General features: G+C 48.5%; 2 protein-coding genes and 1 long non-coding RNA gene across 3 annotated transcripts; 2 read left to right on the top strand and 1 right to left on the bottom strand.

Moving 5' to 3' along the window:
- Positions 1 to 23,570: 23,570 nt before the first annotated feature.
- On the top strand, positions 23,571 to 48,123 carry MYBPH (myosin binding protein H). The gene is made up of 8 exons (XM_090025583.1): positions 23,571 to 23,735; positions 23,822 to 23,956; positions 30,374 to 30,541; positions 35,766 to 35,854; positions 41,377 to 41,572; positions 42,525 to 42,664; positions 46,980 to 47,139; positions 47,960 to 48,123. Exons 1-8 carry the CDS (start codon positions 23,621 to 23,623, stop codon positions 48,106 to 48,108), a joined length of 1,152 nt encoding a protein of 383 aa, XP_089881709.1. The 5' UTR covers positions 23,571 to 23,620; the 3' UTR covers positions 48,109 to 48,123.
- A 1,966-nt stretch (positions 48,124 to 50,089) lies between these two features.
- On the top strand, positions 50,090 to 55,172 carry LOC149853959 (uncharacterized). The gene is made up of 2 exons (XR_016439016.1): positions 50,090 to 53,777; positions 54,878 to 55,172. It is a non-coding gene; the product is annotated as an uncharacterized LOC149853959 (long non-coding RNA).
- A 16,566-nt stretch (positions 55,173 to 71,738) lies between these two features.
- ADORA1 (adenosine A1 receptor) lies at positions 71,739 to 140,771 on the bottom strand. The gene is made up of 2 exons (XM_090026219.1): positions 140,256 to 140,771; positions 71,739 to 72,523 (listed from the first exon to the last, which is right to left on the bottom strand). Exons 1-2 carry the CDS (start codon positions 140,594 to 140,596, stop codon positions 71,887 to 71,889), a joined length of 978 nt encoding a protein of 325 aa, XP_089882345.1. The 5' UTR covers positions 140,597 to 140,771; the 3' UTR covers positions 71,739 to 71,886.
- Between the last annotated feature and the right edge of the window lie 1,302 nt (positions 140,772 to 142,073).

The following is a 142,073-nucleotide window of genomic DNA, read 5'->3' as shown; positions in this document are numbered from 1 at the left end:
TGTTAAAATGTGTGTTGTTCAAAGCAGCCAAATTTAGCACATGATCCAGATTGCGGTGTGCCACCTGGAAAACCGTACCAGCCATTGCATAAATGTTTGCTGCAGGCCTGTTGCTAAAGATATGAAACAGGATCGAGCCACGAGCAGAACTCAGCAGATCTTTATTAGAACCGTTTCTATCGGATAATAATCGCTTCTTTTTAGAATACTTTTTGAAGTATAGCAGCTTTTTTTTTATTAATGTTATAAGATACTTCACAATAACGTAAACCTTTAAATCAGAATGTTTTACAATGATAAACCAAATGCCATTTATAAGGCTCATGTGCCCACCTTTATGAGCTAAACTTGTGATCTTATCAAAAATGCTATCGGGTTTGTTTAACGTAACTTATTTTCCCCCCAAAAAACATGTGGATGTGCATTAATTATTCTCTTTAATTCTTTTCTGATTACATCTCAGACCAGCCGTGCCCTGATTTTGCCTGGGATATACATGCATGTCAAGCTAAATGGCCTATAGCCATCTGCATCAGCCTGTTTAGCATGACACAACATGGGCTTTCTTCCATTCTCTCAAAATCTGTTAATCAACATTAGCGATTCAGAGAGTTTCTAGGCCAATTCTTTTAATACACTCATTTACAAATTTGCTGGGTGTGCAGATTAAACATGTTTAACTTAGTAGGTGGTGTTTACCATCTTCCTAGTTACTGTTGGAGTGGAAGTATTTGCTTATCACTTTAAACTGATAAGCTATGCAAAGCACACTTTTTTTTCCCCCCAAATACAGAACAGAAATACTTATTGGATACCTTTGCCACTTCTGCACTAATCTTGACAATTTTGCTGCCTTCCTCTAGCAACAAGCCTATCCTATAACCAAAACGTATAGGATTTTTTAAAGAGTCCCTGCTTATTGCCATTCACCTTATTGGGCAGAGATTTTTTTACATTAACATATTTTGCTTCCCTTTCACAAATGCCATCCTTTTATAATGACTAAATCGTGATCATTTTGATCAGCTTCCCCTTTTTAGCCCTTGCTTACACCTACTATCTTTTATTGCTACTTTCATTTCCCTTAGCCAGGATGTTTTGTTTAAATGTTGAAGTACTAAATAGGGGACACGATCCCTCAACTGTGCTTTTCTTATGTGGGAAGCATGGCAGGGCTGAAGCAGAACTGAAACTGGAGGAGAGATCTCAAGTGAGAGCCTGGATGCTGCAGGCTTTGCTTGTGTATCATTTCCTTGAAGGCCTTGGTGTCTCAAGAGGGGGGCCCCTCTACTCTGCTAAACTCAGTGATGTCGTTTCTGCTGATGGAGCTCAGTTTTGAACTCGTGACTGTCAAAGAGTGTGTGCACAGAGAAGCAGCAGCTGTTGTGGAAATCCTCACTTCGGCTGGCAGCAGACAGGCCTGGAAATTCACCCTACGGTGAATTTCAGAAGTTAGAACAGTACAGTGGTGGATGCTTTCAAGATGCACAATATAAAAAAAAAAATAATCGATCTTCATCATAATGATTGTGCTGACTGACTGGCATGCTGCTCCAGTGCCGCTCAGTGACTCAAGGGGTATCAGATCAATACCCAAAAACGGCACTAGGTGGTGGTCTCTTCCAGGAGCTGATGCTGGAGAGTTATAAGCATGAAATGAATACTGGGATTTTTTCTCACTGAGGATCACTTAGCTCACGGGTGACCAACCTGCGTGTCACGTGCCCCGAGTGGCACGCAGCAAATCCGGGAAGGGACAGACAGTGTGCAGGAAGCAGAAAGCAGAGCTGTAGATTGAGTAGTGGGCACAGGGTAGGAAGCAGAAGGCAGACAAGGCAGAGAGGGGATCATAGTGGTTTTTGAGGAGGATGTGAAGCTGGTATGTGGCATGCCTGCAAAAAGCTTGCCCCCCACTGACTTAGCTGCAGGTTATGCTGGGGACAGAAGGTAACCGTCATGATGACAGCCTGTCCCTTGGGGCAGTTGTGGCCAGATGGTGCTTAGGGCCTCAGGTCAGACACAATAGTTAAGACTCTGCTGCACTTCCAGAGGGAAAGGGCTCAGCAATATAGCTGCAGGTTTCATTGAGCACAGAGAGGGGGTTCTCTAGGAAACTGTCATCTTTGCTTAAGAAAAAACCCCCTAATGCTTGTTACTCAGTCCCAGAGGAATCTCTCTCTAATTTCCTCTCCTTGGGAACAGAAGAAAGTCACCCTCACAGAATAGATGTTGCCACTGCCCTGGCCTCAATTCCAGCATGCATTCTTCTCTTTGGGGCTTTTATACATCTCTTTTCTTTCCCAGCGCCTCGACTGTGCTGAGGTTGCTTCTGGCTAGAAAAGAATAGAGCCATGTTTTTATCTATAGAACAACCCTACCCTTGGAGAAACACTATCCCTTTGTACAGATAACACAATTGAACAAACTTTGCAACACTAAAAGAACTGAACATTTAACATTTGCACTGAAAGCCGCTTTCTGAGGGATTCCAGCCACCAGCAGTGACAGCAAAATCTACACTTGTGGGATATGAATTGTAGTCTTTGGGCTTGTTGCCAGGGCAGATGCAAAATTGTCTGTCAAGCTGTTTTGTCACTGGTGGTTAAATCATTTCAGTTCAGGGAATGAAATGTATTACGCCAATGCTTATAAACAGAGGCTGGGCTTTTGGTTTCTGCAAACAGCATATTCTCTCAGGGAAAGGTCTCTTTGTTTACCGTGCACCCTGACTTTGCTGGCAAACAGCTGCTAGTGGCAGCCTGCGAGTGCAATATAGCCTTTATAATCCTTTTGAACAACCAACCCTAACTAAACAAACTCAGAAACCGGGTGGGTCTAGGGCAGTGGTCCTCAACCTTCTTGGGCTTAAGGCACCCTTTGTTAGATTTGAGACACCCCTCAGAAAATGCCAAGTCTTACTATTCACTTATTTTTTTGACTACAGAAAAGTAAATAGAAATGTTTCTGTTCCAATGAACTAAGAAAGCCCACAACAGGTCAGAATATTTTACTGCTCTGGATTGATCTCGTGAATCATTTTTGCATACCTAACAATGTTAACTTTGCATGGCGTCCTACAGCACCCTTGACAGGATCTCAAGGCACCCCAAGGTGTCACATCCCCCGGTTGAGAATCACCGGTCTAGGGACATGTTATACCATGCAGATTTTATTTAAATCCCACAAGACCTGAAATGAAGGTGCCAAAAGTATTTCCTGTATATGATCAGCTACCTCACATACGGAAGATACTGGTGTAACAAATTAAATTGCAGATGAGGAAGCAGTTCTTCAAAGGGAATACAGAGGTCAAAAGCTTAGTCAGACTCAAAAAGAGGTTATAGTTTATATGGATAACAAGAACTTGCACAGTCACTGTAATGAATGCCAACAGAACAGGTCAAGGCTTGGGATAGGATCTAAATCTTCTTACTTCAGAACTTAACCTGACCTCTAACTCAAGATCTGGAGGACAAGCCACCCCATACTGCACCTTTTTCTGACGCTTCTGCCAGGTAAGATACTGGGCTAGACAGACCCTAGGGCTGATTCTGTTTGGCAATTCTTACACTCGGAAGACTATGCAGTGACTTTGCATGGATATTTAAAAGAGTGTAGCTATACCTCCCTCGTCCTTCATTTGCAGATCTTTCCTCATATTAATAAGCATGTTTTCTCTCCAGGTGTTCTTTTAGTTTCTTCCCCCAACAGGCCTGTAGAAGCCCTTGCAATTCCTGCTGAACCTTTCTATGGCTGTTTCCTAATCCATTCTGCAGACTCCTGCACTCTAGTCTGGTTGCTTCTACTTTCCCGTTCCCCATGTGGGTTTGTGCTTTTATCATCAGAGCTCTGGAGCACTTCCTGGTAAATCCACACTGCCTGTTTCCGATTCCTGGAATTCTTATTTAAATCGGGAACTGCAACCTGCTGCCCTTTATTTGTAGTTTCTGAGTCAACCCTAGATACTTACTTGGCCCCCTGCACTGTAGTATCTGAACACCTCAGGGTCTTTAACATATTTATCTTCACACCCCCTCCAGTGCCATTGTCTATACTATACATATAGGGAACTGAGACTCAAAGAAGTTAGGGGCCAGATTTCTAAAAGGACATAGGTACTAAAACAGACAACATCATATAAGAAATCTGCACTGCAATTTCCATTGACTGGTGCTTTCAGAGCAGATTAGGCATTGCTGAAATCCTGCAGCTAGTGAGCTCTTCAGAGCCCAGTGGTAGCTGAAACCCCAGAGACCCCAAAGCAAGTTATTTAATTTATGAAGGAAACACCTGTCCCCAGTGGAGCCCTATCCCATAGGCATGCTTAGAGCATGCCTAACTTCCTATGATTTATCATACTGCCAACAGCAAGGCACAATGCAAGCCAACCATGGGAAGTAGGGCACAAAGCAGACACACACAATGCAGCCAGGGCACAGGGCAACCCAGGTGAGCCTGACAAGTAGTGACCATGAGCAAGGGCAACCAAAAAGAGAAGAGGGCATGAAACCACAGCAAAGCAAACTGGGGGAATGGAGAAATCTAGCAGCAAAGTGAGCAGGAGGTGTTCAAATTTCCGCCTGTGGGAAGAGTGGAGCATTCTAAGCAAGGGGGGTGGAGGGAGGGAGACAAGGTGGTGTACTGGTCAGGGCATAATGCCAGGGATGCTGAGTGTTGGTTGTCAACAGCAGGAACATCTACATGAGACACTAAATGCTCAGTAGACTAATTCTGCTGTGCATTAGTGCATCATGGCAGAAGCTGTACTAATGCCCAGTGGAATTAGTCTACTACACATCAGCGTCACTAAGAGACCATGCACCGGCTCCACTGTACTGTATTAAGTTAATACCTGTTGTTATAGGTACTGGTACTAAACTTAACAATGGATTAATGCACATGTAGACATGCCCAGTGTCAATATTATCTGTCATTCTCCACTACTTAGGCACTTCCTCCAAATCTACACAAAGCTTCCTTTAGTGGTAAAGCTTTAGTTCTGATTTAATCTTGTTCATAAAAATGCCTGTCTCTAAGTATGTTTGTGGTTAGCATGACTGAAGTATGTGGATGCTTCACAGGACATTTAAAGTGGTTCCCTCTCAGCACCCTATGAGGAAAGGCAGACGGGAAACTGAGGCACAGAAAGACTAAGCAACTTATCCAAGGTCACGCAGGGAGTCTGTGGCCAAACTAGATGAGTTATCATCTTTTATCTTCTGCAAAGTTGTTTTCAGCATAACTTACAAGGAAGTTCTGCGATGCCTGCCTCGCCGTGGTGCTTTCCCAGCAGAGATGGGTGGAGGCAGAGTTCATCTTGACTGCAGGGCGGGCCTGTCTTTGAGTTTTTGAGCTCTGGCAGAATTGCTTGCTTTAATGAGCTTGGGTGTCATATGGGAGAATCTTTCACAGGAGCAAAGTCCTTGGGAGTACATACATGCTCCTTGGAGCCAGCTTCTGAACCTGAGGATACAAAGCACTTGCCTCCACATAACACCTCTTGCCATGACTGTGTATGTTGAAGGGGTATAGCGATATTAGTGCGAGTGCAAGCCTCACATAGTACTCAGGATTGTAAAGGGAAGATGTCCAGTGGCAAGAACATTAGTTTAGGACTTAGTAGATGGAGTTCAGTTCCTTGTTTGGCCACAGACTCCCTGTGTGACTTTGGGTAAGCTACTTAGTCCTTCTGTGCCTCAGTTTCCCCATCTGCCTTTCCTTACAGAGTGCTGAGGGGGAACTACTTTAAATGCACTGTGAGGCTTTCATATACTTCAGTCATGCTGTCCACAAAAATACTTGGAGACAGGTATTTTGATGAGCAAAATTAGACCAGCATTTCCCCCACTGGATGGCAGTGTTACAGCAAATAAACTGACAAGTGGGGAGGTGAGAGCAGAGACTCAAAAGTTTTCTGGCTTGAAAAGCATAAACTCATGATTGCCAGAGAGAGGAAAATCCCTGAATAAAGACTCCACCATTTTCCCTTCCTTGTTCTGCTGTTTCCTGTTATGCAGATCTGGCTTTTTGCATAGCTTCTGTAGTATCTGGAGGCTTGTGAGGTGGAAATGTATGTCCAGAAACTGATATATGACTATTTACAGTACAGAAGTGACTGTACTGCCCTTGCAAGGGTCTTGCAACTGGCCTGTTCCTGTTCTGCCACTCTGAATTTCCTGCTGACCTTACCCAGACTGGCTTGTGGGGCAGTACACGGCAGTACCATGTGCTAGGAAGACTTACCTTTGTGCCTGTCCTGGGGGAGATGCCTCATGGAGGTGAGAAGATTCATAGTCTACTTAGTTCTTCTCCACAGGTTCTCTTCCCTTTTCTCATTCCCGTATTTAGTTCTGCTCAGCCCATCATGAACAAGAGAAGACAAGGTACACAACTTGCCTACACCCCTGTTAACTCCGTGCATTTTAAACTGTGGCTGCACTCAGCATAGACAACTTACCAGCTTCCTCTCTGGCTGGTTTTATACCACTGTGGTATAAATCAGTGAGGTTATTCCCAAATCATCACATGCACATGACCCAGAGCACTTCCAGCCCCCACATCCTTAGTTCTCTACTTCCCCTTCAGCAGCAGCCGCTCTACTGAATAGTAGACATGGGGCTGGTCGCTGGAAAGACCTACCTGCATCTCCCTCAGGCCATGTCCTAGGAGGCCTAGTGAGCAAGCAGTGATTGACTGGCGCACCACAGGAATATCCCCTGGGGTTAGTTTAATAGATGCTCTGTGAATCAGAGAGGTTAAGGAAACAGTTTTGGAGGACTGCAAGATATTATACATTGCAGAAGGCACAGGTTATCATACGCAATGCATTTAAACTTTCCTTCATGTTTGGGTCTAATGAAGGGAGACAGGACCTTGCAAGACAGGGTGCCGTGACAAGGCAGTTTCAGGGGGGAGAACTGTTAGTTGAGGAGTAAAGAATATAACCTGGATCCGCTCGTTTTGGAACATCCTGTTGAGCAACACTGTTGGCTGTGTGGACCTTTGATCCCCTGGATTTTCAAAGACAAGCCCCTGTTGTCATATCTAGGAAATTCAGGTTTGGTAGTGGAAGCTGTTGCAGGTCCCTCACCCTCTGTAGGGCACCTAACCACCCCCAGACCGGGGTTAGAGTACCACAGGGAGTGGCTCAGGGGTGTACTTGGTAGCCACATTGCTCCGAGACAAGAAGACAAAAAACTAAAACTCTTGGTTCCAAAATTATACCTTTTATTAGACCAACTGGGAAATCGCAAGAAAATTGCCCCTACAGGGAACGGCTGTCGGTTATGCCCCCAAGCTAATGATGCAGAAGGGAAGAAATCTAAGGGCCTAATGGGAATAGCTCAGGATCAGTCACAGTCAGGTGCTATCGGAACCATTCACTGGCCAGCGCAGGCTTCCTCCGGTTTTCCATTGAGTCACCTATCTCCCATCCTAATACAGGCTGTACTTTCTCAGTTATTACCTGTATAAACCAAAAGGCTGTGAATACATCCGCTTCAGGGCACAAACCAACCATGGTCTGACAGGTTTAAGAGGAAACTTCTCTCCTGGGCAGATTTTTCTGTAATTGTACCCTGGGAAAGGGGGGAACGGGGAGGGGGTTGGAATGTACTCTGAAGCAGCTGGTGCTGGTGGAAAAGACTGACCTCCGTGTCCTCTTTGCGCTGAATATTCCCAGAGACAGGCACTATATGTCAGAGTAGAGGCCAGCTCCACATGGATATTTCCAGGGGCAGATCTGTGGAGGTGGGGAGGATGAAGTGATGTAGTGGTACCCCGTCTTTGATTCCCGTTCCTCCCAAAGTTTAAAACAAGCTGCCTGGCAGTGGCAGCAGCAGCAGCATTTCTATTCAGGCAGCAGTGAAAGAATCACTTGCCTTCATGGCTCATTATAATCTACCTGATACTTCTAAACTCTTCATTCCACAGGTATTAAATGACCCTCTCTCCTTTTAATGGTATGAATGTTCAATAATCAGGCTATCCTTTCTTCTGCAGTTTTGCTCTCTCTTAGATCCTCCTATTCCATAACTTTGCAGACTCTTTTTAACTATTTTAAAAGTAACTGAAATGTGGAAATAACTTTCAGTGAAGTCCTGGATGCACTGCCAAGATGCTCAAGAATGCTTGATTTTGTTTTATGAACCGGAAAGAGATACCCATTCAATTCTAATGGCTACAGGACTGAACAAACGACAATTTCTGATTATTTTTGCCTAGTTTGTTGGGGTTTTTAATACAAAATATGTGCTATAGGAAACTAATAAACATTCCAATAAAAGTTATATTTGTGCTTGCTTTGATCTTAAACTGAATAATAGACGGAGCCCCCTACCATATTAGCAAGAGGTCCTAGTTTCTTTTTCCTTGGAGAAAAATATGCATGGTCTTATATACAGCGGCGCACCACACCATCTGCACCCATCTTTTCAAAATTCTAGATCTGCCCATGGATATTTCTTCACCATCATATAGTCAGCTAGCCACAGGATGATTTTTAGAGCAAGAGTGAATGCATCCAATTGATAAAAGTTTCTTTCCTGCACTGTCCCATCAAAGGATTTCTGCCCAGCAGGGTCTGACTATATACATATCAAAGCATGCATGAGGCCCAACAGATTGAGTAGTTATTTTTAAATGGACTCTAAGTCACTGGCTAGACATCCTCCGTCCTTCCAGATAAGCCCGCTGGGCTGATGCTCTTCTGCAGCCTGTTTCTACGACTTCCTTGGCTGACAGGTGCAGCAGCTGTGCCTTTTGTTCCAACAGAAACATAGCGTTATGCTGCATCAGTGTCAAAGATAGTCGTGATCTGATATTCCACAGTCATCAGCTGAGAGGAGACTTGAGATATTTTGGTAGTGGGGGTGCCCCACTGAGTGGAAAACTCATGGCTCCCAGGATGTTAATGGGAGCAACAGCTGCCTCTTTATCCTGGGTTTTGGGTCAAGTGCAAGAACTTCAGAGAGCTGTCTGAGTGATTGCTTGGTAGAGACTTTGCACTTGGGCCATGTGGCTCAAGAGCATCTAACAAAAAAAGCTTGGTACGGGTGACTTAACTAAGAGGGGAAACAATGCTGAGCAGAAGGCTGGTGGCAGGTTCATAAAGAAGCCAGCAAATTGGAAAGAGAATTCCCAATGGGAGCTCTACTTGCAGGATGTCTGTAAACATTGAATCTCATCTCACGGCAGACGTCCAAATGATTAAACCAAAATTGACTGGGGATGGAAGTGGTAGTAATTTAATGGCCTTTAAACAAGGATTACGTGATAGAACTATGAAATAGCAGTAATGTGTTTCTTATCAAAGTCCCTGGAAGAAGACAAGAGTAAAACTTCCTCAAAGATTCCTGACTTCTAAGGAAGAAAGTGGCCTGTTTGCTCCCATCTCCACAGATAGTGCCTTCCTAACTACTCCATGCGAGAATCAAAGCACCCTCACCTTAATCACCTCCTGACTCCGCTTGTTCCAGGTATATTTGTCCTACTGGGAGACAGGACTCCTGCTATAAAAGTCTCTGAGGGACTGGGAAGTCTGATCAGACAGTGAGTAACCCAGACTAACATAGGTTGTTCATTGACTGAAAATTATCCACATAAGCAGGTTTTATAGGTCTCTAGAGAGGGATGTGGTGAAGAGATGGAAAGGAGTCTGAGTAGCTGACTGAGTCCCTACTGACCTATTTAATGCTAAGAAGATTTCACTGTATTGCTAATTATTTGCCAGGGGGCCTAGTCTTTGCATAGATACCCTGCTAGTCATGGTTTTCCTTGGCTAAAAGTGGGGATTTACTTGGCATTAAATACCTATATACCTGGGCCATCCTGCTGTTCAGCCAGAACATATCCCTAATTAAACATGCTTAATGCACCTTTATGTACCCAGAGCTGATTCCCAAACTGGGGGTAAGTGCCCAAAACTTCAGTTATGCAGCTACGTACATGCCATTTAGGCATGTCAAGCAAAATAGGATCTAGCCCTTAGCGTTTTGCTTCAAACCTCAACAGCTGGAGGCTGATGATTGCTTGGAAATGCTAGCTTTTATTTTTTTTTAAAACCATCTTCTAGCCCTTGTAGGGATAGAGGGAAACTTGAAAACTGGAGTAACCCTGATCTAGCACAGACTTGTGGTCACCAGTGCCAGTATTTTGTGCTTTACTATAAATCTATAAATGGGGGAGAGGAGGGAAAATCTGGGACTTTTCATCTCCCCCAGTTACTCTGAAGTCTGTCCAAGTAAAGATTAGTTAATGCTCACAGTCTGGGTCATTTCCAGTGGCACCCAGGGAAGAAATGGAGAGGCGGTGTTCATGAGGAGGCCAGGTTAACAGAAAAATCATTCTAGGGGTGCTCTGGGGAGAAGTCGAGTTGGCATACAGTCCCCTTCGATGGGAGATGACTGCAACGATGCCTTGAGAGAAGAGGTGGAAGGATCAGGTTGGCATGCTAGAGTATAGCTTGCCTGCCTGGGTAAACTGGAAGATAATTACTGGGGCTGAAAGCCTGTTCCCATCAATCTGAGCTTTCACCCAAGCTGCTTTATAAGTTTTGATAATCCCCAAGTATTTGTTGGCATTTGGAATAGTGATTTACTGCATGTTTCACCACCGTGAGTACTTTCCAAAAGGCCATGCTAAGTTTATACTAGAGCTGACAGGATCAGATATCTGGATGCTGGCTGTTCCTCCAGGACTCTGGCTCTCAAGGTCCAGGCTGACTGCTGTATACACTCCTAACTATCAAAATTTCCCAGCTTCTCAGAAAAATGAGTAACAGCCCCATCCAACAGCACTTGGAAAGCTGGAGAAGTGAAAGCTGCCTCACACAATACAATCAGCAGCCCCGAGCAAGATTGAGGAAGGAAGGCACTTTCAGTTTAATTCATAAACCATAAACTGACTTTCAGGGAAATATTAGCTCACCCTGTGGCCTCCAACTCCCTTTGGAGTCACACAGGCAGGCACAGAAAATAAACCAGGCCTTTACATGCCAAAGTAGCAAATTGGCCCACAGGGTCCTTAACGGCTTTACAGGCTGTGAAACTAAACCAGCTTCTCACCTTGTATGACACCTCTCAACTAGGGGTGCTACAGCATTTACAGGGTGGGTAATAATAACCCAAAGCCTTCACACGCCTACATTTCTCAGCCTCCTCCCATGGTCCTGAAGAGAATCAGACTGCAGTTATACAGATCCCCCCACTCCCTAATGTGTCCTATAGGCTGTACAATAACCACATCTGCCAAAGTTCATTTCTGTTGAGGAAGGTATTGCCTGTTTAATTTCCTGCAGAGCTGGGATGAGACACATTCTCTGCGGTATCTGTCTGATAAGAGCCGAGTAGTATCACAACTCATGGAAGAGACATGTCACAGTCTCACCTAGTGGCTTCACACACTTATTGAACAGGGAGGATTATAAATAGAGGCCTACTTAGGGTCTCCAAGGAAAATGGAGTTTCTTAGATAGAGCCGTTCTTCCAGATCACAGGTGAAGAACTGGCACAGCATAGTCAGTTGGACCTAGAGTCTCAACAGCCTTCAGAGACTGTACCAGCACAGACAGTTACAATAGAGCCCAATAAGATTATGAACAGGATTGCAGGATGTGGTTGCCTGCACCTTCCTGGACACCTGACCATGTCATTATACCAGTGCTTCAATATCCATATGGCCTCTGCTTCCTACTGAAACTGGTAGCTATTCACTGAGCACCCACAGACTATCGCAGAATAGTGAAGTTACAGTGTTAGCATGCATGTCTGTCTATAGTTCACACTGGCTGATGGAGTGGAGAGAGAGGAAGGCAGCTATAGGTGTAGCTACTCAGGCTGTTATGAGCTTATCTTTAAAGTCTTGTACAAGTACAAATGCAAAAATATGTGAGGTCCAAAAAAATTGTGAGGTCAAAAAAAACTGACCTCCAAAACCCTTGCATTCAAGGAAAATGTATGAAATAGCTTCAAAGACAGGCTGAGGGACAAAAAGGCATAATTTATCTAGGTTGACTTCATATGGTTCATTATAATCTAATGAACGAGCTAATCACTCTGCAGTCCACAACTGATAATAACCCTCTTCTCTTCTGTATGATTTTGCTTTTCCCCTATCAGGTTATCCTTCCTACAGAATTTCTCTCATTTTTTAGCTAATGCTAATAATGCCTTTTTTTTTTTTTTTTACACCACGGATTTTCTCCATTCGTTTAAGCCTATGGTCTTCAATCTTTTTAGATTCGGGGCACCCTGCCCTAATATTTTTGAATCCCGAGGTCCTTTCCAGCTTTACAGTCTATGAATTTCATAGTTTCATAGTTTCTAGGGTCAGAAAGGACTTGAATAGATCATCAAATCCGCCCTCCCGCCCTGGGCAGGAACAAGTGCCGAGATCATAATACCCCAGGCAGTTATCTAACCTCCTCTTGAAGACCCTCAAGGTAGCACCCTAGTTGAGAATCCTGCAGTTGTGTTGTCTCAGCATACCTCCGTGGTGCTCAACCTGAGGTCTGCTGCCACCATTGTGACTGGGTGAAGTCAGCCTTCTCATCTTCTTTATGCAACAGGGTTGTCTGTTGAGTTTTGGTTATCTCCTTATCAGCCATACTATAAATTCTCGTTCAGTGCTGCTAGCATTTCTCAGCATTCCTTTGTCCCTATATTCAGCAGTACTTTGATGCCTTAGGGCTTGGCTGTCCATGCAGCAAGAGGCTCTGAGTGTTTATGGGACAGAGTCCAAATAGCTGTGTGTTCTAACAATGCAAGGGTCAGATCTTTTGAGCAGCTTATTTATTTATGCTTAATAAGATTTATGAGCTGCCTTTTCCAACAAAGGCTCAAGGCAGCTTACAGCAAGAGTCACAAACAACATATAAATGTAAATGGAATAGAATCTGAAACAAAGTTTCCTTAAACAGTATCCCAGCCTAGCTTGGCTTGCTAAATGCCTACCCAGATAAGAAGGTTTTACACCATCTCAAGAATATGTCCAGGCTCAGGCTTCGGTGGGCCTCTGGATGGAGGGAGGTCCCAGTCTGAGGAATGACTACTACTGAAATGTATAGTGAGAGCAGCTCTGATTTAGAGATATTCCCTAACTTAAATACTGAAGAAGTTAGAAGCAGGAAATGGACCCTGAGTGAGAGGTCAGTTAGGGACAAAGGGACTGCCTACTGCTACATAATAAGTGTTGTGGTTTAGTTCTTTCATTCATGCATGATTGCCTTTATTGAATGTGATGAATGAGAAGGAACTTGAAATAATTTGAGATTCAAATAGAAGAAGTTGGAAATTGAGGGCCTTGTTACACATTTACTGGTTCCTGGAGATCTTAAGCCCTAGGTTATCCTCAAATTAACACCTGAAAGTGGTTTTAAGTTCACATTAGACAGTTTAAAGCTTTGCTGCTCCAGGGCAGGTTTCTCTCTGATGATCTCTGTTACCCAGAGTCTGTTCCATTAACGTGTGGCCACTCCCCACAGATGAGCCATCTGAGTCCTTCTGCACTGCACTCCAAGATGCAGCATCCCCTCACCAACCCTCTTGTTCTGTATGGACAAACTTTCCACCCCTGAACTGTACCCAGGTCTGGCACCAAACCAACTCCCTCTCCCATCCCTGGGGGTGTGGCCTTCTCACCCCCAGGGTGCAACCCCATGCAAAGTGCACAGGCCAGCTACCCGGGTTGCAGGGCAGACAGGGAGTAGGTTCTAGGCGGGGTGGAAGGGAACAAGGAAGGGGGCCATACTGGGTCTCCATAAGTTAGGGCTTCCTTCCCAGGGTATCTCCTCTAAAAGCACTTTCCCTCACCACTCTTACTTTCCAGCTACCTGGGAAAGGTGACCAGCACCTCTGCACCCCAATTTATTAAAACATGAGACTTCTTTAATTTACTTTCTCTTTACTTTTTAAATTCATTAACTTCTTACTTTATCCTTCAGTGGCTGACTTAATCTGTTTTACCACCCTTCCCCCACCCCAATTTCATTTCTATCTCCTATTTCATTACCCACCCCATGCCATTAACTCTCTACCTCCCAGCTTCATACTCCCATGCACCCCCACCCTTACCCCAGCAATGTGTAACAAGTAGGGCTGTGTGAAACGGCACTGTTCCACTCTGACTTCAGTTTCAAGGTCTGGACGGAATGGTGTTTTGTATTGAATATAATTTCAACCCCTTTTAACCCCGTTTCAACCGTTTCACCAAACCACGGGCCTAGGGAAAGGACCTCCACCCAGCTGGGCTGAGTTCCCAACCCCAGTTGGGGGCAGGGAGGCAGCCCGGCTGGGCCCCCTGCTGGATATTGTGCTGGGGATGGGAAGTCAGCCCAGCAGACTGACAAAATATTTCGACTTTCATTTCGACTAGCCTCGTTTTATTTTGAGGCTATTTCGATGGCCTTCGTTTCATTTCGATTTTGCTGTTTTGAACTTGAAATGAGTCGAAATGGTGTTGAAATGAAATGGCCATTGAAATTTTGCCCAGCCCTAGTAACAAGGCCCCCCCTTCCCCCCCCCCCCCCCCCCCCCGAGAACAAATGGAGCAGTCAGCCACATGGGTGAGTGAAGGCCTTCATAAGTGTTCTGCCTTCACAGCCATAGGCTAAGTCAAAAGACAGTCATGGAAATATTGCAGGAGGTAAAGGAGAATGGAAAAAGTAGTTCCTTAGGTACCTAGGGATCAGACGGTTTAGGGCTTTTAGGGTCAACGTAGTACCTTGAATTGCAACTGGAAAGCTATTGACAGCTTCAGTGCCCCAGTTCTGTACTGGCTGTGCTCCTGGTGGCCTAATGCCAGCAAAACTGTTCTTTACCAAGCTTCTGGACAGTCATGGACGGCAGCCCCACATAAAACAGTGTGGTAGTTTAGCCTTGAAGTTACAAAGGCATGATTTTGTTGGCCAAATCCAAGTCTGAGAGAAAGAGTTGTAGCCTTCTCACCATGGTCAAAGGCACTCCTAGCCACTGCCACCAACTGAAGGTCCACGTGCAGCAGAGGAACTTGGAGTACCCCTATGCTGCAAGCCTGAGTGACAAGGGGAGGCTGAACCCCATCAATTATAGGTGTCCTAATTCCCCAAACAGTCTTCTCACTACCATCACATCTATCTTGTCTGGATTCAGCTTTAGTTGGTTCAGTCCCCAGCTTAACTAGGTACTGGAAAAGGTCCAAGATAACAGAACCTAGGTCAGATGAGAGAGAGATAGCATACTTATGAATAGGGATCCTGATTTTCTGTTTAAAAATCCCAAATTCTCTGATTTAAAACCCCCAAATCTGCATTTCTCTGCAATTAAAACTGGCCCTGTAGAATGTGGATTCCTTCAATAACATGAGTCAGTGTAAGCAACAGGGGTAGGAAAGAGCTTCCCTTGTGTGTAGTTTAATCCATAATTGTGCATTATGCTGTTTCATATACTGTTCTCTAAAGCAGCTAGTGGTGGCTGCTATTGGAGATGAGGTTGGACTTCACAGATATTCAGTTTGATCCCTTCCAGCAAATTCTTTGCTCTTAGGGAGAGAATAATGCACACACTAAACTCTATTAACCGTCTTTAAAGACAATACTTTTTGTTTTGGAAATCTACCTACATTAACAACAAACCAGGATGTGCTGTCCAGTAAGATTCCCCAAATCAAGTCATTCTTGGGCATTCTCATCTAATCTGGATGAAGATCTCCCCTTTCCTTCTAAAATAGGGTAAGGTCCCTGGTGATCCCGGAGGAAACTTTCTCTATTCATCACAGGTGTCCGGTGAATCCAGCATGAACTTTCATGTTGTTCAGGCATATTACGTTCCCCTTGCCAGAAGTGCAAATGCTTGAAGTTACGTGCATGAATACCCTGCATCATCCCAAAGTCCTTCAATGATGGAAAGAAATGAGCAGCAACAAAGCCAGCTCTCTAGTCTCCCTGGTATTCCCTGCAGCAGGGGATTTAACTAGTGGTATTGGCAGCCAGGGGAGGTCATTATGGCTACAATTGTTTTGATATGATAGTTTTCTGAATAAAACCCGAGACACTAAAATGCCCCTCCCTGGTCCAGGATGCTGTGCAGAGCCCAGGGAAAAACTCACAGCCACTATCCCCCTGTTACATCAGCCTGTCCAGGTCTTTCTGACTTGGAATACACCTGCACACCAGAGAGAAACTTGAAGCCCAGCAGTTTTTCTTAAGGCCTGTGCCAAGCATCACAGTCAGTCCTGCAGGGGTGATCCCAGAGGCTCTTCCCAACACTTCTGCTGCATGGCCTCAGGTACAGACTGGATTTTGCTTCCCAGAAGGCTCCTCTACTGGGGTCTAGGGGTTCATAGACAGCCATTTTCTCCCACAAAAGCTACCCTTTAATACCTTATCTCCCCATTATTTCTCAATTCAATTCTTGGGGCACATGCATATTAGAATCACGGAATCAGTGAGTCAGAAGGGACCTAGACAGATTGAATCCGACCCCCCCGCCATGGGCAGGAAGGAGCACTGGGAGTGGCAGGGGTCATAAGACCCCAGCTAGGTGCCCATCCAGTCTCCTTTTGAAGATTTCCAGGGAAGGTGAGAGCACCACCTCTCTGGGAAGCCTATTCCAGGCTCTGGCCACCCTTACCGTGAAGTAGTTCTTCCTAATATCTAACCTAAACCTATCCCCTCCCTCAGCTTGTGGCCATTGTTCCTGGTGACTCCAAGGGGGGCCCTGGTGAACAGACTTTCCCCAAGTCCCTGCTGGTGGCCCCTGATAAGGTTGTAGGCAGCCACAAGATCCACCCCCCCTCTGTCTCCTCTTGCGGAGACTGAAGAGGTTCAGGTCCCTCAGCCTCTCCTCATAGCGCTGGCCATGGAGGCCCCCAAACCATACCATTAGGCAGATGATTTCCTTCCCCTTGACCAGCATCTAGCCTAGGTGCTCTTCCTATTCATTTTTATAGTCAAGAATGACAACAAAATTACTTGTAAACCCCTATCAAATTTCCCTCTACCACAATTTATCTTATTCAAGAGGGAGAGAGACATCATTCTCTACATTTCTTTTTGAAATGTTCTTAGTCATTGTCCAGGCAAATGGAGACATTTCTCTTTGAAATGTATTAAGCCATTTTTGATACAATTTCTGATCCAGGAAAGCATTCAGAGTCTTGCCACCTCCATGGTGGATTGATATGTTTGCCAAAGCTTTTCCTATATGCAGAAGAGTCACTGTCTGGTGAGAAAGAGTTTTGACATTTGATCTAGTGACTGATCATCTCTTGATTAAGTCCAATTACAAAAATACAAAAGATACATTCTTATGAAATGCCATGGTCTGTACGAACAAAAATGATAAAACTGAAAATAGGTTAATACCAGCTGTTAATAGAGACCAAACATGGGAGTAATAAATCCAATTAGGGACATTTATTTACTATACAAAGATATATTCCCCAAAAATCAATTTCTGTAAATAGGGGTACCTCGACCATTGCACAGAACAACGCGATTCAGTCAGAGCTCTTTTAAAGGACATGCATCCTTTTTTTGCTCACCTATGGGGTATATTTGAAACCCCACCATACATTTAATGCTAATGCTCTCAAGTGCATACATGTCTCTACCAGTTGAGTAACAAGCTACTAAATTATACCTATTCCTGCATGTAGACTGGAAACACAAGGGGAAAGGGTGTCACGCTGTACCTGCAAGTTTACTGCCACATTTGGACAGCAGAAAAAGAAGTGGGGACTCAGGACTTGTGGGATCAATTCTAGGTTCTGGAGGGGCATGTGATTTAGTGATAAGCTGTGCTCTCTTCTCCATGCCACCCTCTGCTTCTCCACACGCTCCCATTCCAATCCAAAACTCCCAACCTACCCTTGCTTTTATCCACATGGATCATAAAGCCCCTTACAGTCTTTACTAACAGGTTGACTTGGCTATCTATTGCAAGAATCCCTTTGTCAAACTGGGGTATACCCATCTCTAAGGTGGAGGATGGTGGACGGTGGAAAAATTTTGGACATAAGAAGGTGGGCAGAGAAAGAGATGGATCTTAAGAGAGAGAAAAAAAACCCACAAGCAAACAAGGTGACATTGGTAGGGGAAAAGAGACTGGAACAGGTCAGGAAGTCTGGAGGAGAAAAGATGAGATGAGCTTGGGAAGAGTTGCTGTATTATGTGGAACTGTCTAAGACCCTCAAATGGGAGCACTCAGACACCCAACCCCATACTTTACACAGAGCACATCAAACAGGTTAGCAGCATCAATTTTCATAAGTGACGGGTACTTTTGGGCGTCTCAGTTAAGAATCCATTACAGGGGCCTGATGTTTAGGAAAGCTGACCACCTGCCTTCTGAAAAAAATCAGGCCCTTACCAGTTCCTTAAGTTGAGCATCCAGAAACACTAGTCATATTTGAAAGCGTAGGTCTTTTTTCCTCTCTGCCTGCTGGCAGGAAGACTTATAATCATTGTGAAAGGAGCTTGGAGATACCAAGGGCAGGTAAAATGTAATCGTATTATTGATTGGATGCCTTGTTTAGAAACAAATAAATGTTAGGCAAAATGGCATTAAAAAAAAAAGATTCCCGTGTCCAGTGAATGCTGAAAACAAGGGGCACCAATACATGTGCAGAGAGGCTGCTCCAATGCATTGTAATTACAATGCATTGGAGCAGACTCAATTAAATCGAGTCTGCTGGAGCGTGACAATTACTGTTCTCCAGCAGACTCAAGCACCGTGTGCATCAGTGTCCCCGCACTGAAAAAGGGCAGCAGGGGCACTTTAACTAAAGCTGATTCAATAAGCTTCAGTTAAAGCACCTCCACCGCCATTTTTCAGTGCAGGGACACTGACACACATGATGCTCTGGGTTATTTAATTAAAGGAGCTTTTAGAGCTCCTCTAATTAAAAAAGTGCCTCCCCACACCTTCTGGAGCACATCTAAAAACACCCAAGCTGCCCTGTGTAGAGGTGCTAAGGAACAGGGTACACTAGAGAGTTTGCAGGTTGAACCCTATCCTACTGTTCAGTCTCAGGATATTATACATGCCATCATTGTTTGTGAGTGAAGTAAGTATCTAACTGTGTGACACAAAATGGGAAATTTTCTTCTGTGTATGAGTCCACCTGCTGCATATCTAAGGGATTTGACTCAGCCTGCTGTGAATATCATGATGACACTGTGCTTGGAAATGCCTCTTCTTGGCACTCAGGGACACATGAAATGACAAGCACTATATTTTGCCTTTAAGGGTTTTGTCTGCAGTGACATTTGCAGTTGGTCTCTGTGATCTTTCCCCATGATCTTAGTTTTGTATAACTCTGACTGTATCTTCCACGAGAACACCACAAGAGCCAAACCATGAAGTAAGTGAACAAAAGGTGGGGGGAACCCTAAGGGCTTACAGATTGGAGACACCAAACTGTAAGTGTCCTCCCAAGTCTTCACACCCATGACTTTTCTACATCAAATACCTGCAGAACTGTGTAACCCATCATGTCCCTTAAGGGACCATAAACACAGGTAACTATATACAATCTAGATGATGACTTCTCAGTGTTACAGACTGAAGACAAATCCCTTGGGGTTAGACTATTTTCTATACTATGGTACAAAAGAGATGCCATACAGAAGAGGTGCCTAGTATTCTGCATTTCATAGTGGCATAGAGCAGATGCTAATGGGAAGGGTACTTGAGTAGGGCCCAACCAGGCTAGTCTGTTCCTGCCTCTTTCTTTGGAGCTTCCAGGCCAAGAGGTCCTGGTTTAGAGCTTGTCGCAAAAACTATGTTTAATATGCAATGATGTGCCTACCTACCTTGCCCAAATCTGTCTAATCTCTTCTGAACCTGGTTAAACTGCTGGCTTCTGCAATACCTTGTGGAAATACGTTCCATAAGTTATTTACATGTTGTGCCATTATAGCGCCAAGGCTTATGTCAGGACTTGCACCAAGACTTGGCTACATCCCATTAATAGATTAATTATGGGATAACCCACCTGGAGAAGTTCTGGGACATTGCCCCATCAGTACAGCATGGCAGCCTTATGCATACAAACAGATAGGGTGGCACAAAACAGGCATGCTGCTGAAGTCACACCCCAACAGTCTGGGTGTAGGCCTCATTGTATCCCAAGGGGCAATACAGGCTGTTCTCTAAAGGAACAAGAAGGGGCAGCTCAATAGGGATACCTCTAAGGGGTGGTGCAAAACCAGGACTGCATGTCTCTTGATCAAATTCCATATTGTAACATAGACCTCAATCTGGTGCTGAGATACAAACAAATTTCAGGAAAAAGCCACGATAGGTTACCTACCTTACAAGAGAAGAAACAATACTCACGTTACCAAGGATAGCACGTCCATTTAGCATTTTAGGCAAGTCATAACCCAGAGAAAACATTTTTCCCCATTCTATTCAATCACTTTCCCTTTTCCTCTTAAAAGGAAAGTAGGTGTCAAGGGATGACAGGGATATAGGCAGCTGAGACTTGGCACTAGCAAGCCAAGAGCCTAACAGGTATCTGTCCTGCTACATAGCCTGCTAGGCACTAAAAAGACTTCTGCTTATAAGCAGGCAGCAGTGCCCATGTAGGTAATTAGCTAAGCTGTGGTGGGCAGCAAAACTCATTTGGGTAAACACAGCCACCTGGGGCTAATTAGCTTGTCTGCTGCCCTGACTCCTGCCCTAGATGGGAATTAAGGGCTGGTAGGTAATTTCCCAAATGAATTTGACAATTCCATATGAGAGCACTGAGAGGCAGAATAATGCCTTCCCACTGGAAGTGGCATCTTGCATCTGACACTTTCAAAGCATTTTGTAAACAGTAATTAGCAATGTCTCACCACTTTACCCTATGGGACTGAAGGAAGTTGTCAAAGTTTTGGTAAAACTAAATTATATTTTAATCTGTTGTCCGATGATACCAATGTCATAAGAGAATTCAACACGACAGTGTTTCTAATCCTGTGGTCCTAACGCTCTTTCTTTTCAAAAAACACTAGATTAATGTAAGTAGCTGCTTTCCGTGTATTTTTTTAAATGAGGATTTGGAATTAGATGGAGGTAAGATACATGCCTTTATTCTGGAGAGACTACTACTTCTTCCCCAAGCAGGAATGTATCTCACTGTAGTCCAGCTCCATATGGTTGAATGGACCCACTTACCCCATTTCTTGGGCCTTAGGTTATCTCCCAACCATAAAAACTATTGTTTTCTTGGCTCTTAGTGCCCCTAGGGGCCCAGTTAGTCACATGAATTGAGTGAAATGAAGCACAATAGAAGGCAACTCAAAGACAATTGGAATAAAGTAGGAGCTAAAATGTATGAATTATGAACAAAGGTTTTTTATTTCAGTTGAACATCACAGTCATAGTAGACAGTGACACCGAGATATTTCTTCTTTGCTTGATCAGTCGCTGAGTCATAACCTTCAGAATAAGAACCACTTTGTAAACCTGATCTGGTTCCACATTACCACAGACACAAGTTGAGCTGTTTGACGTCCGTTCTCGTGAGGAATTGCTAATATACTTCCTGACGAAGATCACCAGCCACAAAAGTGACACACAGATCCAGAGCCATGCTTTGCTTTCCCTCTGTGAAGTTCAACCCTTTAGAAGTAAAAACACCACCCCCCCTGAAAAAATCCCCCCAAAAACCCCAAACCAAAGGTCTAGTGAAAACTGAATGATTCAGAGTCTCCTTCCTCCTAGCTGGTGAATGTGATTCAGGAACATCTGGGATATTATTGAGACATTTTCAAAGCCAACTGAAAAGTGCTATACAAACCCCTCACCTTCGTAAGCATATGGACTCCAGCAAGCCATCTCTTGATCTCACAGACCTCATCTGCTACTGCAAAATCAGCAGTCTCACCTAAACCTAAACCTTCACTTGCCCCTCGCCAGCATTGTTTCCCCTTCTTACCCGGGAGGTGGAGTGGACATAATAGGGTATGTGCTAAAGGAGAGAAGAGAGGGGAAGGATGTTTCTGTTCATCTTGCTAGATCTCTGCTTGACTTTTAATGCTAGTGCTCATGATACGTGTTTGTTCCAAGTTTAAACATATAGCAAGCGGTAGCAGAAAAGAGCTAACCTGGCGCCCGACCTTCCTTTTTTCAGTTCTCAGACCAAGGGTAACCTGGGGCTTGCTTGCAGAGTTCAATGCCATGCTCTTCTTCTTTTTCTTCTCCTGTTTAGCATGTCTGAGGCGCTGGAGGGGACATGAAAAGACACGATGGTCTCAAGCATCAGCAACATATGGCCGACACCCTAGTTTAGTGGTTCTCAACCTTTTTTCACATTCAAGACACCCCTAAGTACACTCAAGACGTCCCTCGGAAAATACCAGATCTTAGCTTTCACTCACTTTTTGACTAGAGAAAAATAATAGAGCAATTTGTTCTGTTGGAAAGAGCTCAGAAAGACCACAAGTGGGCAGGGTATTTATGATGCTGTGGATTCCCATCCGAAGTCTCTGGGCTTGTCTTGCGAACCATGTGTAGCGTTTGCTCACCTAGTATTGTATGGCAAACAATACTATCTTAAACAATCTTAACAATCTTAAAAGGATCTCATGGCACCTCTGGTTGAGAATCACTGCTGTAGCTTAACAGCTGATTGACATGCATCACTTGGGAGTGCTATTATTACCTGTCAGCAGTGTAGTGCCGGGTTGGGATTTGCACCTGAATAAAGCGGGATCAGGACACAGGTGCCCGAAGAGGAAAACATTTGGAAGATGTGACTTCGTCCACGGACACTGGAGAAGTCTCCCTTCAGCTTGCCAAATCCGTTTGCAGTCTCATGGCGTGTCTGGATCCTGTCCTGCTGCTGCTGGATGTTTAGATAGCTACCCCGGCTAAAAATGTCTTCCTCCATGTGCAGCTGCGCAGGAAATCCTATTAGTGCTGACCTGGCTGTGGCGTAACCTATTCCTGTAGCTCAGGAAGGAGCGCCCCAACATCACAAAGCTTTACTTTGTCCATGACAGAGGTTCGGTTGCCATCGCGGCCTCCTCTTTAACAGCCTCACGCTCTCCGTCCATGTCCGGCCTAGGCAGCAAAGTCCCTTAGTGGCTGGGAACAAAGTGCCAGGCTGAGGAGAGGATTCAGAGCAGCTGTCCCGAGCGGCTGGAAGGAGGCCGTGAGCATGGGCCTGACCTCAGCTGCGGTTTCAGAAGGGGAGGAAGGTGGCGAGGGAGAAGAAAACCCTCTGGCTGCTTCTGAAGCGGGGCAGAAAACTCAACCTTCCCCCAGGGAGGGGGACGGAGTGATATTATTACCGGGTTTTTGGCTCTTGCCACATCCGTCTAAGGACATGGCAGGCCAGGTACTTTGAGTAGAGGTGATCTCTTTCATTAGAGCCACTGAGTAGCTGGAAAAGGAGTTCCTAGCAAGCTCTGGGGCCAGTCGGTGTCTTGCTGGCCGCCCGCCTGGCCCAGTGGACCCGACCGGACCGCTGGGCGGAGGGCCAGGCTCAAACACCCGCAGGGCCGGCGGGAGCCCTCCTCCCCCGCGGGGTGCGGGCCGGGGTGCACGTGCGGCTATTCCTGGCGCCCCCCCCGCGGGCGGGCGCGGCATGCGGCAGCCGCGGGCTATAAAAGCCCCGAGCGCGGCGGCCCGCTGCTCCGGCCCCTGCGGCCATGTCTGCCGAGGAGACCGCGACCGCGACCGCGACCGCGCCGCTGTCCGAGCCGGCCCCGGCCCCGGCCCCGGCCCCGGCCCCGGCCGCCGCGGAGCGCGGGGACCCGCCGCCAGGTGCCGGGGCCGGGAGCGGGTGAGGGTGCGGGGCGGGGGCCGGGGCCGGGGCCGGGAGCGGGTGCTCACGGGGCCCTTGTCCGCAGAGCCGCCCGGGCCGCCGGCGCACGTGGCCGTGGAGGACGTGGACGACAGCTCCGTGACCCTGTCGTGGGCGGCCCCCGCGCGGCCGGCCGGCGCCGCCCTGGACGGCTACGTGGTGGAGCACCGCGCCCACGGAAGTAGGCGTGGGGGCGCGTGTATGCGCGTGGGCGTGGGGACACGTGGTTGTGTGCGTGTCCATGCATGGGGATGTGGGTGCACGTTTGCGGGGGCGCGTGTGTCTGTGCTTGGGGAAGTGGGTGTGCACGGGGATGGGTGTGCACGCACGTGTGCCTGCGCACACGGGGACGTCTGTGCGTGCGTGTGCATGGAGACCTCCGTGTGCGCGCACACGGGGACGTCTGTGCGTGTGTGCGCGCACATGCGGATGTCTGTGCGTGTGCGCGCGTGTGCATGGAGATCTGCGTGTGCGCGCACACGGGGACGTCTGTGCGCGCGCGTGTGCATGGAGACCTGCGTGTGCGCGCACACGGGGACGTCTGTGCGTGCGCGCGCGTGTGCATGGAGACCTGCGTGTGCGCGCACACGGGGACGTCTGTGCGTGTGCGCGCGTGTGCATGGAGAGCTGCGTGTGCGCGCACACGGGGATATCTGTACGTGTGTGCGCGCACACGGGGACGTCTGTGCGTGTGCGCGTGTGTGCATGGAGACCTGCGTGTGCGCGCACACGGGGACGTCTGTGTGTGCGCGCGCACACGGCGACGTCTGTGCGTTTGCGCGCGTGTGCATGGAGACTTGCGTGTGCGCGCACACGGGGACGTCTGTGCGTGTGTGCGCGCACACGGGGACGTCTGTGCGTGTGCGCGCGTGTGCATGGAGACCTGCGTGTGCGCGCACACGGGGACGTCTGTGCGTGTGCGCGTGTGTGCATGGAGATCTGCGTGTGCGTGCAGACGGGGACGTCTGTGCGTGTGCGCGCGTGTGCATGGAGACCTGCGTGAGCGCGCAGATGGGGACGTCTGTGCGTGTGCGCGCACACGGGGACGTCTGTGCGTGTGCGCGCGTGTGCATGAAGATCTGCGTGTGCGCGCACACGGGGATGTCTGTGCGTGTGCGCGCGTGTGCATGGAGACCTGCGTGTGCGCGCACACGGGGACGTCTGTGCGTGTGCGCGCACACGGGGACGTCTGTGCGTGTGCGCGCGTGTGCATGGAGACCTGCGTGTGCGCGCACACGGGGACGTCTGTGCGTGTGCGCGCGTGTGCCTGGAGATCTGCGTGTGCGCGCACACGGGGACGTCTGTTCGTGTGCGCGCACACTGCGACGTCTGTGCGTGTGCGCGCGTGTGCATGGAGACCTGCGTGTGCGCGCACACGGGGACGTCTGTGCGTGTGCGCGCACACGGGGACGTCTGTGCGTGTGCGCGCGTGTGCATGGAGACCTGGGTGTGCGCGCACACGGGGATGTCTGTGCGTGTGTGCGTGCACACGGGGATCTGTGCGTGCGCGCGCGTGTGCATGGAGACGTGCGTGTGCGCGCACACGGGGACGTCTGTGCGTGTGCGCGCGTGTGCATGGAGACCTGCGTGAGCGCGCACACGGGGACGTCTGTGCGTGTGCGCGCGTGTGCATGGAGATCTGCGTGTGCGCGCACACGGGGATGTCTGTGCGTGTGTGCGCGTGTGCATGGAGACCTGCGTGTGCGCGCACACGGGGACGTCTGTGCGTGTGCGCGCACACGGGGACGTCAGTGCGTGTGCGCGCGTGTGCATGGAGACCTGCGTGTGCGCGCACACGGGGACGTCTGTGCGTGTGCGCGCACACGGGGACGTCTGTGCGTGTGCGCGCGTGTGCATGGAGACCTGCGTGTGCGCGCACACGGGGATGTCTGTGCGTGTGTGCGCGCACACGGGGATGTCTGTGCATGTGTGCGCGCACACGGGGATGTCTGTGCGTGTGCGCGCGTGTGCATGGAGATTTGCGTGTGCGCGCACACGGGGACGTCTGTGCGTGTGCGCTCGTGTGCATGGAGACCTGCGTGTGCGTGCACACGGGGATGTCTGTGCGTGTGTGCGCGCACATGGGGATCTCTGTGCGTGTGCATGGAGACCTGCGTGTGCGCGCACACGGGGATGTCTGTGCGTGTGTGCGCGCACACGGGGATGTCTGCGTGTGCGCGCACACGGGGACGTCTGTGCGTGTGCGCGCTTGTGCATGGAGACCTGCGTGTGCGCGCGCACGGGGACGTCTGTGCGTGTGCGCGCGTGTGCATGGAGATCGGCGTGTGCGCGCACACAGGGACGTCTGTGCGTGTGCGCGCGTGTGCATGGAGATCTGCGTGTGCGCGCACACGGGGACGTCTGTGCGTGTGCGCGCGTGTGCATGGAGACCTGCGTGTGCGCGCACACGGGGATCTCTGTGCGTGTGTGCGCGCACACGGGGACGTCTGTGCGTGTGCGCGCGTGTGCATGGAGATCTGCGTGTGCGCTCACACGGGGACGTCTGTGCGCGCGCGCGCGTGTGCATGGAGACCTGCGTGAGCGCACACACGGGGACGTCTGTGCGTGTGCGCGCACACGGTGACGTCTGTCCGTGTGCGCGCGTGTGCATGGATATCTGCGTGTGCGCGCACGCGGGGATGTCTGTGCGTGTGCGCGCACACAGGGATGTCTGTGCGTGTGTGCGCGCACACGGGGACGTCTGTGCGTGTGCGCGCGTGTGCATGGAGATCTGCGTGTGCGCGCACACGGGGACGTCTGTGCGTGTGCGCGCACACGGGGACGTCTGTGCGTGTGCACGCGTGTGCATGGAGACCTGCGTGTGCGCGCACACGGGGATGTCTGTGCGTGTGTGCGCGCGCACGGGGACGTCGGTGCGTGTGCGCGCGTGTGCATGGAGATCTGCGTGTGCGCGCACACGGGGATGTCTGTGCGTGTGCGCACGTGTGCATGGAGACCTGCGTGTGCGCGCACACGGGGATGTCTGTGCGTGTGTGCGCGCACACGGGGACGTCTGTGCGTGTGCGCGCGTGTGCATGGAGACTTGCGTGTGCGCGCACACGGGGACGTCTGTGCGTGTGCGCGCACACGGGGACGTCTGTGAGTGTGCGCGCGTGTGCATGGAGACTTGTGTGTGCGCGCACACGGGGCCGTCTGTGCGTGTGCGCGCGTGTGCATGGAGACTTGCGTGTGCGAGCACACGGGTATGTCTGTGCGTGTGTGCGCGCACACGGGGACGTCTGTGCGTGTGCGCCAGTGTGCATGGAGATCTGCGTGTGCGCACACAGGGACGTCTGTGCGTGTGCGCGCGTGTGCATGGAGATCTGCGTGTGCGCGCACACGGGGACGTCTGTGCGTGTGCGCGCGTGTGCATGGAGACCTGCGTGTGCGCGCGTGTGCATGGAGACCTGCGTGTGCGCGCACACGGGGACGTCTGTGCGTGTGCGCGCGTGTGCATGGAGATCTGCGTGTGCGCGCACACGGGGACGTCTGTGCGTGTGCGCGCACACGGTGACGTCTGTCCGTGTGCGCGCGTGTGCATGGAGATCTGCGTGTGCGCGCACACAGGGACGTCTGTGCGTGTGTGCGCGTGTGCATGGATATCTGCGTGTGCGCGCACGCGGGGATGTCTGTGCGTGTGCGCGCACACAGGGATGTCTGTGCGTGTGTGCGCGCACACGGGGACGTCTGTGCGTGTGTGCGCGCACACGGGGACGTCTGTGCGTGTGCGCGCGTGTGCATGGAGACCTGCGTGTGCGCGCGCACACGGGGATGTCTGTGCGTGTGTGCGCGCACACGGGGATGTCTGTGCGTGTGCGCGCGTGTGCATGGAGACCAGCGTGTGCGCGCACACGGGGACGTCTGTGCGTGTGCGCGCGTGTGCACGGAGATCTGCGTGTGCGCGCACACGGGCATGTCTCTGCGTGTGTGCGCGCGCACGGGGACGTCTGTGCGTGTGCGCGCGTGTGCATGGAGACCTGCATGCGCGCGCACACGGGGACGTCTGTGCGTGTGCGCTCACACGGGGACGTCTGTGCGTGTGCGCGCGTGTGCATGGACATCTGCGTGTGCGCGCACACGGGGATGTCTGTGCGTGTGTGCGCGCGCACGGGGACGTCTGTGCGTGTGCGTGTGCATGGAGACCTGCGTGTGCGCGCACACGGGGACGTCTGTGCGTGTGCGCGCGTGTGCATGGAGACCTGCGTTTGCGCGCACACGGGGATGTCTGTGCGTGTGTGCGCGCACACGGGGATGTCTGTGCGTGTGTGCGCGCACACGGGGACGTCTGTGCGTGTGCGCGCGCGCATGGAGACCTGGGTGCGCGCGCGCATGGGGACCTGGGTGCGCGCGGACACGGGGACGTCTGTGGTTGCGCGCACACACGGGGACGTCTGCGTGTGTGCGCGCGCTGGGGGAAGGAGCGGCTCGTGGGAGCCCGGAGCTGGCCGCTGCTGCCTCGCGGTGCGGGTTTGGCTCGAGGAGCAGGCCGCAGCTCCCGGGTGTAAGCCCTCGGGGCGGGAGCCGCAGGCGGGCGCAGCAGCCACGCTCGCTGTCGCTAGCACACTGCATGGGTCTCGTGCCAGCTTTCCCCCCTTCTCCCCTGCTCCCGCGAGCTGGCCCCGGGGCAGCTGCACTGGCCGCCCGTGCCACTCCCCACGGTGCCACGGCTCTTCCCGAGCCCCATGCTTGGACAAGTGCTCCCGTTCCTGGCTGCGGCTCCCAGCTGTAGGTGTGAACAACTACAGTGAACGTAAACCTAGTCCTAGCAGGCATAAGACAAAAGTTCAGGTCTTTCCTCTGTGTTTTTTAATAGAAGAAATAATAGAAGGAAACACCGGGAGTGCTCAAAAGCGTACTTCCAAATGCTTATGCTCGCATGCCTCACGGGAGGGCCCTCTATCGAAAGAAGCAGCCTGATTTCCAGGGGTCTGCTGAAGCCAGTAGGAAACATGGCAAGTTTTTTGTCTCTAAAAACCAGGCTGCATATTGAGGTGCCTAAACACTGACTGAGCCTGAAATAGAGGGTCTCAGGTTTGAGCAGAGCGGGCTTATATTCAGTTGGCAGATGCAGTATTTTTTGGCTTTGAACTCAGGATGCTTAGTTACAGGGTGGCAGTTAGCAAGGCAAAGGGAGAGGGGGGAGGAGGAATAACTAAACCTTGTGGGCCTGAAAGGAAGTTTAAGGATTAGGAAGAGATAGTTGGTGTTAGCTGGCAAACCATGTTTGTTTGAGCGTGTAGGCACTGGTCCTAGGGTGTAGGGCACCTGGTAAATTGGATGACTGGGAGATGTTTTCTGAGGTTTGGGAATTGCAGCCTGTGGAGGCTCCCAAGCCTTGCCTGTCTAGCTAGGTACAGCAGGGCTGTCGTGTTGTAGCTGTGCTGGTCCAGGAAACATGCAAGAAACAAAGGTTTGTGGGTGGTATCTTTTATCGGACGACTGTGCAGCTGGGAGAGGTGATAGGCAAGCTTTGGGGCTCAAAATGACCTTCTTTAGGTCTGGGAAAGGAGCAGATAAAACCTAATCTAAAAAAAACAAACAAAGCCACATTCATTCCATTATGGATGGCAGAAAGTAGGGCAGGGTGGCACCTTAGGGTGCTTGTAGATGTGCCAGAAGGCTGCTCTGACATGCTGTAATTGCAGTGTGTTGGAGCAGGCCAATTAATTGAGTCTGCTGGTGCGTGCTACTTAGCCAGGCAGCCTCTGCTTCTTGCACATCAGAATGGCGGTGGGGGCACTTTAACTGAGCTCATTTCATGAGTTTTAAATAAAGTGCTCTCCCACTGCCATGTTGAAGCACAGAGATGCTGATACATGAGATATTTTTAATTAGAGTGGCTCTTGGAGCTGCTGTAATTAAAGCGCCCCACCCCTGGAGGACATGTAAAACTGCCCTTAGAAAAGCTTATACCTCTCCGAAGCAGTTACTCTCTAAGCAACAACCTACTTCCTTAGCTACTCTGTGAGCGTGTTTTGGCCACTATGCATGCTCCTTCACCTGTTTGATATTCACCGTTCCCTTGTTGAGCAGCGTGACTAACCACCTGTGGTTGCATGATATCTTTTTGGTCTTAATGCTGGTCTGCTGCTCTTGTCTCGGTCAAAGTTGTTTTTGCAGTGCAGTGACTCATGACCATGGGGTGAGTTATGATGAAGCTGTCTGTGATCATTGGGGCCTTTACAAATGCTTACGTAAAGTGAATGAAAGAGAAGGGAGCTGGCGTCACAATGAAAGTCTGATCCCGTTTGCAACAATAACATCATTAAGTTTGCTAATTCTGCATGTGGGCCTTGCCTTTTACTGGGTGTAAAGCTGACAACTGGCTAGTGAGGATAACATTGGGAAGCAAAGGAAAGTTCATAAGAGGTAGGCTGCTGAGAGGTTTTTTCAGTGAAGTAGGGTTTGAGAATTGCCATATAGAAAGAGTTAGGTGGACCCAGCAGATCCCTATGCCGCTCCGGATCTAGTCCCGCATAGACCTACTGTACAATGGCGGTATCTGTTTAACTCTGTTGCTTATTTCATTTGGCAGCTTCAGTCTTTTGCCTGTAACTTACTGTATGAGTAGTGAAGATCTTTTGTATGTTTGTTTTAGCTACAGAGTGGGTGGCTGCTAACAAGGAGCCCTTTCTTTCCACCCGGTACACAATCCGCAACCTTACATCTGGAGATCAACTTGAGATTCGTGTAAAGGCTGTGAATTCTGTTGGAGTTAGTGTCCCAGCTGTCCTGGAACAGCCTGTCACCATCCGAGAGATACTTGGTAAAGTATTGTTTCCACTGTACTTATTCCAAATAGATGCAACACTCATGCAATATAATGGTCATACAAAGAAGCACAGAAGTCAGCATGTACTATTTCAAGGTTGAATTCCTCGTATGCCCTGACTCTTCCCTTTTGTGCGTTACAAATTAGATCAAGATCAAACAGTATTTTTTTAAATAGTAAAATTTAACAGCTGAAATTCAGTTTTGGTATAAGTGGGTGCTAAGTCATTGACTTTAAGGTACTCTATTAAGATGGCCCTGACCCAGAGGTGGGCAAAATGCAGGCCGGATGCCCGCGGGGCCCCTAAAAAATTTAGAAAATTAATATTCATCTGCCCCTGACTGCCTGTCGTGCAGCCCTCGATGACTTGCCAAAACTCAGTAAGTGGGCCTCTGCCCAAAATAATTGCCTGCCCCTGTGGCCTGACCTGCGTTAGGATTCTTAACTACTTTGTGTAAGACAGAAGATGTCATGAAATGACCACCTGCCATCAGAGATTCAACAAAAGGCTTTGATACATGTCCTAATTATTGAAAAAGGTAATTGCTGTGTTATTTTGTTCTCAGCTCTTAGAAACAGGCGTGCACACACTCATCTCTTAGTGAACATGTACTTTCATCTATTTTGTGGTACTTATTACTTATGCTTGCATGTGTGCACAAGCACGTGTGTGTGTGCACACATACACACAGCTGTGCTTGGACCTGGAACGATGCATGTTTATTTTGTTAAGGAACACTAAGCAGCGTTTGTCTGCATTAGAAGAGGTTTAATTACTTCTAACTTGTTAATCAATAGTTATTCCCATGCTTAGTGAGACTCGCATTCCTTGCTGAGAGCTATTAACATGCCAGATCTGATATACAGATACAGAGCTGTATTTCAGTTATCCAAGAGCATAAAAAGGCTAGGCTCTTTCACAAGAATTTGCAAACATGCCTAGTTTTATATTTCTCAAAGACCCCATCTGATTTTTCTCAAACACCACCCTCCCCACCCCCCTCAAAAAAAAAAAAATTACTTTGGAGAGATCTCATCCCACAAAAAAACATTTTGAGAAAGCTACAAGCATTTGTAAAGGGGGTTATAGCTGGAATCAACATTGTGCCTTTGGTGCAGTGCCTTCCTTGTCCTACGGTAACCCATATCAAATATGAAATGATGGGGCTATATATTATACTTGTAGGATGACTGAACTGTGGCTTCATGTAAGTTCCAGATAATATGGTTTGTGTGTTTTGCTGTGGGGAAGGATTATTTTTAGACCATTGTGCTAGTGGAAAATGTTTTCAAGACAAATATTTTCTCCCACAATCTGATTTCCCAGCTGTAATTCAGTTTGTAACTATGTTACAGGGGAGCACAATCAATCTATGCCTTTTATTTACACATTGATTTTTTTTACCAGTTTTCTACGAGTGCTGTCACCACCCTAGTGCCAAAAGTGGGAGCATTAACATATGCAGGGTTGCAAGTTCTTCGCAGGAATTTATCCAACCCAACTCACAACAGATGTACATAACACTGCATTTAGTAAGCTTGTAGCCACTAGTGGCTTGTCAACACCATATGCTCCAGCTAACATCGCTGAACCAAGGAGCAGTAGTAGCAGAAATGCCCTAATGTAGACAAGGCTGGTTTTATTCATACCTGGTACTTTTCTGTCATTTTTTTTTTTCAGTATCGTTATCCTCATGTTACAAATAGGAATACTAAAATACAGCATGGGGAATATCAGCTGTCCAAGGTTACCGAGCAGCCTTGTGTCAGAACTGGGAATAGAACCACTTCTCTTGAACTGGTCCAATACCAGTCCAGTACTCTGTGTAGTGAACTACGCTATCTCACGGAGCCAGGTCTAGTGTTAATTGTTTCAAGAATGTTCACTGACCCTCTTGTACGTTAGTAGTCTACTTAGGACCTTATTCCTGTAACAATAATCTCTTAGTTTTCCACCTGTTACCTGTACTGTGTCCAGCTATCTCGAATACCGACCCCTGGAGTGGCTGTTTTTCAAAAGCACATATGTGAGTTAAATACCCAACATATGTGAGTTACATACCCAACACATTCCTTGCTGAGAGCTATTAACATGCCAGATCTGATATACACATACAGAACTGTATTTCAGTTATCTAGTTCTGTTCAGCAGGAACACTTGTGAGCCCTATTCAATTCCAGATGAAGAGCACTACGGCTGCACTACCACAGCATGAATTCAGGAAACCGAAAGATGAGTCTTGACCAAACTGTAACTTGCCCACAATGGAAGGTGTTGTGCATTTCTGTACCAATGAGATGTTAGTCAGTGTTATGGCTTTGTGCTTTTATGAAGAATGGCCAAGTTCTAGTGTGGTCATGAACACAGTATTGAACTTCCTGGCTTCTGTTGATCTGTGTCTCAATCAGAAAGTGGCATTAACTTAATCTTTGCTGTTATTTCTATATACAGTAAAAGTTCTGTTATCTGGTATCCCCCAGGAACGGGGGATGCCGGATAACAAAATATTCCGGTTAATTGAGCAGCCCTGGCCGCTGCTTCTCATGCCACATCTGGGGCATCCCTGTGTTACTCCCGCAGGTCACCGCCCCTCCCGCGGCATTGTTGCTGCTCCCGCAGGGCCCGTTGGGTGCCATGGGACAGGGAGGCGAGTCCCACACAGCCCTGCGCAGCCTATTATGCGCCCGGGCCATGGGGGCTCGGCAGCACAGGCTGCTTTGCCCCGGGGGCTCGGAGAAACTGGAAGTGCTACGGTGGGCACTTCGAGTTTCACTTTGTCTTACAAGCTGGCATGCCGGTTAGTGGAGCATGCCAGCTTGTAAGATGCCGGATAACAGAACTTTTACTGTATGTGCCCATGACTTCTTTCTTTGATCTCCTGGGAATGTGTCGTACTGGGTGTGTCTACTTGAGATGCTTACTACACATTAGCCTACTAACACTGTGCAGTAGTTTGTCACAGCAAAAACCATGCTAATAGGCTACTGCACAGTGTTATCATTAGGCTAAGGTGCAGTAAGCATCAATAAATAACCATGCGCCAGTGCTACTGCATAGTAACTTTTAGGTACTGCACATTTAGTTAGCACTTTATTAAAGAAGTACTCAATTAAATGTGCAGTATCTAAAGCACATTAATGAACATGTAGCTGCACCCATGGGGATTTAATGTTTCATTTTTGGTGTACCAGAACCTATGGTAAACTAAAATAGACTAGTATATTTCACTGTCTTGAACCTTCCTTTCTTTCTTTTTCTTTCTGCACTTATTTATAGAGTTTTCTTATTTCAGTTGATCATTTACAGTGTTTCGAGGAGAATAGAAGGGATTTTTAAATAGCAGAAATGTGGCAGACAGATGGTTAAAAGCAGGTGGGATGGGAAGAGAAATGTATCTATTCGGAGACCTGAAAAACAAAGAAAGAAAAGGAAAACTGTCAATGTCTGACATGCATTTTGGATGTAAGTAGGGCTCGAAGAATGCTTTCACACCTGGAGAAACAATTATGAGAGCTCTGCCAGGGCATGCCACACCTATCCCTCCCCAGCGATGCATATGTGTAGGAACTGAGAAGGATACACATGAATTAACATTCTTTCTTGGAGTGTCATATTTCTCTGCTCCATCAAAACTGATAAGGGCAAGTGTCAGCATCAGCTAAAGATTCCAGGGCCAAATAGAAGAGTGCATGGCAGAGATGCGATATCAGCTGTTGGCCAGGCCATCTAGGACCATCAGGCATTTCTCTACTACCTCAAGTATGTTGCCTGTGCTTTACACCCACAGCTGCTTAGGCCTCATTCTACTCGGATTTAATTCTAAATGCTCCTAGACAATATCCCTGCTGGAGTTAAGCTCCTGCTTGTTTAATCCTGGGAGACGCACAGTTCTTTCATTGTGTAGTAACATAAATTCTCCTCCTGCAAAAGACCTGCCACCACTAACAGACACGGCAGGGTGATACCACTGCTATTTTGACACTCCAAGGGAGCAGCAAGTCTATATACATTCACAAGCATTTTCTGCGTATCTCTATGATGTTCCCTAGGGGACATTAGATTTCATAGACGTTAGGGCTGGAAAGGACCTCGGAAGATCGAGTCTAGTCCCCCACCCAAAGAGCAGGAAGTCAGCTGGGGTTATAGGATCCCGGCAAGAAAAGCATCTAATTTTCTCTTGAAGGTGTTCAATGTAGGTGCTTGAACCACCTCCGCTGGCAGGCTGTTCCAGACCTTGGGGGCTCGGACAGTAAATAAATTCTTCCTTGTGTCCAGCCTGAAACAGTCTTGCAGTAGTTTATGACCGTTTGACCTACTCATCCCTTGTAAGAAGTAAGTTTCCAGCACACAGGGCTAGCTTCTCAGCTCCTATTTATAGTAACCCCACACCATTTGGCTTACAGACTTCTCCAAGCTCACATCTAAGCAGGAGAACTTCCAAATGAAATCCAGTTGTTGAAGAAAAGCATGTTACTGGACTATAGGAAGCCCTTATCCCCCTGAGTCGGTAAAGAAACAATTTCCCAACTGCGGGCTGCTCTGATGGAGGGACAGGTGTCATACAAGTCTAGGGGATATTTTCCTCCAAGTCAACGTAGCATGATGCTAAGGGGTGCTGAGCTGCAGTGAGTTGTGAAGCTGCTCTGCCTTGGGAGTCAATACTGACGTCAGTGTCCCAGCATGATGCTGGCCAGGGCTGTGCTGCAGGGAGTGGTGTGAGTGACTTTAGGACTCAGCCCGAAGTATGGTGCATAGGGGAGCTGTGTACAGGGGTTGGTGCCATTGACAACTTCAGGCACTCTTCTCTACATGAGACTTGGTGGTAGGGTTGATTTGGTTCAGTACTGCAGGCGGCACAACCTAAAAGATGAAATACAAGACATGCAGGCAGTAAAGACTTCAGAGACCTGTGCCATTAGAGACAGGCCTAGTAGTAATCTACTTCTATTAACCTCGCTTGGCTTCTGCTAGCCAAGCAACACCCCTGCCCCTCCTCAATCCCTTTGCACGGTATTACTAACAAGAGGTGGCAGTGACTGCATTTCATTGTATGTGAAATAACCTCTTGTTGGCCAGGTAGGGGAGACGCTTGGGATGTTGCGGGGGAAAGGAGTTATGGGAACATGAGGGGCTGCTGTAGGCTAAGAGCATGAAGTTGTGATTTTCTGGAGGTCTCTGATGAAAATGACAGGCAACCGTGACTTCTGCTTTGCCTAGAGTATCCTAAGATCCGCGTGCCATGCTACCTGAGACAGACGTACGTCAGGCAAGTTGGAGAAGTAATCAACCTGCTGATCCCTTTCCAGGTATGTTCCCAGTTAATAGTTACTGGAGCTTGTCCTGTGCACATAAAGCAAACTGCCCCGCCATGGGAAGATAGTGGGGTCCTTGCCTTCCAGAACCAGCATGGGGAGAAACATATCTCTTGAATTTGATGTGGTGAAATGGGGGCGGGGAAGCAGTGGAGGGGCCGAAGGGGCACAATGAGGTCATGGCATAAGAGGGAAAGGACAACTCTCCTGAGTTAACTGAGGACTTGGGAGGCCTGGGTTGTGTTCCCTGGTCTACCCGGGGCTCCTTTTGTGACTATGTGACCTTTGTCTCAGTTCCTCACTGGTAAATGGGAACAGTGACACTTCTTCCCTCTGTGGGACACATGAAGGTGGTTATGGTAAAAGGTGAGGAGTAATGGGGTCAGGTAAGTACGGCTGATGGATCCTAGCAGCTGTATTGCACATGACTCTGAGGTGGACAGCGCAGAAGTTATGATGGCACAGAAGAGATAACAGCAACCAATGCAAGAAATAATGGGGGCTTGGATTAGAGGTCACTTGGACAGAAAGGAGGACTGATTTGTTTCCCCTTCTGGAGGAGCAAGAGCCTGCCAGTTCCTGCAATATAAAGCAAAGGAGGCAGCAGGGTAAAAGATGATCCCCACACTGTGGACTTCAAAGAAGGCGGTAGTGGTGGATTCACCAGTGACTGAGTAGGGGGCATGGGAGGAAAGATTAGGATGGCACTTATGGTTGTGCCTCTCTGGAGGGGGCTGAGATGTGGGGTTCAGAGGTGCAGAGAGAGGACAGGAGTGGAAAATGAACTCTGCAAATCTAGCGCATGGGATAATGTACCCTCTCACCACATTGCTTCTTTCCTCAGTCCTATCACTTCAGCACCCCAATATCCACTCATTCTCTCCCCTCCTTCCCCCCACATCAACAGCATTTGCTTCCTTCTCCAGCTCCACTGCATTAAGCCTTGGAGTGGGCCCCCATTGGCATACTTCCTGCCCCAGTGAGACTTTGGGAACATACGTAGTTTTGTGCTGGTGCTGGGGAACAAAGTCGTGCCACCAGTCTTTTCATGCTCAGCAGACTGGAGAGAAAGATGGATTTCTCATTAAACAAACCTCCTGACCCCCCTCCCCTCTCCCCCCCAACCCCACAAGGGGAAGAGGGGCGCACTGGGTGCTTCCAGCAGGAGTGCTGAAGGTGGGCTCTAAACAGTACTGCCTCCCTGCACTCTGGGGGCTTGGGGGAGGGCTAGGAGCGGGCTCCTTTAGCCTAAGTGTCTGCTGTTGTCGCCACGTGCAAGTCACTCGCAGACCTGAGTGCAAGCAGTGTTTGTGCTGATCTTGTCTGTTTGCCTAACTGAGCAGCTGCAAAGCTCTGTGTTGCATACTGCACAATCCTCTTCTGCTCACTCTCATGGTTATGTAGGTGTCTGTGAAGGGCTGTGCATACTCCAACTGGGTGCTTAGTGTCCTGATCTCTTTACCATGCCAGTAAAACCCTAAACATGAGGAACCGTCCTTGCCCTTCAGTAGATGACACCTAGTGTAAGTCATTACCAGGGACCATACGATCAAAGGGAGCAGTCCCAGCTGTCTGCAGACTCTGGGCTAATGTGTCTCCCATTGGGTAGGTGTAGGTAGTGTTGAGGGACAGGGCAGGCAAGCAGTGCGGGGGTGGAGAAGCTGGGAACCTCTTGTGCTAAGTCTTTGGACTCAAGTAGTCTGAGTCCATGAATGCCTTTCCCTGGAATGTAAATCCTTGTGTTTATTTCCCTAGATGATGATTTAGGGAATGATTTTTCTAGCTAGCGTGGCCCAGGCAGGCTGTAGAGGGGACCCCGTCCACTGTGCTGGGGGATGTTTGCTCACATCAGGTCAGGCATGTGTCAGAGGCATGATGAATATTGGGGAGCAAAGGCTCAGAGATGCCATGCTCTGAACTCTCTGGTTTTTATATGGCTATGTTTCCAGTGCTCCTGTTGCATCATTGGCAGAGCTGAACTGTCACTTCTGGGGCAGTAGCTAGCTCTAGGTGCTGCCAGAAGCATACCACAACAGCCACATTTAAGTCTGCTAGGGATGGCCAGCCTCCTTCCCCCATCTCAACTTGTATTATATGGAAGGTTTTACATGAACTCTGTAGCTTCTAGTTGCCCACCTAAGTCCACCCTTGGATAGCTTGATCCACCTCCCCATGATACAGCAAAGAAGTGAGCCCAGATCTCTCAAGTTTCAAGCTAGCCCTCCATCCACTGGACCGCCCTTCTCTTCCTTGTTGCTGCTTTTGACCTCATCAGTCCTCTTGGATCCCTCCACTAGCTTCCCCTGTTTCGCATAACCCTTTCTCCCCGTGTGTAGCCTGGGTTGGCCAGTCCTGCGTCCCCATCTCCATGTGTGCCCAGGGTTTACTCTGAGGTTCCTTAGCACTTCATCCCCAGGATTCAGACTGTCACATGCAATATGAGTAGCTACATTTGGAGCACAGTTAAGGTTGGGAAGAACAGTTCATTGCTGAGAAGAGGGACTTCTCCCCCATCCTGCATTGTCAGCCCTGTTCACTGACTCTCACACGGGCTGGCATCTTTAGCACTGGCAGCAGGACAGTTCTTTAAGGGACACAGGCTAAATATTGCTGCCTTGCAACGTGTTCATTCCATTCAACATGTATTGTTCAGGTTGAGAGGCCCAGCCAAGAGATGCTGCACATTCTCCTGGGTCAGCCTGGCACAGGGCCCAGACTCTGTCTGCACAGAGAGAAGAAGGGGCATTGCATTCATTGCTCTGTCCAGTTTGGCTGGCAGCCTGGCTCATGTGCCTGGGGCTTGGGCATGCCACAGGTGTTCAGTGCACTCTGGTGACAGGTGGGGAGGTGCTCCCAAAAGCTACAATTGGGCGATTTTGCAACATGTGATCCACCTAATCCTTTATCCTTTGAGTCTGCTGCTGATCTTGATGTGCAGAAGCCTCTGCACTGAAATAGCCCTGTCAGTATGAAACAGCTGCTTTATCACATCTGTGCCACGTCCAGAGACGAGACTCAGCACATGGCAAGCCCAGAGAGAGTGTGCTTTAGTCCTCTGGAGAAAAGTCAGCAACTTCTTGCTTTTAGGGAGACAGGAGCTGATGCCAGCTGACTTTACCCTGCACACTGGCACCCCAGGATGGGAATCCATGAAGACTGCAAGTGCAGCCTGGGTGCCAGGTCTGCAGTCCCTCCCTAGCCCCACAGACTGGGGCCCAGCTTCACAAGCACTCATGCTACCGAGGTACAAGGAGCTGGAAGGACGGTCATACAAGCTCCTTGCTGTGCTTGGCTTCTCTGTGATATCTTCTTCCACTTACAGCACATCACTATCGCTCTTCCTCATTTTTTATGGCATGGAGTGGGGTCTGAGTACCTCCATGGGTCTGTAGCCCAGTTCTGCCAGCTCTCATTGCTACACCTGAGATCAAGGTGAAATCTGGGCTCATGAAGGATGATGACTTCATTTGTTACAGAACTGGCAAGTCCCAATACTAAGCATTGAAAGTCCTTTGAGGTCCTTCAGATGCTCACTTAGGCAGTGCTTGGGTCACTTCAGACCGTCTCTGTTATGGTGATCCAGACTCCAGGAATTCCCTAGAGCCGTGGCATGGATCTATCTGACTGATGATCTGCTCCTGTTCCACACTCATGCTCCTTCTGAGACTAGAGAATGGGGCAGGAGCCGCTGATATCCTTAAACATACGCCATGGTTTATCTTCCAGGTATCCCTCTTATCTGGCTTTTTTTACTGACGTATCAGAGCACCTCACATATTTATCCCAGGATGCTCCCATGGTGCTGGATAGTGTTGTTGTCACCTTTACAAAGATGCAGCTAAGTGGCTCAAGCAAGGTCTCACATGGAACTGAACCGAGGTCTCTCAAGTTCCACGATCCTGATGTAACCACCAGGTCAGGGGTGTCAATTATATGACCTGCATACTGGATCCAGCCTGTGGAGCTACTTTATCTGGTTGGGCCACCAGTGGGTTGCCAGAAGCTAGGAAAGCATGGCCAGGGAGAGTGGCCTGTCCCAGAATCCAGGGCCCTGAGGCCCCAGTAGGCATGACGATTGGTGATAGGAGGGCAAGTGAGGGCTTACACAGCCCTGATCACCTTCCAGCCACTTCGCCTGCCTGGTGCCCACTGTGTGCCCTGTGCCTGAACTAGAGCCAGACCTGGAGCTGCAACCCTGGCATGAGACATGTGGCGGCAGCAGCTGCAGCTCCTGCCTCCCCCACCTCCGTCCTGCCAATGCCCAGAATGCTGCTGCTGTCACTGCCACTGCTTCCTCATGGCCCGGGCTGGTTCTGGCCCACAAGGAGCCCTGTGTTTGAGATCCACCATGCCTACAGTGCCTCAAGACCACATGCATCATGGGGCATCACAGTGGCCAAGGTTGGATTGCCTTCTCCCCCTGAAAGTCAGTGTGCAACCCTTGCCTACATCCGTGTGGATAGATAAATCATAGGCATGACATCTGGGGCCTCTCAACCCCACTGTGCTCTGGTTTGGTCCCCTTTGGTTACAGCGCTCAGGGATTCCCTTCTCCTTCCAAGCAAAGCTAGCTTCAGCTGGACTGCTCCCCTGTTGGGAGAATGTACTGCCTGGGAAAACGTGCTGAGTGCTTTGGGTGCAGTTAAAGGATGAAACGCTCTCAGCCTAGGAGTATGCGGTGAGACACATACAGGCAGTGTGATCTAGTGGATACAGCGCTGAAGCGGGAGTCAGGACACATGGGTTCTGTTCTTGGCTCTATCATTGACCTGCCGGGTGACCTGGGATGTCTCCTGTCTCCTTTCTGTGCCTGTTTCCTTTTCCACGCTTTGTCAGTTTTGTCTGTTTAGACTAAATTCTTTGGGGCATGGACATGATCTCATTGTGTGTGTGCACCCTGCCTAGCACAGTGGGGCCCTGGTCTCTGTTAGAGCATATAGGTGTTATTGTAACGTGAGCAATAAACAGAGAAAAACCTTTGTTAAAGTACACAGGATTTAAAATAGCACTTACCCTAAATCCTACGCAAAGTAGAGGGAAGGCAAGAGTGTGATCCTACTGCACCAGCCAGCCATAGCCATGAGGGCATGGAGGCTGGCCTCTGCAGACCCCATCATAGGAACAGGACCAAAGTTTGTCAGCTCTTTGAGGCTCTTTTGGTACCACTGCTGCAGCATTATAGGTTCTTAGCAGTAGCATGAGCATGGGATGTCCCAGTTTGTATTGCTAAAAACCAGCTAGCCACAGCCACTCCCAGGCCACAGCTGTCAGGGAACATCGCAAGGGCATGGGAATGGACTTATATCCACAGTGGACACTTACCCACTAGGCAAAGCTAACTTCCACCCAACCACCTTACTCTTAAATACGCTATCAGAGAGTGCATCCTACTTCCCCTCCCCTCAATCCCCATCCTGTACATCACTAGTAGAGACCCCAAGAGAACCACTGTCTTAGAGCTGGCTAGGCTGGATGCAGTCCAGGTGGTAGCAAATTCTTTTTTGGCTGTGTTCTAGGGAAAGCCAAAGCCACAGGTGACCTGGACCAAAGATGGGCAGCCCCTGGATCTCAAGAGCGTGAACGTACGCAATAGCGACAGGGATACTATTTTTTTCATTCGCATGGCAAAACATGCTGACTCCGGCAAGTACGAGATGACCCTCAAGGTAGATGGGCTGGAGGACCGAGCCACTATTGAGATCCAAGTCATTGGTAAGCACAGTGCATTCAGAGGATGTGGGGCAGCACTGGGATGGGACTTCACCTCAGCCTCTGCCCTGTGCCCTTATGAAGCAGGATTCCTAGCAGCCTGGTGCCAGTAGGGCACATTTCTGCCATAAGGCATCTGCTGGGATAGCCAAGCCCTGGGGCAGCTAAAAAGATAATTACCAACTTAATTCAAACCCCTTACCTGACCAGAGCCCCAACACAGGACGCCTCAGCTGAGCTGGCAGGAGTCTCTGCTTTTTTTCCATCATCCCAGCCAATCCCTCCTTTCTGACCTGCAGCTGGCATTGTTCAGGTTGTAGAACAGGAGGACACTGGCCTTCTCACCCTTGAGCGTCCTGGCATCTGCCTGGCAGGTAACCCTGTGGACTGAGGGTATTCCAGGGTGAAGAAGTTTGCTGAAGTGCGCTTTGTTCTTGTCTATGATGTTGGGGACTCCCAACAGTGACTTGCCATGGTGGGTGACATCCTTCATGTGTGAGGGACAGAGGGTCTGCTTGAGGGTCTTTGCAGGCGTTGCTATTGGGCAGAAGGCTAAGATGCCCTCCTAGAGTGGCTGAAGGTGGCTCCAGATGCCTGTATGTTCCTCCCAGTTTTCTGGAGGCAGTTGTGGGCCAATGCAAATGTGTAAGGCATGAAATCAGGCAGATGTATGTGCACATCTCTCCTCTGCCCAGATGCAATAGTTAAGGGCATGCTATAAAACCACAACAGATAGGACAGGTTCTGGGGGAGAGACAGCCAGGATTACTCATATCCCTCCTGGGTACCCAAGGTCGCAACTGTTGATGTGCTCTGCAGAGCAGCTACCATTGGTGCAGGCAGATGGAGGTGCAAGTGGCTGGTCATTTCTGTGAGCCACTGTGTCCACTCTGCACCTTGCAGTTGAATGGCACCAGGCTATGAAATGAGCTTCTGATGTGTTGTGTCGTTGCAGAGAGGCCGGGTGCCCCAGAGAATCTGAAGCTGGTCGATGTGTGGGGGTTTAACGTGGCACTGGAGTGGAGCCCGCCAAAGGACAATGGGAACTCAGAAATCAAAGGATACACTGTCCAGAAATCAGATGAAAAGAGTGGGGTGAGTCCTGGAGCTCTGCCTAAATTGTCCATATGAGCTATGGGTCACTGGTGTGGGTGTACAGCCTGAGCCAGCTTTGGCCATGACCGTACCAGCTTTAATAAGTTGGGCCCTTACTATAGGGAAGCTGCACCAGAACAGGCTCCATGTAGACCTCTTCATCAGTCTGCTGGGGACCTTGTGCATTGCCAGGGCAGCTGATGCTAATGCTGCTGCAGCTTCTCTGCTGGGGGTACCTGAGCTAACTCAGGTATACCGACACACACTGCAGTCACGTCTCCCATAGCATCTAATGAAGCCTGATGTGATAAGCGTCTGTATGTCATGAGCAAGCCTTGAGAACCTCGCTCAGAAGGACAGGCACAGAAATGGACTCTGCCTTGGGAAATTTGGGTTATGTATGAAAGTGTCTTTCAGCTTGGAACATGAGTGGTTTGCATGGAGCGTTTCTCGGGACCGCAAAATCTGTTTCTCAGTTCTCTTATTATTATTCTGGGCATTACAAAGGGCTTAGAATCCCCAGTCCTGGTCCCAGGCTGGACACGAAACAGATGCAGAACAGAAAGACAGACCAGGCGAACAGGATGCGATGTAGAGTTCCTGACATAGCTCAGGTACTGGTCACAAGCTAGCTGCAATCTCTGTTGCTGTTATAATTATATGCATCACAGTAACTGCTAGAGGCCCCAGTCAGGCTCAGGACCCTATTGTGCTAGGCACTTTACAGAGTTGAATATGGTCCTTGCCCCAAAGAGACTACAACCTATGGCAAGACAAAGCAGATGTGTCTCATAAACAGCTGGAAAGGATGGGGGCATGGGAAACTCGTGACTTCACAAAGGCCAGAGCTGGTCCCAGCCTGCCCTTCTAAATCAGTTACTTTGTGAGGGCAGGAAATCAAGGAGGCAAATAAATACGATGGATTCCTGAGTCCCTGTTTAAGAGCTGGAAGCCTCCCACAAGTATTACAGGAGGAGTGAGTCTGGAGGGGAGATGTAAGGGTAGCAGTAATTCTTGGGGGGGCTCTAGGTCTGGAGGTTGCGGTCCATGAAAACACAGTGGTACTTTTGTGAGAATCAGAGAGGCAGGGAGTGGAGCTGTGAGTTGCTGGGGGTGGGTTTGGGCAGTGCAACATCGTGTAGCTAAATGGGGAGGGCTGAGGCTAGAAACGGCCTGAAAGGTCTGCCAGCCCAGGGCTGCTCTCCCTGGCTCAATGTGCTGCAGGAGTGGCTGGGGCCCGAGGGTGCTCCAGTGCAGGGCTAACTAGCAGGCAGCTCCCTTAAGCCCCAGCCAGCCCTGTCATATGTGCACATATATTGTGGCACACTAAATAACGCCACCTCTGGATAGTACTTGTGTTTACTCCTACAGTGGAGTTAATTAGTTTACTGCAGCCAAAAGGGCCACATGTGTAGATGCTGAGACTTTACTGTGGAGCTAATTAGGCAACTGCAGTAAATGTTTCTTGTAGGCATGCCCAGACACAGTGAAAGGATGGAACAACAGGTTATAAAAAACGTCATAGAAGAGGGTTAGGTATGTAGGTCTGGAAGGGTCTTCCCTGAGTCACTGAGGCCAGTCCCACACTGTCATGGGCCCTGTCTCACATAACGATACGCTGATTCAGTTCCATCTGAAAAGCAGTTACGTGGTTCCCTCCCTGCTCCTGGTTGGTTGTGCCAAAACCTATGAAATTCATGTGATTAGAAGCTTTCTAAGGAACAGCCTAAATTTATACACGGGCTCTTTATCCTCATTTATTCTTGCATTGGTATATTTCCTTTAGTTTAAGTAGCACTTTTCTTTCCTGTGTGTTTGCCGCCCTCGTGTATTAGAGAAGACAGTCTGATGCCCTGTTTTCTTGAGGAAATGCTCTCTTTATACAAAGCACAGTGTCACTGACCACGGTGTTGGTCTCATAGCAGGAAGAGCCCACCAGGTTTTCAGCATGCTACTGTTCCCATGCTGGCTGACAAATAGATGACTGGCCACTGATCTCAGGGGCAGAGTTCTGATGGCTATAAACTAGGGACCAGCGGGGGGGTCCCACAAAAGGATGTGCTCCTGGATTGACAGCAAATCCTTGCTGGGTATCTAAAAAAGGATCAGAAGATAGCAATACAAGTGACTTACTCACTGTATGCATTGACTTGTGCAAAGGGAGAAACGGTAGGTGGGGAGAGGGAGGCCAGAAGAAGGGAAGAGGAGGCCAGAGTCTCTTGGATTTAATTAAAGCCCTGAGAGTCCTATGCTCACTCCCCACAGGCACCTGTTGAAAGACCACTTGGTGCTGAAAGATGCCTGTGTGCAGGCTAAAAGGAGGAATGTCACACAGTGTGGTGAAGGCAAAACCTGCAACCAAGACAACTGCTAAATGTTGTGTCAACAGCTGTAGCCTCTCCACCGGCAAACTGGTTATCTTGAGCATTAAAGGCTTATCCTGGCTGGGATTTCCTGCCTGTGCTTGTCTTTTCACAGCCTCACACGGCACAGCTCAGGGTAGTCAGTGGCTCATGCTCTGCATCTAAGTGAATTTTCTCCAGCGTGCATAGGGGGTGGGTGGGTTGGTTTCTTCCTTTCACCTGCAAAATATTGTTTAGATCGTCCTAGCTTTAGCACAGAGTAGTTGTCCACTGTCATTCTGTGGAGTGACCGGGCAGAGTGTGGGGCTTGCATATCATCCCTGCCCTGAGCCGTTACAGGTAAGCAGTGTGTTGGGGAAGGTAATGGCAAGGTGAATAGAGAGAGAGAGAGACCTTTGCTGTCATCCTGGGGATGCTGGGAGCCCGGGCTGACCCTGCTGGGATCTGTCATTTGCTTGTAATGACATTTTTGTTGTTTAAAGGAAAAGTCAGGATTCCAAGCACAGGGTAGTGAGGGATGAGGCACAGAGACATTAAAGAGGAAAGCAAGCCAAGGTGGAATTCAAACTGAAGGTCCAGGCAGGACAGTGGCCTGCAGCCATGTGTAGAGCCAGGAAAGAGACTCAGCAAGGCCATCGTTCTGATAGCAGGGGCAGAGGGAACAAGGAGATTATCGGGGCAGACTTCTGGATCTGGCCAGTACATCACTAGAGTAAGAGGGAAAGAGTTATGTTGCCAGGGGTGGGAGAGTTATCACTGAGGAGGCTGAGGCACTGGGGGAAAGCTGCAGGTACAAGGACTTCAGCTGTGACTGGAGGGGATGTGGAGCAGTGTAGGGACTAGTCTTGGAAAGCTTCTTAAAAGAGATGATGCCTTGTTCAAGGCTGGGAGAACAACCTGATGAGAATGAGTAGGGGGGGTGGTTGATTCAGGGTGTAACGGAGGCCAGAAGGATCTGAGGTCAGAGGTTCAGAGGGGCTTGAGACAGCCAGGGCAGTGCCAGGCCTGTGAAGTGGAGGATTTGCTAAAGGAGGAGCAGGGGAAGTGAGTAGTGTCCACCCTGATATTGGCAAGACCCTGGTCCAAGAGGTGGTTGAGGGGCAGAGCAGAAATTGTTGTGGATTTGAGGAAGAGGTGAAGGTGAAGCAGAGACCGTGGACACATGTACCGAGGAGGAGGAGAGGTGTTATGGGAAGATGATAAGGAGAAAATGGGATGGGAACAGAAGCTGCCTGGTGGACCAGTTCAGGCTGTGTCTACCTGGGTCAATCTCAGCCTCTTCCTAGTGACTTAGATGAGGGAGATGGCTTTGCCCAAACTGGTCCAGCTGCATGCGGCCTGACCATTACATGCAGGCAGAAAGGCTGCCAGTGGCAGTGGTGCAGGGAGCAGTCCCGCAGGTCACAAGCACACAATGGCCCGGGCCAGCTGTCTGGGTCGTGCCCAGTCCTCCATCTGGAGTGAGAAGGGGTACCTAGCTCCCCCAGGAGTCAGTGTCTGAGGGCATTTTTACACGTGCTCCGGGAGCCATGCTAATTAAAAGTGCCTGTGTGTCACGTGTATCAACATCCTCAACAGTGAATACGGGGCACGTTGAACTAAATAAAGCTCATGAAATGAGTTTTAGTTCAAAGAGCCCCATCTCCCTTTTTCAGCACGGGGGCGCTGATACACATGACGCTAGAGTCTGCTGAAGTGCATTAATTTCTGTGTTCCAGCAGACTCAATCGAGTCTGCTCCGACGTGCTGGATTTCCAACATATTGGAGCTGGCTCCCTGCACATGTATAGGAGCCCAGAGGTGCTGCGACTGCTGACATCAGTCACACTGTCTTGGCATTGGAACTGCTTCTTGAACACATGGGGTTTGCAAAGAAAAAAAGAACTGGGGACTAGGCTGTACCTGTGTCCCTCAGTCCACCTGTTAACAGCCTGACACCCTTTGGCTTTCAGAAATGGTTCACTGTGCTGGACCGCTGCACCCGCACCAACTGCACTGTGTCGGACCTCATCATTGGCAACAGCTACTTGTTCCGGGTGTTCTCAGAGAATGCCTGCGGGCTCAGCCAAAAAGCTGCCATCACCAAGGAGCTCGCCCATATTAAGAAAATAGGTTGGTATGGGAGACGCTACCGCGGAGAAGTTGCTGGCTATTCCCTGTCCTGGGGGAGTAAATGGCATTGAGGCCAAGAATGTCCTTGATGTCAAAACATCCTGGTGATAATGTTCAGTGCCATGGGGTTAGGGTCCAAACATCTCTTAGCCCTGCTGGAGTTGCTTCCCAAACAGGAACCCTGTCTTGTGGGAAGAGGGATTCCCAACACAGCTCTTGCTTCTAATCCTGCCAAGATCCAAGAGAGTGGGTGATGTTTTAACAGTCACACAGCTAGTTCAGATCATGGGGGGAGGGGTTCAGGACACCCATTGAACTCAAACTGTTGGATTTAGGTGACTAACACCTCTACCTTTACAGGCAGGAGGACACAAAAAATAGTCCAATAATTTCTCCCTTAAGCCATACTAAAACAGGTTCCCAGGGGTTGGGCTGATTTCCCTAACAGTTTCCCCTACCTTGAAGTGTGCTAAGCTAGCCTGTCCCAGCTGCATGCTCCTCTGTTGTGTCCTCCTCTCTCATGGGGTGATCTCAGTGTTGCTTGGCCAACAGGAGATTTTGGACTCTCCCAGACACAGTGGGGGCTGTAGATGTGAGCTCGTTGTAGAAGAAAAAGCCTTTGCGCTGGTGCCGTGTCCTGAGTCAGGAACATCCCAGCAAGCCTGGGTGCTTGCAGGACCATTTCTGTCCTGAGGAGCAGGCTTGTTCTGCAGTATCCAATGCTGAACTTTTCAAGGAGGGTCCCAGACTGTACCACTGCTTCTGCCCAAGTCCCAGGGCACTGGCCATCATTGCAGCAAGCTGTTGTTTTATTTCTTAGAAACCTCCTTCAAGCCTGAGAAGTACTCACACAAGGACTTCTTGGAGGCTCCCAAATTCACCCAGCCCCTGACAGACAGAACCACCACCCATGGCTACAGCACCCATCTCTTCTGCTGTGTGCGGGGCTTCCCCATGGTAAGCATCTAGCCTTCTCCTTGGCCTGCTTTCATTCGCCCTCCCCTGTACAGTGTACCAGGCAGGTGCTTGGCTTAGATGCTGGGCCCTCTAGTATGACCCTGCTGGGCACATGCATTGAACCTGTTGTTGGACAGAAGAGGCTGGGGTACCCTGTCATTAGTGGACTCAGGGAAGGTTGCTCAAAGGAGTTTCTGTGCTGATTAGCAGGTCAGCTTCCTTCCATTGTGAGTGGGGGAAGGTTAGGGGAGCACCACAACCCTTGCTGAATCTCTGCAGGTGCAATGAAGACTTCTGCATTTGAGAGGCAGTGGGTAGAGCTCAGGGCCTGGTCACCCTGCCTTGATCAATGAAATAACTTGTCTGAGGACACAGAATAAGCCATCTCAGTCCCAATTCTTCCATCTCTCAAATAGAGCTGCTTTCCCCAGCAGAGCTGTGAATGGCAAGTGTTAGTGTCCAGGCTGCCTACCTCTGTGGCCCTGGGGTGCTTTACCACAGCTAAGATAATGGTACTTGGCATATAGTTAAACCCTGCTTTTTTGCTGTGTCAAAGCCCCATTAGTCACATGTTGGGAACAGATCTGCCAACTGGTCAGTGCTGGGTGTTGTGCCCCAAAGGGCAAATGATAGGGCTGTGCAAGGCTCCGGACAGAGCTTCAGATCTGGAGAACCTTTGGATGCTTCAGGGTCTGAAGCAGCACATCCGGGTCGAAGCACTGGCCTCGTTTGGCTTCCTGAAGTGGTTTGGAGCTTCCAAAGAGCTTCGGAGCCGCCTCAGAGATCCAGCCATAGGGTATTATGGGAAACAATAAAATACTTATAACTTTGTTGTTTGTTGTCCAATTTGAATGAATGTTTCAGAGGTGGTAGACTATGTAGAGCAAATGAAGCCTGCCAATTTTTAAGAAGATTTGTGTAGGGGTTTGGGAGGAACCCCAAATGCTTGAAAGCAAAACACCTGTCACGTCTAAGTGTTACAACACAGCGGGGTAAACACTGCAGGGCTGGTAGCTTTTACTGAGGCCACAAAGCCTGCCATGTTTCAAAAAGATCAGTGTACGGGTTTGTGGTGAACTGCCCCTCAAGCTGTGGACAAGCAAAACTCATGTCATGGGTGGTTGTGGGACTGTCTCTATTGGGGCTGGGAGGAGAGACATTGCTGCAGGCCTGGCTGCTAAGCTGCTGTGTTCCCAGTTACCAATCAATCATGATTCACTCAGGGACCAACTCAATACACGGGACCTAGCTACTACATAACAACTTAATGAGCATTAATTAGCACCTACAAAACCAAGCTAAGGAGAGGAAGGAATCGATACAGTCTATCAACTGCCCCAAGACAGACGGTCTTGGCATGAGTTTTGCCAGTCAGCAGTTTGGCCAGTTTTGCCAGAGCCCCCCTGCACTGATCTCCTCCACAGCTGGCAGGCATCACAGCAGGGGCCCCCATCCCTGCAGCTGTCACCCCACTGTGCCTTAGCACATGCAGTGTCACCCATGGCACCAGTTTTGCTTGTCCACAGCTTGAGCAGCAGTTCCCCCCAAATCCCTGCATTAATCTCCTTGAAACTAGGCAGGCTTTGTGGCCTCAGTAAGAGCTACCAGCCCTGCAGTTTTCACCCTCCTGTGGTGTAACACACAGTCATGACATGAGTTTGGCTTTCAGGAATTTGAGGTACAGTTTCCCCCAAACCCCTACACCACTCTTATTGAAACTTGGCAAGTTTCATGCCCTCTGCAGAGGCTACCGTCCTGGCAAGTTTCATCCAAATAGAACAAAAAACAACAAAGTTATAAATGCTCCATTAATTCCCCATTATACCCTATGGCCGGATCTCCAAGGCGGCTCCAAGGCTTCGGAGCAGCTTCTGCTGGATCAAGGCAGAAATCCGGTCCGCATGTCCAGATCGGATCACTGCCATCTGAAGCGGCCAGATCCAAAGCTGAATTGGATCACTGCCGACTCACACAGGCCTACTAAATGGGCAGCGGGGGTGCTTAAACTGAAGCTTGTGCTATGATGGCCTCTTTAATAAACTTTTCTAAGACCTTCACCGGGATAGAAGTCAGGTTGATGGGCCTATAGTTAGATGGATCCACTTTCCTCCCTTTCTTGAAGATAGGCACCACATTGGCCTTCTTCCAATCATCAGGCACTACACCAGAGCACCAGGAGTTTTCAAAGATCCGTGCCAGAGGCTGGGCTATGTTGCTCGCCAGCTCCTCGAGTACCCTGGGGTGCGGGTTGTCAGGGCCAGCTGACTTGAAGGTATCCAGCTTCTCAAGGTGTTCCTTCACGAGGTCAACATTGATGGAGGGCAGGGGATCTCCCTCACCCAGACCTCCCTGTCCTGTAGCGGGCATGGGCGTCCCATGGGACTGATGAAAGACCGACACAAAGTACCCATTTTAATAGGTTGGCTTTTTCCTGGGCGTCAGTCTCAGTTGTCCCATCTGGTTCAGCGGGGGTCCAATGTTGCCCTTGCTTTTCCTCCTACTCCCCACGTATCTGAAAAAGGACTTTTTATTGTCCTTGATGCTCGAAGCTAGTTGGAGTTCAGTTGCAGCCTTGGCTTTCCTGGTTTGCTCCCTGCAGGACCAGACCAGTGCAAAATATTCCTCCTTGGAGGTGGATCCTATCCTTCATCCTTTGTAGGCCTTTCTTTTTAGCCTTAGGAGGTCTGCTCGGTCCCTGGAGAGCCAGGGGGGCTGCTGTGCCCTCTTGCTGCCTTTCCTCCGAGATGGAATAGACTCAGCTTGTGCGTTGAGGATCACTCCCTTGAGGAGCAACCACTCTTCTTGAACTCCCCTCTCCCTGGGGTCATGGTCCCTTAGGGCCTTACTGACAAGCCTCCTGAGCTTGTCAGAGTCAGCTTTCCTGAAGTCAAGGACTTCCGTGTAGCTGACTGACTTGCCAGCTTTACGGCGGATGGTGAAGGTGATCAGCTCGTGGTCGCTGTCACCCAGCTTCCCATCAATCACTAGGTCACCGATTAGGTCATCCCCAGTAGCCAGTACCAGGTCGAGCAGCGCTTTGCCTCTTGTTGGCCCATAGACTTCTTGAGTCAGGTAGAAGTCATCCACGCACGAGAGGAAGCTTTGTGACCACTCGGATTTGCTGAGAGATCCTCCCACGAGATGTCTGGGTAGTTGAAGTCACCCATGACAACTATGGTCCTGGAGCATGCAGCCTCAGCTAGTTCCCAGGTGAACTCGTGGTCAAGATCAGGACTTTGGGTGGGAGGTCTGTAGTAGACTCCCACCGTTGTGTCCCCTGTGCCGTATTCCCCACGGATTTTAACCCAGAGGGTCTCCAGTCGTCCACCCTGGTCACCAACATCAGCTTGCAGGGACACGTAGCTTTCCGTAACATAGAGAGCTACACCCCCGCCCCTTTTATCTACACGATCCCTCCTGTACAGGTATAGCCATCTATACCCGAGGTCCAGTCATGGGTGGAGTCCCACCATGTCTCCGTTATCTCTATGACGTTGTTAATTTTTGTGTTAAGCAGTAGGACAAGTTCCTCCTTTTTATTCCCCAAGCTCCTGGCATTTGTGTACAGGCAGGCAAGTGTCCCCTTGGGGGCTCTTGCCTTGCCCACAGATTGTACCAGGGCAAGTCTGCTCCAAGACACTGTAATTACAGCCTGTCGGAGCAGCCTCCACGCTCATGTACAGGCTCCCAAAGTGCCCTAGCCAGCACCGTGGTGGAGCTTATCCTCTGCAGATCCAGGCCAGAGGGGGCCTGTAGCACACACACATCAGTGGCTTATGTATGTGGGTCAGGAGGAAAAGTGTCATAATTAGCCCAGAGCTAGAGAACCAAGAAATATTGCTGCAACATCCAGCCGGGACATTTCAGCACCTTCTTCATACTTTGTAGAGAGATGGGTGAGTGCTAGGAACAAGGCCTGAAGTGACAGCACTACAAATAGATGTGCTCCTTGTCTGTGCCATAGACACTGGTACCATGAACTCCCCCATCCTGCAACCCATATCCCAGGGGAAAGGACCTCAGTTCTGCCTGTCCTCATGCTTTTGTTAGGCACTGCCATACTACAGTAGTAATGGAAACAGGAGACCATCCTCCAAAGGCTGCCCAGTCCTTGTCTTCCATGTGGAGACTGCAGCAAAAGGGGCCAGTGAAATCCTGATTCCCAAGAGCTCAGCAACCAGTGTACTCAGGAAAAATCTGAACCCAATTGTGGGTTATTTTTGTGATATAGAAACCTGCCCATGAATCAACCTCTTCCTGCCACTCCCTCAACAGCTGTTGGAGCCCTGAATTGATTTGATGACACACCATGCCCTGCGCTGTCTCAGTGGGAGAAGCCCCACAGACCATTACCACTCTGTGCGCTATTTCCTCCTCTGGGAGAGAAAGAGGTGCACTCTAGTGCTCAAAGGTGTCTGCGTTTATAGTGCATCTTCTATTCCAGTGCCCAGATGCAACAGCAATGGGTGCTACAGAACTAAATGGAAGAGATGTAGCTGTGCCTGGCTCCCCCAGGCTGCCCAGGCTGGTTGGAATGAGGAAATACCACGTGTTGGTCCTGATCATGTTCCCTCTCTCTGGAATCCCGCAGTCTTGCAGTATTTTTCTAACACAATCTCTTTACGCTGAACTCTGCAGCAGGTATATTAGGTTTCTCCAGGAGTGGACTATTGGCAAAGAGCCTTTTGCTGGTCTGGGCAACCGGTCCTTTCCACTTGCTGCAGAAGCCAAATGTAGTTGCCCTGATTTATGTCTCGCAACCTTGTACTGGGTTTCCTGCTCACATTTCCCTGCTTCAGCAGAGACAGGCCCCAGCTCCCCCAAGTCCATCCTCTTTAATGCAGGTGCCATGTTTGCCCTTTTTTAGGCAGCAGATTCCCCTTCTGGGTCCCTGCACCCCACCCTGGGATAGGTGAAAGGTTGCCTCTTCAGACTGCTGAGTTAGCACAGTCACACGCAGACCTTGAGGCAGGTCATCCTTCCCTGGTCACTAGATGTTCCCGATGTGCAGCTGCGAGGAGACTTTCTGTTCTGATTCTAACTAATGTATCTGTGATCTGGCAAGACCCTGGGCACTCTTGTGCCCCAGTGAAGCTGTGGGGGACATGAGGGTACCTTGGAAGGTAAGGTATTTAGCTTTTTAACACCTGGTGCCAGGGCTGCGGGCTGGGGTGTACTGTGTAGCCAACTATATAACATCTGCCAAGCTGGTCCTATGTCACAGCAGTGAGTACAGCAACTCAGTCACTGGAATGGGAGTTCAGCAAACATCCTAAACAACTTCTCAACAGTGTGCCAGTCACATGGAGGTTTAAAATAAACTCACATAGTTGTAGCTGTGGAGGCAGGAGAGGAGGGGGGAGTGGTTAGGCAGGGAGCAGAGCATTACTGGGGGACAGTCAGCCAAGAGGCCAGAAGAAAAACTAGGGTTGTGTAAGAATAAAGGCAGAGGGGCGGGCAAAAAAGTCCCTACAGCTGTCCAGGTGAGCATGGCCTCAGCACAGCAGCTATTTGGGGGGCAGGGGAGAAGATGGTGGAAGTGAGGTAGTGACACATTCTGCAAAACTAGTAACCGTGACACCAAGGGAGTTTTTATGACACCACTGTACAATTGTTGCAATTTCCTGTGTTTTTTCACAGTGCCCCAGTGAGGACGGTTCAAGGGGCTGACGATGAGAGAGGTAGGTTTGGCTCTGGGTCTCTGGAAAGGAGATCTGATCTGTTTAAGTCAGGTGGGTCAGTGCAGAATCAGTCCATGTGGGCTGCTGTTGCTGAGGGTGCTATTTCAGCAGTATTTGGTACTATGGTTGGAGCAGCATGCAGGCAAGGTGGGAAGTAGCAAAGTCCTTCCCTGCCAGGAGCTCCAGCTTAGAGCATGGTAACCCTTGTCATTACTGAGAGGTTCTTATAACAATGTAAACCTTGCTAGGGAAGCAGTTTGCAATACTCGTGACCTTGGTGGGCCTTTCTGTGCCAGTGGCTGTGAGAGTCCTGTGGAGCATGGGGGAAGATGTGAGCGTTGTGTGAGTGGTATGCCAGTAAACACAGATCCCTTGAGCATGTGGATATGAATGGGGAACCAGGGCAGGAAGGGAACAAAAGCATGGTTAGACATGTGGACAGTTGCACATAAAGGGCAAGACAAAGGCCACCTACAAACTCATCGGCGGGGGGGGGGTGCACAGCAAGAAATAGGGGATACAATGTCTACCAGGGCGCCTGTCGGGGTAACTAGAAATAATGGCCACAAACTGGAAGAGAGCAAGTTCAGACTGGACACCAGGAAAAAATTATTTCCAGTGAGAGTTGCCAAAATATGGAATAAGCTTCCAAGGGAGGTGGCGCTGTCCCCTTCCTTGGAGGTGTTTAAAAGGAAATTGGACAGACACCTGGGTGCAGTCATTTGACCACAGCACTCATTTCTGCCCAGGCAGGGGGTCAGACTCGATGATCTAATAGGTCCCTTCTGACCCCAACATCTATGAAACTATGAAAGAAAGAGCCAGTGGGATTTGGGTCAGGGTGTGTGTGCCTGTGTGTATGGGAGACCAGGTCTGGGCCCCAGGTGACCAAGCCTGCAGTAGCGGGGAGACAAAGAAGTAGTTTTGTAAGTTGGGATGTACTGTATTTGTGTGTGCATACAGGGCAATGACTCATCCAATGAAGGAAAAGCTGAATCCTATGACACGGGGTCCATGCAGTGTCTGGCTCCCCATCCTGGAGGCTCTGCTCTCAGTGAGGCCCTTTCCTCCTGACTCAGTCTTGTCTCTTTGTCCCTTAGAAAGAAGCTGCAGCTTGGAGTGAAGTTGCCCCTTTGTAGCATACCAGACAGAAACAGAGCAGATGGTGATGCCTGCCAGCTTTCTTCCTGCTGCAAGGCCTGGCTGTGCATATCCCATCAGTTCTGACCTGCGTGAGCAGCATCCCATTGGGCGGACCTCACACCTGCCTGAGCATTGGCCCTGCTGTGATGTTGTAACTTGGGAATGCGCATTTAGCTGTGTTAATAAAAAGATTCCTGTGGGAAGTGTGAAGACCCACCAGTCCAAATAATAAACTTCCTGTGTGCAAGCAAACCTCACTGATGCAGGGTGGGGACCAATTCAGAGTGGCAGTAGGCTGCTCTGGGTGATAAAACAGTCACAGGTATTTTTATGGGACCCTGCTCATTGATTTCATAGAGCCTCGGGCATTGTCTAGGCAGGCGTCCAGGGTCACTGACTTTATCATCATCATCATTAATATTTATTAACGTAGCTACTTATTAACATAACGTGGGATCCTGTGGCACTCGGCACTGCACAAGCACTAGGTTTTTTCAGTGTTTGTCACAAAGGTGGGCCCTGCCCCAAAGCACTTCCAATCTATGTAGACCAACCAGATGCAGGGTGGGAGGGGACAGGATAGAATACGGTAACAGAGCGACTCACAAAGTGGCAGCAAATGACAGGCTGAGGCCAGGAGATGTTTCGGGGAGGGTTTAGTAGTTAGGAGAGAGTCAGCTAACTGGAAACAAACAATGCTTAAACCTGGGTGACAACTGGGTAGAAGAGGACAGAAAGGGCTGGTGGGGAGGAGGGTAAGGGAAAGAGTCTGGGAGGGCTGAAGCAAACAAGCAGCTGGCATGGGGCTGAGAACATCCAGATCAGCTAAAAATGGTATTTTGAATAGCTGAAAGTGCCACTTCCCTCTCACCTGTGGGATGATGTGGGGCAAGAAGAGGAGAGGAGGCCAGGGTGGGGAATACAAGTGTTGGCCAAGTCATGAAACTCAGTGGGGAAGAGGAATTATTGGGTATAGGATGAGATGGTGTTAGTTGGACTGGTGGGTGTGGATGGGGAGCATCCAAAGGGAGGAAGGTGAGAGGGAAAGCAAGAGAAAGCAAGCACATAGTGCAGACTATCACTTAAAAGTCATGAGCAGGCAGATCTAGGATTTTGAAAATGGTGAGGTACATCATCTATAAAACACCACATATTTTTCTCCAGTTAAAAACAAACTAGGAACTGTATTAGTATTCAAGGGCCTAGGGCTATATTATTCAGTTTAGGATTGAAGCAAAAACAACTATAAATTCATTAGAATGAGTTAAAAACAGCCTGCAGGGCTATGAGATGGGAGCTTCACTACCGGGAGCAGCTACCAGACAGCAGAATTGTAAAAGAAAGGATAGCCTGACTGGTGGAAGATCAAGACTGTTAAAAAGCAGGGAGGGTGATTACCACCTGTGGAATAATGAGCTTAGAAGGGATCAGGTAGATTATGAGCCATGACATCAATTGACTTCCTCAGTGCTGCCTGACCAGAAATGCTGCTCCTACGGCCCGGAAGTTGGTGTTAGACTTTGGGTGGAGCAGGAATAAAGGGTATACAAGTGCACCAGTGCAACCCCCTGGACCTGCCCCTGCTTACAGTGACAATTTACCCCTACCCAGCACAGGTGGCAAAGTAGTCAGGAACCCCAGAGCTGCTTGAGGAAGTGACAGTCCTGGCAGGCACTGAGCAAGCCAGCACTCTGCTGCAGGCCTCATGCTGCTGCTCTCTCTCTCGGGAGATGTAGATCTACCTCTGGATCGCTGAGAGCTATCACTTCTGCTTCTCACCACCCAGCAACTCACCCACTGCCGTACACCCACTGTGCTGAGCATGTGACAGTCTGGCCTCAGCTTTGGGTGCTGAGTCAATTTTCAAGTCAAGCCTCAGTGCTAATGCAAGTCCTTTTCCCTTCCTCAGCCCTCCAGCACCTCTGGGGCCACATTTTGCTTGCCCTCCCAAAGGGGGCATGGAATAGCACCTGAACTGAAGGGTCCCCCTGCTTTGCCAGGTTGAACACCAGCCATCTCTTGTCCTGGAGGACTGCATTTGCTTGATCTATCAGTATGATGTCTTGAATATCCCTCAGTCATTGTGTGACGTGATTGCTACACCCCTGCCCTGGGTTCACCTGTGAATGCATGACCCATGTACAAGCCTTTGAGATAAACAGAAGTGGAAGTGATATAGCATAAGGGGCCATAAAGGGTGATGCTGGAGGGCACCAGTGGCAGGGATCCTCAGGAACCATTTCACCAGGTGGGTCAGGATAATCCTGAAGGTTCACCTCCCCCAGACCTGCGCATGGAAGAGCATCCGCTTTTCTCTCCTTCAACCCATTTCTCCACTCCCCTCTGTCGCACTAGGTTGGAGATACCCAGGTGTGGCTGGGCCGCTGGGGTCGGCACTGACAAGGACGCGGCTTGAATTATACCAAACTTTTTTATTTTTACTTAACAAAATGCAGATAACACTTTACTACTATTACTTCCTACGCTAATCTCAACGACTTACATATACAAACAAAACAATTACAAACAGGGAATCGTGTCTGTTGGGTCACGAGCTTCAGGCCAAGGCCCCTTGCGTTCAAAACCACGCGTGGCCTTGGTGCGGCCAGCCAGGGCCCTAGTCTCAGACCTGGTCAACGGCTCATAGATTTCAAGACAATCACAAACAGTTAGGCTTGCGTGCTTACCACAAAGGCAAACAGGCGCGGCTTCATGGCTGAGGGACGCTAGTCACTTCGCGGAGGCCTCAAAAACCGACCCGAGATGGCGCTCGGGGAGGGGCGGCCCTGGCGGGTGATCAGTCCATGGGCCCTTCGCCGCTTGACGTCTCAATCCAAACTTCCCCCGTCAGGGCTTTTCCCGCGACTGCTTTTGTACGTTAGGCTGTAGCGTTTTATTTCCAGCGACCAATCCATCGTCTTTTCCCTCAGCCATTTGTTCCCGGTGACCAATCACGTGCCATATTAAGACTTTGGGCTGCAGCGTTTTGTTTCAACTCACGCCAGCTATCCTTACCTTTGCAATACCAGGCCGATGCGTGGCGTGGATGGAGCAAGCTCCGAGTCCATCTCCCAGTTCTTTTGTTTGTCAGGCAGTTTCGATCGTCTGCTACGTGAGGGTAGCAGACGCCGCTCGCCCAGAGGCCTTTGCCTCGAGGCCTAGCCCACTGCCGACTTGTAACGCGGCCTGGCCATTCATCTGCGTGTGCCCTCATGCCCGGTGCTGCCCGCAAGAGCTGTGTGAATGATCTGTTTTTTCAGCTGGTGGCTCCCCAAAAGTCAGAGGAGCAGTCCCTCAGGCTGACCCCGAATGTTTTACCTTGGGGGTCTTCTTTTCTTAAAAAAAAACAAACTCTTTTAATAATTGAAGTGTCATGATTATTTACACAAAATCATCTAGTTGAAATGCTAGTGAAAAGCGATCCATTTGGATGTTTCTGAATTATTTCTCCCCAATTTTTTTACCTCAGTCAAAACTTTCCACCGATTCCAGCATGGCCAAATGATCAGGTGACCCAAAGCTGCATTTTTTTCTAGCAAAAAATCTGAAGGAAAAAAAAAAGAAATTGCAATCAACTCCATCACTTGGCTGACACCTCCTTTCCCTCCTCACTTTTCACACATGGGAGCCAGGATGCAAGGACCACTGTGTCCCGTACCTGGGCAGTAGATGCAGTTGCTCCCTCTTAAGGTCTCAGGGAAGGACAACCACATACTCCATGCTCCATAGGGGAGTCATTTCCTTAAAGAACTGTTGTTCCTTTGGGTTAGCATGATGATTGCCTATACAACAGCAAAAGAGAAGAAACTCTAGGTCTCCCCCTTGTGCAATACGAGAGGAGCAATGCTCCAGTGTAACAGAAAGCACAGCACAGATAACTGGCACATCTGGGAGGCCCCAGCTGAGACAGACGGCTGGGATCAGGAAGAAATTGCTGCTGCAGAGCTCCCTGAGCCTCGTTTCAAGGCACAGGGTTTCCCTCACATGGGGACCTAGGGCAATACAGCCACTGGGAAGGGAGTTTCATAGAAGTCATAGACATCAGGGCTGGAAGGGACCTTGTGAGATCATCGGGTCCAGCCCCCTGCCCAAGGGGCAGGAAGTCAGCTGGGGTCACATCATGCCAGCAAGATAAGCATCCAAGCATTTCTTAAAGGTTTCCCAAGTAGGTGCTTGCACCACTTCTGGGGGGAGTCTATTCCAGACTGGAGAGTCGGACGGTAAAGAAGTTTTTCCTTATGTCCAGTCTGAAACGGTCTTCCAGCAGTTTGTGACCACTGGACTTTGTCTTCCCTTGGGGAGCCCTGGTGAACAGACATTCTCCCAGATCCTGGTATACACCCCTTATATACTTACAGGCTGCCACCAAGTCACCCCTGAGCCTTGTCTTCTCCAGGCTGAAGAGTCCCGTGCATCTCAGCCTCTCCTCATAACACCTACTCTCTTGACCTCTGATTGTGCATGCGGCTCTCCTCTGGACTCTCTCAAGCTCCACATCCTTTCTAAAGTGCAGAGCCCAGACCTGGATGCAATACTCCAGCTGCAGCCTCACCAAGGCTGAGTAAAGTGGGAGGATGACTTCTTGGGTCTTGCTTGAGATGTGTCGGTAGATGCAAGCCAGAGTTTTATTTGCTTTGCCAGCTGCGGCATCACATTGGTGGCTTACATTCATCTTGTGATCGGACATGACTCCCAAGACTCTTTCGGTCATGGTGCTACTGAGTGCAGCACTGCCGAGCCTGTCAGCATGATGTGGGTTTTTTCTTCCAAGGTGGAGCAGCTTGCATTTCTCCGTGTTGAATGTCATCAGGTTTTGATCCGCCCACCTTGCGAGCCTGTCCAGGTTGGCCTGAACTGCCAGCTTATCCTTTGGTGTGACTGCACTTCCCCATAATTTGATGTCATTTGCAAACTTAGCCAATCCGCTTCCGACACCTGAATCCAGATAATTTATGAATATATTAAAGAGTACTGGTCTGAGTACTGAGCCCTGGGGGACGCCACTGGTCACCATGTGCCATGTTGACTCGGTTCCATCTACTATGACTCTCTGAGTCCAACCACGGAGCCAGTTCCCCAGCCATCAGACCTTAAGGTTGTTGAGGCCGCAGTTCCCCAATTTTACCATGAGGACATCATGGAAGACCAAGTCAAAGCCTTTTTTGAAATTTAACTACATGATATCAACCTCTTCTCCTTTGTCCAGGTGATCAGTTAAGTCTCACTTAGCTTCCATTGGCCCATGCGACATGTCAAAACCCATTAAACCTGAATCTAGAGCTCAGAGAAGCTCATTAGCCAGGAGTTTATTCACCAAAAATGCAGTTTTGGGTCAAATTCAGCAAATGGGCTGAGCCAAAAAAAAAAAAAACCAACCAAAATCAACCAATACCAAAATCCAACTCAAAGTGGTTTTTTTAATTTATTTTTGTGTCTCATCAAGTAAACAGACATTCTTCCATTTTAGGGCAACCTGAATTGAATTTTCATATTTTTCCCCAGTTTGGTATGAATGTCCTCAGGCGCAGGGCGTATATTTGCGAGCAGACCCCTTGTGATCTTTCATAGTCAGGATGGTAGAACACAGATTTAGTTAGAGGTCTAACCTTTGGACTTCAATTAACACACAGCAGCTACAGGGGAGTCAGAAATGTATTATTCCTTTAATCAGAAATATCCACAGCAGACCGTTCAATAACCCAGCGCTGAAACGTGCAATCTATATATGTAGACAAGAATATCAAAAGGGATAGCAGTATTCTTAGTACACAGCCATCATTTGGGGCCCAAATTCTCCTTTAGGCATTAATAAACCCCATCTATTCTGTGTAGCAAGAAACTGCATCATAAAGTACATCGATTTGTTACCTGGAGATAGAATTACACCCATTAGCTAACAATAGCTCACATGCAGAGAGAAAGCTTCATTATTTACTGATCCCAAAGAGCTCAGTTCAGAGGCTGTTTATTAACAAAAATCCTAGAATGATTCATCGGATTAACGAAATGCGCTGTTCACAGAAGGTCAACAAAACACTTTTCTCCTGGCTCTGTAAAGTCTCCACATAATCACTGCTTGATTGAGTTAAGGAAGGGTCAGAGACCTACAACACTTTCATTCTGATGTCACATTGCTTTTATAACCTGATTTAAACTACTCTGAGATAGCGAGTGGACAGAAGAGCAGCTCTTCCAGGATTGCTGAATGTGGTCAGGCGCTCTTGCCATGCTGTGGAGGAAAGAGCAACCCCAGAATACCATATGCTGTGAACACACAACACCTATACCTGGGTCACTTGTAGTTTTATCCCTGATCTTTCCCAGGGGAATTTTATACCACCCTGGGGTAAGGTACGCTGGAGTAGGGATGTATGCAGAGTGCCTACTCCCTTCCACACCGTTTTAACAAGGGATTATATGGGTGCAAATGTGTTATGTGTCCAAGCCCTGAGTATAGCAGAGTGCCCCAGAAGCTATGCATCGCTTCCCTATCAGCGATGGTTTGTGCCAGACACAAAGCCAGCAGGCAGGGAAGTACTCTTCTACAATACATTTGCAGGCACTGAAGATCTGGGCCACTGGAACACTGACTTTGCCTCTCTCTGTGGCCTTGTCAGGCTAAAGAGGTAGCAATGAGCTGGTTAAGTAAGCCACTGCTTATGAAAATGTATGCATCTATGACTTAGTCTATCAGGTGCAAATTTACCCTGCCTTCTGCTCGTCAGACTAATCAAAGGCTTTGGAAGGTGTGTTCAGGGCTGGGACTGCTAGTCACTTCTGCAATACCAATAGCAATATTTACATCAGCAGTAGCACAATGCCTGTCTCTGTTGTCTGTGTGTAGGGCCGAACACAGAGTCAATGGTGTACTGCCACCCCTCCTGCCCGCTCCCAGGCAGCCCGGCCATGGGGTGTGGAGTGGAGGACTACCTCTGCTGATCTGCCCTCCTGCTCCCTGCCTGGCCTCTGCCCACCTCAATCAGTTTACAATCTAAATAAAGGACAAGAGCCAAGAGCTGGCTACAGAGAGCTGGGGGTGGACAAGGAAACCATGAGACAACGCCGGTCAATACCAATCATCATCTGGGAAAAAAATAGCTCCTGTATTTCATATGGAATTTTTTAGCAGCTCTTGGATATTAGGAAATGTCTCATGACAGAAGAGTAGCAGCACTCAGTCAGCATTTATAGAGCACCTTACGTGTTCAGATGGGAGCTGCTGAATCCTCACCCCCACATTAGCGAACAGAATAATTTTTGCTTCCTCCGGCTAAGATCATATTGATCCTGGGCATCTGCAAAGGCTCTGGCAATAGAGCTTTTACTGCTCAGACCCTTATATAGTCCTGCACACAGACTGGCCTCCCCATGGTCAAATTTTTGATCCTCTGGGCAGAGGGTGAGGACTTCAACAAAGAGAAATGGTTTCCAACCTTCAGGGTGCTCTGCAAGAGATGAGCAGGGTGGGTACCGCAGATTTATCCTGGACAGATGTTCCTTCTTGACACTAGAGGCATTCCCCAAAGTGTGCGGGGGGGGAGGAGGGAGGAGATTTTCAGCTCTTTTGGGGGTTGCTTTTTGCAGGAAAAGGGGTTGCAGCAGGGTACTGATGAGTTCTCCATCTGTACTGAATGCCTTGTGGGTGGAGGAGCTGCAGGCTCCAGACCTGCATATGGGGGAACATCTGAGAGACCAAGACTGCGGCCGAAAAGGACAGGGCAATCTGTGTGAGGCACAGCTGACCAGTCCCCAGACCGTCAATAGCAACTAGAGTCACTTGGGTACCATGAGAGCTGGTTGCTTATACAGACAGCATCCCCGCTTCCGTCTCACAGACATAGGGTAGATAGGGCTCCGGTCTCAAGGGCTCCAGCCATGAACTTACCAGCCTCAACAACACTGCTTCTACCGCATATCATTATTTTTACCACGAGAGGGCACAGTTACACCAAATTCCATCCCTACTCTCTCTCCAGGTAGCTCCATCAGCTTGGACTATAGATGCCAGAGTGTCAAGAGCGGTGGCCCAACAATCTAGACAGCAAGCTGAGGAAGGTACAGCACCCCTGGGCATGGAGAGCTCACCTTCTTTGGTCCCATTTGTATCTCTCCTAACCTGAACAGAGCCACCACTTCCCAGAATACCCACAGCAGCTAGGCACAAAGTACTGGGCGATGCCCTCCGGGGGCTGGCCATGCCCCTCATGGGGTTAACAGCCGTCAGCACCTATTTGTGATAGCCCAGCCATGGGGCATGGTGTCACCAACCCCACAAATTCAAAAAGCCAGAGCCTGACCCCCAAATAGCATTAGATTGGCCCAAACAGTATGATGACTTGTGAGATTAACTAACAATTTTCTCTCTCTGTCTTCTGATTTTTGCCTTTGCCCTCACCCTGCCCCAGTGTGTGAGTGGCAATAGGCACAGTGCTGCTAGGTCTAGCAAATGAATGGGTATGAGGTAGCTTCACCCCTACTCATTGACAGACCCTGACTCAAAGTGGGACCCAGTCACCGGGGGCCATACAAACATGTCTGGAATAGCTTGCAGCCTTCTGCAATGACTGTTTAGGCTTGTGGTGCAGAAACTGGACCTGAGACCCATCAAATTCATTTCATACAAGAGATACCAAAAATCTATCGCATGGAAACGTATTATAGTTCCTCTTCACCTGCACAAGCCTCACACAGTGACAGCTCTGTAACTCAACAAACATGAGGCAGTCCTCAAAGAAAACTTCATTTTCAAGTGCTGCCCAGTTTGAAGCTCCTGTAAGCCCTGATCTCCTCTTTCTGGTCAAACAAGCAGGGTCTCCTGCACTTGCTGCAGTCACCAGCAAACACCCTTTCAGGCTGCTGCCTCTCGTTCTGAAAGCATCAGCTCCCGCTATCACCATCACACATGCGCACACAAGGTCCAGCAGTAATGCAAATCCCCATGTGCTTCCAAACACTAAAATCACCTACTTATCCCTTACTCTCCTTTTATACCTGAAAGTTTTTTCCCTTGGCTTTTGCCCACAGAGTGCCACATACACAGACAGAAGGAGCTCAGAGCTGAAGGTACCAGGTAGTGGTGTGCAGTGTCATTTGGGGGCCATCTGAGTATATCAGCACATACCAGGTACCTACCATGAAGCCTTCTCATCTCCTGGTGTTTAGAAGCTGGAGGAGACCGGTTGCTGCTGGAGGAGACCGCTTGCTGTAGCCTCTGAGGTCAGACAGCCCCCTCCCCAATCATGGCAGTACTGCTAGCTCTCATGATTTTATCACAAATGGCTTGAAATTTGAAGTGAAAGTCCAGGCTTTGGGAGACAGGTGCCCAAAGCTCAGCCAGCTTTCTGTGTAAGAAAACAGAAAAAGGCTTCTAGCCCTTGTGGGGAGAGAAGCTGAAAAATCAGAGCATTGATGGTTCCAGCCCCACACAGCAAAGGCAGGCATTTAGCATCTCTCTCTTTTTTTAAATCTCAGAACTTTTAAAACCAGTACCATGATTTGGGGTCCTTGACATGAATTTTGGACCACTGGCATTAGCAATGCTGTAATAGTAGAGCTCAAAACACTTTACTAAGGAAGTTACCATTCATTCTCTTATTTTACAGATGGGGTAAAGTGAGGTACGGAGAGTGGGAGGGATATACCCACTGGGCGTGTCTTCACGAGACAACACACCGCTGTAGTCACGAGCTACATTTGCATAGCTTGTCGCTTCGGTGACGTAGCATCAGCAGGCATAATAACCATGACACTGCCACTACTGCACAGTAGGATCAGAAACAACCCATGCACGGCCAGGACTGCGCAGGACCAGTGGGTACTACACAGTCATTTAGTACTTGCAAGTACTAAATGACCATGCAGCACCAACTGTGCAGGGGGGCACACATGTAGATATGCCCACCGTCACCCAGAAGGTCAATGGCAAGCTGATGACTGGAGCAGGACTTCCAAGTCCCCTGGGTCCATATAACGGGGTAGGGAGAGCTCCAAAGCCATGTTACTGCTGGGTATGCAGGCAGCAGAGCTATACAGCAGTGCAGCAAATAGCACCAGTGGAGGGTTGCACTGCAGGGTGCAGAGGCTGCCAGCTGAAAACCATGACACTGGGTAACATGGAAGATCCCTGCCCTGTTGGGAGAAAGGCCACGTGATCTGAATGGGCGGAACAAGGCGCTATATAAGCCCAGTTCTTGGGGTGTTGGCTCGATCTGGCCCAGGACATGGTAGAGAAAGGAGCTCCATGTGGAGTATTGCAAATCTGGCTCTGCAAACCTGAAGGAAGCAGCATTGTGGTGAGAGACGGGGCATAGTGAATAGCCCAGAGAGTGCTGAGGCTGACAGAAACCAGTGAGTGAGTATCTCAGGGGGGCTGAAGCTGGGGCCTAGCCTTAATCAGCGAGCTAGTAAGGAGAGAGCTTTTGGACAAGTCAACCGCCAGGTTGCAGACAGACAGGGGAGAGCCTAAAGGAAGGCAAACCCCTGTTCAAGCTGACGGTTTTGTTCCTTGTTTTGCTGCAAGGTTTCTGGGGCATCGCAGGCCCCTAACAAAGGGATGCTGAGGCTGTTGTGGCTGCTGATCCATCTAGTGATGGCGTCTGGGTGTTGTCACAACTGCTAAGGTAAAAGGCTCTGGGTTTCTAGTGTTGGAGGTGGGCTATCCAGTCCTCATGGACTAGCTCAGAAGTAAGCCACCCAGCTAGGAATCTGTCTTAGAGAAAGACTGGGCCAGATTATGAGCAGCATTTGGGATCTCATCCCAGTAGACTGAGGGCTGCCTCTCAATCTTGTGTTACTCAACATGGAGGTGTGGCAGGTGAAGACAGGGCAGTCCCCAGCGAGGTGACTGGAGGTGGCTGCCGGAGAGCACCAGAGCTACCTTGGAGGTGGCGCCTATTACAGCCCACTGCTGTGTGCAGGAGGCCACGCTGGCATTGTATGAGCACAGAGAAAATAGATTTGCTGTACTCTGAAACCAGGGGTGAGGAGGACACGGACTTCCATCCTCAGTCGGCGTCTCCCTGGGGACACCTCTGTGGGGCATGGAGCGGAAAATCTGTGAGAGCTTTTCTGAGAACTCTTCAAAATACCCTGAGATTTATGAGCATCCCTGCCCCGAGGCTTCTGGGTGCCTTCGCAAATCCCCACCAAGCCCATGAGTTACAGGAAATCTAAAAGGGCCGTAGGGTGGGAACAGGAACCCTTGATCTGCAAACAACATCAGAACTGAAACACAAACATCTTGCAAGGGAACAACCTGTGGCTCTGATGGCAAAGGGTCTGCCCCGTTTCCTCTCCTTATGCTTCCCAGAGTAAAGCCTTGGGAAAGACGAAGCTAAAGCAGTAAACAAGGAGGAGCCAGCTTGCGTCCGGTACCAGACTGGACCTTCACAAGGGAAGGGATATGGAAATAGAGAGAATCTAGAAACCACCTTGACTCTGACCCCAGCCCTCCCTCCCCACTTACACATGTTGTCCTCTCATCCCGAGCCTACAGCTCATCCAGGGAATGGGCAACGTCATTAACTGAGGTGAGCAAGTTCAAATATAACTCACCCTGTGGTAGTCTTTATCCGTGTCTCTCTTGTTAGCCACGTGGCAGGTGGGAGCAGAATGCAAGTTAATTAATGAGCCCTTTTCTGTCTGTGATTTTTTTTTTTTATCTGCTAATGAGGTTGCCGGGACAGGGAATGTTCCCAGGTTGTGTTACTGGAGCTTAGGTGCCATCGGGAGCACCACAAGCAAACTTGACATTTGAGGTTGGTCCCATACTGCGCTCCTGGAAGTGATCTTTGAGGGTGCTTGGACCAATGGAGAATAGCTTCTAAAAGGCTTTGGGGAGATGACAGGAATTTCTTGGCAGACTGCCCCAAAGCCCAAGGAAAGCTCATTACTCCTCCTGTTTCATAGGTTCCCTCCCTTGACCCTATTTGCAGTAGACCTGAGGCTGTCACAGGGGCAGCTGGTGAGGCTTAGCTCAAGCTCATAGCTCTGGAGGCTGTGGGCTCGGTGCCCAGCATGTCTGCCAGGATGGCAGCCACCACCTTTTCACCATCTGGGGTTTTGACAAACTCAGAAATGAACAAACTGTCCCTACACCGGGGCTGTGTTTGAGCAAGATTTATACCTCTCTGGCCATGGGGAACTCCCTTCCTCTAAGAGGTCTGGGCTCCCAGTAGGACTACTTCTTTCTCCCTTAATTGCTCCAGTGGCAGCCAGTCGGTGACCAGGGATGGGAAGAGAGTATCTCCCCACTTGTGTGAAAAGCACTGTGGGGAAGGACACATAGTGTAGCTTCAGGGGAGCTGCCCTTGGGAGAAGCTGATTGCTGCTCAGGGGTGATGCCCGAGCTGGAGCTGGCTCTTGGGTTTGGTGAGAGCTGTGTGCAGCTGCCTTCCTGCACTCAGCTGGGTCCTATAACCTGAGCAAGGGCCCCGAATGCTGCAGAGGTAGGTTCTTCTCAAGGCCTCCCAACCTGCCTGTCATATCACAGGCCCAGTGAACCATGCTGGCACTTTCTACTTGCCATTATGTACGTGCCCTCAAAGCGTGTGTTGGTGCAGATGGGGACGTATTGTCACATAGATCACAAAAGCTTGTGCTTTGACATGAACGCACTGTACCTGCCTTTGGGTACAAACAGCAGCTGTACCTCATCCTCCTGCCCTCCGCAGGGATCAAAGCCTCTCCCTCTACTTGGGCATCCAGCGAGGAGGTGCGGCTTTCTTCACTGGCGCCCTTTGTTTTTTCTTTCCCCCCATAGTTTTCCACACCCCCCAATGCAATTCTGTCATATTAACAAAGGTTTTTGAAGACCCTGGTTTAAAGATTTTATTCAGGTCCCAGAGCTGACCTTGTATGCAGTGTTTTGAAAGCTGACAGTCTTCCCCATGTCAATCTTCCTTCCAGGAAAATGACAGCGCAACTTTCCACAGCTCATCTGATGTTGTTAAATGCCTTATCCCCATTGATGTGCACACCTTCCACCCCCAGCAGCCTCATACCATGATACTCTTCTCTCATCCTGCACCCTTTGAAGGCCAGTGACAAAATGCAGTACCATTGCTTAGCTCATTATTAGTACCTTAGGGCCTTGTTACCCATTCTACTTTGAGCTGTTCAAATGTTGATCGGTGTTCCTGCTAGTTCAAGTGTGGAGCAGTCTCATCTTAAGGCTAAAAACCTTCTCTGACTGTCCTTGACCTGCAAAGCTGTGACTTGCCACTGGAAGTTTGGCAAGCAGGGGCTGGACCAGGAGCTATAGCTGTGAGTTGGAGAATTGGTGAGCCTGGGCAGGCTTCTACTCTTGCTCTGGGTGGGGGATGTGAGAGATGTCTTGGGAGGGCCAGGACACGAAGCTGGGAGGTGGAGAGTTAATGGGATGGGGGTGGTAATGAAATGGGAGGTACAAAAGAAATGGGGGTGGGAGAAGGGTGGCTAAATAAGTCGGCACCTGAAGGATAAAATAAAAAGCAGTAACGAAAAAGAGTTAAAAAGAAATAAAGAGGAAGTAAATTAAAGATGGTCTCATGTTTTAATAAACTGGGAATGGGATTAGCATCGGGGAGTGGGGTGCTGGTTCAGCTTTCTAGGGAGCTGTGAGGGAAGGCGCTTTTTGAAGAGCTACTGCCCGTGCCCTGGAGAGGAAGTTCATGAGGACCCCATCTGGCCCTTACTTTGTTCCCCTCCCATCCACCCCTAGATACCACTCTTGGACCTGTTCATGCCCTGTTAGCTGGCATATGCTCTGCAGGCGGTTTGCACAGGATTTCACTCCTGGGGTGGGAAGATCACACCCTTTGGGGCAGGAGCTGGAGTTGGCTTGGTGCCCGAACCCTCCTCCCGGACGGGGGAAGTAGAGGTCAGGAGGTAGAAAGTTTGCCCATACAGGAGGGTGAGGAAGAGGATGCCGTATCCCGGGATGCTGAAGGACTGCAGCTTGAGTGGCTCATCTGTCAGGCATGGTCACACAGTGGAACATGAGCTGGGTAACACAGATCAGAGGTAAACCTGCCCCGGAGCAGCGTAACTTTAAGCCACTTGAAGTGTGCTTAAAACTAATTTCAGGTGTTAATGGGTGGACAATCCAGGGGTTAGGAACTCCAAGAACCACCTAAAATTAATGTGTAATAAGGCCCTTAGATATGGCAGTTAACACCTAAGATTAGACTTTCAGGATCTCTGCAGATCCAGGCAGATACCCAAGTCCCACTTATACTCACTGCATATTTTTCTTTCCCAACAAATTATGTGTTTGGGAAATTCTCCCCCAGTTTGGTGTGAGCTCTGATCTTCCCATGAATTTGTAAATACATGTTCCAGATCAAAAAGGGAGAAGAATGAAGCTGATACAATAGCAGCTGTACTTAATGACTGATTATTCATGCTCAAGCATAAAATTATTAAGACTGGGCTATAAAGACACCTAATCTAAAATGCAATCTGTATGATGTGTGCACTTGAAGGCAATCGAGACTGCATGCGTACATGTGTGCACTCTGAGCCCATAACAGCTTTTTGGCCCATGTCAGAGGAAATATCAGTCATGAGAAACATGAAGGAAAAAGAGCCTGAACACCAGAGCCAATGAAAATACTGATCCTGCTCCCTTTAGTGCCCCCAGGACCCCTGGAGTTGCACCCAACCTCCTGAGAAAAACCAAACTGGCTTTGGTTAAAAAAAAATATTTGAATTCCAGTAAAACGCATTGATTGCAATAAATAGTTTTTATTCCAGAACAGACCGAGAGATAAGAGCCCTACCTGAGCTAGAGGAGATAGACACAAGCAGGGGTGAGAAGGGAAACTTTGGATTTCATAGCTCCCTGACTCAAAATTCAGAGACCATGGAAGAGGCTGTGGCTGTCATGCCACGAGCTTCCTCTGAAACAGCGTCCAGGGCAGACGTCTGCTGGTCTGAGCAGTGCTCCAAAAGGGCAGCTTGCTGCAGCAGCTGAGTTTCTGACAGACCACAGATGCATCAGACTATGGCCCTTCGTGCCATTGGCCTGGCAGCACTGGCTAAGGCTGACTGTGTGTTTCCAGAACAGACATTATTGGAGCATGTCTTGGATTCAGAGCTTCTGTGCAATCAATTAAGGCTCACAACAGGACAACTCAAACAGGGGGCCTTGTTTTCATGAGGAGGGACCCCAACTCAGTGCTCAGACCAAGGTGAGAAGGAGGTTCAATGCAAGCAGAGGGTAGCTGAAGTCTGTGCAGAGCCCTGAACTCAAGCCCAGAGCCTCCATAGCCGTGGACCTTGTTACACTTTACACTGTAAGCTAAAGACATGTTAATCGGCTTAGCGTTGTTCAGTTTAGTGAAGCAGTCATGCCTTAAGGCAAAAAACCATGAGATTGTCTCTCACCTGCAGAGCTGTGGCTTGCCACTAGAGGCTTGCCAAGCAGGGGCAAGACTAACCAAGTCAGTGCTGTCAGCCACAATGTCTTCACGTTTTGTGCGTTTCTTTTTTAGTCGCTAGAATTTATTGGCATTGGTAGAGCCAGCACCACAGCCCAGGAGCTCCTGACTACCCCAGTGCTCCCGCCGCCATCTGGACCAGCTCACGACTTGAGCTCCAAGGGGCCTGATCCATTTTTTTTCACCAGATCCCGCTCCCACCCCCCTCACCTGGGTGGCCAGGTGCCATCTGAGCGCTGAAAAGAATTGGGCCCTTTGGAGCTCAGGTGGTGCCAAGTTAGCAGTCAGCCTGGCTGGTGGCAGAGCAGGCAGGGCAAGCTTCAAAGAAAAAAAGGATCGGGCTCCTCGGAGGTGAGCTGGCTGGACACCACCTGAGCCCTGAGGGGCTTGATCCTTTTTTCCTCCAGAGCCTGACCCCCTGCCCAGACTGGCTCACTGCTCCCACAGGCACAGGGTGCTCCCACTGCCCTGGCATCCCCACTTGCCTACTGCATCCTGGGATGCTAGACTTCGCTTTGGGCAGAATAGCTGTGGGAAGTGGCCACATCTTAATGGAACCGAAGCAAAATTAGGCAGATTAGAGATAATCCTACCCTGGAGTGGTGTAATTTTTAAGACGAGTAATGAGTGCTTTAAGCCACTTAAAAGGTGTTAAAGTGAAGCCAATCCAGGGTTTAAGAGCTCCAGAAACCACCTAAGATTACCGTGTAACAAGGCCTTGCACTGGTAGTTTTAGGTTTTCACAACTCCCTATTTGCTAGAGGAAGCAGTAGGGTACACAGGATGAGGGCAAGTTATTCCCTGTGTCATCTGCCTACACATGATCAGAATACAGTTTTCTTTCCCAAATATTTTGGCTGAAAGTTGAAATATTTGCATTCAAAATGGTGCCTCAGTGCCCAGTGGAGTTATAAAGTGCCTTATGCTTTGTTCTCCTATATGGGCTGACCTGTCTGCCCAGACTTCTCCCTCCCTCCCTTCTCAAGAGAAGAGGTGCATCATGAGACATGTAGAACCCGAAAGGTAAATGGTGATACTGGAAGCCTCAATCTGCTTCCCATTGCCTTGGTCCTTGCCCCCTTGCTCCTCACTCCGCCTTTTCAGTTCCAGCAGCCTCCAATTGCCCCAGCCCCAAGGCCGAGCCCCACAACTCAATCTTGGGAGCAGGAGTCCATAGTTCATGCTGCAGAGCTGCTTTCTTTTTTGTTTTATTTGCATTGAAAGTAAATAGCATCCCCAGCTGTACAATTCCTCTTTAAATACCCAGACACGTGTCACCTGCAAAAGAAAAAGTAACAGTGCAGGATACAATATCAAAACAGTACAATGGTTGTGAATAAATAATGCCCTTCACTAGCTCAGATAAATGTCTGGTTGGACTTGGAAAGGGCGGGCCATTGCAGATCGCCCAAGTCCTCTTTTTGACCCTCTTCCTAGGACCAGTCCATTTACAATGTGGGCAGAGGCAAGGTGGCCACTTGGTGGATTGAAGGGACCCATGGACTTGGTGGGAAGGAGCAGCTCGCTCTGTTCCTGCTCTCTTAAGCCTAGTTGTCCAGCTCAGTGTTGTTGATGTTGTTAATGTTCTTGTTAGTTTTACAACAGAAGTACTGGTTCCAGATCTGCAGGAATGCCGTCCTGAACTTTTGGATCTTGAAGGCGTACACGATTGGGTTCATGGCCGAGTTGCCATGAGTCAGGAGGATAGCGATATATGTCAGGATAATGGGTTTTTGGCAAGAGGGACAGAACAAGGTGATACAGTTTAGGATGTGCAGTGGGAGCCAACTCAGGGCAAAGAGGAAGAGCACTAGTGCTAAAGACTTTGCAATTTTCAGCTCCTTCCCATAATACTTCTGAGGATCGGTGGAGTTGGACGAGACCTTCTTGTTGAGTTGCTTGCGGATCAGGGTAAAAACCTCCAAGTAGATGATGAACATCAGGAGCAGAGGAGGCAACACCCAGACGAAGAAGTTGAAATACACCATGTATTCCATGCTGATGACCGTCTCGAACCGACACTTGATGACAAGCCCCACATGGCTGGCATTCACCATCTGAGCCTCCCTCATCTTGTTCAGGTTGTTCCAGCCAAACATGGGGGTTAGTCCTACAACGAAGGAGACAATCCAGCAGCAAGCAATGGCCACAGCTGCTCGCTTTGGGGTCACCATGCTCTTATACCTGTGGAAGAGACAGAAAATATCCAGAGAGTTTACACACCGGCAGAATCATGACTGGGTTTGGTTCTTAGCTCCAAAGTCTGTGGCTGGGGAAGAGGACTGCCACATGATCTCAGCTTCCACAAAGCCCCTAAACTAAGATCTTGTCTACGTGGGGCACTCTAGAAAATTAATCCAAATTAACTGGATCGACAGAACTGTATTAAACCTGTATGTGGACACTCTCATTCAGAACAAAAGCTTAGTTTAATTTACCTTGGAAGTTAATTCAGCTAATCCAGATTAATTCTGCATGTGAGGTTTAATGTGGTTTAACTAATCCACTTTATATTCCAAGCCCTATAAATAAGGTTAATTTGCCTGAATGCCCCCTGTGTAGACAAGCCTTGGGTGGCCCAAGCTGCAGAAGACCATGGCTGGGAGCATGTGGGCCATGGACCTCCCCTAAAACTCTGGTTCCACATGCTGAGCATCCAACCCTAGGGGAGGAAAGGTGTTGGTGTCCAGGGGAAGGAATACAAATAAGCAGTAGGGTGAGAACTAGGATATGATGGAGAGTGAAAGAGAAACAGATGGTTAGAAAGGGAGGTCATAAACTATAGGGGTGAGACTTCTAGTATGCGGACAGGGAGAGGGCCTGAGTCCAGTCTTACAGTCTTGACCTAAGGGGAGTGACTCCAGATTTACAGAGCACATGAGATGAGGATCAGGTCCAACATGATGAGTTTGGACAGAGCAAGGCCACCGACAGATTTAAAACCAGTGTGAGTGGGGCTTCCTGTGGCCCTTTCTTCTCTAAGTCACCTGCTCACTTCCAAGCCAGGCTAGCAGAGGGAGAAGGTCCTCACACACGAGTGGTGGCATTTTACCCTCTCAGTGCACAGGTGCAAATGACATCCCTGGGCCAGGGAAGGGAGATGTAGGGCACGTCTACAGTGTGTCGGACAGATCTGCTGTGAATACACACCTCAACCACTTGCTCCTGCCAAAATACGTTGTGTAACTGTGTCCCAGCACATGCAGGGCACACTCAGTGCTCTCAGTCCCAGACGAGCAGGGATGGCATGCTGAGAACTTCTCTAATGGTAGCTACATGACACCTTTTTGGGGGTATGTGCTGGCAGACATGTTGTTCCTGGTGCTGCCCCCTCAGGTTGCCCAAGGTAGCCTAGGCCTGCCCTCAGGCCTGAGCTCCTTTAATAAAGGCTGCTGCCTTGGAGGGGATTTAAAGGGTTATCCCAGAGCAAAAGTCTGACATCTCATGGCATCTTGGTATTATGTTCATACTGGATGGCACCAAGTTATGACAATGCAAATGTTTCAAAAGGCAAATGATGATGGCACTGGGTGGTGGCTTCCTGTCTCTCTGGGCAGCTGATCTAGGGAGCTCTCCAGGTGCCAAAAACTAAGCTCTGTGGATGGGGAGAGTTTTGTTAGCACAGCTCAGCTCGCTCTGCTCTTAGAAGAGAGCCCCGACACCGGGGAAGTAATCAGCAAAAAGGTTCCTCCCACATCAGCTGCCAGCTTAAGGAAAAACTGATCAATGTTAATGGCTGCCAGGGATGCGTCTCGCCAAAGTCTTTTTCACTTTCTAATGTGTCAAGCCTTAAGGACAAAGGCTGCTTTTCCCTACGGGCTGGTGCCAAGAGATGCGAGAGCAAAAGCGTAGCTTGGCTTCAGCTCTGCTTCTGCCAGCTCTGTGCTTATCTCCAGCATGAGCCTCTCTTCTAAAGGGAACCGGCCATAAGAGGAGACTCCGGGGTTTTGCCCCTTGGTAAAATATTTCATAAATATAAGTAAAGCCTGACGGGTTTCATCTCACCTCCAAAATATGACAATAGGACCAAAAAGTCTTGGGCTGCTTGGAAGGCACAGAGATGTGAAGAAACACCATTAGCAGCTCTCAGCTGATGAGTAGAGGATGCCAAACTTGAACAAACAGCTCTTTGCTCCCAGCTCTTGCTTGAACATTTGAATTAAATCATAGAAAACGAAAAGCCTTAAACAGTTGGACTGAATTTCCCTTGCTTTTCCATTGCTCACTTTTCACTTCTTTGGTGGGCAGTGTCACTATCCCAACAAGTCTCCCACAGGGGCCACAAAAAACCTGCTGGACAAGCCCTGACATCCTGACAGAGAAACCAAGTAGAAAGAGACTCGCACTCTCACTATCCAGAGTTTTCTTAATATGTCAGCAAGCAAAATAAGGACCCAAACCCCATTGTTCCCCACTGAACATTTTACCATGAACATCAAGGCTTGTGCTAGCACCTCAGTAAGACGTGTGATCTCAATGCAAGGAGCAAGTGTAGCCCTAACTGAAGCAGTCTGGAGGGAAGTGTAAAAGGAAAGGCTGCAAGTCTCATTAATGCACAGGCAGCATCAATTATTAAGTAACTCTAAGCATAGTCTGGTGTCTCTCATCCAAGAAGGGTTCGTAGCAATCAGTCTCCATTTGTTCCCCCTATAACCACCTCTAGTGTGGGAAGTTGTTCCCATAAATCAAAGGGGCAGGCTGGCTCCCATGGGAAGACTTTGGGACTGAGAATTGCTCACTGTTTCCTTCTTTTTCTGAGTCAATGATTTATACTCATAGAAGGGGGCAGAACATCATACAGCTTCTGGCGGGGCAGCGAGAGACCCACAAGACAGACACTGTGGCAGCACGATCCCAGAGCACGGGGAGCAGGATGAGAGGCGGCACAGAAAGATGACTGGCAGCGGGCACAGAGATGCTGCAGAAACTGCGGAGTGGAGATGAGGGGACCCTTCATGGGAGACGGGGCCCCTTCTCCCCCAGCCTCTCAGTTGAGGTTGAAACATGGTTTATCCTGCTCCTGCTCCTCCCTGCGCTATTGCACTGTGGGGAGAATTCGCTTGCAGGGAGCGGAGGGAGCATCAAGTGGATTTGGGGGTGGCTTGGAAATGCTGTGGGGATGAGATGCTGGAGTTTTCTGGAAGAGCTGGGTTGGGGGGAGAGCAGAGGAGTGGGCAGGGGGGCTTGCTTCAGCTGTCTATCTTGGGGCCTCCACCGCTGCACCCCATGATTTGGTCATGGGGCTTGGGCTGCCCCAGTGAGGACCCCTTCTGGGGATGGAGTGGAGGCAACAGCCAGGCAGCTGCTGGCAGACCACCTCTCTTCTGTTTTCTGTTAGGTCCTGCCCAGATCTTGAGGATCTGAAGCCCAAACTCAGCTGAGTCAAGAATGTCTATGGAGTGAAGCTACAGCAACACTGTGCCTCTGTAACCGGTGGCCTTCACCCAGCGGGAGGGCACGAAGTTGCACGTGCACTGCTCTAGCTGGTAGCACATTGTCCCACACGGGAAGGGGGAGGGATGGAGGAGGCTGCAGGGGACTTGCCTGTACTGAACATCCTCCCCACACTGCACCAGAACACATCATCCTGCTGTAGATGGTAATCAGTCCAGCTGCCAGGGTCACGGAGACCTTGGGCTCTGGGTGTGGTGTACAAGGCAGTGCTGACCAGAGGAAACGACGGGCTCCTCACTGTGAGAACCTATCCCTTCACTCCCTGGGCTCCCCCCTGAAACCAGCCCTTTCCTCACTCCCCTTTTCCCCCCCATCTCCACAGCACCAACCCCACACCCTGTCCTCTACTTATCAATCACCACCCGTTATACCCTTCTTCATTCTTCACTGCCTCCCTTTCCCCAGGACCCACAAACATACATTTCTTCAGCTTAACAGGGAAGCTGCCCACAGCACATTACTTGCTCAGTTTTGTTTCCCATGGGTCACTGAAAACTGGAGATGACTGATCTATGGCATTTGAAAAGGGTTCTCTCTGCCACACAGCTGCCTGGTTGCACATCACCTACCACAGCCTCTCTCTGTTCCCCATGTGTCTGCATTCACACACAATTCACTCCTAAATATTATACAGGACTGAGAAGTTATATACCACTCCCCTCGTCACCTTGTAGACACATTACCAACCCTAGGAGCCATGTGAAATGTGAACTGGGTATCAGCCTAGGCCAAGGTGCTTAATTTTCACATTTCAGAAGTGGCCTGTGCACTCAGATGCAATCAGAATGAGTGTGTGTGTGTGCGTGCAACACACACCCAGTGGAATGGAAACAAAACAGCGATATTTCACAAATGAATGAAAAATTTTCCCTGCAAAACTAAGGGAGTGGTGTTTTACTGGAAAAAACACACAGACAACAGAGTTGTTCCCTGAGGAGTCAAATCTGAATGCTAATTTCAATCATTAAATTTGAATGGCAGAGGGATTCTCGACTTGTACATCCCAATGCAGAGTTAGTGCTGTCACCGTCTCTGCCCGCAGACCTGCCACGATGAATAAGCAGGCTGTCTGCTCCCTCCCTGACTGATTTCCAAAGGCTCATTCATGTGCAACACACAGTCACTTGCCTTCCCCACACAATGCTCATCCCCTCTACTGATGCTTGGTTCGTCAGTGCAGAACTGCCAACCCTATGCACTCATAAATGGGGCTGGATTCCTTTTGCATTTGGCTTGTCTTTTTCTACAACCTTCGCAGTGCTGCAGGTCACGTTTTAAAACTTTTCTGAAACAATCACAATGACTAAACAAAAGCTGAGATTCTTGCCCAATTGTTCATCTCCAGGAGCTGGGGCTTGAAGCAAACCCTCTACTATCACAGACAATACCACCAGGAGAGTCAGCAGTACTCTCACCATGTGTACATTCCTTGGGGTCACACATGGTATTAGTAATCTTCCCCCACTTCTACTCCTGCTTTTGCACTAATTTGCTCTAATGGCAGCACTGAGGCTGGAGCTTTCAGAAGAGCTGCGCACATGTGTAACCAAGCCCAAATACTCCAAAATATTATGAGTGTCTTAAAATTAACACCATTAAAATACATAAGTAAATGCCATGCTCACTTTCTTGATCTCCTGATTTTTGGAACTTCAGAGTCACATTTTGCAGAAATGTACTTTTTTTTGTAACAGGGGAGGGGAAATGCTGATATAATCACTTGACTCCAGGAACTGGGGCTTACAGATCCATGCAAAATGTTCTGAGACTTGCAACAGGCTCTCGAGAATGGAGGCCATGGGACAGCACCCACAGGCAGGGTCATATTTTCATAGGACTACAGCATACTGGGTGCTGAGCTCCTTTGAAATCTGGCCTGCAGGAGATTCTACAAAACTCTGTAAAGTCCCCTCAGGGACAGTGACAAGGGTGGTGTGAAAGCATCTTCATACTCTTGGCATCCTGGGCTGCTCCAGAGGCTGAAATTAAATACAATTAAATACAATACCCCCAGGATGCTCTAATGTCTGACAGTTCCACCTATCATGCTGCCTATGATTGCAGGGCAGGCCAGGATCCTTGTAGCACTTTGTATTACACAACTGACCACTCCTACCCATAATCCTGCACTGATATGCCCCATAGATAGATGCTTACAAGGAGAAAAAATGTAGAGTCACTTACTGTACTGTGTACCATATCTGTATTGTGCCCATATCGCTATTCTCCCCCAGCTCTTTGCAGAACCTTTACAGAGCCTGTGTGCTCCTGGAATGACAAATATAAGTCAAGGCAGGAGTCAGAAGCTTCTTTAAGCCTGTGCAGTCATGATTCATGGAAGAGCTAACGCAGGCAGGACTCAAGAAAGTTTGCTATTTGTCTTCCTTCCTTTCTCATGTCCTCATGTGACAAGGTGTTTAGCAGAATTTGCAGATTCGTTGGAATCTGACAAGGCCACGCCATGAGTGCTTCTGCCCTGGCCTTAAACGCTCAACCTCTGTGCTTCCAGCCACTCACCCGTGTCCATGCCACCCTTGTTTAGGGTCTTATCACGTGGGACACTTGTAATGTGTTAAATGTGTGCAGTATTAGTTAGAATGTGTACCAGTCACCTGGTAATGTTTACTACAATCTCTGGCATGCACAGATCACTGACTGTTGGTCTCAGTGCTGGCACCACATCACTCTTGAACCACCTCTGGTGCATTGCTGGGGCTGGGATCAATAATCAGCCGATTGTTGGTCCCAGTCTCAGGACCCTCCAGGGTTGTGAGCACCTGGCTTTCAACTTGATCGGGGAGGAACCTGACAAGGGAAAGATCCAGGATCCTTCTTCCTGACATGTGGCTTGGTACAGCAGAAGGGTCCATGGCACAGCCAGGTGAGGACTCCAAATTGCTCCTATTATCTCCATGGAGCAGTCTGACAGTAGCTGAACATGTTACTTAATATGCTCTGGAGATCCTCTTTGCATAAAATCTTAACTTTATTACAATAGGAGCACATTTAGCTTATGTTTTCATAGATTTCATAGACTTTAGGGCTGAAAGGGACCTCGTGAGATCATCAGATCCAGCCCACTGCCCAAGGGGCAGGAAGTCAGCTGGGGTCAAATCACCCCAGCAAGATAAGCATCCAAGCACTACCTGAATGTGCAGTCACTCACCTTTTAAGTACATTTAACACATGGTAAGTGCCATGTGCAACATGTCCCTTAGATATTGTGGTGGTGAACATACCTGAGGGTCATCTACACCGACCTTCCCCATGCTGCCACTAATGGGGCAGCCCACCTGGTGAATGAGAGCTCAGATATCTGATAGCTTATACAAGGTCTCTGGCAGCTTTGTCTCCATCATTCCAATTTCTCAGTAGTTCCAAGAGCAAGATCAGAGTCCCTGGGTCAGGGAAGGAAAGTGTCTGTAGTGTCTTGCAGTCATCATTCACCAGCTGGGCATTTCCCACTGCTAGTGGCAGCTCCATTCTGCTACAACATGCTTGCTTGGCAACGGCATGCAGCCTTCACTCCTTTTTGTTATGCCTATCTCTTGCTTATCTAGCACCCTGCATGTGCATGGCACATTGTGCTATAAATACAAGCAGACTTGCCTCCTGGAGAGTGTACAATCCAAACTGAGGCATGAGGAGACAGCAGTCCTAGAAAAAAGCGAAGGATGGAGCACTGTGTTAGGCATTATTGTGATGCTGCTGGGGAGTCACTAACACACAAGGCTGAGGGGGCGAACAAAGAAGTTAAGAAATGGGAATCTGCAACAGCTAGAAAGATCACCTACAACCTTCCTTCCTGTTTCACCAGAGTCCTGCCCCTGCAAGCAGAGAGGTCTCAGAGGTTTTTTTAAGCCCACTAGAGCCTTCATTATTCTCCATAGAAGGTGCTAAGATCCTACAGTGATGGGAGATCCATTCCAGCCACTGCTGTGTGCTTTGTCTCCTCTGCTCAGGCTGACCCTGAATATTCCTCTTTTCTTCTTCTTTCTCCTCTACCATGCTCCCTATGGAGGGAAGATCTTTATTTTGGCACCTCTCCTGGTTCATTCCTGCCCAGGAGAAAAGGAGGGAAAAAAGGTCAAAATTCTAGACCATCAGGGTGTGGATGGTGAGACCCTTGTGTGCCTCCATCCCCATGCCCGTTCTGTTTTTTGTTTGTCAGGTTGAATCCAGTGTGCCTGGGCCTTAATTTGAGACATGGCTGAAAAATAACATGAATAGCAAAGACATTCATTATTCTTATGCTTACTGCTCAGTGGAAGAAAATTAGAAAGGCACAAGAAGCAGTGGCTGGAAGTTCAAGCCAGCCAAACTGAAATGAGAAATAAGGCACACATTTTTAACAGTAACAGTGACTAACTACTGGGACAAACTGCTGAGGGGAGGGGTGGATTCTCCATCTTTTAATGGCTTAACACCAGGACTGGATGCATTTTTTAAATATATGCTTTAATTAAACACAAGTTATTTGGCTCACTGAAGGGGTACCTTGATGAAATTCTATAGCCCTTCTAATACAGATGTCAGATTACACCGTCTAATGGTAATTTCTGGCCACAGAACCTATGAATCTCCACTTTTATTACATTTCCTTTTATTCACACACACATGTGCGCACGCACGCACACACACACACACACGGCGGGTAGCATTCTATTCTCCAGCTGTCCAGATCTGGCTGTCTGCCTGGCATTTCTAGTTATCTAAGTGCCAAAAATGCCATTTACACCTCGGATAGGAAGTCAATTCTTGGATGCTTAAGCAACAGCATAACTAGAGGTAAGCGAACAGGGCACTGATTTAGGGGGGTGCCAGTGGCGGCAGCCAGCACAGAGGGAGCCTGTCCTTCAGCCACAGGAGCCTGAGCCTGTGCTGCTGCTGTTACAACAGCATCCTGAGTGCAGCGAGCCCGTGCTATGGCAGGTAGGATCTGATTGCCCGCGCCTCCACTCTACAGTGTCACATGATATTATTAAGCTCTCCACCCCCCAGCCCCGGCATGATGAAACACCTATCTACATCTCTGCAAGCGAACCTGTACATGCATGCATGTGCCTAGGCATTTGCACTGGCAACTAAATGGCAGGGTGGGGAAGGAAGGGACTTTTGCTATTTCAGTGCCACATGCAAGGGCTAGGGCACTCATCCTGGAAGCCAGATCCCCCTCACCCAGCAGGCACGCTGACTTACTAGCACAGCCCTTAAACCCACATTTCAGGCCAGACATTAAGTCCGTTCCCTGGCACTGGTAGTGAAGCTGGCCCCCAGGGCAGCCTTGAGAGGGAGACGTGTGGTCAGGGGGACCAGACTAAGCCAGAGGTTGTGTGGCTCAGTGAGGTGGCTGCTGGCCTGAGAAGGGGGGGGCCCTGACTCCCAGTGAGGTAGACACTTCCCCCTGCACGGCCCTCTGAGAATCGCGTCTTCCACTGACTTGGTTTTTTAAAAGCAAGGGGCTACGTGTCCAGGAACAGGACGCTGACCTGGGGAGTAAGTGCCATGTCTGCCTCAGCTCGTAGTCTTCATCCCTGCAGCCCTGCTGACGCTGGAGGAATTAACACAGTAGCAGCCACCTGGGCTCAGCAGAGTGCGAATGGAGCCTGCTGCCCTATTTTCACCAGGTTTTTTTGCCTCCAAAAGTGACTTTTTCAATAGTGCAAACATCTTCATAGAAAATTACGTCATTGACAGTCCTCCATTTTTGTGGATACAGAACCAGATGAAATTGTTCAGGTTGATTCGCTTTGAAATCATTTTGGTTTTGCTCTGGGGAGCCTCAGCCACCACTTTCCATTGGCAAGGCAGCAAATCCCCTCCCAATCTGAATGCAATGTCCAGCCTAAGTCAAGAGGCTTATCAGGCTTGTAAGAGTAAGATAGCCTTTGTCTGCAGCCAGTGGCACAGAAGAGAGTGGCAGGGCCACCACTGCTGCTGGCTGGCTGTGATTCACACCCATCAGGTACCCACTCCCAGCTGGGATGGCTGGGACCAGCCTTCAAGGCGGAGCTGGAAGCGACTTGACCTTGTGTCCCTGGAGCCATAGCAAGTCAGCTTAACCATTCTGTCACCTCATCCTCTCCTTGCACCCCTGCATCACTTCTCTGAATTTGGTGGCAACCCAGCTGAGAATCACTGCCCTGCAATAACAACACATCCAAACTGTCTGTTTTCATTGAAAGCACAGCAACGTCCTACCCTTTTGTTTTGCTCACAAAGCCCGATCATTTTTGATGGACTATTTTTTGTTTTTGCAAACCTTTTTGCAGAAAATATTTACTAATTTTCAACTGACCTAACAGCTGTGCTTCCCTGAAACAAAGCAGGGCTCTTCTAACAAGTCTTACTCCAATAAGAAATTCATGTAATTAAATCAGTGAAAATTTCTCCATAAAGACAGGGCGTTGCTAATTAAATGAAGCAAGAAACAGCGAGGGGAGAAAGGACAACACAGCTGACGTGCAGCTCATCCAATTCTAGTTATAATTCTGGGGTGTGGGGGGGAGGAGAGGGGTGCAATAAAAGCCATAACAGCAACTCATCTAATTGAAAATCTCCTGACAAACCCCCTTTGATCTCTCTCTGCTTAGATTTCTGTTCCTCTTCCTCCGCATATTTTTGTTTCAGATCTTGCCGCCTCCTCTGTGCCACTGCACGGAGACTTGCAGGGTGAGAACTGGGAAGAATTGTGCAACTTCAGATACTTAAGCCAGGAAGAGTTTGAAGGGTACTTTGTAAAAAAAGTTAAACATTTATGAGGCTGGAGCTGGATCTTCATTCCTGGTGAAGTTAATTATTCTCCCCAGATTCCTAATGTGAACTTACTAATTGTTTCTACCCAACTTAGTTGCTGGACACTTTCCAGACACCTGGAAAGTCCCTGCTAGAGAGAGCTGATGGGATCACTGTTATCTTGATTGATACCAGGGCCACCCCAACACTGGAAGCAGGCAACACTTCAGCTTGAGCCAGGCTTATCGGCCAAAAACTGGAACAGACCTACATCAGACTGAAGGGGAAGGAGGACAACGAGGGGGAGCAGAGCGGAGATGGAAGATACAGCACTCACGCTGACCAGAGGGTTACATACTTCTTCTGAACAGAGTGAGCTCATGCCAAACCTCTAAGGTCCCTCGCTCTCTTAATCCTCAAAGCTCCACCACATGAAAGCAGCCATTTGGGATAATAGCCAGGCCTGAACCACAGGTCTCCAGAGATAAAAAAACATAGGTCTCACAAGCTTGAACTAAAAAGCTAAGCTCTGAAGTCAGCACTGTAACAGACTCACATCCGCTATAGGATGGGCACAAAGGGAAAACCTCCACCAAAGACGAGCAGTTCTCAACTGGGAGTCCATGCCCCTCTGTGGGGGCCATGAGTAGGCTTTAGGGGGTCTGCCCAGCCAGGCTCAGGGCCAGGAGGAGCCGCTTTGGCCCCCCGGGGCTGAGACGCATCCCAAGGAAGGGGTGGGAGTGGGTCTGTCCACCCAGCCTCACAGCCCCCATCCCTGCTGCACCTGGGGCCGGGGAGCTGCGTAGTTTTTGTGGCACAGGTGGGCCGTGGAGCTTTTATAGTATGCTGGGGAGGGGGACTCAGGAAGAAAAAGACTGACACCTCCTGCCACAGACTGACTAGCGTGTTACATTTGCACATCTGTGACCGAAAGCATGGGAAAGAAGGAAGCTCAAGCTTCACTCATGGAAAAGAGTCCATTGTAGTGAGACCCCAAGAGACAGAACTTCTTCAAACGCTCACCATGGGTATGAAGGGTGAGCAGAGAGCCAACCTTTCCTCTGGCAGACCCATGGCAGTCATGCTTCACTGAAATGTATATAAACTCAAGCCTCGCGTTAGCTAGGTGCCTTCCCTCATTTTCTGACATCATAAAGAAGCACAGTTTTGTGGGTGATGCCTTTCACAGGACCGATTTCAGACTTGGAGGAGATGGTGGAGGTTAGACAACTTTCAGGCACATGAGCCCCTCTCTGCTCTGAGACACCGATACAATCTAAGTTAAATACCAGTTAGAACAATTACTTTCGTTTAACTCTATCATGTTAATAAAACTGCTCGCTGAACAACGGAAGTGGCAGTGATCTGTGGTGCGTAGATAAGTTATCAGGAATAGTTACAGCCGAGGCAAAGTATATTAGAAGGGTTTGCTTTCTAAGCCCCGTCCAAAGATGGGGGCATCAAAATTAACTGGGGGATACGCAGAGGCCCAGAAAACAACTGTGTGGGACAACTGAGGTGTAATGTAACAGCCCTGCAAACGACAGAGCTTCATTCTTCATCTGTCCACCCACAGCAAATTAAGTAGATTACAAACCACCCAAACACGGATGAGCTGAGTTCTCCTGTATAGCTAAACCTAATGATGTGAAAGAAAAATCATTCAAAAGGGAAGATGACTACTATCACGACAACACTGCTTCATACACAAAGGCAATCACCTCAGGAATAGCTTCCTGAGCCGCCACGAGCAATAAACTGAGATTAAGACCAGAGCACAGCTACCCTTCTCTGAGCAAGCCATCCAAGCACACAAGAAGTTTCAGGCCGACAAGCCCTATGATTTAGACCTCAGGCCTGCCTGATAAGGGAAGAGAGAACAGCTATGATCCGGACTCAAGGGCACTGTCAGCATCTTCTTCTATGGGGGATCTACTACCCTCTCTGGCACATGCAAAAGCCTGAGCAGTGCTACAGAAGCCATCACTTTACATTAAAAATGTTGAGAATTACTTTCCATCTTCCTTTCTTCTATGAATGTTATTTGAAAAGCTAGCAAAGTTTTCAGAACTATCTTCCAGTATCCTGGACTCCTCTATCAGGCTTCAGGCCAGGGAATAGAAAGGAAAAGACACCTCTTACTTTGGCAGAGGGCCTCCTCTTGTCCATAGACAATGACAGCTCATGCACCCTCATTCTGCTGGGCCTCTCTGCAGCTTTTGATACTGAATCCTGCGGTCCTTCCTACAACAAGTTGTAAGGGTGAACACACATTCCTGAAATGACTCTTGTCCTTCCCAGAATGAACCTGGACAGACATTAAAAGCAATTGCTCTTCCTTCACCAAATCCCTCCTCACCTGCTGAGTGGCGCCAGACTGAGCCCTCTTCCCTAGATCCCCCTTTTCACCAGATGGCAACAGCTTGTTCAGCACCCCAAATCAGCACCTGAATGCAAAGTGGCTGATTAATAGTGAATCCCGGCAAGACTGAACTGGGAAGGAGGCAGTTTAAGGAACACATGTCCTCCAGCATCCCCTGCACGTTGCTGAGTTAGTTCTCAAACTCAACTTAAAAACTGTCACTTCTTGCAAGAGAAGCATCCATATGGTAGCATCCAACACCTGCCTGACATCAATGTACTACAGTGGTTTTCCATTTTTTCATTTGCAGACCCCTCAAAAAATTTGAATGGAGGTGCAGACCCCTTTGGAAATGTGATTGATCATGGTCATCTTTTATGGACCCCTTAGACATAGTCTGTAGCCCCCAGGGGTCCATGGACTACAGGTTGAAAGCCATTGGTATAAGACAAGGAGGTAAAATGGGCAAACAGTGGTGCAGCCTTGCCTCTGCATAAGAATAACACAGCTGAAGGGTTGATCTAAGAGTGCAATGCTCAACCTATGGCTCATGGCCAGATTCAGCCCATGGATACACATATCTTACAGGCCATGGGGCTCCCCATTGGTCCAGAAATTTGGCAGCTGGAGAGCAATGGAAGCATTAATTAATGCTGCCACCGCTTCCCCACCACTATATTTCTGGACCTGTAGGAGCCCTGGAGGGCTGGATGACATGGTGCTGCATACTGGATCACACGGGTGCACAGAGCTAACCTGCAGTCAGATCTGGCACATGGGGCCAGGCTAGTGCATGGTGTTGGTCCATGGTTGGATTCAGTGTGTGGGGTTGATCTGCAGCCAAATCTGGGGCACAATGCTAGGCTGCAGCTGGATTCAGTGTTCAGGACTGGCCGTGGCGGAGGGCCAGCACACCAAATTGCACAGACTAACCTTGTGTGCTGACACCATGTGCAGGATCCAGCCTGCACGCCAACTCCACACCACTCATCCAACCTTTAGAGGCCAGGTGGGTTGAGCACCACTGATCTAGGAAACCAGTTTCTGAGCAGTAAGTACACACAGAAAAGTAGAAGTGTCCACCAATCACATTGTAGCTGTTATTTTTTAATAAATCTGTTTTCTCATAAAGCCTGCTCCAAATCCCAAATCAGAGTCTTTCTGTTGGGGCATAACAATGTCCATTAATCTGCACATTAAGCCATAGCAGGAACATAGCAGAGTTTGCTGGTCATGAAAGCCACCCTTCTGTAGAGAAACTTCCTTATCAGGCTGCCACAAACTTGTGCCAGCATAACTGCATCATTAAAACACATACTTCTGATCCTGCATAAAGATATCAGAAAACCTTTTACACATAGGTCAGACAGGCATTACAGATTTTTGCTACTATAAATGCATCAGATGTGGCCTCACCTCTGGCCTAAAGTCAATCCGACACACCTATGCACAAGAGGCCCCCTAATTGCTGCTTCTCCTCTCCTCCAAAGGGCCAAGAAACAAAATGTATATGCCAACAATGGAAGTGGTCTCAGAAACTCCCATCATCTGGGACTTCAGAAACTACAGCAACTAGAACCATGGGAAAGCTGGTTAAAGTCTACAGTCAGAAGTCATCCGAGCTTTTCTATTCTTGGCTAATCCTAAGACTTCTTGTGTGACCTTGGGCAAGTCATTTAAAGGTGACCCGAAGAGGAAAAACACAGGTTGGACCTGTGCCATTGCTTAGTACATTAGGGTGGGGAAATGGAGTGGGAAAGGACTCTGCACATACCCAGGCAAGGTTTCTTTTCCTTTTTTAACCTTAGGTCTGAGCTACTGGCATGTCTCTGGAAGAGCACTAGGAGAGTTTTGCTGGTGCAGGGGCTCCAGGGCTCTACCCCAGCCAAACCTTCCTGGTATGGATGCAGTCATACTATCAAAGTGCAGTAAAAACACCCTGACATTAAACAAGCAATATTTGTAAAAGCACAGCTTGGCTGATGTACTCACAATCACACTCTGGACCATTGCCAGCCAACCTTTTCACATCCTCAATTGACATATCTAGAGCAGCAGAAATCTATAGTGCAGATCTGACCTGCACTTCAAAGGTTACTGATGTAGCTAGATTGGATCAGGTGTGAGAATTTTTATAGGCATGGTTGTGCTGGCACAAGCCCTGCCGTGGATGCAGTTCATTGGGCTGGTTGTTGACAGCTTGTTTCCTGGCATGTGTTTCATAGTTTCATAGTAGCTAGAGTCGGAAGGGACCTAGGTAGATCATCTAGTCCGACCCCCTGCCTTGGCAGGAAAGAGCACCGGGGTCAGATGACTGTGTTAAAGGAGAGGAGGCCAATCTTTCTGGCAAGAGTGCCACAAATTAGCCTGACACCCTCCCTAAGTGCCATTCCAATTCCCTTCCCTGCCCAATCTGCTGCTCTGTTCTTTGGCCCCATCCTGTGCTTCCTTCCTGATTTGCTGCTCTGCTTTCTGCTTCCTGCCCTATCTTCTGCTGTGCTGCCTGTCCCTGATCTCCCATGTGCCACACATAGGCTGCCCATGGCACTTGTGGCACCCATGAGGAAAGTTGAACAGCCCTGAATAAAGCAATGGATGGAGAATGGTGTCTCTTCCAGCTAGTGAAGAGGAAGCTGAGCTCCCTCCTGTTTTCCTTTACGCTAATCTCTGAATACTCCACTTCTGCCTCTTCATTAGGTGCAAGCCTGTCTGAGATCCTCTGAGTAAATCTTCTCAGTGGTGGGCTGCACCCAAGGACACAGTACTTCAGTCACTCACCCCAGGTGATGGCCTTCTTACACCCACTCCACACACGGGTACTTCATTGGATTTACTGATACAAGCCAAATTCATGTATGCCTCTGGCGTGAAGCAACACTACATTTAGACCATGCTGAGGGCACTTAAAAAGTGAGCATTCACCCTTTCAAGGTCGTTAACTCATGCAAACTGCCCTCTGAATATCTCAAACTTATGCCACTTTGGGCAAGGGTTAACACTGGGCTGTGCTACCTAGCTCATGTTAGGGTAACTTCAGTCTGCTCCCTAGAGATAAAATGACTAATTTGCAGTCCTTCAGTATCCCAGGAGACACTGTGGCCAGCCTCTCCCCTGCAACCCTGAGGAGGGATCCAGCCTACATGTCCGGACTTATAGCCTCGCACCTGCTCACCTGCCATCTTGTGACAAGTCAGAGCTATGTAGGCACGAAAAGGTATTAACCCTTACAGTGCAACTGCTCATAGCATGTTCTAACTTTAACACTGCTTAATAGATTTAGTGTGGTCCAAGTGGAACGTGTAACTTCGCCCCACTGCAAACGAGAATAAGAACATCCCCACAGGAGTTACAGCAGTTTAATGAAACTGGTTTTTAAACCAATTACACTGCAATCAGGACTAGGAGCGCAATGCATTATACAGTTATCGCATGCAACATAGAGAACAAAGATACTGTTCTTTTTGGTGACAAGTCTGCATTCGATAGTGCTCATGAACTCCAGAGGTCACTGATAGCCAAGTGGAGCTGGGAACGTGGATGGAAATTTCTAACCAGGTTTAATTGCCAGTCACTTTACTGAATAAAGATGACTGGGATTACAAGGAATATGAGAGAAAATTGATATTGCAGAAATTGACCTATCCTGACATTTCCTGATGGTTTTGTGTTTGCTTTGTTTCTCTATCAGTGGAGTCGGAGCTGAGCTGTGCAGCGCTGGATAAACAACAAACAATTGCCAAACTATCAGCAGAAACGCAACCAATTGTTGTGCTGCTTGATGAACTGTCAGTGCACTGAATTCCAGGGTGAAACCACACTACATGGAGAGCAAAACATGAATATGATGGCTTCATTTGCTTAGGCCTGATAATTGAAACAGAGAACAATGCTTCAGGACATCTGTATGGAAATAACTGTCACCGGAAAAGGAGGAAAAGGCACTTCTGTTGGCTGAAGGAGAGAATTAATAAAGCAATGGACAACAGAAGGGACAAGTTGGCTGGAAAATAAATTTTTAACTTAACCTGCACACATGGAAATTACAGCTGGTGACTAAGTGGAGCAAAGAAAATTGCTACTGGGGAGCAAACAGCTACTGGGGAAAATGGGGCAGAATATCCAGGTGAAATTTGCAGAAGACCCTCAGCCAGGTCTTGAAAAGATTTGGGTGGCAAATTATTTTTAGGTGTTTAATGTGCATTGCAAATCAGTGGCATTTAAACACCTAAATTGGAATTAGCTGCTTAAATACTTTTGAAGACAGTGGCCCTTGTCTACTCCCAAAAAGACTGTATCACTTTCATCATACTAGGAGAGTTATGGTGGAAAACCATACTCCCCGGTCTAGATGCAGTTTTGTCAGTATAAATGGGCTAACACCTGCCTTCACAGGATAGGAAATAAGTTATATATAAGGCATCTTTATACAGGCCATATACAAGGGCTTGTGCAGTGTAACTACAGGCAATGTGTCCAACTGGCAGTCATACTGATACAAAACCTGTGTGTAATTAACTTTGAAGCCTAAGTCCAACTGACTGTCCCTGAGATTTAAGCTCCTAAATCCTGTAGATGCTCTTGAAAATGTTATCCAATGTCTACCAGAATCTGCTTAACACCTGAGAAAATCAGGCCACTGAAATGCTACTGAGGCCCTTCCCACTGTAGTTATAATACAGGCCCAAGCTGTTCCAGTTTTTCAGCTGCACTGCTCTAATTTTCCATCTGCCTTGTTTGCTTTCTGTTCTGAACTAGGAGCATTTCACACTCTCCCTTTGCACTGGTGCAAATGCTGGGCAAGGTAAGGGCCGAGGTGACTTAGGCCCCATCTGCTCATGTATACTCAGCTGTACCAACTGTTGGGACTGCAGTCTCCAAGCACATGCTTATGAGTTAGAGCAGGGTTGATGCCGCTCGGCTACCTGCGCTCACTTGTGTCCACGGTGAATCTTCTTTTGCATTCGGCCTTAGGAACCCTATTTCCCCATGCGCTCACAGGGGAACAGAGGAACAGGAGCCCCATGGGACAGAAAAGGTGGCAATTTTTTCTTTCCTAGTTATCCAAGTGACTGCTTTTGGATTTCTATATGGCATTTACATGTTTAGAAGGACTCTATTTCCAAATGCATATGGCTGACTATTTAGTTGCACAGACTAGATAACAGTAAAACAAGAGGGAACTCCTACCTTTCCCACAAATAACTCAGTGGCTAAGGCACTGACCTGGAAGCTCAGAGGACCTGGATTCTAACACCCCCTTCACCCAGAGGGGGGACTGAACCTAGGTTTCTCTGATTTTCCACACGGCATCCTAGCTACAATGCCACAGATCAGCTATTATTATCCAGTCTAGTCACTGGGACTCTGTTTTTAGGCATCTCAAGGTCATTATGCATTCACATATGTAGAGGCCGTGGCTGCCAGTAACCTAGTAAGCTGGTCTGCTTGACTACATAGTCACACAAAATTGTCCAGGGCTGCACATCCAGAAACAGAAATCCCCATGGCACTTAAGTGGCAGAAAAGCCTGGATTGCCAGACTGCTATGCTTACGAAAAATGCCATGCACATGACCAAATCTGGATGCACAGGCATCTAGAAAAGAACAGAATGCCACTCAGGATTCCCACAACCAACCCCATATATAAAGGGAAACCAGCCTGGTATTCTCACCGGCCTTGCACAAGCCCATGAGTGACCAGTGAACATGCTCTAGGTCAGGACTCTTTGAGTCATTCAGACCAAGCCCAGGAATCTGCATGTCTGTACGGGGATGATGCCAAAGAAGAGCTGGCAGTGGAGGTTAAGAGGTCTTCTTGTCTGTTATCGTCTTGTAGTCATGCACGGATATAGCATTTTGATTGAAAAACCTGACTGGGATTTCTAATGCCATGCATCGCACTGAGTGGAGTAAGGATGGAAAAATTAAAGGGAATCGCTGCACCTGAGGCCTCTACTGGAGCCAGGGGAGAACACGTAGGGAACCATCTGGGAGGATTCGCTTTGTTCCACGCTCCTTCCACCACTAGCCTGGGGCTTGAAGATGAAAAGGAGGAGAATGCTCCTCCCAACATTTTCATCCTACAGAGCAGCAGGCAGTGAGGTTCTGGCTGGTACACACTACATAATTGCTACAGGCACCTGGCAGGAACACAGCAGGAAGCAGACGCTTAAGGACAGAAGATAAAAGGATTCCTATGTCCCTCACGGTATGGTCTGGCCTGTACCACATCACTCTCCGGAGCATTACTCTCAGGCACAGACTTGGCCAACTACTCTGTACATAGCCCCTGGAAATGAGGCAGCGAAGCTGTTCTGAGGGTGTCCCCAGCTGCCAAAATTTCTGCTACCAGAGTGCTTGATGGTGGCAACAGGGGTGCTCTTGGAGAAGCTTCCCTGTCCCATTTGTGGGTCTGGCAGAGATGGAGCAGGAGCAGATGAGAGTCTGTTGGACAGCAATGTTCTCATAAGCCCTATAGATGCAAAATAGACATACCCCAAATCTGTCATATTCTATTTTCAAAAGTGAGGAGGGTCCCTGTACCCAGACCCTCATAGGTATTGAGGCACCCAGCTCCCACTGAAATCAAGTATTTCTGAGGAGCTGAACCTTTGCGTCTAAGGCACTTCTGAAAATGGGACTCTGCTCCCTAAAGCACTATAGTTGCTTTGAAGATAACCCTCTGAGCACTCAACATTTAGAGCTGGTGGAATTACTTAGCCATTATTCATTGCCTCATAAATATTGCTCTATTTTCTTTCCACAGTGCGCTTGCAAATAGCTCTTGATTGCCCTGATTCATAAAGATCTGTGGGAGCCTCCGAGTGAACAATTTTTAGTTTTTGGGATGTCTGTGAATCCTACACTTTGCTATTCACTCTTGGCAGTCTGTAATTAGTCACCAAAAACACACAGCACTGTTACTGTTATCTGATTGGGTAACTTAAGCTTTCAGTACTGAATGAATAATGGATATAGAGTAGAGTACATGCTCACAACCACAAGGCTATCCTGGAAATTTGCATCCCAGAAGCCAGACAAAAGTCTGCTGAGATTGTCACAAATAAGGGTTAATAAAAGGACACTAAAATGGTTAAACATACAGCTGTTCAGAAACTGAATAAGCACTCTTATTGCTGGGTCAAGCTAGCGTTAGTGCAAAGGATGTGAAGAGACCAGAAGACACCTTACCCCAAACCAGGATCGATTATAAAGGCAGTTTAGTTACCTAGTCTGACTGTGGGATTCCTATAGTTCAGCCCTACTTGAATGAGAGCATCTGTTTTAGAAAACCATTGCATCTGGCTTTCTCCGGTGATAAAGAATTCACTGCAGCACCTGGTAAAATGTTCCACTGGTGAAGTATGTTATCCTAAGCCCATCAAGCTTCAGGTGGTACCTCTGGGATCTTGTTCTATTTTTGTCTGTTAAACTGAAGAATCTTTTATTATCAAATTTCTGTTTCCTGGAATCTTAGCAGTAGACACAACATTACACTAAGTGGGATGTGCTTACTGACAAATTAGAAGATAAGACCATACCTTAATACCATACAGAATTGCCCCAGACATATCTGATACTGTCCAAAGAAGATGTCAGTCTAAGCTCATTAGCCAAACTAAGAGTTGACATAGGGTTCCATTCAAAGTAACTGGGCGCGTCTATACGAGATGTTTTACTCAAGATTAGAGCTAATAACTGCTCAGTAAGTGTTGCCATCTATACATGCAGTTCCTTACTGTGCAGTAATTTACTCTAATTGTGAGTAAATTTGCTACCTGTATGTACAAGTAGCAAATTTACTCTTGATTACTTACTGCACAGTATGGCATGTGTAGATGGCTGACAGAACAAATGTGCTCCCAGTCAGCTGAGCAGCAGAGGGTGGGAGATTGTTCCCTGCCCCCAGGAGCTGCCTGCTGTTGGGGCAGGCTCCACCACCACAGCCCAGGAGTGGACAATGCCTCCCTGCCTTGGCAGCAGGGAGCTTGGGCTGGGAGATGCTTATCTCCCAGCCTGGGCTCTGCAACCAGGGAGCTCGGGTTGGGAGATAAGCATCTCCCAGCCCAGGCCCCGCAACTGAATCTCCACCCCCACTCCCTGATCACTATTGGGAAGCGGGGGCTGGAAGCTTCCTGATGCTGGGGCAGAGGGACACTGTCTCTGGCTGAGCTCTGGTGGCATCAGGCAACTCCCAGGGGCAAGGAGCAATGACTCAGTTCCTGCCAGGAGACAGCTGTCCCCTGGCCCTGTGCTCCCTGCCTAGAGCTCCCCCTGGCTCAGGGGCGGGCAATTATTTTGGGTGGAGGGCTACTTACTCAGTTTTGGCAAGCTGCCAAGAGCCACATAGGTAGCCCTGCCCCTCGACAGGTGCCCCACCCCCTGGTCAGCATCTTGTGACTGGAAGTCCCACCCCATAACCCCTGACCTTTGCCACCAAAAGTCCCAACCCTTACCCTCGGAAGTACTCCTTTCAACAAGGCATTTTGCCATCTCAGAACCAAAAAAATACCAAATTATATTCTAAAAAGCGAAGTCTAAAACATTCATTAATTTGATTTCAAAAACTATTTTGTCTTTGTTTACATGTGTTTGTGTAGTATACATAGAGGTGACTGTATATAATAGCTTAAAATGAAGTCTTACACTTGCATATTGTGGGGGGGTATTGGTTTCTGGGGGGCTGTGGGTGTGTGGGTATGGGGGGTGTGGGGGAGGGCGTGTCTGTGGGGGTGGATAGATGTGGGCGTGCGGGTGTGGGGCTGAGGGAACATGTGGGGGTGTGTGTGGCTATGTGGGGTGTGGGTAGGCATGGGGTTTGTGGAGGAATGTGTGGGGAAGGATGGCTGGGGAGGGTGACAAGGTGTGGGTGTGGGGTCTGCGTGTATGGCAGTGCGAGGGGTGGTGTGGATGTGGAACTCACCCTATGAACACACATACACACACACACATGGGGTACCGGCGCGGCCCCATGCTCCCTGGTCAGGTAATGCAGTCAGGAGCCACGCGGTGCTGGAGCAGTGCTGGGACAGGAAGACAAGAAAATGGCTGTGGGTGGGGCAGGGATGGGTTGCCTGCATCTTGGTGCTGGCTCCCCCTGGGTCCTACTGCCCCTGGCTCCTGTCATCTTTGACAGGTAGCCATGTGCAGTAGGCCTGTGTGAAGTGGCTAGTATTCACTTTGGATTCAGCCCATTCAGGGGACGGTGATTTGATTCGGTGATTCGAATCACTGTCCCAATCTGATTCGGCCAAATCTGATTCAGAGATTCGGCAGCAGCTGAATCTCCGAATCAGCCAGGCCAGGCCCATCCCCTGCCTGCTCTCCCAGCCCAGCAATGGCTGCCTCGGCTGCCCCAGCTCCCAGCACTTGGGGGAAAAAAAGTCCTGACTCAGCAGGTGCTGCTGGGTGGGGGGTGATCCCCACTGCCCCATGCTGTATGGGGGGTTCTGCACAAGCCCTGAACCCACCCCTCTCCCTGGGCCCCTCATGGGCCAGCTCCCCTCCTTTAAGGGAAAAAAAACCCTGAAGAAACCCCAGGACTCACCGCTCCTGCCAGTGGGGGGCAATCCCTACTGTTCCCCACTGCCCTGAACCCTGTGGGAGGCTCTGCAGAAGTCCCTGAAGCCCCAAGGCCGCATCAAGAGCAGTGAGTCCTGGGGCTCTTCCCAGATTTTTTTTTTTCTTAAAGGGCCAGAGCCCTGGCAGGCGGGGCAGCCATGCGGGGACCGGGAGGGGGGTCAAAGGGGCTCATGCAGAGCCCCCCACACAGCATGGGGCAATGGGGATCACCCCCCCACCTGGCAGCACCCAGTGTGCACTGGGGCTTTTTTTAAATTGCAAAGCTGCGGCAGGTGGGGCAGCCATGGAGGACTGGGGGAGTGGGCGGGGCTGGGGGGGCTGGCAGGGATCCCCCTACAGACTCCTGTCCCCTTCCTCAGCTCCCCCCCGCCCCTAGTACTTACCACCTCAGAGTGGCTGCAGTAGGAAGCTGCAACTGCCCAAATCATCAAAGCTCTCAGAATCTTTACAAAAGATTTGGAAAGCTTTGAATCAATCTGGACCTTTAAATTGGTCCCCTGATTTGATTTGGATTTGGAGATTTGGCCACCGAATTGGGCCAAATCTCCTCCAAACTGAATCACCACCCAAAGCTTCACAAAGCCCTAATGAGCAGATAAATATTTTCTAAATTTGTAGGGGTCCTGCCGGCCAGATATAATGGCCTTGGCCCATGGGCTCTATTTTGCCCACCCCTGCCCTGGCTGCTGCATGGGCCTGGTGTAGGGCCACAGGGAGCAGAAGCAGTCTGCTGCTAGGAGCAGCAAATCTGCTCCTGCGCCCCTGCACATGTAGGCATGTATCCAGGATAGTTTACTCTAGAGTAAATTGATCCCACATTATTTGCACATGTAGACATACCTAGTGGGTGGGATGTTATGCTCTGTGTTAAAAAGGTCAGACTATATGCTCTGACAGTCTCTTCTGGCCTTCATAAATGAATCTATGACTAGAAGTCCACATTCCCAGCTCCAGAAAAACTTCCAGGAACCTATAGATCTTTTGTGAGATTGGCAGATACTGTCCTCTGGTGCAGTCCAGACAAAGTGAAGAGAAACAACATAACATCAGCAGCCACTGACAAACTCCTACACGTTAGTCTATGCTAAATGTACACCAGCAGTCAGCGAAGACCAGAAACAGTGATGAAGCATTGCAACACCTTTAGGAAAAAACAAAACAAAACAAAACACTGGAATATAGGCTTAAAGTGGAAATGGAAGAATATGAGATGACTGTGCAGAAAGTATGGAAAACAGGGTGAGCTCTGATCTTTTTAAATACTACACAGAATTGCACAGGATGTACCTGAGGCTCCCAGAGAAGGAAAAGAAATACAGGTCATCAATGATAACTTGTGTCATATGTGCCTGGTCTCACAGATTTCATGTAGCATCACTCAGTCAAACAGTTTAAGGGTGTTAATCTTTATTTTCGGTGAATGTTTTATCTGCAGCTAGCCATCTGGCTTGATTTATAGCATTTTGCTCTTTTCCTGATGTCTTTAAAATAAACTCTAAGTTATAAGCAGTGACAGTGCATAAGGGCTAGATTACTATCGCTTAGTCACACAGCTTGGCTGCCTTGAGATGCAATGTCTCTTGAAATGGAGACATAATTTCAGATGTACTGTGTTTTTATTTAACAGTGTGCAGGTTGCAAACAAAATCCAGATCATAAACGGATAACTGGTACCACGATCTACTAAATACCATAGGTTTTCTAAGCAGTCTATTTCAATTACTGTTGTTGTTGTTGCTGTTGTAGATGTGCCTAGAAACCCCAGTCACAGATCAGGAACCCATGGGGTTAGGTACTATGTTAACACAGAACGTAAAGAGGTCCCCTGCCATAGGGAGAGGCTTCAAAGTCATGGAACATGACCACTCAAACAAAGCCATGAGAAGAGGCAGCACTGAACTCCTCCCACCAAATGCAAGTGCTAGACTTGCTTTAGAAATACCTGATGGGGGATTATAGAGAGAGTAGAGATGGGCTTTACTCTGTGGTCACAGGGGATAGGAGTAGGAGCAATGGCCTTAAATTGCAGCAGAGGAAGTTTAGACTGGAGATTAGGAGGAACTTTTTGACAGTGAGGGTGGTTAAGCATTGGAACAGGCTGCCTAGAGAAATCATGGAATGTTCGTCCTTGGAAATTTCCAAGAATAAGTTGGACAGACATGTGGCCAGTATGGTTTAGTCAGGGATGATCCTGCCTTGAGCAGGAGGCTGGTCTTGATAACCTTGTGAGAACCCTTCCAGCCCTACTTTCCTATGATCCTATGGTTAGCACTGGCACACTAGGCCACCAGGGCTAGGGACAGACATTACACATTAACTGGTTTAAGCTATTAGAAACTGGTTTAAACCTGTAACAGAACAGAAGTTCAGTGCACATAAACCAGTTTGAAAAGGGCTGAAACCAGTTTGAGGTAAACCTGGTTGAATGTAGTATATGAAACTTAACTGATTTGGGTCAAACTGCATCCAGTTTTGGGCTCCACAATTCAAAAAGGATGTGGAGAAGCTTGAGAGAGTCCAGAGAAGAGCCACACACACGCTCAGAGGTCAGGAAAAGAGACCTTATGAGAGCCCATGGGGCTCTTTAGCCTGGAAAAGCGCAGGCTCAGGGGTGATCTGATGGCCACCTATAAGTTTATCAGGGGTGACCACCAGGATCTGGGGGAATGTTTGTTCACTACAGCGCCCAAAGGGATGATGAGGTCAAATGGTCATAAACTACTACAAGATCGTTTCAGGCTGGACATAAGGAAGAATTTCTTTACTATCCGAACCCCTATGGTCTGGAATAGCCTGCCATCGGAGGTGGTTCAAGCACCTACCTTGAACACCTTCAGGAGGAAATTGGATGCTTATCTTGCTGGGATCCTATGACCCCAGCTGACTTCCTGCCTTTCAGGTGGGGGGCTGGACTCCACGATCTTCCAAGGTCCCTTCCAGCCATAATATCTATGAAATCTATGAAACCAGTTTATGAAATGTATGTCCCAGGCCCCTTACTGGTTTAACTTAAACCAGAGTTCCCCAGCATCCCAGATGCTTTGCAACCTTGGGCAGGGCTCTGCTCTCTGCTCCAGCCCAGCAGGGTTGGCCCCTCCCATCTGCTCCCTGGCTGGAGCTCCGGCAGAGACTGCAGGTACAGCCAGGTCTACCTGGCTTCCTCCTGCTCACCCCCCTCCCCCAACTCCCTGCTCAAGCAGGGATTCCCCCCTCCCCTCTGCCTTACATAGATACCTCTCAACACCTCTCAGCCACATGCTAGCTATGGTCCGTGCTGTGGGAAACAGGACAAAGGAAGACAGGATAGTGTTGGTTTAGGACTTTTGGGGGCTTTTTATTATAAAGAGTGGAAATCCTTGGGGTCACCCTGAGACAAAACATTTTACTTGAGCTTGAACTGTTGAATCCCTGAGGGTATTGAACCCTTTTTTAAATTTAAGCCACTTCAAAACAAACATGCCATCTCAAAATGAAAAATTGAAATGTTTCACTGTGTTTATTTTCAGCCTCCATTCTTCTGAAATGAAAGTTTTACTATTTTTTTCTAAGATGGCAGTTTTTTCTGTTTTTTTCCCTACTAAATGTATTTGCTGTACTCAGACAATTTCAGTTCCCCCAAGCTGGCACTCTTCAGCAACTTTCTATTCACTGGAACACATTTAATCCAATACAAAGTCTTTCATCATAGCCAACAATAGCATCCCACTCTTGGGTTGTTGGTGTTACAAAGTCTTGCAATCTTATCTCAGCTGTCAAGATATATTGTACGCACCTATACCTCCAGCTTGTGGAATTATGTGACCATGGAAAAATCCTGGTTTTCCTGAAAAACAACCCTCCTGGCTGCAGGGAATAGCTGGCAAGAGTGTCCACTATGACACAGGAACCCAAAGGGAAAAATCCCAAAATGTATTTTTGTACAATTCATGGCATTTAATCCCAGCTTGTGCATTTGTAACATTATGCAATTTAAAAAAATGAATAGGCACAAATGAAGAGTATTCTCTTGGTTAGCAAAAGAGTTCCAAAGGCAGTGTATAGATTCAAGTTTTCAAAATATTTAATGGGTACATCCCATGAGTGCAGTCAGTGGCAACCAACCATTCTTTAATGAATAAAAAGTGCAAGTGTGCAGCAAGATTAAAATGGACTACAATGAAAGCCCTGTTATCTGGCATGAGTGGGGAATGGGGGGGTGCTGGGGATCTAAAAATTCTGGTTACCTGAGGCTGGCAGTTTTCGGCGGAGTGGCTGGAGTGGTGGCAGCAGAGTTGGGGGGAGGTGGTGGCCACCGGAGCAGCAGCAGCACAAGGTGGACGTTTTGACCAGATCTAGAGCAGCGGCAGCTGGCTGGTCGGCCACCATATGCAAACTTACCCACCCCCTGCGTCTGGCCGGCCAACCAGAATTCCAGTTAATAGAGCATTCCAGTTAGTAAAATGCCGGATAACAGGGCTTTTACTGTATTTGAGGTTTCCCTGTTTGGGTATTTAAATAATTAGGAAGTTCAGCAAGAGAAACATCCCCTGATTTTCATCAGAGTAGCCAAGAGCAGAACCGTATACCCCCAAGGTCAGCAAGTACAGCAGAATCCACCAACGGATTGATCACTGTTTCAGTAATTACAAGCAATGCTTCTTATTCATCACAAAGGCCATTAAGCCTGAACAAGGAACAGTGGACACACCTGACCATCTGATTACTGTCAAGGTACCTAGAACCTTCAGGCATGAGTGAGTTTTTCTCACCAACTTTGTATGAAACCAGGATGACCTTCCTCTATCTCACTGAGACTGTTCTCTTTTAGCATGGAAGATACCATGCTTATGCTCTGCTTAGGCCTTTGGAACAGGTTGGGTCTAGGTCTGCATAGGCGGCCAGAGTGGGGGAAAGGGTCTGGACATATTAAATGCTGCCTTGTAGAGCAGGTGTTGTCTACAGTCAAAGTCCACCTGTTCCCTGAGCATAAGAATTATGCCAGCCGTCTAGCAAAGGCTACAGCAGTAGCTCTCAACCTTTTTAGACTCGAGATACACCTTGATAAACTCAAAGCACCCTTGAAAAATACCGGCTCCAAGTTTTCATTTGTTTTCTAACTACAGAAAAATAATAGAGTAAGTCTTCCCTTGCAAAGAACTCAAATGGACTACAACAGGCCAGGATGTTTTGTGACGCTGCAGATTCCTATTTGAAATCTCTGGTTTTATCTTGTGAATCACAGATTTCATAGACATTGGGGCTGGAAGGGACCTCATGAGATCACTGGGTCCAACCCCACCGCCAGAGGCAGGAAATCTGCAGTGATCAGATGATCCCAGCAAGATAAACATCCAAATGTCTTTTGAATGAGTCCAGAGTAGGTGCTTGCACCACCTCATGTTTGCGCACCTAACTGTGCTAACACTGCAGCTAACACTTGAAAGGATCTCAAGGCACCCCTGGGTGCTGTTTCATCCTGACTGAGAATCACTGGGCTGCAACCATCTGCTTCCCAGGCCAGTGAAGCACAGCTGTCATAGAAGTGGCTTTTAAAGCCCTGGTCACAGGTTGCTTTAGTACATGCTCCTGAAGCCAGTGGGCTAGCCTTAGACATTAGGGGCTTCTCCATTCCTTGCTCCCCAAGGAGGGATTTACATTAGTATGTGCAGAATACATACAAAGTGAAGGTGTGGAAGGTACAACAGACCAGTCTGAGTCGCAGCGTTTTGCACTTGGTAAATGATCCCACAAGAAGCAGGGAATGGAAAATTTGGTCTAAGGTCCCTGGAGCTTCTGCCAAGCTATCTGGCTCCTATTACACTCCATGGCTTGAAGCCACACCAGACACATTTGAAAGACCATGGGAACTGCCCGAGTGGGTCCATGACACCAAAACCTACTTAGGTCACCATCTTGTATAGTTGCTAGTGGAGGATGCTCCTGAGGATCCAGACTAGACCCTACAGCTGTAGGTACCAGACTTGACTGACGTTGTGTGTTGCTGTGACTACATTGCTTTCAGTGGTGTGAGTCCTGCTTTATGCCTGTGCAAAGGTAGCGTTGGGCCTGCTCTCAGTGTTTATATGACTCTTATCTTTCACTGAAATATGCACAGAGCTTGCTGGCACAGGAAAGTTGCTTTAGTGTAATTTAAGATATGAATTTAAACCTATGCCATTTATACAGTGCACCTCCCTGAACAGACATTGATTTCAAGATAAGAGCAGCTTATTTCAGCTTAACTTAAGTCAATTGGAAATAAATTTAAGTAAAATGGAATAAGCCAGTCTTCTATGGAAACAGGGCCTTTGGCAATGGTTTAACAACACTGATTTAAAATCATATCTTATAATATCTTGAGGCCACTTTCCCACACAGATGAGCTCTAGGCTATTTGCTTCAACAGTGTTCTGAAGAGTGAATTACCCAGTTCAGTTACTCACTGCATAAAATTATGTTTCTCTTAAAAATATTTCCTTTCGAAAACACCTTATTTTTATTCATTAAAATGTTTAAAACAATGATAGTCATTCACTGCAGGGAAGAACACAGAGAAGTAATAAATAAAATAAAGTACTAATACTAATAGAAATACTAACAGCATCCTCCCTTGATACAGTATTATTCAGTAGATCCCCACATACATTACAAAGGAGGTAAGTATTTTCAACCCCATTTACAGATGGGGAAACTGAGCACAGAGTGAGAAGGGGCAGGACTTGCTTAGGGTCACTCAGCAAACCATGGCTAATCAAACAGCAGAAGGAGTTGTGTCTTCCATAAAGAGCTCATACTTTGCTGGTATGAGCAAGAAGAAAGAAAGAAGAGGATAAGTGAGAACAAGCAGAACGATTTACCCACCAGACACAGATGTCAGCTCAAGTCTGGAAACAAATGAGGGTGCAAAAAATTGAAGAAAAACAGTTAAAGCAGCTGAAACCATCTGAGAGGCCAGTAGGACTCTTCTCCCTCTCTGTATAGGAAGTTATAATCATTCACACAGGACAATTTCACAACATAAGACTGGGTTTTAAGCTCTCATTAGGTACACCTTCATAAGTCCTGTCCCAGAAAAGCCCATACCCAGTTTGGTAGCATTAGGAGACATCTCTCACTGGGTGCATCTTCACAAGAAATTACCTTGAGGCAATACGCTCCAGTGTAATTCATGGTGGAGTCAGCTGCTTACACACATGCCTGGGATCACAACAATTCAAGCCAGGGCGGAGCAGCCCTTGGCTGGCAGGGGCTCTGTGGGGACGAGGGTCAGCCCCAGGCTTTTTATGGTAGGGTCAGGTGGCAGAAGGGCTGGCTGGGGGACGAGAGTGCTACAGTGCTGGGCTGGCTGGCAGGCAGCCCCCTGTGCTGTAGCACCCTCATGCCCAGCCAGCCCCAGCCACCATCTACACGTGCTTTGCAGCGGAGTAAGTTACTCCACCACAGGATATTATTTGCCCCAGAAAATACTATCCTGAGGTGGAGTTAATTAATTTACTGTGCCCTAATATGGGTGCACATGTAGTTTCATAGTTTTTAGGGTCGGAAGGGACTTGAGCAGATCATCTAGTCCAACCCCCTGCCATGGCAGGAAAAAATACTGGGGTCAAATGACCCCAGCAAGATGTGCATCTAACCTCCTCTTAAACACCCCCAGGGTAGAAGCCTGCACCACTTCTCTTGGAAGCCTGCACCACTTCTCTTGGTTCCAGACCCTAGCTGCCCTGACCATGAAGTAGCGCCTCCTGATATCTAACCTAACCCTACCCTCTGCCAGCTTGTGACCGTTATTCCTGGTCACTCCTGGCGGTGCTCGGGGGAACAGTGACTCCCCCAGTGCCTGCTGATCCCCCCTGACTAGTTTATAACAGGCCACAAGATCCCCCCTCAGCCTTCTCTTTTGGAGGCTGAACAGGTTCAGGTCCCATTGCCTCTCCTCATAGGGCCTGCCCTGTTGTCCCCTGATCATGTGAGTGGCCTCCTCTGGACCCTCTCCATGCTGTCGACATCCCTCTTGAAGTACGGCGCCCAGAACTGGACGCAGTACTCCAGCTGCGGCCTGACCAGTGCCGCATAGAGGGGGAGGATCACCTCTTTGGACCTGCTCGAGATGCATCTGTGGATGCATGACAAGGTGCGGTTGGCCTTCCTAACTGCCTCTCCACACTGCCAGCCCACGTTCATCCTGGAGTCAATGATGACCCCCAGATCCTTTTCTGCCTCCATGCTGACAAGAGGGGAGTTCCCCAACCTGTAGGTATGGTGCCGGTTGTTCCTCCCGAGGTGCATCACCTTGCACTTGTCTGTGCTGAAACCCATCCTGATGTAGATAGTAATGCTTTACTGTGGAGCAAATTAGTCAACTCTACAGTAGAGCGCATGTGTAGATGCACCCACTGTATGATATGGATTCATGTGGCTGAAGTTATCCCTGAGGAGAGGGTCCTTTATGAGGTCTGTGCTTCAATGGGATTTGTCAGCCCCCTGAAAAAGAAAGGAGTCCACCCAGGGTAAAATATTCTTTAATCTCTTTTCCTCATCTCATTCACACCCCTTTCCTCTTACTGCTGCTTCAGAGGTGAGAAGAAGTAGCCAGTGAAGAGGCAAGACAGTTATGTAGTTTGGTGTTCACCTGAGACCTCCTCTGCTACAGACTCCCTCTGTGATTTTGAGTTTCTGTATGCCTCAGATCCCCACCTGGAAATTGGGGATAATGGCACTGCCTTCCTTTGTCATATAAAGATAATAAATGTATTCAGATTGGGGGATATTCATGGGCAAGGAAGCCCAGGTGTCTACCATAAATAGGAGAAGATTCAGTGGTGAGTGTACCCCATCCAAAACTGACCTTGGGATCACGGATTAGCATTTTTGGGTAATCTCCATATCTGTGCCTGTGTATTCTGTCCTAATCAAAGCCTTATGCTGTGCCCATCAACGTAGCATCTTAGCGCCCCTTTGTGTGATCTTACCCACAAGAGGAGAGGGCAAGGGAAAAACAGGGGAAAACAGCTGCAGGTGACAGCCTAATAGGCAACAGTCAAGGATGTACTGTGGACAGGAATCCAAAGAAATCTGGAGAAGAAGATGGGCATGCAGGTGACTACTCCACTTGGGTGAGGAGGTTATGAGCCAGGGATAGAGGAGAAGAGAGTCTGAAAGAGTTTGAACCTGGGACTTAAAGCACTGGTCCCTGAATGCTAAACCCTTGTTAGCTGACAAGAGCAGAAGTCTGTAGTAGCCCCTAGGATAACCACTACAGGGAGACATGGCATATGCACCGCATTGTTTTGTAGCAGCTCAAGATGCCGTGGGGAGAGACATAAGAAGAGCCAGCTCTTTGGGGCCTGGGAAAGGGGGAATGTGGTCCAAGTATGCCAGTGAGCAAAGGTGCTAGGGTAAGGAGGGAGCTCCAGGCAAGTTTCTCTGTGCATTCACTTGTGCCACAGGCTTCCTGTGGACAGCTGCTCAGCAGAGATCAGCGAGGTGCAGGATTTCTACATCTCTTCCAGTCCCTGGGCATAACAATTTGCATTAAAAAAATCAAGACAAACAAACAACCAACCAACCAAAGTGCCTGCTACAGTCAAAACCGCTTTCAGAAACCACAGCTGGGATACAGCATCCTAATTAAGTCAGTAGAAGAAAACAGGGCAGAGAGTGCTCATAGCACACAGATCACTCACAATCCTACCTGGGAAACAAAGCCCAAGGAAGATGAAGGCTGGTGGAAGGAAAGACAAGGCAGTAAGGTGCCTGTATCTAACATCACTGCAGCACTACTGTGAAATCCTGAGCCCACTGAAGCGAACACAAACCTCCCACTGACTCCGGGGATTTTGCTCTAAATACCATACATCTGTGCACTTCCATGTATCTGCATGACAAAATCCACTCGGTGTACGCAGGGCCAGTGCACAACTATGGACCCCTGCCCCTGCCGAGACAGCACAACTGTGCACAGGTTCTCTAGCCTAGGGGAGAATTGCACCTACAGACAATGGGATTTTATGCCTTGTAGCCCAATGCCAGTGGGGTCCCAAATGGCTTTCTTTATCATCAGGATGCTATCTATTCAAAGTTTGCACCAGGCTCCAAACAAGTTTACGTGCCCCAAGGCAGGCTGTGGAGGGTGCTGGCTGGATAGCAAGGTCGGGTGCATTTGAGGAAGGGACCTCAAACACTGTGGTTCTTTGTGGCAGCTCTGGATTTGGTCACTTGTTCTTTCCTGTGATCACCCTGAATAAAAGCCTGGGCTTCAACCAAGCAGGTGGCAGGAGCCACCCTGTCAGCATCTGAGGAGTTTCTGCAATTAGCACACTTGTTTTGAGCCAGCTAGTCCTGTTCCTTGGAGCTCCAGTCTAAGTGATTCTCAGCTCTGAAGACAGAAAAAGGCATAGCAGGGCAATGAAAAAGCTCAATGTAATTAAAAACCCATGCACCTTAGAAGGAAATCAACCTAAATGCACAGAGAAGTAACTGGTACTTGATCTCACTTCTCTCACCTGATCACCCCTTTGGTTTCTGCACCTCTCCAGTCCAAATGCAATCCTGGATGAAGGCAGTGTAGATATACACCTTATAGACTAACTGAATCAGAGATGCATAAGTTTTCATAAGCAAAAGCTCGTGTCATCAGATGCTATGAAAGGACATGCAGGGTATCAAATAGAGTGATCTGAAGACAAAAGACAAGGAAGGGAGGGAAGGAGTTGTAGTGCTGAGGGGCAAACAAGTAATAAACGGTAGGGACAAAAGGATCACAAAAAATAATCCAGGAAAATTGGAGAATGGGTTTTTGCACCTTCCCCTGAGCACTGAGCAGGGACAGGACACTGGACTAGAAACAAGAACTTGAGTTACGTTGCTCGTTGGCATGCTCCGTTACAGCAATCCCTGTGTTCTTACATCACACTGATGTTACTCTGGAATAGCAATTCTGGCAATTCCAGCTTACATCAGTGCCCTGAGATCAGGATTTATTCCCTAGTCTATCTGCTCCATATGTTTCTATACAGAGGAACCTCGATCTCAATTTCCCAGGGCAATTTCTGTTCTGAAATGGAACAGCCTCAGGAGAGCTCCGTTTCTGTTCTTCAACAAATATGTTTTGTGACCTGAACAAGCTCACATTGTAGGTCATTTGATCAAATGTGTTTTCTCCAACACTTTTGCTTCCCCCTTTTGTTTGGTGCGGGCATACACAGACCTTCTGCATCGCCCGTGCCTCTACAAAGGAATTCTGAAACAGATGCCAGGATGATTGTCTGGATTTCCATTCCCTAATTTTTCTTTTCAGGCCATTTTAACCAACTCTCTCACTCCTTTTAAACCCTCATTCCCAAAGATGAGTGGCACAGACCCTTTGGTCTGAGTCACTCTTATGGCTATCAAATAAAATGTTATCACATCTGCTTTTATTTCAAGGTTCAGCTATCACTCTTCCTCCCTGAGCTAACTCCTATGTATTCAAGGGAGGGTGGTCAGAAGGTTCTGCGTTTTGTCCTAACATCAAAACAAAAGAGGCTATCCAATGAAATTAAATGGTAACATATTTAAAAATGACAAAGGAAAACACTTTTTTTCTCATGCATTTATACTGTGGAACTCACTGCCACAGGAAAATGCAGAAGCCAAGAACTTACCCAAATGTAGAAGGGAATTATGTGACTCACAGAACCACATGGTTGGAAGAATCTCTAAGGTCATCTACTCCAATACCTTGCACAGATGCGGGATTCATTGTCCCTAAATTATCTTTTCTTAAAAACCTCCAGTAAAGGAGATCCTAGGCCTTGGGCTTTGTAGATGCCTGCTGTGTCTGTTATAAAGAGACTGGATAGGACAAGTCTGTTAGATTTCAAGACTCGTGGTCTGTTCCACTAGTCCAGAGATGGTGGGCAATGACAAACAGTGACTCAGGCCTTCAGCTAACACCTTCAATGCCTGCTGGGCCACTAACAAGGCTGGCACCAACTACTAATTAATGGCAGGTGAGATGCCTGATCTTGCATGCATCACTCCTACCTAGCGAATGACTCATTTGGCTCTGTGCTGACTCAGCTACACATGTTCTGCGCAACAGGACCAGAGGGAGGGAGGAAACGCGGTGACTGTGCTTGTACTTTCTGCAGTTGGCGTCCTTTGAGGAAATGGCTACACATTTCAATACATCTCTTGAATATGGGGCTCCTAGATCCAAGGAACACTGCATCATACAATCAGATTCCTATAATGACAGTGAGCTGTTGCCAGGCAGAGGGTTGGGATCAGACAGGCTTACTGCTCTGACTGGTATCCAAACTGGTGAGGTCTTTTGTATGCAGCCTTCAAGATATCCATATATCCATAAGCCAGTCAAAAACTGTAGAGGACAGCTCAGGCCAGTGGTGGACTGTGGGCCTGATTTTGACGGTGGCTGAAACCCAGCAGTTTTGTTAAGGTCAGAGTTGCTGCTGTTGGCTGGGTAGCCTTGCATGCTTTGGGATTTCTTGCTCCAAAGCTGTTTAGACACCTACCTCTCATTGAAACCAATGGGATAGTAATGGGATTCAAATTCCCAACTGCCTAAGACTCTTTGGAAAATGGGATTTATACCACTAAGGGTGTGTGTAGATGAAATGGGGGTCCTAAATTGAAGTGGAGGGTTTTTAAAAACACTGCCTCAATTCAGGGCCAATTACAAACTAGTCAGAGGAGACCAGCAGGCACTGGGGAAGTCCCTGTTCCCCTGTGCACTACCAGGAATGACCAGGAATAACGGTCACAAGCTGGCAGAGGGTAGATTCAGGCTAGATATCAGGAGGTGCTACTTCATGGTCAGGACGGCTAGGATCTAGAACAAACTTCCAAGCAACCTGGTGCTGGCTCCTACCCTGGGGGTCTTTAAGAGGAGGCTGGATGGACACCTTGCTGGGGCTGTTTGACCCCAGTACTCTTTCCTGCAATGGCAGGGGGTGGGACTCGATGATCTGCTCAGGTCCCTTCTGACCCTAGAAACTATGAAACTATAAAGCCCTGTGTTGCGCACACACCTGACTTACCTGCCTCTCCAGTGGTGGGGAGAGGAAGGCGAGTTGTTGGCAGGTGGAGCAGTCCCTGGGCTGTGGGAGGGAGCTGTTGCTTCCCTCCATGGCAGCGGCAGACCCCCCAGGCGGCACCCACCTGCAGGCACCGGGCTCCAGCAGTCCTGGGGGGCACTGCAGCTGTGAAGAAAAGTACAGGGCCCCCACACAGCTCAGGCAGGCAGGCAGGATGCAGGGGAGGAAAAACAAAAAAGATCAGGCTCACTGCTTTTTTTTTTTCCCCTCTTGGGCAGAGCCTGCCTTCCCAGGCTGCTGCCAGGCTGCCTGCAGAGCTCTCTGCAGAGCCCCTGAGCTGCACAGAGCCCTCCACAGCTGGCAGGGCAGCAAACTAAAAGTCCTTGGAGGAGTTTTAGTTTGTTGTGCCCCAAGTCATTTAAGGTGCATTACGCTGCCAAATTTGCTCCAGCGGCTGTAATTAATGTGCAATATGCCACCAAGGTGTGCAAACACCGACACCATTAAAGCAGTGCAAAAGCATTTAGAGTGCTTTAGAGTGCCGTGCACACACCTGTCGTTTCAGCTACACATGGCCTAAGTCATTAAAGTGGTTCAGAAAATGTCACCTGTGGTCAGTCCACTAAGCCAACAACCCCAACGTCTCAGAGTACTCTGAAGGGGTTTACTACTCAGTGAAATGCCCACTGTGCCACTGGTCTAGTGAACTATTACACCACTGAATATGTAATGCCCTATATTTTTGGAGTCCCCTTACTGGTCACTATGATATAAAGACAGCCAGTGACAGATGCAGTGACAGGGAGAAGACTGGAGTCCTTGTGGCAAGAGTTTCCACTGAATTTTTTTCCATTTTTGGACTGTGGCCACAGGCAGGGCATTCTCCTTGGCCAGAGGACTTCTGGGGTAGGAGCAGGAGAGGATGCACCATCAGTACTATTTGATCCTAAGACAGATTTTCTTCCTGAGGTTTGTGATAAACCACCCAGGAAAGGCCATCTAAAGCCCATTATTGGAGGGAAGCATTAACGCACCCCTTAGGGAGCTACTGGACATGCCAGACAAGCAAGGAATAGGTCTTTGTCGAACAAGCCATTTCTGAGCATCAACAGCCTCAACAGCTGCTCTGTCTTGTGGTGGGTAGTTACTGTCATTTTTCTAACCGGTTTGCTTCATCTGAAAATCCATCAGGTTCCCATCTATGTCTTTAGAGGTCTAAAATCACCGAAAATCTAATCTTGAGCTCCTTAAAAGAAGCAGGCACATAAGCTGAGGATGTAAACCCATTGGTATGGGAGAGAGAGGCTCCTCCAACCTGTCTGCCATTTCCTGCTGATTCAATCCCACTGCTTCAGAGCCAGTCCATCTGGTGCCTACACATATCCTTTGCCTTTTGATTTTAGTCTCGTATCATTTGCTCCCTTTTCTTGGCAAGTGGTACCAGGGCAATATATACACAGCTACTCAGATGCCAGGCAGCTACACTTCCAGTTTTTAAACTCATTTGGCCTTAAATCAGAATGACAATGCATTTGTTCATGTTATCAGTCTAAGACCTAAGGACCCCTCATTTTCCCTCCTCTCTTAGGACTGTTCCCAGCTATTTATGACCAGGGCCATTTTGATGACATGGAGGTAGGGGACACTATAACCCATGATCAATCCACTGAGCCATGTCATTTCTTTTTAAAGATTACAAATGCAGCTGTGTTGGATGGGAATCAAACCCAGACCAACTATTTACAAGCCAGCAATGCTTACCATTACACCACAGACTTACCTTTGGATTCCCTACGAATAGAGAGTAGTTAGCCATGTTAGTCTCTAAGGTGTCACCCTGCCCTGCCTACTTCCACGTGAAACTGGTTTTGTTCTCCAATATATGGTACCATTAATAATTAACGGTTTAACTGATTTTGTTCCCTTTCTCCATTAGTCCAAGCAAGCCCTGATGCTGCAGTTCACTTACGAGAACCATTCCCATCAGTTAGGTGTCAAACTGCTTTTCAAAGAAACAAGATCTTATCAAGCTCCTGTTGTCTAATGTCCTAAATGGCACTGGAGGGCTGTGAAAGGCTCATTTCTAATACATTCCAAGTGCATTTACTTCCCGGCTGCCTTACAAATTAACTCTGCTCCTACATTTATGTATTTTTTTTTTTTTTATATATAAATCATAATATGAGGAGATGGCCAAGCCCTGCTGGGTCTCATCCATCCATCTTGACCAGCACTTATCTGCTGATTTTGCTGCAGGATAATTCCTGAACATGAAGTACTTTGATGATAGAAAGGCCTCTATAAATGTTTGGGCTTGCTTCAGCTCTCCAAATCAATGGTGTTCAGATACATTAACTCTTGCAGCTCCCTAAGTTGACACAGGATTGCGGCCATTCACCCACTGTTGGAGGCATCTCTGGATCCAGCCCACAAGGAGCACCATGGTCCTGGTTCAGATCTAGCCCAGGGGTCCAAACGAGTTTGACACCTCTGCCATAAGTTCAGGAATCTGAAGGCCAGAAGGAACCATTAGGCTGCAAACAGACATTGCATTTCTCCTGGGAAACATCCTTGGAGCCTTGTCTTGCTTCAAATCATTGTCTCACTTCAAGTCCCTGTGAATTATGCTGGATAAAATGTGATGATACTTTTTTCCTGGGCCACTGCTGTGTGTGGCTATAAATTAATTGTGGCTCATTTAATTACTATATTTTCCTCACCTACCCGATATAACAAACGGCTTCAACACCCCCCCCCCCCCAGTCCAAATAAGACATGCATCTTGTTTTTGGGAAGGCAGAATGAAGAAAAACAAGATGTTTCCAATGTTATGGCTGCACAGAGCAGGGACAGAGCTGACTCACTCTCCCTTTCCTACTTAATTAAAAGCTGAAACCCTAGCTGCTGCCAAAGCCTGGTCTCCATATGTAAGTCTATGCTTTTGAAAAGAGCTACAGAGTCTTCAGGGCTGTGAAACAGGCGAACAGAGATCAGGAGCAGACAGAAAAAATTGCCTGCAGAAAGTGGATCATCAAAACAATTAAAAAGTCTATATTAATTAAATGAGTAATTAATTATGTGTCATTAATGCTTCCTTCTGACCTGTGGAGTGAAGCCATTAAGTCAATTAACTCCCTCACCATCCTGAACAGAAATCCCACTGCTGCTGCCCAGTGGAAGAGGAGTCTTCTGTTCTGGGCAGAAATTGGCTTCCTTGCTCAACACATGCATCCCTATTTTGAGTGAGTGATGGGGGGAAGGAAGAAGTATGTATGGTATGCAAGTAAATATGGTAATTGCAGTTCAGGCTGTGTGATCTTGCTGGCCACCTACTGTCAGAGGAGCAGCAATGCAGCTGGTAAGGCCTACATGTGTAAAGGGCTGTGCTGCTCCTGCTTTGATCCCAGTCAAAACCCGAGATAATCAGGTCCACCTCAAATGAGACATGCTTACAGCCTCAGATCTTCTTATCCTGAATAACAGAAGCCACCTAATTTTGCCCAGCTGACTGTGTATTGAGCCCTGCAGTCTGTACCAGCATGACCCAGAACCCTTGCAGGTGAGTGGTGAGGGGCTAAGATCAGATACCCATGTGGGTTAAAACAGACTGAAATGGCAATTCTATGCAGAATCTTTTAAATTGAATTTCCGTCTAGATTTTGTCTGGTGCAGATGAGCTTTCATAAGCTTGATTATGTAACAACAGAAGCTAATGCTTTCATAAAGGTTATGGCATAAGAAATCCTTCCGTCTTTAATGTATTTGGAAAATAAAGGCAGGGATAAACTACTGACTTCCTTGGTAAAGCACAATGGGATCTACTGATGAAATGTGTTATGTAAAAGCTGGGGATTACTCTTCTTGATGGTGTGCTTGATGAGTTATTTATAACACAATATCATGCATTAAAGTGTGGCTAAAGTCTGTTTTCCTGAGGTTCCTGTCCCTTTCTGCATCTGACTTAGCAGCCCACACGTATGGTGTGCTCACGTGTGAGCCCCACTGGGTCCAAGTCTCTTCCCACAAGCACTTCTGTAGGTCAGGGGTAACTCCACTGGAGTCACTGGGGCAGGTTTCCTCAGCACTCAAGGGTATGGAGCAATCCTGGAAGTCTGGTCCAGTGCTTGCAGGTTGGTAACTGTAGGACTGTAAGAAGTGGTTTGGCAACAAAAGTGAGGGCCGTGCAATTGGATTGTCTGTCTCTAAGGAGCCACCCTGCCCTACCTACTGCCTCTCTGTGTCCCAGGATGGAGGGCCTGACTACTTGGAGAAGGTGAGCTGTGTCCTCTCTGGAAGACACCGTGGCCATTTGTTATATCGGGGACTAGAATCAGAGAACCACAGAAGAGTAGGGGCTGAAAGAAACCCCACGAGGTCAACAAGCACAACTCATCATCCCTGTCTAAACTATCCCAGTCAAATGTTTGTCTAGTCTCTTAAAAACTGTTGCTCTTAAAATTTTCCAAGGATGGAGATTCCAGCACCCTCTCTGGGTAGCCAATGAACCCCTAAATTTCCTCAGCTGCAATGAAAGCCATCACTCCTTATGGCATCCCCATTAGCCATCTTCCATATAACCACCCCTAAGGGTGTGAAGACTGTTCGCAGGATCATAGGACAGAAGGCCTGGAAGGGACCTCACAAGTCATCCAGTGCACTCCTCTGCTCAAGGCAGGACCATCCCTGACCTATGGAGACTGTAGAAAAGCAAAAGTAAATTACAGCCCATCTGACTTCCCTATTAAAATGGCCAAGTTTCCACTTCTTTTTGATTCCTTTTTGATTTTCATCTCCTTGAAAAGTTCACATTTTAGTCAAGCTGATCTTGTGCTGGATATCCTATACTTCCTTTGCATCAAAATAGCTTGTTTCTGTGACCTTTATAAGGCCTCTTTAAATACTGTCAGCACTCCTGGACTCCTTTTCTTCTCAGACTTGCTGCCAAGGGGATCCTGCCCACCAGTTCTTCGAGTTTGTTAGCCTGTTTTTTCTGAAACCCATTGCCTTCATTCTGCTGATCTCGTCCTCCTTTTCCTTAGGATCTTGAACTCTGTATTTCTTGGTCACTGTTGCTCAAGTTACCTTTCACTTTCAACCAATTCCTCCCCATTTGCAAGCAGCAAATTGAGAACTTCCCCTCTTAGTTTTGTATATAAAAGTTATCTCTGACACAATCCAAGAACTGCTGCTCTGCACTGCTGGGTTTCCCTTCCAGCAAATGTCACAACAATTGAGATCTCCCATGAGGACTAGATAGAGCTACACCACCAATTTTTCCCCTGCCTGCTGTGTCCCTATTATCCTAACTGTACCATAATTCTGCGATCATACTAGGACTTCCAATTCTCTCGGGATGTGTCAGCTGGCAGCAAACTCAGTGCTGCTAGTTTACCCAACAGGACCCTTGTACCACCAACTGTACTGACTGACCCAGGATTAAGGAGTGTCCCAAGGAATCTGAACAGAGGCATTTATCACTCTCTTGAGTCATGCATGCCAGTTGCTCTTGTGCCGTTTCTTTCTTCGTTTCAGTCAGTTCCCTTAAGTGACGTTCTTGGTCTGCTCTGCCATTCAGCTCAGAACATGTGATCACTCATCACTGCCACTGGCTCAAGGGAACCACTTTCACTCTGACCATGAAAAGGCATCCCCACCAATTATTTGCCCGAGGGCAAAACTTACACAGCCAGAACTGCCAGCCTATAACTTGAAGTACATGGTCTTGACTGTCAGCTGCTCATTGGGCAGGAAGGACACCGAAGGAGAGAGCATATTTGTGATGCTGCTTGTTGTCCCCAGGAAACACCCTTGCACTGGTGAGCTGCCAGCTGACATATCCAGAGAGAACTGGAAGTCCTAATACGATCACAGAATTATGGTGCAGTTAGGATAATAGGGAAACAGCAGGCAGGGGGAAAAAATTGGTGGTGTAGCTCTATCTAGTCCTCATGGGAGATTTCAATTATGGTGACATTTGCTGGAAGGGAAACACAGCAGTGCAAAGCAGTAGTTCTTGGATTGTGTCGGGGATAACTTTTAGGCACAGAACTAAAAGGGGAAGTTCTCAATTTGCTGCTTGCAAATGGGGAGGAATTGGTTGAAAGTGAAAGGTAACTTGCGCAACAGTGACCAAGAAATACAGAGTTCAAGATCCTAAGGAAAAGGAGGAAGAGATCAGCAGAATGAAGGCAACAGGTTTCAGAAAAAAAACAGGCTAACAAACTCGAAGAACTGGTGGGCAGGATCCCCTCTGGCGTGCAGCAAGTTCCCTGGGTGGGGTAGAGGAGGCTGGCCTTGCCCCAGCAGCCTTACCTGGGCTCCTGGGGGCCTCCCTGGGCTCCGGCAGCAGCAATCTGGGCGCACAGAGCCTGGCTGGCAGCTGGAGCATGGCTCTGGCTGGCCAGGCTCCAGTTTCAGGTGGTGCACACTGCTACCACAGGTGCCACCCTGCTTTTTGATGGATCTCCCATTGTTAACGCCCCCCCGCCACACTGCAAATTTGCAGTGCAGCAAATGCCTGTGTGGCATGTGCTGCCTGCAGCATCGCAAACTGTGTGCGCACACTCATCTGGACGTGCTGTATGGGTCTCAGCAGTGGAGAAGCTCTGTGATATGGTGTATTCCTGCAGACTCTCACCCCTTCACCTGTTCTTTTTCTTTTCTGACAGCTCTCCAAATACCAGCTGGGCTGGCATGCTGTGGGCTCTGTTTCTGCCATCTCTAAGGTCCTGTCACCCATCTGAGCATAAAAGGCCCATAGTGTAAATGAGAATTGAGGCCGGTATTATCAGGTAGAGCTGAGTGGAACATTCCGGACAATCATTTGTCTACTGGAAAATGTCTTTTCATCAAAATCAAAGCTTTGCATGGGAATACTTTGGTTTCAAGAAAATTGTTTCAGAAAAATAAAATGAAAGCAGAGTGTTGATACAGGGGATTTTGACAAAAATAAAACGATCCATTTCAATGTGTTCATAATGGAATGCTTTGATTTTTCATTTTGAAACAGCGTTTTTTGTTTGGAAATGTGTTTCGTGTTGTATTGTAAAAGTAGGAAAAGAAATCAAAGAGTAACAATCAAAGCAGAACATTTTGATTGTCCAGAAACAATACCTTTTTATGGAAATTTCTAAATGGTTTGTTTTCATGGAGTAAAGAGTGCAATTTCCTGGCAAGCAGAAATGTCAGTGCTGCACAGCTGTTTAATCAAACATGCTTTGGGTTGTAGCCTGGATGTTAAGGTTGTCACAGGTCCACCTCATCCATTTTCCTAGAAATACTCTGCCCTCTTCCTCCTGGTCTTCTCTGCAGCCAGGCATTAATCACACAGCTTGCCTTTCCCAGCATCTCCCAGCAGGTTTAGCAGCTTGGAATGTGTGCCAATGCCTAATGCCTGTGCCTTTTGCTTCATCCTTCAGTTTTTGTGGCCACAGTCTTTTGCATCCCTTTTCCTTTTCCTCTCCCAAATAATTCTGCAACCAGTTGTGTAGGAAACTTAACAAATTCCTCCCCAAATGCCAGGGAGTTCTGCGTTTGATTTACTTCATCATTCAAAAAGGCCCAGCATCTCCCTTCTGCAAAATCAAAGTCAGTCAACAAGCAACTGCCTGATACTCCGACTGCAAGGCCCATAGCAGCTCCTCACTAGCTGGGTGGCTGCAGATCATCTGGTAGATTCTCTGTTCCCCACAACTTCATTTTTTGTTTTTGGCTCATATTTTGTTTTCAGAAGGGACAGCTCTTATTCAACCTGTTAAGTGCCTGAGTGGACTAAGTGTTATCCAGTTCCACCCTTCTCATGCCTCTTAAATACCACCTATTTTTGTAACATGTTGTCATCATAATGTTACGACTAAGTCAAAAAAAAAGTGCTGGGTTCAGGGAGGAAGACCTATCCACCTTCTGCATTAACAGTTTTTCAAGGATCTGAGCAGCGCTTAGGTGCCTAAGAGGTAAAATAAGATGTTCATTCTAACATTTCTGGACAGATTTTCAAATAAGTCCTGCACCAAACATACTCCACATGCCACGCTCTGTGAAAAGGTCTTCCTCCAACCTGTTGCTTCCCTGAGAGACTCCATTTAGAACTTAAGTGTCTCAGAAGGGCAATTAATTCCATAGACCTACAGTGTCCTTAGAATTTATCATGCATTTCTACAAGCACAGATGTCCCTCAACCTCCAGGATAATGCATCAGGCATATTGAGAAGGCTTGGGCTCTTGGACAGGGTGATTTGTATTCACAGGTGGAAGCCATGAACATGAGTCTGACTGCAAACAGCAATGAATGCAGCATTCTCCATGACATCCCTCTCTACTATCTTCCCCTGCATTCTGCCAAAACATACAGCCTTCAGCATGGGTCTTCTGTAGCAGGGGCATGGTGGAGGCACGTGCCCCCCCTGACAAGGCTACCACCACTGCCAGTAGCAGTGCCTGCGGGAGCTCACAAGCTCCAGCCCCACTGCTGACGCCTGCAGGTACCCCCCCAAGACTCGGGAGGCAGGCACCAGTTGCCCACGGCCCTCATCCTGCTTCTCTTGAGGAAATCTCCCCTTGAGCTCTACCTTTTGATTTTTCCTTAATATCAAGCAGAGTGGGAATGATGCCGGTGCTCTGGCCAGCATCAGTCTCAAACACACCCAGCAATGAATCCTTAAGGACCTAGTGGGCCAAATGCAACTCTACTTTTAGGTCTACTGGTTGACTTCTACAGCTAGCTTTGGGCCACTTATGTGGATTTTTGAGCAAAGGTGCATAACTCCATGAACAGTATAGGAAAATGGAGGAGAAAGGCAGTCCTCATACCCTTTTAGCTCAGTAGCCCAGTGGTTAGGGCACTTGCCCAGTTTTTAGGACACCCTTACCCAGAAGGTATTTGAACCTACATGTCGCTCCTCCCAGCAAAGTGCCATTACCACCAGATCATGGGCTAGGCATTATCAACAACTCCCTCCACACCTCTCTTCAAGCTGGCCTCATGGCTTGCAAGGGCAAGAAGAACACGTAACTTGGTGAGCTAAGCCCTACCCTAGAAAGGAGGGGGCCATGGGTTCTGGTCCCTGCTCTAGTTCCTTACCAACATTTCTGCACTTAAAATCATTGGATGAAATGACCATTAACAGCAGCAGAAGAGCTTCTGCCTGTCTGAGCACTTGTCCTAACCACTAGGCTCCTAAACTAAAAAATAAGGAGGGTCGTTCTCCATTTTCCTGCCACTTGCATGGAGCTACGCTCAAATCTGCAGGTAAGGCCCAGAATACCATGCTCCGGGAGGACGTTAGCCATTGTAAGTGCTAGTAAGCTCTTCAAAGCAGAGCTGGATTTGGGCCCCTGCATGAATGATGTGTGCCCCTGGAGGCTGGGGGGGCATGGCAACTGCCCGCAGGTAGCAGTGGTGAGCTTCTGTGGATGGATGCAGTGGTGTCAGCAGCGGGGGGGGGGGGGAGCGTGGCGAGTGCCAAACAGCAGTCAACAACTGCCCGCAGATGCCTCTGGCAGTGTTGGCAGTGGGGTGGGGGGGTGGCGAGCAGCAACCGCCCATGGGCACTGCCAGCAGCATTAGCAGCGCTTCTGCCAGGGGGTACATTGCCAATCTCAGGAACATATGAATATGAATGGCTTCCTGCTAAGAATCACCTGTAAGGGCTTTGCCCAGCTCTCACTTAATACAGCAGGCCATATCCATCATAGACTCATGTTGTTTTGTCCTTCATCATCTAGGTACAATGCACACCATCCAAAGGGAGGACCTGGATCTAGATTCAATCATTCATAGTCCCTTAAACTTGCAGGAGGTCCCAGTCTCCTGCTCCAGAACACAATTCAGTCTTGAAGTAATGGGGATCAGGAGGAAATCACCCAAACGGCAGAGTCTCTGCTGCTGATACTGCAGGGTTTCATGCACTGTTCTTTGAAGATACAAGCCACTGCCAGGTGAGTCACTGCTCTGAGCTGGTCCATGGGGGAGCTTTTGGCTCAGTTCAAGGGAAAGACTGATTTGTGTCCTGTGATAAAAATCTCTTCCTTTTCCTCTCCCCAACTTCTCTCCCTTCTCTGAACACTGTATGTTGCAAATTGCTGTTCCAAAACCCTTTTACATGCAACAAACACAATGCAGCTATGAGAAGCACCTCCTGAACTATCTCCGAGTGCCATGGCAGTCCTATGCACACGGCTGCAACATCTGATTGTGCCTTGTCTTGGGGCCTAATAGTCCTGAAATGCTCGAGCTCCTTCCCAATGCCCTGAGATGCCAGCACCTAACCTGTGTTGTTCTCTAGGGGCATCAGCGCAATTCCACACCCTTCTACCTCCTTCCTGCTCTGTCAGGGCTCTTTCACCTGGCCCTCCATCCTGGGGAGAGTTGCAGATGTCAAGGGAAACCTTGAAGCTTGTTGGAAAAATACATTAGCAGACATGACCGAAGCCCACATTCATTCCCTTGCAACTGGATTGGTGCATTTGTGACTTATTCAGGTGACCTGATTCTGTATGTGACTGTCAACAAATATCTCCTGGCAGCAGAGCAGCAGCTGTGCTCCCCTAGGGAATCAGCATGTGCAGTATAATCTAGGCACTCCTCCCCCCTCCAGCTCTTTCAAGAGAAGAGCCCCTGCCAGGCACAGAGGTAGCTTTGATCAGTGACTTAATGAGCAGGCAGCTGAAAAAGTTACCAAATGGATCATACCAATCACAGGTACGATTTGCCTACCCGGGGCAATTTATTGGCATCACTAGATCAATATCAGTTGTCAGGAAATTTCCCTGTGTAGGCAGGCCTCAGTCCCGACATCCCTGCCCTGAAAAGTGATTTGAATGCTGCTTCAGTGCCTGAGCCAGCCACCTCCAGCCCCGCAGGAACAGCACCCCCAATTTCTCTAGAGCCTCCTTAGCTGGGATCCAGCCGGTTTCATTTTCCTGGTAATACCCCAAAGGATAAAGAGCTCTTACAATGCCTGGCAGTGTGAGCTCCAAGAGGAGAGCAGATTATCTATCTGAGCCTCTAGCATCTTGGCCTCTAGCCAGTTAATTTATTCCCAGAATCTCCCGTCTTTAAACAGAAGCCTATATATAGCACCCAAACCTCAGGGGTTGCATTGGCAGTCAGTATCCTACTTTGAACGGAAGCTGCTTGGGGCAGGGATTGCCTCTTATTCTGTACCTGCACAGCTCCTAACACCTTGGAGTCATAGTCCATGACTGAGTGTTGGTGCAAAACAAATGATACCCGAGTCGCCTGATCTCAAGTGACCCAAAGGGAGCATCTAGTCCTGGCACCTGGGTGATCCTTGGGCTCCCTCCCTGCCTTGGTCATCAACAACACACCTGGAAACTAAAGCTCTACGGTACTAGAGGTGGAAAGAAGAATTTCTCAGAAGTCCCACATAAGCAGGTGGCTGAAAGGCCTAACTTCATGCCTTGTGAGACACTGGTGGCTAGGTTTTCTAAACAGCTGTGCTCCCTCTGTGCTCTTTATAGCTAGATTTAGCACTCAGTCTGCCAAACCCCAGAAAATTTGGCCCTGACTGTGGGTGGTGAGTGATGTTGTTAAGACAGTCGAATGGTTCTGGCTGCAGCTTAGCCATGATCTGTCTGTGTCAAAATCTTCTATGCTTTGTCCTCAGTTATGATGGAGGTTTCAATAGAGCTACCCATTTGCTAGAAATAGAGGTGCCCTCTGAGCATCCTCAGCCACTAAGCATATCATCCTGCACATGTGGGAAACAAGGGAACAGACTGGCATTGCTCTAAGGGAGCCTGCCGAGTAGGTGAGCAAATTCGGAAAGGCTCCCCACTCTTAGAAACGCAGCCAGCATTTTCATGCAACTGAAGTGACAGGAGCTATAACTAGATCTCAGTCTGGATTGTAATTGGATTCATCACAACCTTGCTCTCCCTTTGTAGATTTTTCTCTGCATTGCAGAAGAAGTAGGGCTGCATGGGATTTCTGTAGGAATGTACAACTCACTTTCCTGAATGGTGCTCTATCAGTCCAGTTATTACTACAATCAGGCAAAAAGGAAAAAACAAAAATCAGATTTTCCCCTGGAGATACTTGTCATTTTACACAGGGTGTAGCATTTTAATAAAAATATACATTAGATTTATCAGCTGCACAAAAGTGACCACATGGGTTTCACTCTAGCTTGCTCAGGTACGGACAGCAGTGAAGCAGCATTAGCAGGGGTTTCACTGTAGACTCCGCAAACCTGCCCAGTCTTTGGCCTGTCTGCACTACCTCTGTGCTGAACATAGACACATCTCCGAGAACTACACTCCATCCACTAAGCTTTGCTCCTGCTCCGTGAAAACCAAACACACCCAATGTATCCGGACCATGCCATGACAAGAAATGTAAAACCTGCCAACATATCTCCACCAACCCCACAACAAAGCCATCACCATTCCTGGATCTTACACCTGCACCTCCAGGAATATAATACATCTCATCCAGTGCACCAAATGCCCTGATGGAAAATATGAAGGAGAAACCAAAAAGCAACTGTGTGCCAGAATGAATGAACAATGGAAATCTATCAAAGACAAGAAGACCAGTTACATGTGGGGGCACATTTCTTGCAAGGAAACCCCTCTCTCTCCAATCTCTCAGGTCTAATCCTCAAAGGGAATTTACAAAACACCTTTCACAGACAAGCCTAAGAACTTCACTTCATAAATCTACGGGATACAAAAAAATTAAGGACTAAATATATAAGATTGGATTTATGACACATTATAACCTGCCTAACATCTGACTCCCCAGGTAAACTCTCCCACTTTTTACCAGCTATATTCTCAGTCCCTTCCCCTCTGCCCCCATCCATTGACTACAGCGACATTCATTCCCCTTCCCCCCACCCACCTATCTATCACCTACAGACCATTTCAATTTACATTTTAACTGACTGGTTTTCTTGCTTACAAACTGGCCTTTGGCTGCTTTACCACTACATCCAGGTAGAGCACAGACCATCTGCAGACACTTCCTCAGCCTGACAAAGGGTATTTGTACCCAAAAGCTTGGAAAAAAGAATTTTTCCAACTATTTGAGTTGGTCTAATAAAAGATATCATATTTACCCAAAGAACCTTGTCTGCCTTTGTCCTTAGACCAACATGGCTACAACCTACACCCCTGAAATCCTGGAAATGAGGCCATGTAGTCACCTTAGAACAGCCCTGAGTACACACCAATAAAAGTGCCGAGAGCCTAAGAGCAGCTTTGGGCTGCCCTAAGGCACATATATTGCCTCCTTTCCAGGACTTGGCATACAGGGAGTGGGTGCAAATGGGTAGGCATGCTCCTGGGTGGTGCTCATGCCTTCAATATGAAGGTGCCATAGACTTGCTCTTAGTGGGCTGACATTTGAGTCACCTCAGTTTCCACGTTGTGTGTAACCAGGCATTCAACAAACCCACCTCTGACTGCAAGGACAACATGCTCATAGGCTTCTAAAACCAATGACGTGCTTTGAAAAATGTTCCCTAGATGTTAAAAATAAGCACTTGGAGAACCACTGAAAACATTTTTAAGCCCTTGATTAAGTAGCATTGCTCTCCATTGTTCTAGCACATTCTTGCTGCTTCTTCCACTTTAGCATTATATGTCAGAAGTGACTAAGCTTCCAGACTTTCCCATAAAAAATTCCAGTCTAAATCTCTCTTGCAGCCAGGCGGATTCTCTGCAGACTCAACACAGGCTGCCCTCTCTATCATGCCATCACTTTTGGCTGAAGTCCTGGAGCCACTGTACATCATTTTTCTCTGCTTTCCATGTTTTCATCCTTCAGAGTCATCTCATGTCTTAATTCATTCATCCCCAGTGAATTCACTCACATAACAATGTCTTCTAACCTTCCCTTGTCTCAATACCCTCAGTCCTTCAGAGCTCTATGTAGGGCTGCCCTTGAAAACTGTCTGGAAGCTGCAGATGGTAGAGAACATGGTGGCTCCACTTCTGCCAGGGGTGGGTACATAACTCCAGTGCACCAGTCTTCACTGGCTCCCAGTAGCTTTCCAGGCATAATTCAAGGTGCTGGTTTTGACTCATATGGCCCTAAATGGTCTGGGCTCTACTCTTGGCAAAAATGTATGAAAGGTCATTCTCAGCTGTTGCTGCTCAGCTCTCTCAGGCCCAAGACTCCAAGCCTGGGCATCTCTTGGAAGCACTATAAGACCTTCTCATTCGGACAGGCATTTAGCAAAGTTAGTCTGCAATATTTTTTAGAGGGGCCTATGTTTTTTGCTGATATTCTAGTTCTTTCATAAGTGGTTTAATTCTCTTGCTGTTCCCCTGTTTTATAAATTAGTCTGTCCTCCTTATTGTGGGTCTTTGTTGGAAAGGGCAGCACATAAATCAAATAAATAAATACCTCAGGGACAGACTCTATGGGGGCTTATAGATGTGCCCTGGGAGGTGAGGGGTCAGTTTAACTAATGCAGCTCCAAGCACTGTAAGTTAAGTGTGCTGGAGCATGCTCTGAGAGCTGTAATTATAGTGCATTGGAGCAGCCTCCCTGAACATGTATAGGAGCCCAAAATACTCAGCACCCATTTTTTGCCCCGCTCTTGTAATAACATACCCAATTTCTTTGGTGCCTAAATGGGAGCTGAGCTCTTCTGAAATTCCTGGCTGGAAAAGTCTTGGTAGCTTGCCTCCAAACTTGTGATTCTCAACCAGGGTGACAAGGCACCCTGGGGTGCTGCAAAATCCTTTCAAGGATGCTGTGAGTTGCCATACAACATTAGCACCATTAGGCATGCAGACATGATAAACCCAGAGATTTCAACCATGAATCTGTAGCGCTGAAAACATTCTGACCTGCTCTGGTCACTGTAACAGAAAACTTGCTCTAATATTTTTCTGTATTAAAAAAAAAAACAAGTGAAAGCCAAGAGCTGGCATTCTCTGAGGGGTGCCTTGAGTCTAAAAATGCTGAGATCTGCTCCTCTAAATACTCTCCACTGAGTCTTCCTCTGCCCGGTGCCCAAGGTGCCCACAAGAATTGGAAGCACTGTACTTTTGGTCGCCCTAGGAACACAGAGGTCTAGAAGTCGGGTGGCTGTTGGTCCTGTTTTATACCAGACCATCCTGTTTTTAAACCCTTTGTCCCCTGTCCATTTCTAAATGAGGAACAAACTGCAAAATGTCCTGTTTTTCAGTTGATTGGTGGAAATACATGTCAAACATTTGTCCTTGCAATTCTATTGGCTGTGCCTAGATGTAGGGTGGTGCAGGGTTCTGAACCAGGCAGAGAGGCAGGGAGGGAGGAAGGGAGGTGGCCTTTTTGTGGTGGCCCCACCCTTTGATGCTGGTTGGCTGATGTAGTGGTGGCCCTGCCCCTTACCACTGATTGGCCGAGGAAGCCAGAGATCATTTTCCCCCACCCAACTAGGTGATGTCCTGTATTCTGGGGATGGGTCAGTGACCACCCTATCTTGGAGCTACTTATTCTCCATGCTATGACATGCATGAACATTGTGCAAAAATATCACAAGTCTATTTTACTGCTGTATTACGTTGCAAACTCACATCTCACTGTCTGCAGCCTCTCTGCCCTTAGTTTATTTTACCAGCACAGCTTCCGTCTGTCAAGTATCTCTTTCTTGGATTGCTGTTCCCTTGGATGTGTTACCATCTGATTTTTCCCAGGATGGGTCCCTCTCCTTTTGGACCTGTCTCTCTAACCCTTTTAGCTGGAATAGCTCAACCTCGCAGAGCTTTTGGTTATCCAGAGGTCTCAAATTACTTTATGGGCTTGCAGGATTTTCAGAAGTAGTTCAAACTGAAGGATTTTCTCCTAATTTGAAACCATGGGATTTTTTTTCCCCATTTCAGAATCACATTTTTTAAAACCCTCTTCCTACCCAAAGAGGAAGCCTATATTGTGTAGTGCATTATTGCATAGAAGCTGGGATGGCTTGTGTCCCTTGAAGGATCTAACAAATGCAACCACTAGGACACAAGGGATGGCCTACTCTGACCTCTTCAGTCCCACTGGCATAGGATAAATGTACAGTGGGGTTACTGTAATGCATCGCACACCCACCTGGTGTGACATGCTGTTCTACTGTAATGCTGGCTGAAGTGTAGACAGAGGTTGAAGAACCTGTTGAAGTTTTGGGCAGCAATCCAAAGAGTACTGTGAGCCATGTTTCTGGATCTTGTGCTCACAAGTTTAATCTCACAGTTGACAAATCACACGGAGGTGCAGTAACCCATTTCCTTGCTTTTGACAACATTTCCAGTAGACAATCTAATTCATGCCATACTGTAAGGAGCCTGTGAGCCACTCAGTATTTATAGAAAACAATCCCACGTGGGCATGGTACTAAGTTTGTCCTTTCTGGTTTAGCATGATCTGGTTTCAGAATGGATTAAATTCCAGGAAGAAAAATGCACTTTTACTCCGGAATAAGTGTGTCCCCACAGAAGCCATTTCCAGGGAGTTATTGTGGAATATTCTGCATTAACTGTTCTCACCATTTTCCCCAGCGCAGACAAATCATCCCAAGAAAAGGAGTGGTAAGCAGAGGAGATATCAATTTACCCAATTCTGTGTTGTAAGTCTTGAGCGATTTATCTGGTTCTGCATAAAATCCAAGTGTCCCCCATAAATTACTTTATAGGTCTTCAGGATCCTCAGAAATACTTCAATCTGGGGAATTTTCTTTCTAATTTGAAACCATGGATTGTTTTTTTTCCATTTCAGATTCATATTCTTTAAAACTGTCTTTCTCCTTGAAGGGAGAGCTTATACCGTGCAGTGCTGTGCATTACGGCATAGAAGCTAAACTAAATTAAAATATGCTTGACTAAATTAAAATATGCTTGTGAGGGAGCCCAAAGGGTTCACAACTAGCCTGAGCTCTTTGATAGCCAAAGCCCTTGATGGTGGAACATCAGAGCAGCTCTGTGATTCAGAACAATGGCAATCAACCTCCCTATAGTGAAACGCCTCCTTTCATGGGCTTATCTACACCGTGTCAACTGAGAGCACAGGGCTAAGCAAATCCTACCCATGCAAATCCACTGACACACTTTCACTGCCAAACCTCTGGCTCCAGACTCATATCCAGCAACTACTCTCAAGCACTCAGTCTCCCACATGTTCAGAATACCTTCCAAATGAACTTCCAGCTTTGGAGTGCATCAGAGGACTCAGCCAAGTGGGATGTGCCAAGCCCTGTCCACCCCAAGACCAGCATTTGATGCAGTATAGACAAACCCCATATGTCCAGTCTCCAAAGCAACTGGATTCTCTTTCCAAAAGCCCTGCTCCAGCTCATTGAGAAGCCATAGCTTGATGTAGGAATCCCAAAAATGATGACTTCTCACCTAGGTTAAGCAGGACATCACAACAGATGATTGGAATCATTCCTTCTGGCTTGTCCATGCATCTTTGGGTGTGTCCTTTGCCTGTAGTCGGCTGTGGTTGTGGCTCACCTATTATGCATCTGACATTGTCCTTGATCACCTGCCCCCTTGTCCTACCATACCTTTATTTTCAGGATTCAGCTTGCGTTCACCTGACTTCAGTCCTATGAGACACACCTTCTGAGGAAGGACATTGTAGTGGATGCTTGTTTAACCCAGACCCTAGACCATATTCAAAGCTATTGCCACTATTTGACATTATCCACTCCCTCCTTTTCTTCTGGTGCACAAGGGAGAAAATCCATTGGACTACAACAGTTTCCTTAAAAATAAGATTTATTAAACAACAGAAAGAAAATGGGAGCAAGGAAATAAACTGTTTCCATTAGATCTTTTAACTGACCCTCCCTTCACAGTAAGCTAAATTCTACCTTACAATCTCTTGCGATTTTATTGCAGCTTCTGTGACAACTGATGGTTTTCTGAATGCTCAAACTCCTGGAGTCAAGCAAGAATCAAGAAATTCCAGCTTTCATGAAAATCCTGGAAAAGCTCATTAAAGAATCTATGTGCGATACACTCGCAGAAGGTAAGAAGCTGAATGACAGCCAGCATGGCTTTGTCACAGGTAGGTCTCGTCTTACCAGTCTCAGCTCCTACAACCAGGTCTCTTGCCACCTGGACACAGGAGATGTGGTAGACGTTATATACCTAGACTTCCAAAAGACTTTTGATCCAGTATCCCACGATATCCTTGTGGGAAAACTGGAAGATTTTCGATGGTTCAGTGGGTGGGAAACTGGCTACACGGTAGGACCCACAGAGTTCTCATGAACGGATCTGTATCATCCTCGCGAGAAGTGGCAAGTGGCGTCCGTGCTTGGACCAGTGCTTTTCAACACCATTATCAATGATTTGGATGGGGTAGTGAAAAGCTTGCTGGCCAAGTCTGTGGATGACACCAAGTTATGGGGCAGTGTGGTCATGCCAGAAAATAGGTTGCAGGTACAGGTGAACCTGGACAGGCTCGGGAGTTGAGCAGACCAGAACCAGATCAAGTTTAACACTTCCAAGTGTAAGGTAGTCCCATCTGGTGGAAAATAACCCTCAACATTCATACAGGCTCGGTGGTGACAGTCTGACTTGCACCATGGCTGAAAGGGACCTAGGGGTAATGACTGACCATCATATGAATATGAGCAGTCAGCGCAAGGGAGTGGTCAGCAGGGCAAACAACACACTACTGATGCATCTCGTGTAAAACTAAGGAAGTGATACTCTCACTGTACTCAGCACTGGTGAGACCACAGCTGGAGTACTGCATCCAGTTCTGGGCACCGCACTTCAATAAGGATATGGAAAAACTTGAGAAGGCCCAGAAGAGTGCTACCTGTATGATCAGGGACTTGCAAGACAAGCCATGCAAGGAAAGGCTGAGGGACCTGGGCCTCCTTAGCCTAAAGAAGAGATGGCTGAGAGGGGACTTGATAGTGGCTTACAGCTGTATCAGAGGAGTGCATCAGGAGCTCGGTGAACACCTGTTCACTAGGGCATGCTCAGGGAAGACCAGGACCAATGGATACAAACTCCTGGGAGGCCACTTCAGGCTTAATACCAGGAAAAACTTCTTCACAGTCAAGGTGTTCAGACTGTGCAATAAACTCCCTGCAGAGGTGGTGTAGTCACCTACCCTGGAGGTTTTCAAGAGGAGACTGGACAGTTACTTCACTGGGGTCACCTAACCCCAGTTGTCTTCCTGCCTAGAGCAGGAGGGCTGGACCCAATGATCTGCAAGTTCCCTTCCAGCCCCTAACAATCTATGAATCTATGAAAGAGTATGTTTTTGGACCTCATGATTGCAAAGAAATTCTGGATAATGTGCCCCCTGAGGTTTCAATACCCAGAAGACAAAATAACAAGAATCTGAGCATCATTCATTTGTGAAAATGAAAGATTTTTAAGCTAATCTCATTATTTTGCAGGGAAAATTGACTCATGCTCTCAGAAGACTTGAATTTAGCAAGAAATGGAAGCAGTGTTATCAATGATTCCAGCTGACCACCCGTGGCTCAAGCACTTGTTCCTTCCCCTCGTTATCTCAGAGGTCAACCCTAGTGGAGCAGGAAGGAAGCAGATCTGAAGCTCCATCAGCCCCACACCAGCTTGTGGAGCAAGTTAGATGCATGGAACCTATTGCAACTTTCCTACCCTACTGCACCTATTTCTGAGTTCCTGCTTAGCCTCCAGCAATGCTTTTTATTACTGTGAGACCTGGGGAGCACCTCCAAGGCAGCACCACATATTCAGTTACTGCTGAATTCAAAAGGAGTCTGCTGGTAAAGAAACGCAAGGCTGCAGAGGTGCAAAGTTGCTTGAATAGTCTCTTTCCTACACTACACTGTTATGAGCGTCTTCCTGCAAAGATATCTGGACCTCTCACTGCTTCCTGTGCTCTGAGGCTGCTTAAAGTAGCTGTGCAGGCGGGGACAGGATTTATCAGGAAAATGTATGTCGCTGGTTTATCTCGGAAAGCTCAATTGAATGCACATCTCGAGGATGGGATGGTGCTGGAGTTACCATACATACAGCTGTTTCTCTGCAGCTGCCCTGATGTCAGTCATGCAGACTCACTATCTTCCTTAACCCTGCACTTCACCTCCACTTAGCTTTTACTCTATTCTCCTCCCCACTGAGCTTCCTTCCAGCCTTGCTTGATATAATTATACCAAATGGATTCACGAGCCCTCCTCAGTTGCCACTCAGCAGGTTAGACCTGGGAAGCTTTGCCATTCAAAGCCACCACAAACTAAAGTGGTAACTCTTGGTCTAGAGCTCCTCTGGCAGGAGGGGAATGTAACGTGTGTAGAAAGTATCCAGCAGACCATTTCTGAGTGCAGTGCTCTCAAAAAATAAACATTTCTGACTCGAGAAATGGGTCTCTCCCCCATACACTCCCTTTTCAGCCCCCATCCCCAAGAGATGGAGTGCAGTGAAGTAGGGATGCTCACAAAGCAACAGCAACAAACAAAGCACAAACACAGCCCTGTGCACTTTCAGTGAATGTCACAAAGACTGACCCAGCCCCTGGATACCTCCAGCCAAGGGAGATTCTGCACCTTGCATCACCTCTGCTTAGAAGGAAACACAGCCACAACTTTCAAAGAAATCCAACAAGCTTGACAAGAGCTAGGCCTCCAGTGTGCTGAGCCTGCCGTCTGTCCAGCTGATCAACGCCATTGCTATAGTGCTCCCTACCTATCAGACTCCAACCTATTTCTCATTTATATTTAGACTGGGAGCTTCTGGGCATTTTCCTCTGGATGTGTTTAGTGCCTCACACAATGGAGGTCTGACTTGGGAGGACCTCTATGTGCGATGGGAATAATAACTACAAGGAGGGGAATGCAGAAAGTCAGCCAAGGATCTTACTTACCCCTCCTGGTACTATGGAAAAGCTGAAATTCTAGAGCAGGACTGTCAAATGTACAACCTGCACAAGTAGGTTATCGGTCTTGCAGGGGTTTTGCTGCTACTGCCAGCGGCTGCTCCATCACCAAGGTTGCTACAGCCTGGCCAACACCTTGGGAGCGAAAGCCACTACAATACTTAGTGGTTTTGGTCACTACTGGTGGCTAAAAACAATGATGTTCACTACTGTTGCTCTGGCATCTGCAGTGGTGCTGAGTGATAGCAGCATGAACTCCTTAGCTGCTGGTGCCAATACTGTAGCAGTGGCAGCTGAAGCCAGAGTGATAGTGATACCATGGTCCAGTTTCCTCTTCTAAAGCAAAGCAGGGCTTCCGTGGGTCCTGTCTCCCACCTCCAACAGTGAGCGGCTCCCAAGGTTACAGAAGGTGCAAGAAACACCCTAGTGAAGAGCTATGAATGAACCTGCCCTTGCAGGAAATGTCCTTGTAACCACCATGAGGGAACAGCTGGTTTATAGGACTTTCCACTCCTTATAAAAGTTTTACTGTATTTAGTGTAGCCAGGTATATTCTCACTATACTCGCAGACAGACCTAGCTATTAATCTTTCAGCATTGATCTCCAAGTACTTTATAAAGGAGACATCATTAGCCCATTCTTTCAGTTGAGGGAACAAAGCACTAAGCATGACCTCAAGGTTACCCACCAAGGCACTAGGAGAGACAGAAATAGACCCAGGTCTTGAGAGTGCTAGGCCGAAACACCAACCACAAGGCCATCCCATCCCCTGTACAACACTGAAATCCTTTTTCAAGCTGACCTGCATTTGTGGCTTCACTGACAGGAGGTGGCAGGGAGCTCCATGGGGTAGGTGTATAAGGCATGACAAAGTATTTCCTTACATTGGTTTTAAATGGTCTACCTTTCAGTTTCATAGAAGTCAGAGCCGGAAGGACCCATGGTGACCATGACCAGTCTGACTCACTGCACAGAGCAGGCCTGGAAGCCTTACCCAGGAGTTTCTGCCTGCAGCAAGACAGAGAGCCAAGACCCCTTCCGTTCTGGCTGATGGCCCCATCTAAGCTAGTGCCCAGTCTCTGAAAGAAGTGAGCACCAGAGTAGTTTGTATGAAAGGGTTCTCTGTGGCCCAAGCTTTGTGAGTGCAAATACACTCCTTTGCAAAACCATTAACAGGTCTTTCAATGACAACATGTCCCAAGTCCCATCTACAATATCCACTCGGATTCTGCCACCCTTTGCGTTGCAGGTTCTTCCATGAGCAACCCTGGTGAAAGCACTTGCCAAAGAAAATACCAACCAACAGGAGCAAAAAGGGGGCAGAATCTGGTCCTTGAGAACTGCCTTGGGTACGGCTGGGAGGAGGGTTGGAACCCACCTTCGACCCACCAAAATGCTCACTCCCACATTTGACCAACCTGTGCTGGTACTGAAGTGCATCATTTATCATCATTTGTGCACACTCAGGATCCCCTGTCCTGAACCAGCCTCCCCTTACGTAAGGTGCTGTACAGAGACCAGACAAAATGAAGCTCCTTGTCCCAAGGAGTTTACAGAATGAGAGAACAGGTGGGCACAGACAGATGGCGGGGAGCACAAAGAAACAATCCCCCTAACTGAATGCATTCACTCTTGCCTTTTCTGAGCTGCTGCAGTGGAAGCCGATTGACTAAAAAATCATGTCCCTGATGGATCCTGTTCCTTCCACACCAGGTCCTGCCCTGCACAGTATCCGCCAGCCCCTTTGCATGCCTACCTGGAAAGCAGTCTTCATGCTGAAGCTGTTCTGCAGTTTTGTGTTTGAAGCCTAATGCGGCAATACTATCAGGCCTGGAGCCATGGCTTAGATCAGAGGTGTAGGCTCTGTCCAGGCGGGCCTCCACGGCTTGCCTCAACATTGCCACTCCCCTCTGGGACCCTGAAGGGAAGTCAGGATTTTAGTAGACACAAGGTAGCCAGACACCCCCAAGCCTTCCCTTTGTTGATGTCTCTACCAGCATCGGCATCCAGGATGGGGAGCCAATGGGGGGGAAGCACTCTGTGGGGCAGGGGGAAGTCTGTTCCTGCCAGATGCTCCAATTTGGCTGTTTCCAGTTACTTTGAATTTGACTCAGCACATTGATCAAGAGCATGGTCCCACCCAAGGAAGCGCAGGCCTGCACAAGGGCAGAAGCACATATGTGCTGCAAAGGAGATTCCTGGAAAGTCTGCTAGATCAACACGGCTGCAAAGTCAGGAAGGGCACAGAAATGAGGGGCAATAAGAGAGCTCCCAGCTTTGAGTAAAAAATCTGCTTTCCCTACAAAACTTCTCCAACAAATCACAATTAACCCTTTATCTAAAGGTACATGCATGGCCATTAGGCCTGTGCGAGTTGGCAGCAATCCAATCCGGCTTTGAATCCAGCCGCTTCGTATGGCTGTGATCCAATCTGGAGCTCTGGACCGGGTTTCTGCCTCAAACCAGCCGAAGTGGCTCCAAAGCTGCCTTGGAGATCCTGCACCGATCTTCTTGAAACTTGGCAGGCTTCACGCTCTCTGCAGAGTCTACTACCCCTGAAAATTTCATCCAAATTGGACAAAAAACAACAAAGTTATAGATATTTTATTGTTTCCCCATTATATCCTATGGCCAGATCTCCGAGGCAGCTCCGAAGCGATTCGGGAAGCTGAATGAGGCAGTGCTTCGACCCGGACGTGCTGCTTCGGGCCCTAAAGCGTCCAAACCTTCTCCAGATCCAAAGTTCTGTCTGAAGACTCACACAGCCCTAATGGCCATCCCCGGTGCACTTCACAATCTGTTTACCCTTATATATCCCCATGATGCAGGCAAGTGTCACTACCTGCATGGGAAACTGAGGCTCAGTGACTTGCCTAAGTTTTCAGAATTCATTCATAGCAGAGTAGGGAACACACCCTCCTAGCCTGGGGGAGCATCCTAAACACAGGGCCATGCCTCTGTGGATAGGCAGGTAATACTTCTTATGAAGCACTGTTAATAAATCATACAGGCAAAGAAGTCAGTGGCAAAAAAAAAAAGACTGCCTAAAGCCAACCAGCATAGCTGGAATTAGAACCACGTAGGAATTTTGGAGAAAATGTTTATTACTGTAAAATGTGATATGCAAAAAAATTTCAGGGAAGAGATTTGGCTTCAGCCAATTTCTCACCTCTAATATTTCAGAAAAAAAATTTCTGAACACCTGCAAACCCTGCCCTGATTTCTACCAGATGTGGCTGCAGGAGTGTTTGATAAAGGACTAGAGGAAGCTGCTGCAAAAGCTGCTGAACCACACGTACCACTGCTGACCAAAGATTTCTTTTCTACCACTGCTCAGCCCTGTGTCCATGAGTGCTAACTTGCTGAGTGACACATGCTCCTGGCCAAGCAGACAGACACCAGGCATTTCCCCAAGAGCAAGCCAAGCTCCTGGCAATCCTCAGTTAAGGTTAGGGTTGACAGCAGCAAAGATAATGGCCAGGCAGTGACTATGCCCTTTGACTGACAGTTGGACTATTTGATTAGCAGCTGGCACGTCACACGTGGCTTCTTTCTATCAAAACAGTGGCAGTGCAGCAATGAAAACGCTCAGCGGTCACTCACACCTGCGGCTTTGCTCATTAGCTTAATTTGATCACGCAGGGTTTCCCCGAACATGCACTGTCAGGAGGAGAGGAAGCTGGGTTCAAGACGAAGCGGAAGGTCTGTAGCCACTTGAATTACATGGTGAAACTCAGAAGTTTCTTTCTGGGCTCTGAAGACAAAACGTTTTTTCCCCTTCAAGAAGAGTTTGCCTGCAACATGGCAATAACAGGAAAGACTGCTCCCCCTGTGGGCAGTTGTCCTCCAAGGTAATACTTTGCCTTTCAATGGGACCTTCTACCTAGGGCTCCTTTGTGAAATGTCCCTTTAAATTACAGGACCATGATTCCCACATGAAGAAATGAAAGCAGAGATGATCATCAGGTCAGAATCTACAAATACGGAGATGAAGATGCAGCTATGGGTTTAAAGCCTCACATTAAGCACCCATGTTGGAAAATGTTGACTTATGTCTGAAGTCTGGCTTATGGACTTATGCAGGGACAGAATCCACAGTTATCCTATTGCTGCGACTTGCTACGTCGGCAGGTGCCTGGGCTGCACAACACAAGTGCATTGCCTGAGGGCTGTGGTGGCAGAGTGGCTATGGGCTTGTGCCACAGGTTGAACCCAGCTGTGGATGGGTACCTGGTTACCCAGGTGGGGGGAGCCGAAGGTGGATGTATGTGACACTAGATACATCACTGCCTTGTGTGTTGCTGGTGACAAACTAGTGGATGCAGAAGAAACTAGTGGACACAGACAGAAGTTACATTTTTCATGCTATTGGGCCCCTGAAAGCACTCTTTCGCCATGCTGCGATGCATGCACGTGGCTGCAGAGCTCTTTTAAAGTGGCTGAGCATGTGAAAAATTAACCCTCCTCAATGAGGTATTAGATGAAAGCATTCTACTTTAGAGCCCCTTAGGGAACTTGTATTCCCTTGGGTAAATTTTTTGCATATTCAGGGCTGGGCTGATGAAGCCCATCCCCAGAGCCATCAGCAATGGAGGACGGAGCAGTGAGCTGCTGGCTGGGCTTTTCCCAGCCCGAGCTGGAAGTGGGGGTGGGAAATCAGAGCCCCCCCACCTCATGCCCCACTCTCAGCCTCCCCAGCTGGAGTACTGGGGGGAAGCTGGGCCAGGCCTGCAAGGCAGGAGGGGGCTCTGATCTACCTGCCCCCTTCCAGCTCAGGCCAGGCAAATCCCAGCCAACAGCTCACTGCTACTGGCTTCCCCCTCCCTCCCTGCTAACAGCTCCAGAGCTGGGAGCAGCGGGAAGTCCTGGGGAGAGGGGCAGCTCTTCAACTCACTGCTTGCTTGGGGCAGGGTGGGGGGAATTGAACCTGCCTGCAACCCAAGATACAAACATCTGTTGGGTTGTGGGGGGTGCGCTCTAACTCATGGTACTTCATGTAAAGAGCCATGAATTACAGTGGGGGCCTGCATGTCTGTCAATGTTCAGTGCATCTTAGCCATGTTAGAATTGGGGTGGACCTTGCCCTTGATGCTCCACCCAATCAAGTATAAGTTAAAACAGAAAAGGTGGACACATCCTCCCGCTAGCTGTCAAATGTAGCTGAGGCCTTTGACATACCGTACTTTTGTGGTGCTAGATGGGTGCTTTTAGTGAGCTTGCATATGCTCATTTTTTGTCATGGTCTGTGCTGCATTAAAGAAAAAAGAAAATAATCCACCCAATATTAGAACGGTGGATCAGCAACAAAAAACAAACAAACAACAACAAAAAACACTGTTTCAAACATCAACTTTTGTTGCAGAAGACTTTTCTGCCACAGATGTAATGTATGTGCAGGGTTAATATCCCAGTATGTCACCCCCAGTATCCTACAGTGCTCAGTGTACCTACCCCTCCCCTCCATGGGGGAGAGAGGGAGAGCATCTGACTCCCTGATAGCCCACCCAGCAGCAAGCTGTCAGGGAGTCCTGCAGATAGTCTCATTACCCAGAAGCCACCCAATCAACCCAAGACCACTCAAAGGCAGCAGCACCACCTTTCCTGCCAGGTGGCAAGAATAACAGGGGTGCAGTGGTAGCAGGGTCTGATTTGGTAAGTTCTAATAGCTCTTTACATTCCCAGTGGTTTAATGGGTCCTGGTGTTTTAGAAGCACCAGAGACCATTAAAGCACTGGGAATATTCAACCGCAATAGTGCTTTAACAGTTTCCACACCGCTGGTGCTGTAGCAGTAGCAGAGGGAGCAGCGGAAGCACTGGCACCATTAGGGTTTTGAGATTCCAGTGTTTAATGGGCTGCTGATGCGTCAGTGATTTTCTGTGTTTCACTGTTTGAACACTAGAAGCTCATTAAAGAACCTGGAACTTTAAACTGTAATGGTGCAGGTGCTCTAACCATTTCCACAAGCTCTAGCAAGAGTCTGAGACTGCCCATATCAGACCTCCATGGGTAGCAGCCTCATCAGCTGCTGCCACTGACCAACTCCCTTGGTGGCAGTGGGGGGGGGGGGCGCTAACAAGCAGGCCCCTATTGCCCTCTGGCTGGAAAATGCATGTCAAAACACTCTTTAAAAAAAATAATGCTACAAAAATAACAAGCATCTAGGGCCAGAGTCTTAAGGCTGAGATGAAGCATTTCAAATAAGTGCATTCCCTTTTTTTCCAGGGACTCAAAACATGGAATAGGATCACACATAGGTGTTTCAGTTCACTTAGACACTTAATGGGTCATATAGGATCTAGCCCAAGGGTAGGCAACCTCCTGCACATGTAAGCAACCCCCTCCACATGTGCCAGAGCATGACACGTAAAGCCATTTTCCTTGGCACATGTGCCTTGAGGCAGACAGCAGAGGAACTGCAAAGGTCCTGATCCTTGTTGTGGTGGTGCAGCCCTGGCCCCTTCCCTGCTGTCTGCCTCAAAGCACACATGTACCTGCCAGTGGCAACAAGCTGGGTCGGGGCTACACAGACCCCAGTGCAGCTGTTTGCAGACTCCTTGCTGCCTGCTGAGAAAAGCTTGGGCTCCATGGCAGAGCCCGAGCCAGCTGTGGCAGGCAGCCAGAAGGCTACAAGCGGCTGGACCGGGGTCCATGGAGCCCTGGCCCTGGTCACTGCTGGCAGAGGGTGCACACACACCTCACGGTGGACAGCAGGGAAGGCGCTGGGTCTGCACTGCCAAAGCAAGGATCGGGCACATTGCAGCTCCCCCACCATCTGCCCCTGGCATGCCAACATCTTAAAAGTCAAAGCTGTGGGTGTTTTTGGCTCTGCCCAAAAATACTGTCAACTCCTGACCTAGCCCATGGGGTCTCTCTCTCCTGGGCAGTGCTCTTTTGCTCCTGCAGGCTCTCAGTAAATGACTGAGCGTGAAGAGACCTTAAGACCAGACTGTCCTGGGTGTAGAAATACAAGCCAGACCCTGTGAGGGATGTCCTAGAACTCAGATAGAGACTGCCTCGGGCTCAAAATCTGCTTGGTCCCTGGCACAAGGATGAAGGCAAAGTGCTGGCCAAGGACCCTCTTGCTCTCATTCCCTTTCCACACCTCAGGAGTCAGCAGCCTTGGACATGCACTGCTGCCAGAGCGCCTTCCTGCCAGCAAGCACAGAGCCAGCACTCACTGCGTAAGCCCCTGATAGCAGGCATGTGGCAGAGGAGGCTCCTAGTTAATTTAAGAACAAACGAACGTGCCAGACAGATTGACGTCCACTGTCCCTCAGCTGGCGAGACAGGCAGCTCCTTGATACAGCTACACGTGCTTTTGGTGTCCACTGAGAAACTCCCTCCAGTGACACCAGTAACCCTCGGTGACTTCCCTGGGAGGCATTCTGCCCATCTCATCACAGGTATCTGATGGCTTGTCCCCCAGTGCATGAACACATCACACCCCTCAGTATACAGTCTCCCAACACTATTAAGTGCTATTATTCCCACAGAGGCACAAAGAGAATAAGCAATTTGCCCAGTGGTACTCAGGGAGTCTGTGGCAGAGATGGTAAGTAGTCCAGGTCTCCCACTTCTCCAGCTAGCTCCCTGACTGGTCAGTCAACCTTGCAGCCTAGTTCATAGCACAATGCTGGCTACCAAGCCTGGTCATGGCAAAAAGTTGGTAGATTCACCTCTGTGCTATGCATATGGTGCTCATTTCCGCCTGGGCTGCTCTGCCTCCATGCTGCATTCCGTCTTTTTGCTGTCAGTCATTGGTCCTTCACATCGCTGTAAGGTGGAATGTGTTGGTGCTGTGCTACTGTAGGCGGGCAGCCCTGGGTGCATGCTGCTTCCTACCAGGGCAGTGGGTATCTCTCTGTATGTAAATCTCTGCTGTGGTTGTTAATAGATTCCAGAATCAAATCACAGCCTTGTTCTCAGCTCTGTACTGTTCCAACACCCGACCTGCTGGAGATGCAGTCCTGAGCTCACAGCTCTCCCTGGTCTCTTCCACCATATGCTGCAGCCTACAGGTGCTGGACTTAGCTTTGGCCTGTGCTCTTGAGACTGCACCTAGCAAGGAGGGTAGTTCAAGATGTGCCCCTCTGCCCCTTCCTGTCCAGCAGTCACAGCCCACTTGTCCCTGCTGCTCAGTCTGAGCAAGACACAAGACCCAGAGCAAAGAATGAAGCAACATTCTCACTGCCACCACCGATCCCTCCTCCCATTTATTCACAACAGTCACAGGACAGGCTTAAAAAAAAAAAAAAAAATGGCTCAGATTAGGTCACTTTAAACAGAACCCAACATGCCTTTACCAGAACATTTGGATAGTCATTTGGATGATCCGGATGCGTATACAAATAACTCAGCCCCTATATGAACCTCTCCCAGCCTGCATCTCAGGCACCTGCACTAACCACAGGGAGATCCCAAGTTGGGGCATAGAGAAGCAGCAGTCCTCACATCCACCTTCCCTGGCCAGGTCCCGCCTTTGCATCACTGCTAGAGGATGCCCCCTCTTTGGGGTAAGCATCTCCACTTCAGGAACCTGAGCACCTAGGAACTTATTCTCAGGGCAAGGACTGCAAAGAAGCCAGGCTCTGCCCACAGCACCCAGCACTCTCCCTTGATCCTAAAGCAGCTTGTGGGTGATCATCAACCAGGACTGCTGAGAATTTGTCCTGAGGTCTCAAACAAGTCTCCCAAAAAATCCACAGCCCTTTTAAAAGTCTGTGGGCTTAGTGTTACCCTGATTAGCACTTCAGTGACACAGCACTTAAAGCAGACTCACAAAAAGCATTTTGGAGCACATTTTCATAACACAGGGGCCTTTTTTATACAACAAGAAGCCAGGTGAAAAACTGTACTGGGCTTAGAGTTTTGAAAAATCATTTAAAAAACATTGTTCTGTCCCAACCACAAACTTTGATATTGTGTGACTGAAGTCATAACTTCTACCCTGATAAACCAGTAGCAAGATAGCCTGCTCTGCTTCGACCTTATGAGAGTAAATAAATCAAAAAGGCAAGGAAATTCCCAAAGCTAAAAAGCTTTTCTAAAACAGAGATAAGTAGTGATTAAGCAAGGACACAATTAGCAGGGAAAATTTCTGTTCCACCTAGCCCTTCTGTGTAACTGCCTCACCACCACCCTCCATATGAGCAAGAGACTGCCTTGCACTGCTGGTGCAGGACTAGAGATACATTTCCTTTGTTCTTCCTATCCTGGGCAGGACATTCTCTCTCTTCCCTGTTTGTGCAGCACTTAGGTGGGCTCAGACTTGGGCTCTTAGGCACTATCACAGCGCAACTTATCAGTGATTACATTATCACATAAGAAAAATTCCTGCTAAATGGTAATGGTCAAGAGGGAGTAAAGTTCAGTTTGGTGTTGGGGACAGTCTTCTCTTGGGAGGTGCACATCAGGGGCCAGATGGCAAAGAATCAGTTGGTGCTGGACCCTTTGCTAATAATCATTGCCCTGCTCTTCTCCATTCAGGCACTAAGAAGTTATTTCACTGCAGGATACATAATATTTTCTTAAGAAAGGAAAGGACGAATCAGGTCATTGTGTTCTTCCCAAGAGATCAGGACCACAAGTGGAGGTGACACCTGGCCAGAATGCCCTGTCTAAACAGGCAAACAAATCATCCCTGCTTATGCCAATCTGTGCTAACTTGGTCTAATAAAATTTAAAAAATAAAAATTTAATTTAAAAAAAGAAAAAAAAAAATTGTGCCGCACAGGCTGTCACAATTGGTACCTCCAAGTAGGATTAAAAAACCAAAAAGTACTGCAGACCAGATCATAGGGGTGTAGGTTGTAGCCATTTTGCTCTAAGGATACAGGCAGACAAGGGTCTTTGGGTGAATCTGATATCTTATTAGATCGACTTTTTTTTTTTTTCTTTTTTTAAATTAAATTTTTATTTTTTAAATTTTATTAGACCAAGTTAGCACAGACTGGAATTCAACTGCTGTTGAGCTTGTTCTATCTAGCTGGGTAACCCAGGCCACTTTGCAATTGACATTCTGGGCTCTGCTGGTTACATGTCCCCTTCTGGCTTTGGCTTGGCCAGGTTTGATCGCAGGCTATCATTACTTAAGAAAAAGTGCATCAGCCTTACCCCTGGGGCAGGGCAGCGCGTAATCTAGGACTGCAAGGTAGAAAATGTGCTCCTGACTTCCACTGCCTCCATCCTCCTGCCCTCCCCGCCACCCACACACTGTTAGCTCTTATCCCAGTCTGTGATAAGATGCTAACTGCACAGTAGTTTAATACAATGTGTAGTAGCATGCCAGGCAAAACTCATGCTAATACCCTACTGCGCAGTTAGCGTCTGTGAAACCCCATACCCTGACACTACTACGCAGTAGCACCACCACATGAATTTAATACTTGGTTATGCAAGTATGAAAACTTAATGTGCAGTAACTTCAGTGCATGAATGAATGGGTAGATGCACCCACTGACAAACCTTTTCTTCTCAGCCTAGACTGAGTCACTCACCTCCCAACAGCTCCATGCCAAAAAATCTCACAGCCCTGACCAGGACTGAAACTAGTAAAATACTATAGAAATGACCAAGTAAAAGGGAGCTCTTCTATTATACTCTCTAGGACTTTTCCATACAAGTCAAGACACACACACAATAGTAAACCAACGGGTGTCTTATCACTGCTCCGTGCCAGCTTGCTACTCCACTGCTTCAATTCTGCAATAATTATGTACCCAGTAGCCATTCAATTCTAGTGTCACGACAGCCACACAGCATCAACCTCACAACACACACCTGATGTACCCAGCAGCCAACAGCTCCTCCATCACCACCTACCCAGGACACAGAGCAGCCACACAGCACACCATTGTCACAACATACCTAAAGCGCCCACTCGGCATGAGCTCCAAGTCTTCTACCCATACCCAGCACAGCAAGCAGCCCGTTTTGCATGAAATGGCCATGAAGCCTCACAGCACAGGGGCACACAGGGAGCAGTGCAGAAGTGAAGGGGTTAAACATTTCCTATCAGAGCTCCGGAGTTCAAACAGCACATTCCCCGATTTATATTCAGCGCTCTGCCCTAGTTCAATGTCATGGCAGTCGGGCAGCACTTATTGCAGGCTTGGCTTTGTCTACAAACAGACTGACAAGGAGGAAAGGGACTCTGAGACTTCCTAGCTCACAGGGTGTCTCCATCACCAGCCCTTCCTATGGGAAAACATTTCTGACTCTGGGCTGACAGGGAAGCACGGTGCCAGCTCTGATAAGAAGCACTGGGCTTTGTCTCCCTATCCTCAGTGCAGCACCAGGCACCAGACCGTTGTGTGCTCTAGATACCCCGGAGACTTCACAGCAGCTCCTGGGTCCCTGTGCTCCACTCAGCAGAGAGGTAGTGGCAGGAGTCATGTCTGGGCTGTCTTTACATTCCTGCTGTCAGAGCAAGCCAGGGCCATGCTGCTAGCCCCTGCTCTGGTGGCACTCAGCCCCAAAACACACCTCCGTGGGTACTAGCCACGGGGAGCTGGGGAAGAGGAAGGGGCAGGCGGCGGCAAAGCATCCAGTGCCACTGCAATTTGAGGCCACGTTCTAAAAAAGAAAAAACAGGTCCTGGGAGGAAGCATTAAATCAGAGCACTGCGTGTGGGCTGCGCACGCCGCACGGCAGGCAGCTCCGCACCCCAAACTGTGCTGTCATCCAGCCCCTTTCCCACTGAGCGGGTAGTGCTCGGACACAGCCAGCACCCCCTCCCCTGCTGTACACAGTAGATGCACTTAAAGTCCAGTTTGCGGCCACTACCTCCCCGAAGGACAGGCTCAACCTGCAGCGGAGTGGGGTGTGGGGAGGTCACCCTATGGCACTGGCGGTTCCCAATGCCACCGATGGGTCCCCCCAAAACCAGCGCCCCCTGCTCTGCTGCAAGGCGACCGGCAAGTCCCTCCTGCACGTCTTACCTGACAGGTATCTTCACCCGCAGGTACCGGTCCACGGCGATGGCCAGCAGCGCCAGGATGGAGCTCTGGGTGAGGATGAGGACGGGGCAGGCCACCATGAGGCAGCTGTAGAACTGGGTCTGCGGCCCCACGTCGATGACGATGGCCAGCGGGATGACCAGGGCGCCCACAGCCACGTCGGCCACGGCCAGCGAGACGATGAAGCAGAAGGTGGCATCCCGCAGAGCCTGGTTCATCTTCACCGCCCAGATCACCAGGACGTTGCCCGGCACCGACACCAGGGCGATGAGCACCTCGATGGAGATGTAGGCGGCCTGGAAGGCTGAGACGGGCTGGGCCATGGCGCTCCCGTCCTCCGCTCACCTGCGGGCGCGGCACACATGAGCTAACACACGTGCAGCGGGACCCGCGCCGCCTCCGCCCGCCCCCCCGGAGCAGGGCGCTGCGGCCGCCAGTGCCCCGCGCTGCCCGCGCTCACCGTGAGGGAGCGCGCTCGGCCCGCGCCGCCCGCCTGCCGCCCATCCCGCGCCGCAGCCGCTGCCCGCGCTCCGCCGCAGCCTTTCAAGCCGCCCGGACGCGCCGCCCCGCGCCTCGCCCGCCCCCCCGCCCGCCTTTAAAGAGCCAGCCATCTCCTCCTCCTCGCCTTGCACCTGCCTCTTACCCTCCGCCTCGGGCGCGCAGCAGGCCCGGCGCCCGCCCGCCCGCCTTCCCTCAGAAAGCTGCCCCGTCTCCGACCGCGGCGCCCTGAGAGGAAAGCCCCGCGCCGTCCAGCCCCTTCAGGGCCTGAAGACTTGTACCAGCTCTGCTCTCCTCCAGGGTAAAAGTCCGTAGCTCGTTCAGCTTCTCCTCACAGGCCCCGGATCACTTTTCTAGACTCTTCCCAAGCGGTCCACCTCTTCCTTGGAGTGCGGGCCCCAAAACTGGTGGCGCCTGGTGTTGAAAAGACCAGGACGAACCGCTTCCCTTGACTAGCGAGTGACGCTCCTGTTCCGAGGACCCGGTATTTGCTTTTCTTGCGACAGAAGCACACTTCTGTGACTCGTGTTCAGGCACCCAGGTCCTTCTCGGCAGTGCTGCAGGACTGCCTCTTACCCCCCCAGAACCACGTCCCACGCTGCATCCCCACCTCTGCTATTACGTGCGTGCCTTGCACACTCTTACACAGCCGGCTGGTAACTGCGTCCAATGCCAGCTGCACACGGTGCTGCTGGCATTGATTGCCAAGGGCTTTACCTGGGGGTGTCAGTGGTGCCCAGCACTGCAGCCCCCCATGTGCCAGGGCATGTACAATTGGCTACTACAGCCTGGCTGTAGGCCTGCTAGTCAGGGCAGCATTTCTGAAGGAAGACGGCACTTACTATGGTATCTTCTCAGGCAGGCAGGTGCAGTTTCCAAAACCTAAGTCCCAGGTGAGCTTGGCTTTAGATAGAAATGACTAGGAAGACATGTTGGAAGAGACACAGTAGAATAACCATGTTCCCATCTTTCCTGGTGCTTTATTTGTCAGAGCTGGTTTCAGATCCCCTAACACAGGGTGGGTAGCACCTGCTTCCACAGCAAAGACCTGGTGGCTTGGTAGGGCTACACATGGGCAAGAGCATGATTGCCTGAGCAGGACTTTAGTCTGGGGGAAGAGATAAGCCTAAGGCTGTGCCAGATCAGTCAGGCTCTGCCCCATGCCAACATATTTTCGAGACAGAGACAGAGCCCTTTTGTGTGGTCCCCAACAGAAAAGCAACCCCTGCATTTGCAAAACAACAGAGTGAACTGGAACCCCTGGACTGGACCCACTTCTAAGCCCTACAGTCATAAGATGTG

The sequence above is a fragment of the Crocodylus siamensis genome, chromosome 13, assembly GCF_052110815.1.
Source record: "Crocodylus siamensis isolate JL-2025a chromosome 13, ASM5211081v1, whole genome shotgun sequence".
Taxonomy (NCBI): Eukaryota; Metazoa; Chordata; order Crocodylia; family Crocodylidae; genus Crocodylus; species Crocodylus siamensis.
The sequence above is the reverse complement of the archived record's forward strand: the minus strand, read 5'-3'. Positions and strand labels throughout refer to the sequence as shown.

Bases quoted from the DNA above. Each gene is read 5' to 3' on its own strand.
- MYBPH (XM_090025583.1), top strand. From the start codon at position 23,621: ATGTCTGCCGAGGAGACCGCGACCGCGACCGCGACCGCGCCGCTGTCC. The intron at 42,665-46,979 runs GTGAGTCCTGGA...TTTGGCTTTCAG, and splicing joins AATCAGATGAAAAGAGTGGG to AAATGGTTCACTGTGCTGGA. The intron at 47,140-47,959 runs GTTGGTATGGGA...TTTATTTCTTAG, and splicing joins CGCCCATATTAAGAAAATAG to AAACCTCCTTCAAGCCTGAG.
- ADORA1 (XM_090026219.1), bottom strand. From the start codon at position 140,596: ATGGCCCAGCCCGTCTCAGCCTTCCAGGCCGCCTACATCTCCATCGAG. The intron at 72,524-140,255 runs GTAAGACGTGCA...TCTCTTCCACAG, and splicing joins CGGGTGAAGATACCTGTCAG to GTATAAGAGCATGGTGACCC.